The sequence below is a fragment of the Cnephaeus nilssonii genome (genome assembly GCF_951640355.1).
Source record: "Cnephaeus nilssonii genome assembly, chromosome: 2".
NCBI classification, from domain to species: Eukaryota; Metazoa; Chordata; class Mammalia; order Chiroptera; family Vespertilionidae; genus Cnephaeus; species Cnephaeus nilssonii.
In genome coordinates, this window is record NC_137073.1 from 14,959,518 (window position 1) to 15,090,490 (window position 130,973).

At 50.0% G+C, this 130,973-nt stretch overlaps 5 protein-coding genes, 1 long non-coding RNA gene and 1 pseudogene across 15 annotated transcripts in view; 5 read left to right on the plus strand and 2 right to left on the minus strand.

Annotated features, from left to right (window-relative positions):
- Nucleotides 1-1,233: 1,233 nt before the first annotated feature.
- Nucleotides 1,234-4,967, plus strand: NTN3 (netrin 3). Of its 2 annotated transcripts, XM_079761704.1 has the most exons (6): nt 1,234-2,298; nt 2,370-2,558; nt 2,635-2,784; nt 2,906-2,956; nt 3,101-3,175; nt 3,484-4,967. In XM_079761704.1, the coding sequence occupies exons 1-6, from the start codon at nt 1,371-1,373 to the stop codon at nt 3,831-3,833; spliced, it is 1,743 nt and encodes a 580-aa protein (XP_079617830.1). In that variant the 5' UTR covers nt 1,234-1,370; the 3' UTR covers nt 3,834-4,967. The 2 variants fall into 2 exon arrangements, with proteins under 2 accessions (XP_079617830.1, XP_079617831.1); XM_079761705.1 differs by lacking the exon at nt 2,906-2,956.
- Nucleotides 4,968-5,015: 48 nt separating this feature from the next.
- TBC1D24 (TBC1 domain family member 24) lies at nt 5,016-32,441 on the plus strand. 3 transcript variants are annotated; one of them, XM_079761727.1, is made up of 9 exons: nt 5,016-5,174; nt 22,731-22,844; nt 24,304-25,296; nt 26,469-26,627; nt 27,752-27,815; nt 29,136-29,231; nt 29,554-29,788; nt 30,192-30,362; nt 31,043-32,441. In XM_079761727.1, the coding sequence occupies exons 3-8, from the start codon at nt 24,332-24,334 to the stop codon at nt 30,344-30,346; spliced, it is 1,674 nt and encodes a 557-aa protein (XP_079617853.1). In that variant the 5' UTR covers nt 5,016-5,174; nt 22,731-22,844; nt 24,304-24,331; the 3' UTR covers nt 30,347-30,362; nt 31,043-32,441. The 3 variants fall into 3 exon arrangements, with proteins under 3 accessions (XP_079617853.1, XP_079617852.1, XP_079617854.1); XM_079761726.1 differs by having other exon boundaries at nt 22,731-22,840; nt 24,299-25,296; XM_079761728.1 differs by lacking the exon at nt 5,016-5,174 and adding an exon at nt 19,752-19,997 and having other exon boundaries at nt 22,731-22,840; nt 24,299-25,296.
- A 3,870-nt stretch (nt 32,442-36,311) lies between these two features.
- On the minus strand, nt 36,312-38,355 carry LOC307110313 (mortality factor 4-like protein 2; annotated as a pseudogene). Its single transcript has 2 exons — nt 37,026-38,355; nt 36,312-36,795 (listed from the first exon to the last, which is right to left on the minus strand). The product of its transcript is annotated as a mortality factor 4-like protein 2 (transcript).
- Nucleotides 38,356-47,548: 9,193 nt separating this feature from the next.
- ATP6V0C (ATPase H+ transporting V0 subunit c) lies at nt 47,549-54,196 on the plus strand. Its single transcript, XM_079782798.1, has 3 exons — nt 47,549-47,808; nt 53,123-53,306; nt 53,456-54,196. The coding sequence occupies exons 1-3, from the start codon at nt 47,727-47,729 to the stop codon at nt 53,658-53,660; spliced, it is 471 nt and encodes a 156-aa protein (XP_079638924.1). The 5' UTR covers nt 47,549-47,726; the 3' UTR covers nt 53,661-54,196.
- Nucleotides 54,197-54,269: 73 nt separating this feature from the next.
- AMDHD2 (amidohydrolase domain containing 2) lies at nt 54,270-74,162 on the plus strand. Of its 3 annotated transcripts, XM_079782771.1 has the most exons (11): nt 54,270-54,494; nt 54,635-54,771; nt 54,853-54,992; nt 63,600-63,654; nt 63,823-64,035; nt 64,122-64,210; nt 64,291-64,435; nt 64,508-64,615; nt 64,767-64,835; nt 65,672-65,773; nt 66,159-74,162. In XM_079782771.1, exons 1-11 carry the CDS (start codon nt 54,412-54,414, stop codon nt 66,245-66,247), a joined length of 1,230 nt encoding a protein of 409 aa, XP_079638897.1. In that variant the 5' UTR covers nt 54,270-54,411; the 3' UTR covers nt 66,248-74,162. The 3 variants fall into 3 exon arrangements, 2 of the variants coding, with proteins under 2 accessions (XP_079638897.1, XP_079638898.1); XR_013814109.1 differs by lacking the exon at nt 66,159-74,162 and having other exon boundaries at nt 64,744-64,835; XM_079782772.1 differs by lacking the exon at nt 65,672-65,773.
- Nucleotides 74,163-84,569: 10,407 nt separating this feature from the next.
- Nucleotides 84,570-107,670, plus strand: LOC307105993. 2 transcript variants are annotated; one of them, XR_013814080.1, is made up of 3 exons: nt 84,570-84,704; nt 102,642-104,485; nt 105,090-107,670. It is a non-coding gene; the product is annotated as an uncharacterized lncRNA (long non-coding RNA). The 2 variants fall into 2 exon arrangements; XR_013814079.1 differs by having other exon boundaries at nt 102,642-107,670.
- A 2,195-nt stretch (nt 107,671-109,865) lies between these two features.
- PDPK1 (3-phosphoinositide dependent protein kinase 1) overlaps nt 109,866-130,973 on the minus strand; it is an 86,836-nt gene continuing 65,728 nt past the window's right edge. For all 3 annotated transcript variants that reach the window (XM_079781843.1, XM_079781844.1, XM_079781842.1), the window contains 5 exons: nt 126,922-127,095; nt 122,403-122,620; nt 117,674-117,731; nt 116,208-116,360; nt 109,866-115,570 (listed from right to left, as the gene is read on the minus strand). In XM_079781843.1, coding sequence (XP_079637969.1) covers nt 115,454-115,570; nt 116,208-116,360; nt 117,674-117,731; nt 122,403-122,620; nt 126,922-127,095 — 720 coding nt within the window. In that variant the 3' untranslated portion in view covers nt 109,866-115,453. The remainder of the gene's footprint in view (nt 115,571-116,207; nt 116,361-117,673; nt 117,732-122,402; nt 122,621-126,921; nt 127,096-130,973) is intronic.

The following is a 130,973-nucleotide window of genomic DNA, read 5'->3' on the forward strand; positions in this document are numbered from 1 at the left end:
GCCCTCCCCATGGATCAAACTCCACTTCCTACCTCTCCATAGGTGACCAAGCCCCTGAACCCCAAGGAGAACTGGCACCTAATTGGCTGTACCTCCCCCCTCCTCCCCCCACAGCTTCCACTTCCTCCCTGCCAGCTCCAAGGACTGGGCCCATCATGGTGTTGCAACTAGACACTCAAGAGAACCAGGGACAAGAGTTTGGACTGATCTGGGTGGAGGACGCTAGCCTCTCCCTTAGATAAGCTCAGGCCAGTCCCAGGGATCAGGGATACAGTCCTTCCTGAACATAAGGCAGGAGGGACTCAAGTCTGTTGAGCGTTGGTCTCATCAAATTCCCCATCCCCACCCCAGCTTAGCAATGTTAAATAACAGGCATGTGGCCGAAGAGGAAACTGAGGCGGGACCAAGTTAAGGAATCTGAACCACACAGCTGGAAATTAGAGCAGCTTTGGTTCAAAATAAGACCTACTCCCAATTCTGGGTTCTTTCTACTAGAGCAAACCGCTGCCTTGGGGACACCCCACACTCACCAATATGACTTGGCTTCTCGTGCCCTGAGCATGTCCTGCATGGACATCAGGGAGCATCCCAGACCCAGACTTCAGACCCAGGGCCCAGCCTGCCTGATGGGCTTGAGGGAGGAGCCTGCCAGACCCCCGCCCAGCATGTGACACAGCCCCAGGAGCAGTCAAAACCTGGCTGCGGACCAGCGACCCTGCTGGGTGGTCCCCCACGGGCTGCGTGGCTGAGTTTTCCCCTCCAGACCCCTCCCGACTGCGAATTCCTGGCTCCCCGGCCCCTCCCCCGATGGCCCAGCCAGTGTCTGAATCTGCTTCTGATTCCCGCTATGCCGACCAGGCCCCTTCTCCTCCCCTCCCTCCTTCTCGGCCCCAGCAGCCCCGCCCCTGGCTGGGCCCAGGCTTGAGCCTGCTGCGCCCCCCACCCCCACCTGGCACAGCTCCGCGGCCCTCGCTGCAGCCGGCAGGAGGCGGCGGCCCTGGCGCCCCAGGGCCCGCCCGCCCTCAGCCATTCCCGGAGGCCCGGAGACCTGCCCCACCCGGCCCTCCGTGGGTGAGTGTGAGCAGCGGGCAGCGGGAGGGGCCTCCGAGGACGGAGGAGCCGGGAGCTGGGGCGAAGGCTGTCATCGCTCCAGGCCGTGCAGGAGGACCCGCCAACATCCTTGCTGCTGCGCTAGGCCGGGGCGTGCCCGCGGCTGCACCCTCATCTGGGCCCCGGCTGGGGCCGCCCGCGGCCTGCGGTTGCTCGACTTTGCGGGCGAGCCGGCAGAGCCTCAGACCCGGGGGTTCTACCCCCACGAGGACAGCGGCGTGGGGCCACGGCCAGCTGGCTGACCCACGGAGGCTCCGGCCATGCCCATCTGGCCCTGGGGACTGCTGGTGACTGCGGGCACGCTCTTGGCCGCGCTGAGCCCAGGGCCGCCAGCGCCCGCGGACCCCTGTCATGAGGAGGGGGGCGCCCCCCGAGTCTGCGTGCCTGGCTTGGTGAATGCGGCCTTGGGCCGCGAGGTGCTGGCGTCCAGCACGTGCGGGCAGCCACCCACGCAGGCCTGCGATTCCTCCGACCCGCGGCGGGCACACCCCGCCGCCCTCCTGACCTTGGCAGGGGGCACCACAAGCCCTGTGTGCTGGCGTTCTGACTGGCTGACGCAGGCGCCCCTCAACGTGAGCCTCACAGTACCCCTGGGCAAAACTTTTGAGCTGGTGTTTGTGAGCTTGCGCTTCTGCTCCACGCCCCCCACCTCCGTGGCCCTGCTCAAGTCGCAGGACCATGGCCGCAGCTGGGTCCCGCTGGGCTTCTTCTCCTCCTGCTGTGGCCTGGACTATGGCCGCCTGCCTGCCCCTGCCAATGGTCCAGCTGGTCCCGGGCCTGAAGCTTTGTGCTTCCCTGAGCCCCAGACCCAGCCCGATGGTGGTGGCCTTCTGGCCTTCAGCGTGCAGGACAGCAGCCCGCCAGGCCTGGATCTGGACAGCAGCCCGGTGCTCCAAGACTGGGTGACCGCCACAGACATTCGAATAGTGCTCACAAGGCCTGCCATGCTGGGGGACACCAGAGACTCGGAGGCCGCGGTCCCTTACTCTTACTCAGCCACGGAGCTCCAGGTGGGCGGGCGCTGCAAGTGCAATGGGCATGCTTCAAGGTGCTTGCTGGACACCCAGGGACACCTGATCTGCGACTGCCGGCATGGCACCGAGGGCCCCGACTGTGGCCGCTGCAAGCCCTTCTACTGCGACAGGCCGTGGCAGCGGGCCACAGCCCGGGAAGCCCACGCTTGCCTTGGTGAGGCCTTGGAGGGTGGCCTGGGGATCTTGGATCCATCCAGCCTGCCCCTGACCCATCCCTCTCTGCAGCTTGCTCCTGCAATGGCCATGCCCGCCGCTGCCGCTTCAACATGGAGCTGTATCGGTTGTCCGGCCGCCGCAGCGGTGGTGTCTGCCTCAACTGTCGGCACAATACTGCCGGCCGCCACTGCCATTACTGCCGGGAGGGCTTCTATCGTGACCCAGGCCGTGCACCGAATGACCGCCGCGCTTGCAGGGGTGAGCCTGCATACCCTCACCCTCTGGTTTCACATAGTCCCAGATGGGTTTCTGACCATTTCACCTCTGTCCTCAGCCTGTGACTGTCACCCTGTTGGTGCTGCTGGCAAAACCTGCAACCAGACCACAGGGCAGTGTCCCTGCAAGGATGGTGTCACTGGCCTCACCTGCAATCGCTGCGCCCCTGGCTTCCAGCAGAGTCGTTCTCCAGTGGCACCCTGCGTTAGTGAGTGACCCTCCCCTGCTTGGGCCACCCCAGCTCCCTGCTGCTGCCTACATATCCCCTGAGAGTTCCAGGAACCCCAGGCCCCCCTCGAATACAGGCCATTCTTCCACCCTCTCTGCAGAGACCCCTGTCCCTGGACCCACTGAGGAGAGCAGCCCTGTGGAGTCTCAGGGTGAGTGGGCACATATCAGGTCCTAGACTGGCATGTCCATGAGAGGAGAGGTGCTATGGGTTCAAGGAGGGTAGGAGGAGAGGTTGGGGGAAGGAGGTGGGGGATCTGTGCCAGCCTGCCCACGACCTTGTCTCCCCTCCCCAGACTGCGATTTGCACTGCAAACCCACCCGGGGCAGCTACCGCATCAGCCTGAAAAAGTTCTGCAGGAAAGACTATGGTAGGCAGCCCTCAGGCCTCCTGCCCCCACCTTCTGACCTTGCCCTCCCCAGTTCCCTTTGGATACCCTGACCCTCGCTGGGCCCCATCCCTCATGTGCCCTACTGCCACTGGCCCTGCCCCGTCAGCCCCTTGGTGATCTCTCTGCTTCCTCCTCTGCGGTGTCCTCTCTGTGCCCTCCCTCTCCAGCGGTTGTCCTCTGTTTCCCTCCTCTGCCCTCCCTCCCTCCTTGCCACTGGCGCCGGGTTTTCCTCTGAGCAGCCTGCCCCTTCCCAGCCTAACCCCGCCCCCCTCTCGTCCTCTCCGCAGCGGTGCAGGTGGCGGTGGGTGCGCGCGGCGAGGCACGTGGCTTGTGGACGCGCTTCCCGGTGGCCGTGCTTGCCGTGTTCCGGAGCGGCGAGGAGCGCGCACGGCGCGGGAGCAGCGCACTGTGGGTGCCCGCACGGGATGCTGCCTGCGGCTGCCCACACCTGCTACCTGGTCGCCGCTACCTGCTGCTGGGTGGTGGGCCAGGGACCACGGTCGGGGACCCAGGGGGCCGAGGGCCTGGGCTCAGCGCCGCTCGCGGGAGCCTCGTGCTGCCCTGGCGCGACGCGTGGACGCGGCGCCTTCGGAGACTGCAGCGCCGCGAGCGGCGTGGGCGTTGCGGGGCGGCCTGAGCCCACGCGCCAGGCTGGGGCTGGGCGGGGCGCTACTCCCACATCAAGGCGCACGTTTGACCAGTGCATCTGTCTGTGGAGGAGTCTTTGCTCACAGAGCGCGCGTGGCCATCTGAGTCCCCACCCAACCCTGCCAGGCGCCTCCCTCTGCGCCTCGCGCCTGTGCCCAGAATGGGTGTGACCAACGCAGCGACTGAGAGGGATATGATAGCCCCAATGAGTTGCTTGGAACCTTCCTTTGGCAGCTGTTGTCTTAGATGATTCTTTGGACCTTGGATGCCCCACACTCGCGTTATCTGCCCCCTCCCAGGGGCACCATGATACCTACAGACGGCTGTGAGCCTTCTGGTGGGACCCAACACTTTGGGCCTCTGCTAACACCCCTAGGGCCGCCTCCTCGTGATGTCGTAGCCCATCAGAGAGCGCTCTTACCTTTCTAAAAGGCACTGTGTCTCCCCCAAAACGGTTACGAAGCCCCTTGTGAATCCAGGACCCACTATCGGTCGGAGAACAACACACCAAGGGCCGCTGTGACTCCACTCCCCAGGGGACCCCTATAATCCGCCAGAGAGCGCTATGGCTCACCGAGAGGCACTGTGGCCACCACCGATGTCCACAGACACACTTGGGGCTCAGCGACACTGGTTTCCCCGCCCCTGCCAGAACCCGCAGAGGGTGCTGTGACTCCTCCCCCGGCGAGGACGGTGGCCTCTGGTCCCCGTCTGTCCCCTGTGCCTGACCTTTCTCTACCGGTTGGGCCTCTGTGTCCCTGTCTCCACTGCGTCTGTGCCTCTGTTCGGCCTCTTTCTTGGCCTGCCTGTCCCTGTCTCTTGTCTCTGTCTCGCTGTCTCTCTCGGATTCCGCCTTTAGGACCCCTCCTGTAAAGTCCAGCTCCTAGGACCCCCTGCGTCCCTTCTCCCACTCGGAACCGGACGTCGTGCCCACCGTGTTCCTGGGTCTACGCGTAACCCGGCGGAGCGGCAACTCCCGCGAACAGCCCTCTGGTCTCCTGACGCCCCCAGCCCTGCTCTCCGCAGGGCCCGGTAGCCGGCCGCACACTCGACTTCGGCCAGGAGTCACCGCCCGCGAACCCCTGACGCTCGGCGCCGGGACCTGTCCTGGGCTGGCGCGGGCACCAGCCGCCCGGCCGAGGGGCGTCGGTGCGCATGCCCAGAGCCCGCTGGGCTGAGACCCGCGGCACCCGGGGTGGGCAGCCCTGGGCGCGTGCTCGGCGGGGGCGGGGCGGCGTGCGCGCATGCGTAGAGAAGCCCGCGCTCAGTTGCGCTGCGAGCCGAGAAGAAAGCGGTACGCTGCGCGGCACGGAGCGGCACGGCGGCAGAGGTGGGTACGCGGCGGGCCTGGCACGGGGCGTGACAGCCTGCCACGGATCCTCGGGGGCTGCGGAGCCAGGTCGCCGGCTGTCACCGCAGCGGGGCGTGCAGAGGGAGGGGGCGTGGGGGTCCGACTGTGGGGCCTTGGTCCGAGGTGGGGCGCGGGGGCTGGCTGTGGCACGGAGGTCTGGGGCCCGGGCCGTCCGCCTGTCACTGCCCATGGCCCCCGCGGACCTCGGCTTCGCGGGACACTCACCCGGGGGCAGGACCGGCGCCCCCTGCCAGCCGCCGGCGTCAGTCAGAAGGAATTGTCTCTGTGTCACCCCTTCCTTGGGCTGCTTTCCGTCTGTGGGGTAGGAAATCCTCCTCTGGACTCGAAATTGCAACAGAATCTCTGATAACGTTCTGCCATCGAAGACTTGCAACTACTCCCTTTCCTGCCCTCTACTTGCCTCAGGATGACATGCCCGCCCACCTGTCGCCTTGCGTCTGAGCCCTGTCTGGTGGGTGCCCCCTGGGCATGGCCACTGGGCCGAGCGACAGAAGCATTTCCACAGGGTCCCTGGGCGCTGTACTATCGCAGCCTTGAGGAACACAGCTGGAGGTCGGGGATGGGCTACATCCGGGCATGGTTTTCTCCACGCAGGGGCACTGGTGGCCTGGGCACAGGTTTTCATCTGTGACCTTAGATGGAAACAGATGTGCTGTGGGCCTCCTGGATTACCACTCTCTGGGCTGACATGAAAGGCCACAGGTTGATTAAGGACCCGGCAGCCGGGCTGTGCCGAGGCAGAGATTGACTATTAGATTAGTGGTGTGCGGGGAGGCACAGGCCTGTGGCTGACGTGGCTGTGGTTGGGATGCTGGTGTTGTGGTCTTTCCTAGTTTCTTATTCCAAGTCATTAGTTTGTCTTTCTGGGACCAATAGAAGCTCTCAAAGGTGGTTTTCCTTTTTTCATTGTATGTTTGCTTGGGACTCAGCAAGGACTTCCAGGCCATTACATTTAAAAAGGACCATCCCATTATTGGACAGATTTTTCCTCCACTTGAGGGTAAGGACTCCATCTTCACATACTGCCCCCATCACATAGTAGGCATCTGTAAATGTTTGCTTAATTGTCTTAAAGCCAAGGATGCAGGTTCTTTTCAAGAGATATAGACCGGGAGAAACAAAACCAGATAAGAAAAGATAAAGAAATTTCACAAATGTATTTCAGTATATAAAGGTTACAGCCAGTGGAATGACCCCCCAATATGCACTTCCTTTTATTCTGAAAGTTGGGTCCTCAGCTAATCTTCTCAGCTCTCAGATAAAGCCTTTAAGTGAAGTGCTTATCTGGTAGTGAGTGCCCTGTTTAGAAGCTTGTCTTTCTCTGTCAACAGGGCTGGAGACATATTGCGTTCATCTTTGCTCCCCTATTGCCTGGCATGGAATGGGGGCCGGTATCTCTTGAAATGAACCAAGATGCTAAATAAAACTATTGTGGTGGTTTTCATCTGATAGTAAGGGTGACCTTCCGGGGGATGTAGAAGTAATCTAGTAATCTAAGCAGGCTTTCTTTTTTTTTTAATTAAAAAAAAATATATATATATATACTTTTATTGATTTCAGAGAGGAAGGGAGAGGGAGAGAGAGAATCATTGACCCGACTGCCTCCTGTACGCCCCACACTGGGGATTAAGCTTCCACCCTGGGTATGTGCTCTGACCAGGAATCGAACTGTGACCTTCTGGTTCACAGGTCAACACTCAACCACTGAACCATGCCGCTGGGCTAAGCAGGCTTTTCATAACAATAATAAAATTCACCCCCTGGATCTGTAAGTTCACCGGCAGGTGGGTCTCACCAGCTCTTGCTGACCACACCTGCCAGGACAATCCAGAAGGCCAAGTGACCTTGGGCACGCATTGTTGCTCCTAATTCTCATTACAGTCTAAGCCAACCTCAGATGACATATTTAAGTGTTTGCTTTTAGATGGTTTCTGGTTTAAAGTACATAAAGACAATGAAGCAGGTTATAAAAAAGCACTTAACATTTACCCTGTTCAATGTTTTACCTGTTTGAGCATACCTTTTCTGTTATGACAACTTTGTACATAAAAGAAAGAAGCCCTTTTTAACTTGAAACAGCAATTTCAGTGGCTGTTTCAAGTGTCACTTTCCAAATGGAGATAATGTCCAGGAAACAAAGCCTCAGGCTTTTTACTAAGAATCAACTTCAATTCATTATTTGATGATTTTTAAAAATTCCACACCAGTTTATTAAAATCATCATTCACATGAGGAGGGCCTGTACCCTGTGTTCTGTGGCTGCGAAGTTGAGTGAGTCTCTGCCCTGAAGGAGCTTACAGTGGAGTCAGGAGAAGGGCCGGTGAAGTGCGGCACTGGGGGGCACTCCCATTGAGGAGGACAGAGTTTGCTTTGGGCGGAGAGTGGCATTCAGCTGGCCTTTGGTGGGGGCTCCTGGGAAATGCTTGAGCTAAATTTTGAAGGTTGAATAGGAATGGCAAGACCATCGGAGGGAAAGAGCCTCCTGGGCAGAGACTGTGTATGTGAAGTAAAGGGCATGACCTGTTGGGAGAAGGGCAGGGAGTAGCTCTGGTGGTTGGAGTAAAGAGAGGGAGAGGGAGATGAAAGAGCTAGACTGGCAGCAGATTGGGAGAGGCCCTGAGTACCAGGCCCGAGTGTGAACTTTACCCTGAGAATGGTAGGAAGTCACCAAGGGATCTTGGGTCTTGTGAGTGACCAGTCAGATTGTGTTCTCCACTGGTAACCTGGCAGTGATTGCTGGGATGGATTGGTGAAGGGTTGCACTGAGACCAGGGTGGTTAAAGGACCACGATGGCGCTGACCGGTTTGGCTCAGTGGATAGAGCGTCGGCCTGTGGACTGAAAGGTCCCAAGTTCGATTCTGGTCAAGGACATGTACCTTGGTTGCGGGCATATCCTCAGTAGAAGGTGTGCAGGAGGCAGCTGATCGATGTTTCTCTCTCATCAATGTTTCTAACTCTCTATTCCTCTCCCTTCCTCTCTGTAAAAAAATCAATAAAATATATTTTTTTTAAAAAAGGGGGGACCACCATGGCACATCTAGAGAGACATAAGGCCCAGTACCAATGAAGGGCTGTGGAGGATACAGAAAGGAGAGCAATGAAATGGGACAAAGGAGGGGAAATGGGGGACATCTGTAATACTCTCAACAATAAAAATAAATAATAATTTTTTTAAAAAAAAGGGAGAGCAAAACCATGAGGCAAGTGGCTGAAGGGATGGGGAAAGGGCCAGGGCGAAAGGAAGACTCAGGGAGCAGTCCAAGATTGAGTGACTAGCAGCTGGGCCCATGCCACGCACAGTGTGTAGGAAGGGGGCAGACTTGGGAGCAGGTGCTGACTTTCAGTTTGGAGATGCTGAGCTGAGGGTCAGTAAGGCTTCCCAGCAGTAGGTGGATCTATGTTGGTCCGGAGCCAAGGAGAGTGTACTGGGCTTGAGAGCATTTTGGGGACTCCTTTCTGTGTAACAGTAAAGCCAGGGAGTAGTGGAGTGGGCCTTTGCAGGAGAGTGTATGGAGTGAGAAAAAAAAAGACCGAACCCTGGAGGCACCTAATGTTTTATGTCTATAAAACACAGAGTAGATAAGCTAACAGAGTTTTCATTAATAACCCCTTGCCTTTTTGGATTGTGGGGGCAGATAAGTGGACTTTTTATTTCTGTGACAAAGGCCCAATTTGTTGGTTAGAGTAAATAGCAAGATGTAAAATGCTCAAGGTACAAAAATCACACAATTCCGGGGACTTTCCTGTCTCACATGCTTATTTGCCTTTTGGGACACTTCCAGGTTGTCACTCATCTCAAAGGACCACTTTCCACCCAGACTGAGGATTGGCCCTCTCAGAGCATTCTCACAATTCGATCTCTGAAAAAAGGTCTTCTCAGACCCAGAGATAGATCCAAGGTTGCAGAATTTTTAAAAATATATATTTTATTGATTTTTTACAGCGAGGAAGGGAGAGAGATAGAGAGTCAGAAACATCGATGTGAGAGAAACATCGATCAGCTGCCTCCTGCACAGATGTGCCCGCAACCAAGGTACATGCCCTTGACCGGAATCGAACCTGGGACCTTTCAGTCCGCAGGCCGACGCTCTATCCACTGAGCCAAACTGGTTTCGGCTAAGGTTGCAGAATTTTTGGGGTCCCCCCGCTGTCCTTTCAGGACCCCAGTTTCTGTGTGGTACCTCAGCATCAGCAGCAGGTGGGACTTTGGAAAGACTCTATTAAGGATAAAGAGGCCAAGTGTGTGGTGGCTCCTCCCAAGTCTTTCACCCATACTGAGGGGCAAGGAGAGAGGGCAAGGAAAGGCTGACATTTCTTTTCTTTAAAAGGTTGCCACACTTTTTTAAAAAAATTTATTGATTTCAGAGAGGAAGGGAGAGGGAGAGAAAGATAGAAACATCCGTGATGTAAGAGAATCATCTATCAGCTGCCTCCTGCATGCTTCATACTGGGGATTGAGCCCGCAACCCGGGCATGTGCCCTTGACCAGAATCAAACCCGGGACCCTTCAGTCCACAGGCCAGTGTTCAATCCACTGAGCCACACCAGCTAGGGCAAAGGCTGATACTTCTAAAGGAGCCCCTGTCTGCCCACAGGACTGGCCCAGCCCCTGGATAATTGCACAGGCCAGTAGCAGTTATTTTTGTCTCTGGTACCTGCTCACTTAGAAGATGTGAGATAAGATCTCTTTCTGTTCTGTATAGTTATGTCTGCGGGCCTGGTTGGGTACTGCACAAAGATATGCTGTCAGGGGTCACATGTCAGCAATCATGGTTTCTCCTTCCATCCCACTCAGGCATGCTCTCTTCTTTTACAGGTGATTGAGAACACACTACATATGGCTTAGCCTGTGTCTCATAATCTGAAACTGTGTGTCTGCTAACTGTTACACTTTTAATGGGTATACCACATACATTGAGGGTTGTTTACCAATGGGTGATTCTGTTACCAATAAAAGCCCCTCCCTGTATAGTGTTCTAAATGTAGGTCATTACCTGCTTCCCACCAAAAGCTCCCCTCACCTCTGTCCCTTCAGCCTTTCCTTGAATCATTTTGCCCTTGTTCCCTAATTCTCCTCTAATTCCTTTTCTGGCAAGGGTTGTTCTAGCCTTCATATCTTGGTAAACCTGTGGGCCTTGGAAGGACCTGGGAGTATACATTAACTCCTCCTGCCTCTGGCATGTTTCCTGTCTTCCTGGGCTGAACCGTCCCCGCCTCCTTGGACACAGGAGCACTTGGCTTCCTGACAGCACTGTGAACCCCAAAGGCCTCTGTCTCAGGTCCTTTGGCTTCTTGGAGTCCATGAGGCTAGTCTATAGAATTGTCTTAATCTGAGCCACAAATGGCACTCACCGGCCTGCCCCCTTAAAGAGCTGAAGGGCTTGCCAGCCCAAGTAGCTGAGGCCCTGTCCTATGCCCATGCTGTTTCTGCTGCTTCCTGGACCAAGGCCACCTCATCTTTCAGGATTCAGCCGAGATATCGCTGGCTCCCAGCCCATCTTTCCTCATGGACAGGGGGCCCAGACACCCTGTGCTTTCCTGTCATAGCACCTGTACCTGAGTTGGTATGGCCAGTACACCCATGTCCCCACAGCCAGAAGCTCATTGAGAGCTGGAACTGGGCCTCGCATCTTTGTATTCCAGTGCTCAGTACGCTGGCATTCAGGAAGTGTCTTGAATGCCTATTAAAATGATTAAACCTGCAAGATTCCCTCCTGGCCTGGCTTTATTGTCAGATCTAAAAATACTTGCAGAGAACCTGCTATGTGCCCGGCCTTCTGAGGCACACCTGTTGAAGGCACCCTGCTTGGAATTTTAACCAGTCAAAATTCTAATGCTACTGACAGCCGCGTTCTCTTTCTCTGATTATCGTTCTGTGCAGCTAGCTGGTTTACATCTTGTGCCTGGGGGGTGTTTTCCTAGACATGTTGGTGGGAGGACCTTTGAGCTCAGAAGACAAAGATCCTAAGTTAACAGAGCCCCATTCCAACCCCAGCCCCTGCCTGTAGGTGAGCCAGACCAGGCTTTCTGCTTGAGAAAGGGATGCAAGGAACTATTTTGAGTGGCTAATGAGGTTGGGACTCTTTCCTGCTTGGGGCCCCACATCACAGGCTCAGGTGCCACGGGTAAGACCTGCATTTGAACTTCTGACAGGTGGCAGGCAGATGGGCCAGCCAACTGGCCTGCGGTGCTGTGACTAATACCTAATGGTTAATGGTTACACCCTTTGTAGCTGGCACGTGCCCTCCATTGTGTGCTACTAGCAAAGGGCCCACTATCAAGTTCCCCGGTAACTGGCTGCCTGATAGTCACTGTGGAATGCCAGTTGCCATTAATATTTGAGAAATTCTTGTGCTCTGTTTCAGGGCTGAGGCAGAGCATGGCCTGCCTTCCCATCGTGTGAAGATGCCTGCTCGGAGGGTCACATGCCTAAACAAGTTGGTGAATGTTCCCAGTTGTTATTGTTTAGAATTAAATTTTCCTCTTGGGCCCAAGTGATTTGGGCTTTTTCTGAGTCTCCATTTGTTTCCTCTTTCCTGGGTACACGAGATATAGTGTGAAACACCTGGCTCAAAAATCACAGTATAGTAGAAGAGCTGGACTCATAGCAGGTCATCACAATGGGGTGCCAAGAGTTAAAACAGATTTGGATAAGGAGGGGGAGAGAGCAGCCAGGTTCCCCTCAGCCCTGCCTGGGAAGTTGGGAAGGGCTGGTGAAGGAGGGGGCATTTGGGCTGAGGCTTGAAGTAGATTGGACCTAGAGGAGAACAGGTGTGTCCTGACTTTCTTCCCGGCTGTGGACATGCCCTGTTCATGTGTCCCGGGGGCTGCAGTTGGTGCAGTTGCAGTGGCAAAGCTCCTGAACCTGCCGTGGGAGGGCAGGTAGGGCCAGGTCCTGAAGGGATGGCTGGGGAACCAGAACGTGATTTCAGGTAGAGAGTGGGGCAGAGCACAGTGGGAGTCAGAGCTGAGCATTTTGAAGTCACGTAGGGTATGTGAAGAATGGGAGATATTCAGGAAAGCAATTGGAAGTACAGGACTTGAGTTCACAAGAGGATTCTAGGTTGAGAAAAGGAAGGACTCCTGTAAAAGGGACATTTAAGAGACAGGCAGAGGAACAGGAACAGCTACAGCCAGAGAGGTGAGGAGACAGACATGAGGGAAGGGTTTCAGGAGGCCCAGGGAGCGGAGCCCTGAGAGCACTGGGGTCAGCTGTGTGTGCTTCGGGGAGATAAGGGACCAAAGGTGTCTGTTAAACGATCTGGCAGCTAGGCAGTGAAGGTGGAAGGGGTGGGGGACAGAGGTAGCCTTCTCTCACCAGAAGTTTGACAGGGAAGGAAAGGAGGAGAGGCACAGCTGGAGTGGAGTGTCAGGTTCTGTGAGTGGCTGTTTTGGGGTCTCTATAAGCAGCAAAGAGGAAGCATTAAAAATGCAGGAGAGTGGGGGTCCCCAGGAGGTGAGATCCAGGACCAAAAGTGGGGGTTCAGATCAAGAGCAGGGTCAGAGAGGAGAAGCAGCTCCTGCCTAGCACCCCATTCTCAGGAGAGAGGGAGGGTGAGGGTTGCGGGTGGATATGAAGCTGTAAGTTAGTGGGGGGAATAGGAGAGGGTGTCTCTGAGGCATGCCAAGAAGGGCTGCCAGGTCATGAGCCGGGCAGCGTGATGTTTCCCTCTACAGTTGGTGTTCGAGCCTGGAGAAGCACTCTATCAGTCTGGCTTCTCCTGAGGGTTTTTCCCACGGCTGAGAGAGGAGCACAGAAGGGGCTTGATGGGACAGGTGTAGGCTGAGCAGGCAAAGACATAAAGCCACAGGGGGCTGGTAGGTGAGGGAGATGGAGTCACGCGGGTGGGAAGAGGGCAATAAAGAGCTCTAGGAAAAGATTAGAAGAGAGTGGGATTGTGATATGCTACCTCTGGGTGGAGCAGTTTCTGGGGCTGACCGGGTTGTGGATAAAATGCTAGCAATATAAAGGCTTCTGAAGGTGAGGAGCTTCGCACCAGGGCTGCCTACTCAACCCTCAAGCCCTGTGATGGCAGCCAAGGAATGGAAGCCATGAGCTGGAATGAGAGGAGACTGGTCCTGGGGACATTCTGGAGAGAGAGGGGCAGAGTCCTGGGGAAATACTAGGGGAGGGGCCAGCAGGGTCCTGGGGAGGTCCTGAAGAGAGGGGGCAGGGACTGGGGAGAGCTGGCTGCTGTCTGAGCAGGAGGAGGAAGGGTGCATTCTGGGAGCGGATGAGGTAATGGGTTGTTTCCACAGACAAGTTCCAGAGAAAGATGGGAGGTGGGAGTGAGGTAGGTAAAAAAGGGCACCAAGGCAAGGGAATGTGGAGGATCAGTGACAGTGGTCACCGCAGTCAGTGACAGTGTCACCAGCAGCCATCGTGGAATTGGGAGTTATCCTACAGCTGGGGCCGAGGGTGGGGAGATGAGTGTCCCCCACCTGGGGTTCTAGACAAAGTCCTGAAGCTGTGTCTCTGGGGGCTACAGCAGATTCCTGGGTTGGGATTGGTCATTTCCCTGGCCTCTCCCCATGACTGGGTGGGAGAACTGGGCCTCTCGTGAGGAAATCAAACTTGACTCAGGCTTGAGAGGAAGGTTCCTGCATAATATAATAGGAGAGGGTCCATATCACCTGGAGTGCATTTTGCTCCAGGCCTGTCCCCACCCCTCTGGTTGTCCAAGGTGGATGGCTTCAGGAATATTTCCTGACTCCTTATCTCCCTCCACCTTCTCCTGCACAGAAACCTTTCCAGCTGTCCCCTGGTCCCTGCCCCCCTACTGTAATGCCCTGCAAGCTAAGTTACACTCAGCCATCCAGATGTGCATTCCCCTCCTACACACAGGTTATTTTCCCTTCCCTGTCTTGCTGCCACATTCCCCACCTGCCCCATCACTGGCACTCTGAGCATCTCCTTATCAGGCAGTGAACATGCCCTGTAATTGCTGTGTCTTTCCTATCCTCAGACCTCACACACCTGAGGGCTGGAGTGAGGTGCTGTCACCTTTGCATACCTGTCCCCTGATGCCAAGTTGGTGTCGAGGGACTCAGTCATTCTGCTCTGTCCTGGCTTGCTCTGCCTCCACAAGCTCCACCTCACTGGGGATTGATGGTCTCTAAGAGAGAGGGACTACCCTCTGGCCAGCATGGCTCAGTGGTTGAGCATTAACCTATGAACCAAGAGGTCACAGTTCGATTCCCGGTCAGGGTACATGCCCGGGTTGTGGGCTTGATCCCCAGTGGGGGGCATGCAAGAGGCAGCCGATAGATGATTCTCTCTTGTCATTGATGTTTCTTTCTATCTCTCTCTTCTTCTCCCTTCCTCTCTGAAATTATATATATACTAGTAGCCCGTTTGCACGAAGATTCGTGCAATAGACCTTCATTCACCTGGCTGCCTGCACCAGTTTTCTGCCGGCACCAGGGACCCAGGCCTTGGCTGTGGCCACCACCTTCTGCCTTCTTTCAGGGTCGGGGCTTGGCCCCGGGCGGTGGCCTTGGGCTCGGCTGCACCCAACATCTCTGCTAAGGATCGCAGGAGCCGACCCCCAGTGGTTTCCTGTGATCCGTGCAGGCTCCCCGCTGGTGCCCAAGGCCGGGAAAGCCTCGGGCTCTGCCACACCCCAACATCCCTGCAATGGTTTCCTGGTGGGCGTGGTTGTGGGCGTGGCTTGGTTGGTGGGCGTGGCTTGGGCGTAGCGAAGGTGCGGTCAATTTGCATATTTGTCTATTATAAGGTAAGATATGTGTGTGTGTATGTGTGTGTATATATATATATATATATATATATATCCTATATAATAAAGATGTAATATGCAAATGGTTGTTACGCCGTGAAGCATAACGACCGACCGCTTAACAACTGGATCATGGGTCAGCAGGAGGGTGGGGCAGTGAGCTACAAGCTGGTGGTGGAGAGCTACAGGAGGGGGCAGGGCAGGAAGCTATGGCGGGGGGGGGGGAGCTACAGGAGGGCGGAGCATCGGGCGGAGAGCTACTGGAGGGTGGCAGTGAGCTACTGGCAAGCTACTGGCGCATGGATTCGTGCGCAGTATGTGTGTGTGTGTGTGTGTGTGTGTGTGTGTGTGTGTGTTTAAAAAGATAGAGGGACTACCTAGAGAACAAATGTTCTGAATTCTGCTATGGGGAAACTGAGAGGGGTGTGCATTTTTCACATGGAACTCTTCAGGCCAGAACAGAGCACCTTATTGCCCCTCCTTTCTGTCCTTGCCCAGTCAGTCATCTGTCAGGCTGGAGCTGCAGCCTCCTTCCTCTTAGTTCTTTGTTTTCTGGTTCCACTCCTGGGAAACGGATATAAGATTACTCAGACTTGGAGAGGAAGAACTGAGGCACAGCAGCTGACACCCACAGAGCGTCCATCCTGTCTTGTGGTACAGTGACTAAGGCCCAAACAGGCCGAGCCCTGGGTCCTTCAACTGTGAGCTGTTCTGGCAGCCATGGTGGGGTGGTGATTAGGCCGGGGCTGGGCAGGGGGCAGTAGGGGTGTGTAGGAGTCCTGGGAGTGCCAACCTCACTCTGCACAAGGCTGCCTCTTGCCCAGTGGCACCACATTTGGCACTTTGGAAGAGTCCTGGTGTGTGTGTGGGGGCTGTCTTTGAGGTCAACTGGGTGAGAAGTTCAGGAGCCAGCGTGGGCCTATGGGCTGAGGGCTGGGTGTCTGGGCAGGACCTTGGCACAGCAGCCCCGGGTTATGCCTACAAACTAAGCTGCTCTGGCATCAATTTCAAAATGGAGTGCTACCTCTGCCCCACCAAAACCCTACCCCTGGGCCAAAATTCTCTGTTCAGCCCTTGGGTGCTGCCCCCCACCATTGGTCACTTTGTCTGGTAGAATCCAAACCCTGTTCAGTCTCTTGGGTCCACCCCATCTTCTCCATTTTCCCTGGCCAGGCTTGACTCAGCCTTCCTCATGCCTCCTCTTCTGGACTCTGCCCTCCTTCCTCCTGAGCCACCAGGGGGATTTTTCTAAAATGCATGTCACCTGTTGCTTAGCCTCTCCTCCAGCTCCTTAATGTGGAGGATGACATCCAGTCTTCTAGTGCAGTGGTCGGCAAACTCATTTGTCAACAGAGCCAAATATCAACAGTACAACGATTGAAATTTCTTTTGAGAGCCAAATTTTTTAAACTTCAACTTCTTCTAACGCCACTTCTTCAAAATAGACTCGCCCAGGCCGTGGTATTTTGTGGAAGAGCCACACTCAAGGGGCCAAAGAGCCGCATGTGGCTCGCGAGCCGTGGTTTGCCGACCACTGTTCTAGTGCGACTGGCACGAAAGACCACCAGCCCCCCTCTTATCCCATCTTCAGCCACCGCCTGCCTTAGGCTCCCCAACTTGCTGTGCCCTCTCTCATGCACCATTCTTTACCTTCGCATTGGATGGTATACTCCCCATCTTTATGGTACACTTGGGATATCATTGCTCCTTCTGCAGTGCTCACGTGGAGTCAGTGTCCTGCCTTGGTGGTCTTCCAGGGCCCTGCCTGGCCTCACAGCACTTCCTGCTTGGGCTGTGATCATTACTCTCTTGTCCCCAGTGTCCATCCCAGGACCCGGCACAGAAAAGGCAACTCAATATGTCTGTCAAATCAATAAAAATTTGGGACAAGGGGGGTCATGATGGGGTACTGGGCCCCCCAGGAAAGGTGGTGTGAATGGAAGGTGTAGTGCCCATGTTGGTTGGTGGTTAAGGTGGAATCGCCCAGGCTTAATGTAAGGGTCTCTGTCACATGAAAGTAAATTTGTTTTCAAATCCAATTGTTTGGGAAAATAATTTTCCCCACTTAAGAGGTGATAAACACAGAGGTCTTATGACTCATTAGACCTGGACAGCAGGTGGTATTGAGAAGCCAGCCCTGAGCTTGCTGAAGAGGGAGCATGAATGGGGCTGGCTGTCCTACATGGGAGAGGCGTCTTAGGCACTGTGGGTTTACTGTGAGTGTTCTGACAGATCAGGGATAGTTCTCTCTGTTTGGGGACCCCACAGGTACCTCTCTATATCCCAGTTTCCTCCTCTATAAGGTGGAGCAAATCCCCATGCCATGGGGTTGTCCTTAGAATTAGAAATAGAAATGCAAAGCTAAATCGCCTGACAACCAGCAGCTGTGGGAATTGTGTTTGGCAGCCCCTGAAGATAGGGTGGGAGAGGTCCTGATAAACCCCAACTGCTTGGTCCTGATGTCTCCCACCCCACTGTCCACAGTAAGGTCTTACCCTTCCTTCTGTAGCCACTTTTCCTCCCGCCCTGGTCCTGATCAGAAATCTTGGAGGGCTGCATGCATAGCAAGTAGGTTCAGGGCGGCCTGGCTGCTCCCACCCCAGATGGCCACTTAACTCCTTCTGTGGGCACAGGTTGGGAGTTCTCTGTTGGGGCTGTGGGCCTGCAGCCACTGAAGGGAGCCCCTAATACATTGGGTCTCATCAGAGTCTGATGTGAACTTGCCCTTGGCAGACCCAGGGCAGTGTACTTTGGACAGAGGGAGCACTGGTCATCATGACAGGATGGGGAGTTGGACAGAGGTGTCACCGACATAGCAAGATAATATTTTGGGGAAATAGAGGTCACTCATTTCCATGTATGTTTTTGTTTTTTTAAGAAATGTTTGCTTTCCATCAGGTAGCCGGAATTCTCAAAACAGACACAGTAATTGTGAGGGAAAGGGATGTGAGGGTCCCTGGAAGGGCCTTTCTGGGTGGGAAGCAGCAGCACAGCACAGAAGGGGAAGAAGGTCTGTCAGAGTAGCCACAGTGAGAGACTTGTGTGGGTCTGTGGGAGAACCTCAGTGGGGGCCTCCGGTGGCTGCTCCTCTCTCGTGGGAGGGGGTACTCCGGCCCCTCTGCAGGACTGATCAAGCATTGACCCACCAAAACCCTGACACTCCCCAGATACCTCAGAGCCAGTGCCAGGTCAGGGGACCCCAAGGAGCACTAACTGAGATGCCCTTGGGACATCTGAGCTGCCCTGGCATGTCAGGCTAGGCTGAGTGCTTTCTATAAACAGTCTCAGCCAATCCTGACAATTGGCTTTTAAACATATCCATTGAATCACATCCCTTCGCTGCTTCCCACTCTGAGTCCCTCTGTGCTTATAATAAAATTCAAACCTCTTCCTGTGCATGATCCATGCTGTGGGTATCTCTGCTGCTCATGTTCTTGCTCACTGTGCTCTGCCATACAGTGCCCTTATTGTCCCCAGAGCACACTAGGCTTGTTCCTGCCTCAGGGCCTTTGCACTTGCTCTTCTCATTGTCCAGAGTGACTTTTTCTCAGCTCTTCTGGCTGCTTCCTTCTCATCACTTAAGCTCAAATTGGAAGAGGTTTGCCCTAACGACCCTAGCTAAAGTAGCCACCACCCTGCAGACAGGCTATGTGGTTGGTGTCCCCATTATCTGAAATGATCATTGTCTGCAGTTCTTGGAGTCTAACAGGATGAGTTGAATTTTTCCTCTTTTCCCAGAAGTGCAGGCCAGGCTTAAAGCTGAGGATAAAAGACACAAAATACAGGTGACCTTTGAACAACATGGGGATTAAGGGGCCCTCTTGAAGAGAGGATCAGGGGACCCACGGTGCAGTTGAAAATTCACATATAACTTTTGACTCCCCAAAAAACTTTACTAATAGCCTACTGTTGACTAAAAGCCTTACCAATAACATAGCTGATTGACACATATTTTTGTATGTTATATATATTTATATACTGTATTCTTACAATTAAGTAAGCTAGAGAAAAGAAAATAGTATTAAGAAAATACATTTAGCTTTAGCTGGTTTGGCTCAGTGGATAGAGCGTCGGCTAGCAGACTGAAGGGTTGGTCCCAGGTTTGATTCCGGTCAAGGGCACATGCCTGGGTTGTGGGCTCGGTCCCCATTAGGGGGCAGCTGATTCGATAGATCTCTCTCATCATTGATGTTTCTATCTCTCCCTCTCCCTTCCACTCTGAAATCAATAAAAATATATTGATTTTTAAAAAATAAAAAATAAATTTGGGATCTTGCAATTTATTTAAAGAAAGAAAAAAACAAAGAAAATACATTTACAATACTGAAAAAAAAATCCTTGTATAAGTGCACCTGTGCAGTTGGAAGCTGTGTTGTTCAAGGGTCAGTGGTACTTCCCTACATTCCAGGCAGCTGGGACCAGCCCCCTCCCACTTCAGAGAACTAGCCCTCCCCCCACCCCCATTCCTGTGCAGTGAACTTGGAGGGTAGCCTTTAGGTGAGTGCAGTGTTTATGGTGAGAAACCATTCGCTCCCTTCCTCCTGCTCTGAGTCTGAGGGAACGTGCACCTGCTGGCAGGGCCCTGCTGGCTGCCTGCCCTGCACTGCCTGGGCAGGGGTGAGTGGAAATCAGAGAGAGTGGGATGTCACCCACACCCCAGCCAGTGAGCCCCAAGTAAGAGCTGAGCCCGTAGATGTTGCATGGGGAGGCAGATTGTGTTTTCAGCTCTGTTTTACAGACAGGCACCTGCCTTTCAGGAAAGAGCCATGGCTTGTTTGAGGTTCAGGCAAACAAGTGGCAGAGCTGGACTTTGAAGCCAGGCTTGTCTGACTTGAAATTGGATCATTTCCCACTTTTGCTCCTGCCTCCCTTCTCTCCCTTGACCTTTGTCAGGAGCTGGGGGACTATGGAGAACAGGTGAAGCCATGTTTTGTGTTGGGGAGCAGATGGTGTAGACAGTGTTGTATGATGGCTGCATGCTGCAGGTGGAATAACAGGGAGAGAGCATCACTTCAACCCTAAAACTTACGTAAGCTCCAGAGTGTGAGTATCTAACGGAATGGTTTTGTTTTTTATCTGTTTCCTACCTCCTGAGTTCCCCGTCTCAGTAGCCAGCCTTGAAAATCTAAATCAGCTGTGAATGTGTGTGTAAATATAAGAAAAGGCTTTGTAGGATATAATATGTGAGCAATGGTTGATTATCTTAGGTGGAAGAGGAAGTAAGAATGAAGGGAAAACGTAAACAGGATTTTACATTTTTACTCTGTAATTGTGTACTCTTTGACTTTTTTGTGATTATGCATTTGTGTAAAAAGGAACCTAAGGAAACCATCCTGGACCTGGTTTTATAGATGCCTAAGAAGGTCACTGCAAGCCTGTTTGTCCGGCCCCAGAAACAGCATGTTCTCTTTCTGGATGGAGGCTTGGGGAGGAGGCCTACGGGGGTCCTGGAAGCTCCTTCAGGGTCTCCTGCATGTGGTCTTTCCTCAGAGTCCCTCTGAATCCAGTGTGTCTCTGGGCAACTTGCTGCAACAAACAAAACTGTGGGTCCTGTCTGAAGGAACTTTGCAAGGTGCGATAATCACTTTTGGAGTTTCCAGTTTAATATTCAACCTGAATCTGAGGCCAGTTGAGTGAGGGTTGGTGCTGTCCTGCCCTGCTCTTGTTCTGTTTATAAACATGTTTATTGCCCCGATAAGGAGCTGGTTCTTTTCACACAAACAGGATGGGCCTGGGGTCCCTCCAGAGGTTAGTGGGCTCAGAGCCTAGAATGAATGAAGGATTTAAAAGCTATAGGTAATTTGCACATGGAAGATTGTGGAGTGCAGCCTGGGTATGGTCGTGGGTGTGTGAGTGGGCCTGTTGGCCTGGTCTTCAGAACCTGGGGAAGAAGGAAATATTCTCCGCCTTTTCTCCCAGAACAGAGCAAACAAATCAACCCCAATTTGGGTGGTTTTTTTTTCTTCTGAGGAACAAGGTCCCAGCACTGGCAGCAGGCCTGGTTCTACTGTGGGTGAAGCTTTTCCAGTGTGATATATTAAATGGATGTTGTCAGAAAAACTTATTTTAATTAATGTTTTCTGTGGGAAAGCACAGTATCAATGGATATTATACTGTATATCCAAAGGAATTGGAAACAGGGACTTGAACAGATACTTATATACCCATGTTCACAACAGCATTATTTATATTGCCAAAATGTGAAAACGACCCAAATGTCTACCAGCAGGTGAATGGATAAACAAATTGTGCTCTATTCATATAATGGAATGTTATTTAGCCATAAAAAGGAATGAAAATCTGATAAATGGAGGCAGGGACAGGGATGAACAGATAAAGCACAGAGGATTTGGGAGGCAGTGAAAATACTCCATATGATACAGTAATGAGAATATATGTCATTTTACATGTGTCCAAACATATAGAATGTATAACATCAGGAGTGAGCCCTAACTGGTTTGGCTCAGTGGATAGAGCGTCGGCTTGCAGACTGAAGGGTCCCAGGTTCAATTACAGTCAAGGGCATGTACCTTGGTTTCGGGCACATCCCCAGTAGGGGGTGTGCAGGAGGCAACTGATCGATGTTTCTCTCTCATCGATGTTTCTAACTTTCTATCCCTCTCCCTTCCTCTCTGTAAAAAATTAATAAAATATATTTTTAAAAAATAACACCAGGAGTGAGCCTTCATAAATCTGTAGATTTGGGGTGATTATGTTGTGTCAATGTAGGTTCATTAATTATAACAAATGTACTACTCATGGTGGGGGATTTTGTTGTTGTTGTTAATCCTGACCTGTGTATATTTTTTCATTAATTTTTAGAATGGAAGGGAGGGGGAGAGAAAGAGAGAAACATTGATGTGAGAGAGACACATAGATTGGTTGCCTCCCGCACACACTGACCAGGGCCGGGGATCGAGCCTGCAACCAAAGTACATGCCCTTGACCAGAATCAAACCCGGAGCCCTTCAGTCCATGGGCTAATGTTCCATTCACTGAGCCAAATGAGCCTGGGCATGGAGGAGGAAGCTATACATGTATGGGGGAGGGGGTAAATGGGAAGTCTCTGTATCTTCCTCTCAATTTTGCTGTGACCCTAAAACTGTTTTAAAAAATAAAGTGTTGCCCTAGCCAATTTTGCTCAGTGGATAGAGCCTGTAGACTGAAGGGTCCCGGGTTTGATTCTGGTCAAGGGTACATACCCGGGTTGCAGGCTCCATCCCCAGTAGAGAATGTGCAGGAGGCAGCCGATCAATGATTCTCTCACACCATTGATGTTTCTGTCTCTCTCTCCCTTCCTCTCTGAAATCAATAAAAATATATTGAAAAAAATTTTTGATTCATGCTATAAACATAGATGAGCCTTGAGGACATTATGATCAGTGAAATAAGCCAGACGTAAAGGACAAATATTGTATGATTCCACTAATATGAGGTATTTAGAATAGTCAAATTCTTAGAGACAGAGATTACAATGGTGGTTGCCAGGTGAAGGGGGAACGAGGAGTTAATGTTTAATGGGCACAGAGTTTCAGTTTAGGAAGATGAAAAAATTTTGGAGATGGATGGTGGTGATGTTGCACAAACAATAGTGTGAATGTACTTAATGCTACTGAACTATACACTTGTAAATGGTAAATTTTTTATGTATATTTTACTACAAAAAAGTATCAAAGTGCTTTCTTAAGATATCTTCTCACAATACAAGTCTTACACTATAATTCTTTACTTTCCACTCAATGTTCTTAAGATATTTTTTGCTTTTTATATTTTCAGATGAATGTTCTAGATTCAAGAGAAACTGGGATGATCTGGTCATTTACTAAAACTCACTGAAGCAAACCCTTGTGACATCTCCAGACACTTCCACCATCACAGGCAGAAAGGTTAGTCTGAGGTACATGGGCAGACTATTGTAAAGGCCAAGGACAGTAGCCTTTAGCAAAAACTGTTAAATTGTGGTATTCTCAACATAGACTTCTGTCTTGCTGTTCACCTGCAGTGACCTATCAGCCAGAATCTCACATAGCACATTTCACCCATTTTTAAATGTCTGCCTGAATTTCAAAAGTTGCCTCAAATGGAGAGACAGGGTCAAATCCCCCAATATTTCTGGTTCATTTGGATATAAAAATGTCTAATTTTGCCTTGGCCGGTGTGACTCAATTGGAGCATTGGCCCACACACTGAGGTTCAATTCCCAGTCAAGGGCATGTACCTGAGTTGCAGGTTTGATCCCCAGCCCCAGTCGGGAGGCAACCAATCAATGTGTCTTTCTCACATAGATGATTTTCTCCCCCGCCCCCCACCCCTCCCGCTTCCCTTCTCCTCTCTAAAAATCAATGGAAAAAATATCCCTTCCACTCTCTAAAAATCAATGGAAAAAATATCCTCGGGCCCTAGCTGGTTTGGCTCAGTGGATAAAGCGTCGGCCTGCGGACTGAAGGGTCCTGGGTTTGATTTTAGTCAAGGGCACATGCCCAGGTTGTGGGCTCGATCCCCAGTAGGGGGCGTGCAGGAGGCAGCTGATCAATGATTCTCATCATTGATGTTTCTATCTCTCTCTCCCTCTCCCTTCCTCTCTGAAGTCAATAGAAAATAAAAAATAGTGATATTAAATATATATATATCTGTCCTTGGATGAGGATTAACAGACAAACAAGAAGTCTAATTTTGAAGCTGTAACAGCTTTATTTATTTCTCAGCCCTGATGTCTACTCCTCACTAGTATTTCTCCTCTGGAGTACCTGTCTAAAACCTAGCTAGCATGTTTAGAAGGTTAAGAGCTGGCCTCTGAATTCTAACCCAGGGACAGTGGGGCAGAGTAGGGTGTGCCTTCCTCATGATACACAGCTGATTAAAGGCCTGAAACCTTCAAGAACTGAAACAAAGCATATCTTGACTTAAATAGGTCCCCTTAACCAGTGGACCCTTTCATAAGGCCCACAGGCCGCAGGATGGTGGTGTGTGGGAGCCTGATAGGCCTGCGGCCCCTAACTGAGAGTTGTGGTCAGGCTCTCTTTTGAAGCCCTTCCAGGAACTTATTTCTAGCCTCTTGATATTCATAATCTGTGTGACCTATTACAGCAACTTGATAAGCTCCATGAAAAGACATTATACTCCCGAGTTCATAGTGAATTCTCAGAATATCCACCTATCTTAAATGGAGCCCTTGTAATACTTTATATAGTCAAACTAAAACATATTCTCTAAAATGAGAACCTTTATACACATGTATTACGCATGGTTTTTAATCCTACAAGGCATGGGGTGGCAAACAGGTTAGCAGAAAATCCTCCAGAGGTGGCTGGAGGATTTAACTGCTCTTTGCCCCTTCCTGGCAGCCCAGGGTCCTCCCCGCAGGTGCAGCCTGCACTATGGACTCCCAGGGGTACAACTGCTTTGTGGACAGAGACAAGATGGACACTGCCATCCAGGACCTGGGACCCAAGGAACTGAGCTGCACTGAGCTGCAAGAACTGAAGCAGCTGGCCCGCCAGGGTTACTGGGCCCACAGCCACGCTCTGCGGGGGAAAGTGTACCAGCGCCTGATCCGGGATATCCCCTGCCGCACAGTCACGCCCGATGCCAGTGTGTACAGTGACATTGTAGGCAAGATCGTGGGCAAGCATAGCAGCAGCACCCTGCCCTTGCCTGAGTTTGTGGACAACACGCAAGTGCCCAGCTACTGCCTGAACACACGGGGTGAGGGTGCTGTTCGGAAGATTCTGCTGTGCATTGCCAACCAGTTCCCTGACATCTCCTTCTGCCCCGCTCTGCCTGCGGTTGTAGCCCTGCTGCTGCACTACAGCATCGATGAAGCTGAGTGCTTCGAGAAGGCCTGCCGCATCTTGGCTTGCAATGACCCCAGCAAGAAGCTGATCGATCAGAGCTTTCTGGCCTTTGAGTCTTCCTGCATGACATTTGGAGACCTGGTGAACAAGTACTGTCAGGCAGCCCACAAGCTGATGGTGGCCGTGTCGGAGGACGTCTTGCAGGTCTATGCGGACTGGCAGCGCTGGCTATTTGGGGAGCTTCCCCTCAGCTACTTCGCTCGTGTCTTTGATGTCTTTCTGGTGGAAGGTTACAAGGTGTTGTACCGCGTTGCATTGGCAATCCTCAAGTTCTTTCACAAGGTGAGAGCTGGACAGCCACTTGAGTCGGATAACGTGAAGCAGGAAATCCGCACTTTCGTCAAGGACATCGCCAAGACCGTGTCTCCTGAGAAGCTGCTGGAGAAAGCATTCGCCATCCGCCTCTTCTCTCGGAAGGAGATTCAACTTCTTCAGATGGCCAATGAGAAAGCTCTGAAGCAGAAGGGTATCACCGTCAAGCAGAAGAGGTAGGCTGGCCTCTGGGCAGGCTGCTGGGGCCCACGTAGGGTGGGGCTCTGGTGGAATACATCCTGGGGACTTAGGCATGAGCTTGTCCTGCCAGCCTCTTGGTCTGCCTACTGCCAGCCGGCCATCTGTCCATGGATAGGAAATGACAGGAAAGGAGAGAGGACTTTCCTGGTTACAGCCACGGGCTGCTGAGGCAGCTGTGGGAATGAAAGGCACAGGTTACTGTCCTCGGGCCTGAGGCCCATGACAAACCTGGGTGTTGACCATGTGGTCAGAAGACCAAAGAGTGGGCCAGACTGGCTGCCTCTGGTCATTGTTGTTGTTGGTTTTTTTTTTGCTTCTGGTCATTTCACAGCGGCCCCTCTTCTACCCCTCCAGCTCTGGGCTCACTTGCTGCTGGACATGCCCCTGCCCTGAACTCAGACCCCTGGGGAGCAGGGATGGGAAGGGCCCATGGTGTCCTGATCTGTCTCGGTGGCAGATGGCATGACTGTAGGTGTGAAGGCCTTTCTTCCAGGCCAAAGGCAGGCATGTCCTAGACATCAGTACTGACTACTAACCTCTCCTTGACTGTTTTATTTTTCTTCTTCTTCTCCATGTCCGTTGCTTCCTCCTGTTTTTTCAGTGTTTCTAAAAGGTAGGTCTGGAAACCACATCTCCATGCCTGGATTCTCTCTGTCTTCTGGCCTGGCTATCCTGGGGCCTGGCTGCTTGTGCTGGCTCTCAGGGCTTGCTTCAGAAGTGCTGCCTTGGAGCCTGGCTGATGTTCAAGAACCATCTGTTTGTTCTTTTGTCTGTGTGTCTGTCTGTCTGTCTGTCTGCTCAGTTGCCTCAGCTGTGCTCTCTGCTCGTGCTTGGCTGGCCTTGAGCAGTGTCTTGCTAGAGCTGACTCACTTTCTGTCCCCATTTCTTAGAGAAAAGGTGCTTTTGTCCTTGTCTGGGCTGGGCACTCTCCCCTCTTCATAAGGAGGGATGGGAGTGGGGCTCCAGGGGACAGTTCCACCCTCTTTCTTCCTGAGGGTACCTTGGACCAGGCTTTAACCTGGCTGCACAGGTGAGAAGTTCCCTCCAGGCTTAGCTTTCAAGAGATCCAATGCACACCCTCAGGGTAGGGGGTATGGCCAGGCCTGGGGTTGCAGGTGTGCTCTGAATCTCTCCTGGCTCTCCCCAGGCAGTTTGTGCACCTGGCTGTTCATGCGGAGAACTTTCACTCGGAGATTGTCAGTGTGAAGGAGATGAGAGATATCTGGTCGTGGATCCCTGAGCGATTCGCCCTCTGTCAGCCCCTCCTGCTCTTCTCCTCACTGCAGCATGGGTACAGCCTGACTAGGTAATGCTGGGAGACTGGGGAGGCGAGGCCTGCCCTCCGAGGCCCCAAGGCATGGACTCTAAGGGTCAGGTGGTGCTGGAGGGGCAGAGGGAGTGGTGAAGTTGTCCAGCTTCTGGTTCTATCTGTGCTTCCAGGAAGTCACACTGACAATGGGCCTGTGAACCTTGGCACCTGGGTGAGGCCCTGCCTCTTCTTGGGGCCCTAGAATTGGGAAGCCCTTTTCTGGGCTTCTCTCACTCCCAGGCCACCCAAATCCAGGGGTCGGTCATTACCATACACGCCACAGCTCCACGTCCTCATGTAGGCATTGTGATGACATGGGAGCTTACAGAACTCTAAGAGAGGACGACTCAAGGTAACAGGCTGTGTGGTTCAGTACTCCCCACCCCCACCCTGTCAGTCCACAAGCCAGGAACAGGTTGGCCCTGTGGGGCTGGGGCTGTGCTGGCCTCCCAGGGCACACTGCCTCCCTGGCAGCTCTGTCAGGTTCAGCACTCACTTGAGCCTCAGACGCTCTGGCTTGGGTCACAGGTGACCCAACAGAGGCAACACAGGCAGAATTGGCCCAGCCCACGTGGCGGGGACTGTCTGTAGCCCCATGAGCATTTAGGCACAGCCAGAGCTACATTTAGGGACAGCTAAATGGAGCTGCCAGGGCTGCCAGCCAAGTGCTGGGCACCTGGAGCCACCACAGTGGCAACCTCAGGCTTCCTCACATGCTTCCCAGTGCCAGCAGGCTCCCACATGCTTGGACTCTGAGCTTTCCTAGAGCAGGGACCTGTTCCTCCCGTTTTTGCTTCTCCGAAGCACCTGGCACACAACTCTGCCTGCTGGGGGGTATTTGCCATGCTTCACACCAGGGCAGACAGTCCTGCAGACCCTGGGGGGAGCTCCATCTTGGCTTAGAAGAGTGCCCAGTCCAGAGTGTTGTTAGGTCCTTGGCCACAGTGCCTGGTCCCCAGGAGATAAGGAAATGCAATTCCTAGGCCCGCCTGCCCCTAGCAGTCCAGGTTGCTCAGACGCTGTGAGTGCTGGTCAGCAAAAGCTGGCTAGAGGTGGTATGGGGAAGGAGTTCAGGAGAACTGCTTCCCATCAGGACTGGCACGTGTGGTCTCTTCCCCCAGGTTCTATTTCCAGTGTGAAGGACACGAGCCCACCCTCCTGCTCATTAAGACCACACAAAAGGAGGTGAGCAGGGACCAGAGGGAGCCTGGGGTTCTGGCCTCTGAGTTTTGGGGACTCTAATGCCCTCAAACTGGGCTTCTTTGGGACTCTGCTGCTCTTGTGCCCCTGCAGCCTCCACCCAGCATTCCTGCACTTAGGGGCACAGAGCAGAGCCACCCTCCACAACAAAGTGAATCTAACCTCCCTATCTGACCCCCAAGTACCCAGGGCCTCCTTGTTTCCCCTGAGGGTCCAGGCCCTGCTGAAACAGCCTGGCTATTTAGGAGGACCATTGCAGAAATGCTTAGTAAGTGAGGCCCAGCCTCCTCCCACCACAGTGGGCCAGCACCAGGTGGGTCAGCTGCCTTCACCTGCCTCCACCCCCTAACAGGTAGTTCTCAGGGCCCTTTCTGCTACAGTACCTGTCCCCTGGAAAGTTACCAAGACTAGAGAGGTCAGCGCTCATGTGCCCCCATCCTGTCTGCCAGTGGTAGAGGCTTTTTTTTTTTTTTTTTAAACAATTTCACTTGAGGTTTTTTGTGTGTTTTTTTAAATATATATATTTTTATTGATTTCAAAGAAGAGGGAGAGGGAGAGATAGAAACATTAATGATGACAGAGAATCATTGATTGGCTGCCTCCTGCACACCCCCTACTGGGGATTGAGCCCGCAACCCAAGCGTGCCCTTGACTGGAATTGAACCTGGGACCCTTTGGTCCGCAGGCTGACGCTCTATCCACTGACCTAAACCGGCTAGGGTGGTAGAAGCTTCTTGTTCAAGTGGCTCCCAAACCTGCACCCATGGGAGTTTTAGGTTCCTCTTCCATTCCAGACTCTCTGTCTGGGTTTCCAGGAGGAACCTGGGCATCTGTATCGTAGCAGGTGACTGATTGTCAGACACTTGGGGAAAACCCTGCAGCCACTAGGGGACTTGACTTTAATGGTGAAATCAAGCACTTTGCTGGCTGACTGGGGGTTGGAGAATGTTGTTGAGCAGGTGTACTTCCTGGAAGCTCTCATCTGAGGGGCTGATGCCCAGCATCAGAGTGTGGACATGGGGCTCTTCCCATGCTTGAGGGCCAAGGAGGGAAACAAAATGAAAATATCCCAAACGAGCTGATGACAGCCACCCCCTCACCCCCACTGTCACTGCTAACCCCACGCCCTCGAAACTATTACTCCCCACACCTCTCTTCACCTTCTTCAGCTCTTGCCCTCAAGTGGGAGTGGAGGGTTCAGTGACAACAAGCTGTGATGGTACCATGGCCCCTCAGCAGGCCTTAAGCAAGGCATGCTCTTGCAGGCCAGCATGATGCAGCCTCACCTTGGGCCTTTCTCCCCAGGTGTGTGGAGCTTACCTGTCAACAGACTGGAGCGAGAGAAATAAGTTTGGAGGCAAACTGGGCTTCTTTGGGACCGGAGAATGCTTTGTGTTTAGGGTGAGTGGGTTTCCCTGCAGGTGCTCTAAGATCAACAGGCCCAGCGCCCCCATCACCCCTGCTCACGTGACCCTGTTTACTTTTGTTATAGCAGTTACCCTACAGGATAACCTCCCCGTTTTCTTCTGGTTTGTGATCATTAGACCATGAGATCCATGAGAGCAGGCAGGCCCTTCCCTGCCTTGTGTGGCACTGTCTCCTCAGCCCTGGCAGGCGGCCTCATACACAGTGCTCTTCAATGAAGATTTGTGGGAGGAAAGTGGCCAGAAGGGCCCTGCAGGGCATAGTGTGCCAGCTCCTCATACTGCCCTTTCATCTTCAGTTGCAGCCGGAGGTCCAGCGCTATGAGTGGGTGGTCATCAAACATCCAGAGCTGACTAAGCCAATGTCCTTGGAGACCACTGCCACTCCATCCCGGCACTGCCACTCCATGTCCTTGTCCTCATCCTCAGACCCTGCTGACCGCCTCTCACCGTTCCTGGCCACTCGGCACTTCAATCTGCCCTCCAAGACTGAGTCCATGTTCATGGCTGGGGGCTGTGACTGTCTCATCATAGGTGGGTATCTCCCTTCACCTCAGGCTGGTCTCACTTAGCCTTGGAGAAGGGTACAGGTTCATGGGTAGCCAAAGCCCCTGGGTCAGTCATTGCTAACTCAGATGGCAGGTGCCTCACCTGAAGGACAGGCAGAGCCCCCGTGATGCCAGAGGAAGAAAGCAGGCATGAGGAGCGGGAGTAAGGGGCAGGTATTCTGGGTAAACCAGCTGGGAAGTGGGCTCTAGCCTAGAGTTTGGACCCGGGCTGAGAGCTGGCAGGCTTTTGGAGGGTCGAAGGTCGGCCCTGTGGTTTTAGGCCTCTAGCAAGCTTGGGGCAGGGACAAGTGGAGATGTTCAGGGGCAGGAGAAGAGCACCTCCAGGGCGGTACCAGCAGAGGGGCAGCCACTGACTGAGCATCCTGCAGGTGGAGGGGGCGGCCAGGCTCTCTACATCGATGGGGACCTGAATCGGGGCCGCACGGGCCACTGCGACACTTTCAACAACCAGCCCCTCTGCTCTGAGAACTTCCTCATCGCTGCTGTGGAGGCCTGGGGCTTCCAGGACCCCGACACCTGCTGACAGGCCTGTGCTGATGGTGACTGAGCTGCCACTGTGGGATGGGGGGCGGTGGGGTGGCCGGGCTCTCTCTTTAGGGAAGAGGCAGTTAATGAAGATACCCTCACCACATGCATAGGCAGCATTGGGATACAGCTGGGGCCCTGATGCTGGGCTGGACAGGGGTACCTGACTCTGCTAGGACCTGCTCAGACTTTCTGCTGCCTCCGCCTTGGTCTCAGGCCCTGGCTCTCCTCTGTGGGGCCATCCCGTGCCTAAGGCCTAGCAGGGGGTATCACTTGCAGCCCCTGATCCTTAATCCCTTCATGGTGGACACAGGACTGGAAAGGCAAAAAGAACCGGCTGCCAAGTGTGGGTCTGAGGCACCCCCTGCTGGTGCCTCTTTGCATGGCTTCTGTGCAAGGCTCTGCAGCCTCCTGCCTGCCTTGCTGCTGTGGTTCTCCAGAGGTGTGTTGGTCCTAAGCAGACACGGGTGCCCTGGGGACTTTCTTGGCAGGAGCATCTGCCTCGGGCTTCTAATCCAGTTTCCTCCTTCCCATGCTGGCCTCCTGGGGCTGCCTCTTGGACAGTTAACCACAAGGTGAAAGAGGTTGGGGAAGGCAGGATCTATGCTGAGCTCTGGGCTCCTCCCAAGAGAGGGCTAAGGGCCAATGGGATGAAGGACCAGAACGGACATCATATGTTCTTATGTTTCTGCAGAGTCTGAAGCTTCTTCTGGGCCTCGCTGTGAACTCACACTTGGAGAGGCCTCCCAAGATGGCTAGGGGAGGGCCCTCTGACCTCAAACCAGCCAGCTCCATTTCCAGGGGCCTGCCTGGAGAAGCCTGGACCCACAGAGCCTTCTCCAGTTCTCTTCCTCACAGTCAGAACCTCCTAAGCTCTCCTGCAGTCTCTGTGGTGGCCCCATTTCTCCTCCATGTCGCTGCAGTGACCTGGTTCCCAGGATCCCGTCCGGACTCCTCATCATATCGTGCTTGTCTCATCCAGTCCTCCCCACAAATCCGTGTACCAGGTCTGCACCCTCCTTAGCTCCCTGCCCACACAGCACCTTCAATGCAAGCCCCTCTGCATGGCACGTGTGTTCCCTCTGCATTCCTCTCACAGCACTGTGACCGGCTACATAGTGTGATTTTCTTGTGCTGCCACCTTTCCTCTTCCACCCTGCCCTGCCTGGTTCTGCACTGGACTCATGCACAGTAGGTGCCAAGTGAAGCTTGACCAATGAACTGCAAGGAGCAGCCCTCTTGCCCTATGACCTCCCTCAGCTGGTCCTGAGGGCCTGGGCACCCAGGAGGGAAGAGGGGAGAAGCAGACACCCAAGTGGCTGTGCTGCAGGTGCCAAGGATTACTGCCCTCCAGCCAGTCCCTCCACCCCCAGTGTTCCTACATACCACATCCCTGCCCATCTGTACACTGTACTTGCTCTTCTTGTGGTGCCCACCTACTCTGTCCCCTACTCAAACTCCTCTGAGCTAGACCACAGTGGGGCTGAAGAAAGGACCAGGAGCCCTGTGTGGCTTTGGAAAAGCCAATGAACTTATTTGGAATTCAGTTTCCCCAACTGTAAAATGGGACCAGTCCTGCTCTGCTGTCCCTCCAGGACTCTTGAAAGGCTGTGAGGGGAAAGGTGCTGGGAAGCAGTGTCACTGCTGACCCACCACCCCAGACCGCTGCAGCCCTCGCCCCTCCCCCTTCCTCTTAGCCCCTACAGCCCTCGCTTGTATTTTGGTGTTATTAAACACGGTCTCATTACATAGTCCAAGTTTGGTCTCTTCAACCGGAGGGACCTCCAGGGGCTCTCCCCTCCAGGCTTATCACCAAATGGGACCCCGGAGGCTGTACCCCACTATGCTTGTCAGTGCTTTATTGCCAGAATGGAATGTTGAAGGCCTTTTAAAAACATAGCTTTTCAGCCCTAACTGGTTTGGCTCAGTGGATAGAGCGTTGGCCTGCGGACTGAGGGGTCCCAGGTTCGATTCTGGTCAGGGGCATGTACCTTGGATGTGGGCACATCCCCAGTGGGGGGTGTGCAGGAGGCGGCTGATCGATGTTTCTAACTCTCTATCCCTCTCCCTTCCTCTCTGTAAAAAAATCAATAAAATATGTTTTTAAAAAAACATAGCTTTTCAAAAGCAGCTAAAAGTTTTTGTTGTTGTTGTGTTAATCTTCACCTGAGGATATTTTTTTCATTGATTTTTAGAGAGAGTGGAAGGGAAGGGGAGAGACAGAGAAAGATCGATGTGAGAGAGACACGTCAATTGGTTGTCTCTCACATGCACCCCCACCAGGGCCGGGGATTGAGCCTGCAACCAACCTACCTGCCCTTGACCGCAATAGAGCCCAGGACCCTTCAGTCCACAGGCTGAGGTTCTGTCCACTGAGCAAACCGGCTAGGGCGCTAACGGTATTTTTTAGTACTATTTACATAGCTCCCTCTGCAAACTTCCTGAACTTGGGGATTCTTTTTCTGGTAAGCCCAGAAGATTCTCTGTGGCTGTCCCGAGGGCCCGTCAGGCCTTCCCAGACATCCAGGCCAGGGAGGGCAACTGCTCCTTAGTCATGTTTTTTATATCATGAGATCTTCGTGTGTGCACACAAAATAGTTTCTTTGAATTTCTTCTTCCTAATTTTTCTGCTAAACTAAAAGGTATGTGTTATTATTATCTTTATTTTTCTTATTATTGTCCTTATATGATATTAGGTGTTCCCAAATAGCACATAATTTATTTTGTTAATATTCTCTATTATTTCTTTTTGATTATTTATGATTAGTTTTTTATGTTAAAAATTAGCCAGTTTTGCCGAAACCGGTTTGGCTCAGTGGATAGAGCGTCAGCCTGTGGACCGAAGGGTCCCAGGTTCGATTCTGGTCAAGGGCACGTACCTTGGTTGCAGGCACATCCCCAGTGGGAGGTGTACAGGAGGCAGCTGATCGATGTTTCTAACTCTCTATCCCTCTCCCTTCCTCTCTGTAAAAAAAACAATAAAATATATATTTTTAAAAAATTATCCAGTTTTTTTAAATTGCATAATTAATTACTTGTTTTTTCTAGAAATGTTTAAAAGTTTATTTTAAAAACAAAAATTCAGCCCTGGCCCTGACTGGTTTGGCTCAGTGGATAGAGCGTCCGCCTATCCACTGAGGACTCAAGGGTCCCAGGTTCGATTCCGGTCAAGGGCATGTACCTTGGTTGCAGGCACATACCCAGTAGGAGTTGTGCAGGAGGCAGCTGATCGATGTTTCTAACTATCTATCCCTCTCCCTTCCTCTCTGTAAAAAATCAATAAAATAAATTTAAAAAAAAAAAAGTTTTTTTAAAAAAAATTCAGCCCTGACCGGTTTGGCTCAGTGGATAGAGTGTCGGCCTGCGGACTGAATTGTCCCAGGTTCAATTCCAGTCAAGGGCATGTACCTTGGTTGCAGGCACATCCCCAGTAGGGGGTGTGCAGGAGGCAGCTGATCGATGTTTCTAACTCTCTATCCCACTCCCTTCTTCTCTGTAAAAAATCAATAAAATATATTTGAAAAATAAAAAATAAAAAACATATACTTAAAAAAAAAAAGCAAAAATTCAATATAGTTTAAACCACTTCTTTCAGTGATTCATTAAAATGGACTGTATATCTATCTTTAGGGCTTCAGAAAATCAGTTTTTCAAAAATAATTTATTTTTTGTTAATCCTAACTCGAGGATATATTTTTTCCATTGATTTTTAGGGAGAGTGGAAGGGAGGGATAGAGACAGAAACTTTGATGTGAGATAGACACAATGATTGGTTGCCTTTCACACGCACCCCAATCAGGGCAGGATCGAGCCTACAACCAAGGTACGTGCCCTTGACCAGAATTGAACCGATGCTCTAACCATTGAGCACTGGCTAGGGCTCAAAAAAAATTTTAATATAAGACTAAGCCACTTTATTCAGAGTTTTAATTATTGAATTAAAATTGGTATTTCAAAATTTTTCTAATTTTATAAACTACATGCTTAATTTTTTTAGTTTTTCAGGACAATTTGTTTTAGAAAAAAATTTTTTAATATATTTTATTGATTTTTTTACAGAGAGGAAGGGAGAGGGATAGAGTGTTAGAAACATCAATGAGAGAGAAACATTGATTCAGCTGCCTCCTGCACGCCCCCTACTGGGGGTGTGCCCGCAACCAAGGTACATGCCCCTTTTTTTTTATTTTATTGAGGTATTATATGTGTACATATCTTACCATTGCCCCCCACACACACACCCATGCCCTTGACTGGAATTGAACTTGGGACCCTTGAGTCCGCAGGCCTACGCTCTATCCACTGACCCAACCGGTTAGGGCTGTTTTAGAAATTTTAGATTTCAGAAGACCTTCAAATTTCTCTTATCCATTTCATGAAGCCATAAAGTGTTAGTTTCCTTAAATATTTTATATTTAAGATCTAGCCAGTTTGGCTCAGTGGATAGAGTGTCAGCCTGCGAACTGAAAGTTCCCAGGTTCTATTCCAGTCAAGGACACATGCCCGGGTTGTGGGCTCGATCCCCAGTGGGGAACTTGCAGGAGGCAGCTGATCCATGATTCTCTCTCATCATGGATGTTTCTATCTCTCCCTCTTCCTCTCTGAAATAAATTATATATATATATATAAATTATATATATATAAATTATATATATAATAATTATATATATATATATAATTATTATTATTACATTTAATAGATTCAGGTTTTTTTGCTTTGAAATTTAGAAACAAATTTTATTTAAGATCTGAAATACAGTTCCTAAAATATCAGCTTCTCCAGAAAACCGTGGCTACACAATAAAGCATTGCCTCTATCATGTTATAACGTGCATTAGACTCAAATACAAAAGTCATGAGACAAACCACCATCCTTCAACAATCAGAGCAAAGAAAGAATGCCTAAGGAACAACATAGATGGACTTGCAGAGGCTGGGCTGTTTTACTTCAAGCACCATTTAAGAAAGAGCACAAATGCATGGGTTTTCAAGGATATACATTAAGTAGAACCTTTGGCACTAGGAATCAGGGCATTTTTATCATGTAGCATTAACACATAATTAGAAAATCGTGTCATGTCAAAAGGATAGAACCACCAACATTCAAGCAATGTTGTCAAGTATGCAAGAAAATGTTCTAGCCCTGGCTGGTTTGGCTCAGTGGATAGAGCGTCGGCCTGTGGACTGAAAGGTCCCAGGTTCGATTCCGGTCAAGGGCATATACCTTGGCTGTGGGCACATCCCCAGCAGGAGGTGTGCAGGAGGCAGCTGATCGATGTTTCTCTCTCATCGATGTTTCTGACTCTCTGTCCCTCTCCCTTCCTCTCTGTAGAAAATCAATCCTATATAATAAAAGGGTAATATGCAAATTGACCCTAACAGCAGAACGACTGGTTGCTATGACATGCACTGATCACCAGGGGGCAGATGCTCAATGCAGGAGCTGCCCCCTGGTGGTCAGTGTGCTTCCACAGGGGGAGCGCTGCTCAGCCAGAAGCCGGCTCATGGCTGGCCAGAGCAGTGGTAGTTGCGGGAGCCTCTCCTGCCTCCGCAGCAGCGTTAAGGATGTCAGACTAACAGCTTAGGCCCACTCCCCGGGGAGAGGGCCTAAGCCATCAGTTGGACATCCCCCGAGGGGTCTTGGACTGTGAGAGGGTGCAGGCTGGGCTGAGGGACCCCCTCCCCCCGAGTGTATGAATTTTCATGCACTGTGCCTCTAGTAAAATATATTTTTAAAAAATGTTCTACTGAATGTTTCTTTTCTGTCTGATTACTGCATACAATGGTTGAAATGAGAAAAGGAGCTTGTACTCCTTTTATTTTCTGTTTAAAACAAAACAGAAAAACAAATATAAGTCCTATAATACATTAACAAGTTTAAAGGACATCAATTATACAAGAAAAAGACTTAGGACAAAAAGAGTGTTTATGGATACCAGACATAATAGTGAGTGCTCAGTAGACCCTCACCGGGCTTTGCGGTGGTACGCAGCCAAAGCTACTTTGTAATCACTGGCAGTAAACAGAGATGCAGCATTCTTTGCCAGATATTTTAGGATATCACACAAATAACCCAACAATAATCTAAGGCTCTTCTCATCAAGGGGCGTATATGCCAGAATTGCTCCGATTCTTACAAATAACCTCGGTTTGGTGCTCCATAAACTTGGGACACGGGCACATCAGGGTGAGCCAAAAGGATTTTGGCTCTTAAATCTGTAGAGTAGCTGAGTGCCCAACATCACGTTGAAGTATTCTTTTATTTCTGCAACAACTTCATTCACTGCGTATTCCTATTGTTGACATTTCTCTGCGATTTCTTGCAGCTTGCATACTCTTCTAGAATGGCATCTACATTTTTCTTTGCAGGGAGTTGAAATAGCTGCTTCTGCCTGGTAACTAATTCCCAGTCCTCAACAAGACATGGTTTTAATTCTTCAGGAATCTTCACTGTAATGTCCATTCTATTCTTTTCTTTTAAATATATTTTATTGATTTTTTTACAGAGAGGAAGGGAGAGAGATAGAGAGTTAGAAACATCAATGAGAGAAACATCAATCAGCTGCCTCCTGCACACCCCCCACAGGGGATGTGCCCACAACCAAGGTACATGCCCTTGACCGGAATCGAACCTGGGACCCTTCAGTCCGCAGGCCGACGCTCTATCCACTGAGCCAAACCAGTTAGGGCCATTCTATTCTTAAATGCATCCTCACTTTCAACAGTGGGGTCAGCCCGGGCCCTTTCCTTCTGAGGTGGCTGAGGGGCTTCGCTGGTACTGTCACCATCCCTGTTTCCAAGAGTCTTCTGCTTGTTCTTTCTTGTCTTCCTCACCAATCCAGAAGAGGGGCTCTCTACAGAGCACCCGCCCCCCCACCATCTGCCTGGGAGGGCTGGTTCCAGATTCTGCTGTGGACCAGCTGTCTTCTTTGCTGACGAGGCCCCTCTCATCTTCTCTGCATATTGCTTCTAATTGGTTTTTTGAAGTTGTCTTCTTCTGCAGATTGTTATCCACAAGTCTGAGAACCCTGTTTTCTGGAACTCATTCAACCCTGTTTTTATTTCAACCAATAATCCTCTTTCTTCTTGCTCTTCTAAGAACTAGTGTTTTCCCAGATAGAATCTTATAGATCTTCAGGGGTTGTTTGAAAGGATGAGGTGGGAGACAACCCAAGATTCTGTAAGCAGGATCAGGTCTTCTGATCCTTACTATGCAGCAAACTTAGTTTTTCTGATAATGGCCTGAAATGGGAATCCACTTCTTCCCAGCACCGGGCATGTGATCACTGCTGTCCCTCCAATAGCCATTAACCTTTTATTTTGAAATAATTTTAGATTTACAGAAGAGTTACAAGATGGTACAGAGTTCCATATATTCTTTCCCCAGCTCCCCCACTGTTAATATCATACATTTATCACAACAAAGAAATTAACATTGGTATAATGCTATTAAATTAAATGATGGCCTTCCCCCCCCCCTCCCTCCAAGTTTTTCTGTAGTCCTTTTTCTGTCCCAGGAATAGATTTACTTTTTATAGATAGCTACTTTCCCACATTTTTATTAAATCCATAATATCATCAAATTCACAAGACTGACAACTGATATTTTTAATGTCACTAATTAGGTAGTATAGCTACTGTCTCAAACATGTATTCATATATCCTGTTTTCGTCTCTGCTTAAATATCTTTTTTTTTTCCTGCCTAAATGTCTTGTTTGCATGGACAAGTTACCAAATGGCACAGGGGTACCAAGCATACCTCATGGTGCTTCCCCCAACAACACTAAGGCAGAGAAGCATGGGGATTTAAAAAAATAACCTGCTGTAAAAAAAATGTATGGTCTTTGTTATGTTAGTGTCAGATTGTACTTGAGAAGTTAGGTACATGAGATTTGTTGCTAAAGATGAAATGCCCCACACACTGGCAAGTAGACTCCTTTTACCCAACCATGTAGAATTTGTCAACACTACGCTTGGGACTGCGGAAGCAAAGTCAGTGGACACATTGACCCATGACATGACAGAGACACACCCACCAACAAAACCTTCCACTTCAGATTGCTGAACCCACAGGTGAACCCATTGCTGAACCCATTGCTGAACCCATTGCTGAACTAACCTGGCTGCTTGGTTAGTTCACCGGTGCCCCAGCTAGAGGGAGCCTGCAGTTCTGATCTGGTCCAGTGAGGCCCTCCACAACGGGGAAGCTCCTGCAGTGCCAACAGCCCCAGCCTGTTTTTATCCTGCAAAGAGACAGGAGCAGACGTCTGCTCTATCTCATACTGAAGGGCACTGACTGGCAAAGGACATGTTTTGTCAAAAACAAGTTAAACATTGAAGAGAAAAAAAGTGTGAATTTTTACCTTTCATTCCGAATGGTTATTAACTGAAAAATGGATAAGTGGGCTGACACTTTGGAGTATCTAAATGAATGTAATAAAAAATTGCAAGGACTGTGTAAAAATGTATAGTGAGAGAATGTGTGGCTTTGCAGCACAATCCAATTTTGGAAAAGTGAAAATAGGTTACTTAGTAATATGTTTGGTTAGTTTTATTTTGAATCCTAAACAAAAATTGAGACAAACAAATGCAACAAAATCACTGTGAAATAATTATTGGGAAAATAAATGGGGTGGGGGATGGGGAGTCCTGGATGCATCATATTCAGAACTGGCAACATCCGTGGAGGAGAAGGAAGCACTGGACTTGAAGGAGCGGAGCGTTGCTCCCTTGATTTTTTTGTTGTTAATCCTCACCAAAGGATATTTTTTCCATTGATTTTTAGAGAGTAAAAGGGAGGGAGGGGGAGAGGAGGGGAGAGAGAGAGAGAGAGATACGTACATGGATGTGAGAGCAACTTATCAATTGGTTGCCCCCAGCATGCACCCCAGGGATCAAACCTGAACCTGCAACCCAGGTATCAGGAGTCAACTAGCAACCTTTTGGTGCATGGGACAACGCCCAACCGACTGAGTCATACTGGCCAGGGTGCTCCCTTAAAGAATTTAAAAGACTGCATTAGCCCTAGCTGGTTTGGCTCAGTGGATAGAGCGTCGGCCTGTGGACTGAAGAGTCCTGGGTTCGATTCTGGTCAAGGGCACATGCCCAGGTTGCTGGCTTGGTCCCTAGTAGGGGGCGTGCAGGAGGCAGCCGATCAATGATTCTCTCTCATCATTGATGTTTCTATCCCTCTCCCTTCCTCTCTGAAATCAATAAAAAAAAAAAAAAAAAAAAGACTGCATTAGCCCAACTGGTTTGTGGTTGAGCATTGACCTATGAACCAGGAGGTCCAGGTTCAATTCCTGATCAGGGCTCATGCCTGGGTTTCGGGCTTGATCTCCAGTGGGGGTCATGCAGGAGGCAGCCAATCGATGAATCTCTCTGTTGAGGTTTCTGTCTCCCTCTCCCTTCCTCTCTAAAATCAATCCTTCCTATATAATAAAAGCCTAATATGCAAATTGACTGAATGGCAGAATGACCGGTGGAATGACCAGTTGCTATGACATGCACTGACCACCAGGGGGCAGGTGCTCAACACAGGAGCTGCCTCCAGCCCACAAGCCCCAGGCCAGCCAAGGTGGGTGCCAGCGGGTTGCGGGGAGGGGGCGGGGGCCATCACCCCACCGGTTGTCCCACAGATTGGTCCTGATCGCCAGCCAGGGCCTTTAGTAAATTTCGTGCACTGGGCCTTTAGTAAAAATATATTTAAAAATAAATAAATAAAGACTGCATTAGCTGATTGAACAGTAAGAAAAGTTTCTGTCCATCACAGGAGCTGCACACCCTGCTCCAATTGCTGCCAAGGCCAGTGTGAACCAAGTTCTTTCCTAGTTTTTTGTTTGCTCTTGTTCACACAGCCTGTCATGTAGACGTGCTCCATAAATAAGAGGAATGAGAGGAGCAAACAAATGTCTCAGTCAAGAATTGCTTGGCCCTAACCGGTTTGGCTCAGTGCATAGAGCATCGGCCTGCGGACTCAAGGGTCTCAGGTTTGATTCAGTCAAGGGCATGTACCTTGGTTGCAGGCATGTTTCTAACTCTATCCCTCTCCCTTCCTCTCTGTAAAAAATCAATAAAATATAATATATATATATATATATATATATATATATATATATATATATATATATATTTTAAGAATTGCTTCGATCCTTGTCATATGGAAAATTCAGTATCAAAAAGTCATGTTCATCAGAATGAAAATATTTCATCTGGAAGGTTATATGCGTCAATGTCTTTTCCAGTGCCTAGGACTTTAATGGTGTAAATGAAAACATCACACCTCTTTTCTCCACCGTCTGGCTCCTTCCAGTGCCCTTCCCTTCCTCCCTGCAGCTGCTTCGGGGCGTTTGCCCCTCCTGTGCAATGGCTGCTTCTCTCTCTTTCCTTCCATTCTGCTTCCTCGCTGTGCTCAGCATGCAGACAGGCTCCTGCCCCTCTGTCTTCCTCCGTGGCTGCCTCAGAGACAAAGACCGGTGCTTTCTGTCAGCACTCCTGCTGCTGCCCTGGTGGGTGGGGCCCTGGCCCAGGTTTGAGAAGTCCCGGTGGGACAGATGAATGGAAGCTGGTTTCCAGTGCCTCCTCTGAACCAAGAGCCTCTGCCTCCAGGCCTTTACACCGGATATGGCCACCCCTCCGTTGCTGCAGTGCCCCTGCACCAGGACCCTTTCCCTGAGGCCCCAGAGGACAACGCTTTTCCTTTTGAGTCTCCCCATCTCCTCCCCCAGAGACTGTCAGCCCCTGAGAGCAGGAGCCCCATGTGGTCCTGCCTGTGCTGCTGGTGTAATCTAGGGTGTTCTGAAAGAGAGATGGGTGTGCATTGGTCTCACATGGCAGTGTGCATTTCCGGGGCCTATGGTTGGGGGGTGCCGCCAACAATCCCTACAGTAATAGCTTTTTACCACAGCATAGGATCATCTTATGGTTGACATTAGACACTCTGACACAGGCCAGAATTGGTGAGGAATGACCTGGCCTGGGGAGCCGGGGGCAGGGCTGTCTCTGCTGTTTCAGAAGCCTGCCCGCCTCAGGCCGGGTCAGCTCACGTGGCCACAGTGTCTGCTAGGACCGTGACCAGGCGCAAACACCCTCCTCTCCTGCTCCCACCACCACCTCATGGGGACCCATTTTGGGCTTGGTCCATGGTAACTGCGTGCCATTTCAAGTCCTCATCTCTAGTCAGCCAAGGAAGCGCTTTGTTTTTATCCTTTTTTAAGATTGAATTTAACTATTTTATTTACTTTTATTTTTTTAATTTTTTGATCCTTACCCAAGGATATATTTTAGTGATTTTTATTTATTTTTTAATATTTTTAAAATACATATTTTTATTGCTTTTCAGAGAGGAAGGAAGGGAGAGGGAGAGAGAGATAGAAACATCAATGATGAGAGAGGATCATTGACCTGTTGCCTCCTGCACACCCCACACTGGAGATGAAGCCCACAACCCAGGCATATACCTTGACCGGGAATCGAGCCATGACCTCCTGGTTTGTAGGTTGACACTCAACCACTGAGCTATGCCAACCTGGCTGCTTTACTGATTTTTAAAGAGAGGGAGAGAGAGAGAGAGAGAGAGAGAGAGAGAGAGAGAGAGAGAGAGAGAGAGAGAGAGAGACATTGATATATGAGAGAAGCATCGATCTCCTGTACACACGCCCACCTGGGGTAGAACTCTCAGCCTAGGCATGCGCCCCTACCAGGAAGCGAACCACTTTCCGTGCACTAGACCAGTGGTCGGCAAACCGCGGCTTGCGAGCCACATGCGGCTCTTTGGCCCCTTGAGTGTGGCTCTTCCCCAAAATACCACGGCCTGGGCGAGTCTATTTTGAAGAAGTGGCGTTAGAAGAAGTTTAAGTTTAAAAAATTTGGCTCTCAAAAGAAATTTCAATTGTTGTACTGTTGATATTTGGCTCTGTTGACTAATGAGTTTGCCGACCACTGCACTAGACAACACTCCAACCAACTGAACCACACCAGCCAGGTCTGAATTTAACCATTAAAGTGAACAACTCAGTGGTATTTAGGGCATTCACAGGCTGTACAAACACCACCTCTAGTTCTACATTTTTATGCCCCAAAAGGAACCCTGTGCCCATTAAGCACTTGCTCCCCATTCCTCCCTCTCTTATGGTTTTTGAAAGGTAAAATGCACCTAGTAAAAAAGCAATAGATCAATACAGCCATAACTGGTTTGGCTCAGTGGATAGAGCGTCGGCCCGTGGGCTGAAGGGTCCCAGGTTTGATTCTGGTCAAGGGCACCTGCCCAGGTTGCTGGCTTGGTCCCCAGTAGGGGGCGTGCAAGAGGCAGCGAACCAATGATTCTTATCATTGATGTTTCTATCTCTCCCTCTCCCTTCCTCCCTGTAAAAATCAATACCTATGAGAATATCCACAATGGGTAGTCTCTTTCCCCATCAGGTCCCCAGTGTTTCATGCACGTTCAGGTAATTCATCTGTGCACTCTTCCCCATCCTGCTTCTTGTCACTTAACTGCCTCTCAGATCATCCACACCAGAATGTGTCCACCTGTTTCCATCTCAGAAACAGCCGTCCAGCATTCCGTGGTCCGCAATTTAAGTTCTAGCTAGATCTCTATCTTCCCTGCTCAAACCCTCTTCCTCTTTTTTAACACCTCATTCCTAGATCACTGCCCTGGAGGCAGTCCAAGCCGCCCAGCCCCTCCCTCCTTTGTATCACCTCTCCCGGTAACCACTTTTCCAGTTTAGGGTTGGGACAAGTCCAGCCCCCATGGCTGTGAGCTCCCAAAGAAAGGGTAGGAACTCTCTTCCTACATTTTGTACCCCCGGAGCCTAGCTTGGTGTCTACACACAGTAGATGCTCACTAAATGTCAGATGAGTGGCTTAGGGTGGAAGGCAGATGGCCAGGAGGTTGTGAACTGACTGGTGGAGGTTGAGAAGGTCGGGCTGGCCTTCAGGGTGCTGAGCCCAGAACAGAGGGAGGGTCCAGAGCAGTCGGTGTCTCTTGTGTACCCTTTCTGAAACCTGCTACCTGTGTCAGGCTCAGTGCCAGGTCCTGGTTTACTGTAAACCCCCAGGATTCTCCCTCCCTCCCTCCCTCCCTTCCTCCCTCCCTCCCTTCCTTCCTAAACCAGGGAGAGAGCCTCACACTGAGCCTGGTGGTCAGGGACAGCCCCAAGGCGCCCTCTACCAGTGACCAAGTGGCTGCAGGTCCCGCTTCTATCATGCTGTGTTTACCTACAGGACATATTTTATTTTAAAAAGTAACAAGGGCCCTGGCCAGGTGGCTCAGTTCACCAAAAGGTTGCATGTCTGATTCCTGGACAAGGCACATACCGAGGTTGCGTGTTCAATCCCCAGTTGGAGGCAACTGATCGATGTCTCGTGGATGTTTGTTTTTTTTTTCTCTCTCTCTTTAGCCCCCTTTCCTCTTTCTCTAAAAAGCAATAAAAAGCATATCCTTAGGTGAGGATTAAAAAAATAAAATAAAAATAACTTGTATCATTTTATAAGCCAAATTTTTTTCAACCATACAAAAAACTGCCTTTACTCATCTCTCCCACTAGCACAACTAAGTTTTTTGTTTCATCTCCTCCCAGCCTTTCCTGGGCCACTTATCTAGCCAGGTCAAGAGAACAGGGGTCATGTCCCGGCATTATGCCCCCTCTAGCATATCTTCGTGGCAACTCACAGGGAGAATGGGACTGTTCACAGTGAGAGAGCACCCTGCCTGGAACTCTTGCTTCTCTGCAGTTTCCCAATGTTCTTTCTTAAAATATATTTGTATGGCTTTCACAGAGGAAGGAAGAGAGAGATAGAAACATCTATGATGAGAGAGAATCATTAATTGGCTGCCTCCCGCATTCACCACACTGGGGATTGAACTCGCAACCTGGGCATGTGTCCTGACTGGGAATCTAACTGTGACCTCCTGTTTCACAGGTCGATGCTCAACCACTGAGCCACACTGGCCGGGCCCTGATGTTCTTGATAAGGCCATGCATCAGACTATTCCACTTCTTTAGATAAGTTCATCTTTCCAGTCATTTGAGGCCATTTGGAATCTGATTGTCGTTTTCTCTCTAGCCATCTCCCTCTCTTCCCTCGGGTCTTGCAGAATTCCATTGGACTTTTCTCTCTGCCACCAACTTTCAGTGGGGACAGTGGGCCCTTTGCCCCCATTAAATCTCTTGGAGGGTAAGGACCCTAATTCACATCTCTCTATACCTCCCTATCAGGGCGTCCTACCTGAGTTTCCCAAAGCCCCTTCTTTCTTTCTGGAAATCCCCATTTGCAGAATGACAAGCCAGGAGCTCATGACACTGTGGTTTCAAGCTGGGGACTTAGCTGTGAGGGAGAAGGCAGAGATGTGTATCCCTGGCTACTCCCTTCCACAGCCACAGCCCATCCCACCCCAGAGCCCTGCCAGTGCTGGGAGGCCTAGGGGAAGGCCACTTCCAGCCCTCCTGGGCCCATCACTGGTCACCAGAAGCTCCCTGAGCCTTGGTGTAAGAGGCAGGCAGTGCATGAGCCACACGGACCAGGCTCAGCCTGTGTAGCCAGAGTTTCAGTTCCACCACTCTCTAGCTGCCTGACCCTGGGCAAGGTGGTTAACCTTCCTAGGACTATTTCCTTTTTCAAACAATGAGAGTAATGGTGATATCTTCCTCAGAGGGCCATTGTGAGGATTAGATAATACCCCGCACAATGCTCAGGACAGGCTTGACACACACTTAGTGATCCATAAATGTTAGCTGTGTGCACCAGGCACCCTACCAGGGGTCAGGGATACAGAAAATGAGGCACAGGGACTCTCAGTGGGGAAGGCAGTGAGTGAGAAAAAGTAGTAATGGAGTACAAGGGATGAGGAAGGGGCCTGAGGAGGAGGAAGAGAGGTCAGGAGGGCTTCCTGGAGGAGGTAGCAGTCCCTAAGGAAGGAAGGAAGAATGGTTGGTGCAGAGAGAACTACAGGATCAAGGACAAAGGCGCGGAGGGGCCAACACAAGGATAGCAGACTGACAGGGAGGGCCTGAGAGGGGACCGGCAAGGCTCCGCCCTGGGTCAGAAGGACCGTGAAGAATTCTAGGAGGGAGCAACTGGGCCGATGTGCCGGTGGGAAAGAACCTAGAGCTTACCGGTGGAGAATGGGCTGGATGGTGAGTGAAACTGAGCAGGTCAATCATGTAGAGGCTGTGAGAAGACCCAGGCCAGAAATGAAGGACCGCCCCGGGGGCAGCGGGCTTCTGGCGGGGTCAGCGCTCAGTACTGGGAAGCTGAGGGCTTGGTGAGTAATGATGAATGAGCAGTTCGTGACTCGAAGGCTGCTGATGGGAGCAGTTGGGTGGATGGTTGTGTCTCCTGCCCAAAATGGAAATAACGGGATGAAAGCCCGTGGTGATGCGGATGGGACTAAACTCAGTTTGGGGTGTCAGCAGCCGCACTAGAGAACCAGTGTGACGCCTCATTCCAGAACTTGGGCAGAAAATGAGAGGACCGGGAGCAAAGCTGACCTGCTCCCTGAGCCCAATGAGGAAACTGTCTCCTGATTTCCAGTCTTGGAATTTCAGCCATACTAAGGTTCTGTGGACTTTGCCCACCACTGCACTTCAGACTGCCGTGGACTGTCCTGCCCCTCCTTTCCTTGGTCTGAATTCTCCCCCTGTACCCACTGTCCCCGGCACCCACTGTCCCCGGCACCCCAGCCAGCATCAGCCTGGCCTGGGCTCCCTGGTCTGGACTCTAAGTGCCTAGAGTTATGGAGGGTGGGCTTGGAGCAGGTCTGGTAAGGTACAGACAGAAGACATGATCACTCAGGGGCGGGGGTGGGAGGGGTGTGAAGCCCTGGGAACCATTGTAGGACCTGGGCCTGTCCTTGCTCCTCCCTGGAACGTCAGGAAGGAATCAGGGCGTCGGAGCCATGGGAGATGAGCTGAAAGAAAAGAGAGATTGTGGAGGAGTGGGCAGTGGGCCACAGCAACAGAGAAACCCACTCAGACAGCCTGGCCAGTGTCCCCTGGCTTAGAGAAATGGCAGTCTCCAGTGACCTTGGCAAAGGCAAGGAGCTGGGGAAGGATGGAGGGCAGGTGAGGTGGAAACACCGAGGAAAGACTCCTCTTTCCAGAAGTCAGAGTCCAGGGCAAGGAAGAGGGTGGCAGAGGGAGGTGGGGAGGACTTGGAGCTCCAGGGAGACCCAGAAAGCAGCCAGCCAGGGCTCCTGAAAGGGAAGAGACAAAAGAGCAAAGGAAACCAGAGCTGGTGGGTAGATCATCAGGTAGCCAGTTGGGGTGCGGGACCACCGCATGGGATCAACAGGGCAGCGTCCGTTCCAGGCCAGGCTGCCTGCTGGGCTGGAACCCCTGGCTGCTGCTCCAGGAATAAGGGCAGCTCTGCAGGTGCAAGCTTTGCCCGAGGACAGACGACAGGACAGGGACCCCAGAACGCGCAGTCATCTGGGAAAGCCTGCACAGGTCGCCGCTCTGACGGTCTTCAAACCAGTCATGCCTTCATCTTGAGGGTACACAGACACCCCTCCCCCAACTGAAGTCTGGGTCCCTAATGCGAGAGAGGAGACAGATGAAGGGAAGGGCGTTCCTTTCCCTAGGAAGCCAGGGGAGAAGTCACCAATTTCTGGGTCAGAAGCTGGTGGGTCTGGGTCTGGGTCTGGAGGAGACGGTGGTCGGGGTCAGGGTGGAGCGGCCGAGGGAATTCACAGGTGGGCTGGGGGCTTTCGGGGGCTGGAGCATCAGAGGCGGGCGCCCGGGACTCGGGATTTGGCTCCGTACGCTCGGATGCTCACGTCGCCCCAGGAGGAGGAGAGAATGGTCCTGGGTCCCGCCGTGAGAAGCCGGCGGCCGACGATCCATGCCGCAAACGCAAAGAAACGCAACCCAAGGCACCGAACACCGGCTGGCGCCACGCAGCCGCAGAGGAGGCGGGGCGCCTCCCCGCCCTGCCCCGTATGATAATGTGGCGCGCCGCCGCCCCGCCCCGATGGAGGGACCCGACGGGCGCAACGCCGCGGGGTCCGAGGTGCCGCGGAGACGGGCAGCGCACCCGCGGCGGCCGAGGGGGCGCCACGCCAGAGTCCGGGCCGGCGGGGCGGCCGCACAGTGCGGGCACGGTCAGCGGGCCGCGCAGGGGTGCAGGGGCCGTGGCGCCCCCCACCGGCACGAAGTGGTATGGCCCGCCGGGGCGGGGCTAGGGTCATGTGACGCGGCCGCTGCGGCCATTTTGTTTTGCGGTGCTGGTATTTAGAGCGCAGCGGCTGACTGCCCGGTAGCCTTCGCCGCCGCGTCCGGTCGCTCGCCTCGCGCTCGCTGCCAGCCGCCTGCCCGCCTCGCCCAGCTGGTTCTCGCCCCCGCCGCGGCCTGCTGAGCTCGCCCCCTCCCCGCCCGCAGACATGTCCGAGGTCAAGAGCGGCGGCCCCGAGTACGCCTCCTTTTTCGCGGTCATGGGCGCCTCGGCCGCCATGATCTTCAGCGGTGAGCGCCGCGGCAGGAGGGACCCGGGGGGCGCCGGGGCGCGTGGGTCTCGTGCCCACGGCTTGCCGGGGGTTCGGTGTGTGACGTCACTCTGACGTAATTCCGAGCTGTTGGGGTCCCGGGCCTCACGTGACCGCGGGCGGGGGTCGGGGCCCAGAAGGCTGCCTGGGCCGTGGGGTGTCCAGTGCAGGACCTACGGGTTGGGGCGGGGTGCGGGTCCCAAGGGTCTCCCAGGGAGACACGGGCTGGCCTCCCTGCTCCCGTTCCGAGTCGGTGCGGGGGTGGGGCGATGGCGCCGCTGCCATCTTAGCCGGGGGAGAGGTGGGAGGGAGGCTGGGGTGGGGGCGCGCGGTCCTGCGCCTGCTCCGCATCCGCCGGCCCTCCCCCTCTTCCCCCTCTTCTCCCCCCCCCCCCCCAGTCCTGCGGGAAGGCGTGACATCACACCTCAGACAGCTTCCCAGACAAGGGGCCGGCCCTGTCCGTGGGCGGTGGGGATGGGGGATCAGGTCCTGGTGCTCCCAGCCGAGGTCCACAGCCCTGGCCCTTCCCTCCATCCCCTCCCCCCCCCCTCCATCCCCTCCTCCCTCCTGCCCAGATCAGATGGGTCTAACCCTGAGGTAGGTGCTTCCGGTTAGGGCTTGTCACTGTTTCCCAATAGCCCTGTGTGGGTTTGTTGGGAAAGCTGGGCTGAGCAGTTGGTCCTGAGAGCCGGCAGGAACCCAGGGGTGGGAGTGTTTGGGATTGAGACAGGCCGAGGACAATGGGAGTCTGGCCAGCATCAGCGCTGTGATGTGTGGACGCTTGCTTTGGAGTGGGTTGCACAGAGAATCTCAGCATTGAGGGGATTGGGTCTTTGTCCTTAGGAGAGTTTTCTAGTTCAGGCCCCAATGAATGAAAATGAATGAATGAATGAATGACCTTCCTTTCTGTAAGGCCTGGTATTGGAAAGGGCTGCCCTAGGCATGGAGAAAGGGGCCTTCCAGCGTTCTTTATGGCACCCTGCTTTTGAAGTTGGGTCTTGACAGTCCTGAGGTGTTGAATTTAGTGAAAATTGGCCTGGGAGAAAGATCACTGGGGGCAGGCTCAGGAATGTGCAACCCAGGGAGGTGAGTCCTGGCCCAGATGCAGCCCCCATGGACTGGTCTGGCCTGGTCTGGGTCTGGTTTTTGGCTTTGATGACCACGCCCTGCCCCACCCTACCTGATGAATTGGTAGGCTCCCAATGCAGGTATGTGGAGGGTTTGAACTCCAAACAGTCTCTGCTGACTGTAAATACTTGTGAGGTGGGGACTTGGGGGGCTCTGCTCTCTGGGAGGCCTCCCTCTCCCTGAGCCTGCCTGCCTGCCAGTCACGAGCTGCTGAGTGAGTCCTGTCCTTTCTATCATGTGCCAGTAAGAGGTCATTTGTGGTGGGAGAAGTCTGAACTTCCCCTTCCCTTCTGGCCAGTGCCTTGCTCTTTCCACATCTTCAGGGTTGACTGCTTCCCAGAACCTCCCAGCAGGCTGCCGTGCCTCCTTACCCCAGCCTTTTCTGTGCTTGGCCTCCAGGGATTCTGCTTTACCTGGGCTCCTTGGGGTGCTACTTGTGGCTGTCATTGACTCAACAAGTCTTGATTGAGCTCCTACTATGTGCCAGCCACTTGGAGACATAAGTGAATAAAACATAATGCCTGCCCACCTGGAATTCTGGCTGTCACTGTTTGCCCCTGAAGCTGAGTTTTCCTGTTAAGCCCTTTATCTGTATCCGGCTCCTAGTCTCCCTCTGATTACCAGGTGCCTCTCTTTTCCTTCTAGAACTTACTTTGTACTTTCTCCCCCCCCCCCCCCCATATATTTTTATTGATTTCAGAGAAGAAGGGAGAGGGAGAGAAACATCAATGATGAGAGAGAATCATTGATCGGCTGCCTCCTGCACGCCCCCTACTGGGGAATGAGCCCACAACCTGGGCATGTGCCCTTGACCAGAATTGAACCTAGGACCCTTCAGTCCGCAGGCTGACACGATCCACTGAGCCAAATCAGCCAGGGCTTACTTGGTACTTTGAATGGAACCTGACCAGCAGAGCTCCGGAAATTACTGAGAACAGGATAGCACTGATCCAGGGCGTTTTTTGCTGGTCCCAAGCTCCTGGGTTTTGAGACCATTCATTCCTATTGTTCTAAATGCAGCTTCACTCCTTCTTTCCCTACATGGGGCTAATTGTGGTTTACTTCTTTTTTAAAAATATATATTTTTATTGATTTTAGAGAGGAAGGGAGAAGGATAGAGAGAAACATCAATGATGAGAGAGAATCATTGATCAGCTGCCTCCTGCACTCCTCCTACTGGGGATCGAGCCTGCAACCCAGGCATATGCCCTTGGCTGGAATCGAACCTGGGACCCTGCAGGCCAACGCTCTATCCACTGATCCAAACTGGCTAGGGCTGTGGTTGACTTCTTATTTCATTTCTCCTTTAACACGTTTCAGTGGTCAGCAAACTGCAGCTCGCAAGCCACATGCAGCTCTTTGGCCCCTTGAGTGTTGCTCTTCCACAAAATACCACGGCCTGGGCGAGTCTATTTTGAAGAAGTGGCGTTAGAAGAAGTTGAAGTTTAAAAAATTTGGCTCTCAAAAGAAATTTCTACCATTGTACTGTTGCTATTTGGCTCTGTTGACTAATGAGTTTGCCGACCACTGCGTTAAGCGCCCAGTCAGTCACCGGTGACTGACACTATACTTTCCGTCCGGAAGACAAAACAGGCTGGGCGCTTAACGTGTTAAATATGTCTTTCTCCAAGGCTTGTCTTCATCTACCTCCTTGTGCCTATGTGAATAAACCCCTCAGTTCTCAGGCCTCAGGTGTCGCTGCCTGGCCAACTCCAAATTCTGTCCCCAGCTCCTGGCCTAGATATTCCCTGGCCTGCCTGGTGCTTTGCTGATTGGTCTTCTTAAACTCAGGCCTCCCCAATCTCCATCTCCCACTTCAGCTTCCTCTTTTTTTTTTTTAACTTGTGACCAAAAAAAGTCCTGTTGATTCTTCATCATGTCTTCCACGAAGCTGTCAGTTGTTCCTTTTCCATAATTTTTGTGACTTCCTCCCTGCTGGTAGACACCCTGTGTTTGGTGCTGTGTTCTTGGAACTGCCATCTGATCGCAGTCTCCCTGTCTCCTATTGGATCTGGAGCCCCATCAGGCTTGGCCTTCAGAACCATCCAGTGCTTTCTCAGACACCTGCTGCTCCCCAGCCAGACTGCTTTTCTCTCCTGATGGTCATTCCTGTTTCTTCCCTTTGCTCTTGTTGCCATCCCCAGCTACATGATCTCCCTGCTGCCCTCTGAGAGCAGGGTCCAGCTCACTTCCTGCCTCTCGCAGTATTCCATTGCCTGTGATGCTGAGTTCCCTGAAACGATCTCCCACTAAGTGCCATGGCAGCCTGTGCTTTCACCCTTGAGCCGTGTCACTGGCCCTTTGCACACGTGTGACAGAGCCTGACGTGCTGGGCCTCCATTAGGAGCCCAAAGGATGCACTGCAACCAGGAGAATTCCAGGAAAGGCTTCATGAAGACAGAGGCCCTGGGCCCCAGGCTGAAGCCGCTGAATGTTCAGGCAAGGCGGTGTTGAGATGCCTCTGGGACCATGGGGAGGCCTCCTCCCTCCAGTAGGTCCCCATCCAGCACTATCTTAGTTAGCATCTCCATTCAGGCTGTTTGGAATCTTCCTGTTCATCATCACCCCTCCACTCAGATGTTACCTCTACGAAGCCCTTTCCCAGACCCCATCGCTATCCTCCTCCCCACTCTCCTGGAACAGGTCACTGTGCTTGGAGGTGCTACATCTGTGTCCTCACCAAGCTTAGAGCCCTAGGAAGGCAGCAACCCCCTGAGTCCTCCCCTGCTTAGTAAAGGGCAGAGTAGGTACCTTGTGGCCCACATTGGTGAACAAAGTGTGCAGAGGAATGGCCAGGATTGTCTTGGTCCCTTCCATCTCCAGCCCATGTTGTCCTCTGCTCAAGACGTGCAGTGGAACCCTGGAGAGCAGGTGACTGCGTCAGAAGAGCTGCCTTGACCCACTGTGGCTCTCTTCTGGGCAAAAGTTACTCTAGAGTTCTGAACCAGAAGAGGGGAACTTTCAGGAAGGCAGCATACTCTAGGAAGAGAGAGGAGGGCAGCGGAAGAGGAGACAGGCCTTCCTAGAGCCCCACCCCCATTACTGAAGGCCTTGGGCAGAGGCTAGGCCAGTGGTCGGCAAACTCCTTAGTCAACAGAGCCAAATATCAGCAGTACAACAGTTGAAATTTCTTTTGAGAGCCAAATGTTTTAAACTTAAACTTCTAATGCTACTTCTTCAAAATAGACTTGCCCAGGCCGTGGTATTTTGTGGAAGAGCCACACTCAAGGGGCCAAAGAGCCGCATGTGGCTCTCGAGCCGCGGTTTGCCGACCACGGGGCTAGGCTTCTGGGAGATCTGAGGCCTCACAGTTGGGCTGGGTGATGGCTCCACAGCCCCTTGTCTTCCTGTGCCCTGTCTTCTCCTTGGCTTGCCCTTTCTCCTCTCTGGTTATTTAGAGAGGATCCTCCCCAAACTTAAGGGTCTAGGCCTGCTGTATGGTTGAGAGTGTGCTCATCCCATCAGCACAGACACCACCTCTCCTAGCATTGTGTCCCAGGGAAGAGTGGTAGGGAGTTTAGTGGGCAGGGTGGGGAGTCTGGGAAACTCTGGCCTGAGAGAACAGGACTTACCAGGTTGCTTCCCCTGACCAGTGGTCAGACCCTGTGTGTCCTGGGGCTCTTCCATCATGTTGTCCTTGGGTGTAGCCCTAGGGCCAACAGACTGACCTTGGCCTAACATCTGGGCTGCCAATATGCAATCTTCTCGGGCTTTTCCATGCCCTTGGCGACCCGAGTGCCTGGGACAAAATGTGTCCAGAATCTCCAGCAAGACAGCAGGAGCCCAGCTGCCTATTTCCCTGAGTGACTGCTGCCAGCCTGTTATAGCCCACCTTTTAGGTCGGGGCAGCTGAGCTGAACTCCTTGGGAGCATGCGATCTGTACAGCAGGATTGGGGAGTGCTGAGCACAGGTGGGGGTTTCCTAGCAGAGCTGGAGCCCAGATAAGCCACCCAGCCATCCAGACCTCTGGCAGAAGAAAGGAACAGTTACCTGGGTTTCTTGGGTGCTCGGCTGTGACCATTTCCCCTGAGGGTCACCTCCTGCCCCTGGCTGGGTGCCACCTTCATTGTTCCCTGTGATAATGGGGTGGCCCTCAACTGTGTCAGAGCTACCGACAAGGTTCTGGTTCCAGATGCCTGGGCTCACTTTGCCTCCTCCCCAACAGCCTTGGGTGCTGCCTATGGTACCGCCAAGAGTGGCACCGGCATCGCGGCCATGTCTGTCATGCGACCAGAGCTGATCATGAAGTCCATCATCCCAGTGGTCATGGCTGGCATCATTGCCATCTATGGCCTGGTGGTGGCAGTCCTCATTGCCAACTCCCTGAATGAAGGCATCAGCCTCTACAGGTGAGTGCTGGGTTCCTCCCACCACACCAGCCCTGCCCTGGTTCAGGCCACTGCACAGGGCTGGAGGGCTGGGGCGTGGGCTAGTGGCCTGTGCCTACCATCTTCCCCAACAGGCAGCTAATGTCTATCCTGTGTTCTCTCTCCCCCAGGAGTTTCCTCCAACTGGGCGCTGGCCTGAGTGTGGGCCTCAGTGGGCTGGCAGCTGGCTTTGCCATTGGCATTGTGGGTGACGCCGGTGTGCGGGGCACTGCCCAGCAGCCCCGACTATTCGTGGGCATGATCTTGATCCTCATTTTCGCCGAGGTGCTGGGTCTCTATGGTCTCATCGTCGCCCTCATCCTCTCCACAAAGTAGCTCCTCTCTAAGCCCACCAGCCACAGGATATGATGTAAAGACCACCCCCTCCTCATTCCAGAATGAACAGCCTGATACACATGCACGGGGCAGCTGCCCCCCTCTGCCCCCAAGTAGTTGGTCTTGTAAATGCGCAGTGTCCTAGTGCCCATCGTCTGTTGCCCCCACCCGCCCCGTGCCGTGGACATCTGGGCCCACTCATCATCACCCATCCAGGTCCCCCGACCAGTGAGGATGGTGGCTTCTAGCCACCCCCACCCATTTACCTGCCCTAGAGTGCTCTGTGTATAGGGATGAATTCGAGTTGTCGTTTTCACTGGATGTTTATTTATAAAGATTTGACCTGTTCGCACGTCTGTGGAGCAGCCCTGCAGTCTCCCAACTATAATAATCTTTAGAGTGTCGCTTTGTGGGGTTACCGTGTGCCCTGAGGTTTTTTGTATGGAACCACTGTCCTCCAGCCCTAGCTGCGGGGCCATGAGCTGGGCCTGCCAGGCCCAGAGCCGTGTCCAATAAAATTCTCGGATGTGACTGGACATCTGTGTGTGTGCTTGTGTGGGCCAGGGGGAAGGGGAGGGCTGCTAATCCGTGGCGTCAGAGAGCCGTAGGGTGTGCGGTCACGTGGGCACGCTGGTCACGTGGCATGCGCTGTAGTCAGCTGAGGGTCATGTGGGTGGGGCCCCGCTCCGGGGCAGGACTGGGCTGCGGGGTTTCCGGCGCCCGCAGCTGAGCTCGGCTCATTCGGCTCAAAATGCGCGACGGAAAGGGCTCTTCGCGGGCCCCAGTGCTCCAGTTCACCAACTGCCGCATCCTGCGGGGCCGAAGGCTGCTCAGGTGGGGTGTGGGGCCGGTGGGTGCGGGGCCTGGCGCTGCTGGAGTGGAGCCGGCGGGCGCAGGGTCTGGGCGTGGTGGACGCGGGCTGGGTGCAGGGTGCTGGGCCGGCGACGCGAGCCCCCACCCCTCTCTGTCCGCAGGGAGGATCTGTGGGTGCGCGAGGGCCGCATTCTGGACCCAGAGAAGCTCTTCTTTGAGGAGCGGCTCGTAGCCGACCAGCAGCGGGACTGCGGGGGCTGCATCCTGGCGCCCGGCTTCATTGACGTGCAGATCAACGGTGCGCGTCAGGGCCTGGGGGGTGGAGGCCCAGGGGCGGAGCTCTGAGCCTCGTGCGACCTCTTCTTTTCTGTGGCCACAGGTGGATTTGGCGTTGACTTCTCTCAGGCCACAGAGGATGTGGGTTCGGGAGTAGCCCTGGTAGCCCAGAGGATCTTGCCGCACGGAGTCACCTCTTTCTGTCCCACCTTAGTCACCTCGCCACCAGAGGTTTATCACAAGGTGAGGTCAGGCGCCGGCCTCAAGCAAAGGGGGCCCGAGAAGTAGCCAGCTCCTTAATTTTCAGATAGCATCTCCTCTCCCCACAAATGCCCCTGGGCGCTTGGGTCTGACCTTACCTGTCGACCTTCCTCCATCTGGTCCTTGGGTCCTGTCCCCTGGTCGTTCTCAAATTCATGTGTCCCTCTGCCTGCTGCCCTGGGCCCGCTGTCATTTCCGGTCTGTCTGCTGCAGCTGTCCCCACAGGCCTCCACATTTGCTGCCTCAGCACCTTCACCTGTCACATGCCTTTCCCACTCTATACTCTGGCTACCTCCAGGTCCCAGAAACTGCCTCCTGGATCAAGGCCATGGGGACTTTCCCATTGCCACATCCTTAGCCACTTCTCAGGCTTTTCCCTGGCTAACCTGCCTGTGGTATATGGTATGTGGTAAACATCCTTCCAGAGAGAAGCTCCATTGTACTCCAGCCTTTCAGCTGCTCTTGCCTACACCCCACACCCTCCCACTTTACTTCTGACCTGCAAGTCCTGCTATTCAGGTGTCTGGGATCCTTTTTCCTTTAAGAAGTTTTACTTTTCATGCGGGTTCTTCACTTTTACTCTTTGCCACATTTAATTATTTGGTCTCATTCTCTGTGTGTGTATGTTTTATTTTTCCTGAGGTGTTTGAGAGTAGGTTGTATAGGTCATGCCTCTTTACTTCTTAACACCTAACTATTTCTTAAAAGCATGGGTATTGTGTAGGCATCATGGAGTTATTGAGTTTAGGAAATTGTTATCTTTTAAACTACCATCTTTGTTCCAGTTTTGTAGTATTTTTTCTTCCAGTACAGGATCCGTTCCAGGATCACTGATTGCATTGCCCTCTGTGGGGTTCCCTCCTGGGTGCATGGAGATAGCACCAGAGCCAGGCGCTGTGTGAGGTGGATGTGGGCTCCTGACTTTATAATCTATCAGCTGGGAGACTTGGGAGACTCCTTACTCCTTTTTTTTCTATATATTTCAATAAAATATATTTTATTGATTTTTTTTTTTTTTTAACAGAGAGGAAGGGAGAGGGATAGAGAGTTAGAAACATCAATGAGAGAGAAACATCAATCAGCTGCCTCCTGCACACCTCCTATTGGGGATGTGCCCACAACCAAGGTATATGCCCTTGACCGGAATAGAACCTGGGACCCTTCAGTCTGCAGGCTGATGCTCTATCCACTGAGCCAAACTGGTTAGGGCTCTTTACTCCTTCTGAGCCTCAGTTTCCTCAAACCTAAAGTGAGAATAATGATGGTATTCATCTTTTAGAGTTGTTGGGTGCTCAGCACTGTGCTTGGTACATATTAGGCACTAGCTAAATGTCAGCTATGGACATCGTTCTGGAAATTGATCACAGCTCTCCCATCACAGTCAGATGTTAAAAACCAAACTCATCTTCCTGTTACAGACTTGCACCTGATTCCGGGCTTTCTCTCCTGGTCATCATCCTATACTTTCCCGTACCTGGAATCCTGGAACATGCTCTCCCTCTTACTCCTTTGTTCTTTGTCTTCCCCCTTCCCAGTCCCCACCAGGGAGACTTAGTAACTGTTATCCTAGTCTCCTGAAGAGTGTACAGGGCTCAGCACAGTACTCACACTCCTCTTCTGCCCTGTCTGCAGGATAAACACCACCTTCCCAAACATTGTCTCCCTACCTGCCAAGCATTTGCCCTGCCCAGGCACATTCCAGCGATTCCAGGCAGTTGCTCTCCTGCCCACCCCCACCCCTCACCCCCAGCCCTCTGCCTTTCTATGTCTGCTGCACCAGCTGGTTCACATCCTTCCCCATCTCCCTGCGCAGTACATTGGCTCATCATGATACAAACTGTGAGATCTTTTCCTTAGGAGAAGGAGCTACTGGCCAGAGGACTTTTTTTCCCAGCACTCATCAACCCCCTTAAACACTTACAGGATAAAGACCTTGGGAAGCAGAGAGTAAACTGATTTATAGTGGAAATTGTTGAGGGCTTTGAAGATAAAAATTTTAATACAGGTATCATCTTAGAAACTACAGGACTGCTCACTTGGATGTCTCCCCTACCCCCATTCCCATCCACCCCACCTTCTTCCATGGCCCATTCATACTGAGCAGAACTGGATTGCCCCTTTGTCAGAGTTACCCAGGTTTTGTCATCATGCTCTGCTCCATTGAGATCCCCTGCTCTTTCTCGGGGTGTCCTCCAGCCTTGCCCTTTTCTGTCCTTCCAGGAGGGAGGTTGGCTTGCATTGTTCTCTGCTTTTCTAAGGCAAGATCAGGTACCTCCTCAGGGGGCAGCCGGGTCATGGCCTCTGGCCCACATCTTCTACACTTCGATCTTTCCCACTCTTTTCCTCCCTTGTAGGTGCCTCATTCCCTTCACCTCTAGACTGTTTTTTATTCTGTTCTCTCTGCTTAATGCTCTCTCACTTTCCCTCTTAAAGCTGTTCTGGAAAAACTCATCCATTGTCTCTTCTTTCATCTTTAGTGAACTTATATATGTTATAACTTACATGGCTTATTAGGAAAAATAGTAGCCCTTTGCCCCCACCACTTCTCACTGAGGGACAGTCACTTTATTTTTTTTTAATGGGACAGTCACTTTCAACTCAGTTGACCCTTTGGAATTTACCTTATATCTCTAAAAACTATGCTGGTACTCCTGCTTGAGTTCTTTCCCTGGTCAGGGCACGTGTTCAGTTTAGAGCAGTATATATTTGCTTCCCATCAGGAACTTAATGATTGGCTCTCTTTGGCCCCTTGAGCAGAGCCTCTTTTAGCTCTTTCAGCTTCTTATCCTCCCCAAGTAGTTTCTTGCAATTTTTGTTAGATTAGTCACTGGGACTGTGTAAAGAGGACTTGTAGCTCATTTACATTTTTAAAAAATCCTCACCTGAGGATTTTCCATTGCTTTTAGATAGAGTGGAAAGGAGAGAGCAAGGGGAGGGGGGGCAGAGAGAAAGAGAAAGAGAAACATCAGAGTGAGAGACATATCGATTGGGTGCCTCCTGCACGCTGACCAGGGCTTGGGAACGAGCCTGCAATCCAGGTATGTGCCCTTGACTGGGAATCCAGCCCGAAACCCTTTGGTGCTCTGGGCTGACACTAACCACTGAGAAACACCAACCAGGGCTACGTTTTTTTAAAGATATATTTTTTAATTGATTTTTAGAGAGAGAGGAAAGGAAAGGGAGAAAGAGAAACATCAGTGTGACAACGGAACATCAATCATCTACCTCTTGCACAGCCGAACCCCAGGCCTGTGCCCTGATGGGGATCAAACCAGCAACCTTTTGCTGTGTAGGGGATGATGCTCCAATCAACTGAGCCACACTGGCCAGGGCTGCATAGGTTTTTCCCTGCTGACTTAATGCCAGGCTTTCTGCCAGGCTTTCTGCCAGTTGTCTCTCTCCTCTTTGGGGATATTTAGACAGGCCAAGGGTTTCATCTGGTTCGTCTTCTTGTGGAAGCCTTTGGGACCTACTTTTCCAGCACTGGCTGCTGGCCTTACCTGGCCACGCTGTCCTGGGAGTCCCCTTACCCTCACGTGGAGGGTCCTCTGGCCTCTCTCTGCTGGGTCTTTCTGTGTTCCGTGTCTTCCTCTCTGGTTTACATCTTCGTTTGGTGGAGCACATCCTCCAGTGACTTTCGGAGAGGGGTCGGAAGAGGTAAAGGTTTTGAGATCTCGATAGTCCGAAAATGTCGTCTCTGGATTGATGGTTTGGCTAGTTTAGAATTCTTTTTTTTTTTTTTTTTTAATATATTTTTATTGATTTCAGAGAGGGAGAGAGAGAAACATCAATGATGAGAGAGAATCATTGATCAGCTGCCTTCTGCACGCCCCCTACTGGGGATGGAGCCTGCAACCCCAGCATGTGCCCTTGACCAGAATCGAACCCGGGGCTCTTCAGTCCGCAGGGTGACGCTCTATCCACTGAGCCAAACTGGCTAGGGCTAGGGTAGAATTCTAAGTGAGGAGTCATTTTTCTCTAGAATTTTAAAGGCACTTAACTTCCAGAGTGCTGATGAGAACTTGGAAACCATCTGACCCCTGACCCTTTGTGTGTGACCTGTTTCTTCCCTCTGGGAACTTGTGGGATCTTCCCTTTGTCCCTGGGTTCTAAAGTCTCAGGGTGGCATTTTGGGGACTGGGGGGGAGCTCTTCGACTTTGCTGGCCTTCGTCGGGCCCTGTCAATCTGGAAGTTCAGTTTTGGGGGGTTTTTTTGTTTGTTTGTAGGGGTGGATATTTTTATTAACCTAAAAATAAAAAGGCCTTTTAAAGTGAGAGGCAGCCCTGGCCAATATAGCTCAATCCCAATACACCAAGGTTCTGATGGGTTCAATTCCCAGCCAGGGCACATACAAGAATCAACCAATGGCGCTGGCCAGTGTGGTTCAGTGTTTGGGGCATTGTCCCCTGCACTGAAGGGTTGCGGGTTCTTTCCCTGGTCAGGGCACGTGTCCAGGCTCAATCCCCAGGGGTGTGTAGGAGGCAGCTGATCAATGATTCTCTTATCATTGATGTTTCTATCTCTCCCTTTCCCTTCCTATCTGAAGTAAATATATATATATATATATATATAATTTTTTTTAAATATATTTTATTGATTTTTTACAGAGAGGAAGAGAGAGGGATAGAGAGTTAGAAACATCGATGAGAGAGAAACATCGATGAGAGAGAAACATCCATCAGCTGCCTCTTGCACACCCCCTGCTGGGGATGTGCCCGCAACCAAGGTACATGCCCTTGACCGGAATCGAACCTGGGACCCTTGAGTCCGCAGGCCACCGCTCTATCCACTGAGCCACACCGGTTTCGGCTATATATATATATTTTTTAAAAAGAATCAACCAATGAATGCATAAATAAGTGGAGCAGCAAATCAATGTTTCTCTCTCCCTTCCTCTCTAAAAATCAATAAATAAAAAATTTAAAAATAAATAAAGTGAGAGGCAAAGGATTTATTTGAGATCAAGGAATAGCTATTTGGGAAGCATTGATTTAGGCAGCAGTCCAAGTAATGTTCTGATTTGGAGACAAAGGCAATGGATATTTATGTGAGAAGGGGAAGGGGAACAGTTACATCAATTAAAGGAAGGCATTTTTATTGGTGTGGATAATATAACAGGGATGTTAATGTTTTTATAACTAAATATTAAATCATATGTTGTTATTATTTTTAGAGAGAGAGAGAGAGGAGAGAGACATTGATTTGGGAGAGAAACATCGATCGGTTGCCTCCTGCACACATCCTGACGGGATCGACCCCACAACCTGGGTATGTGCCTTGATCGGGAATCGAACCTGTCACCTTTTAGTATGGGACAACGCTCCAACCAATTGAGTCACACTGGCCAGGGAAATAGTGATGTTAATTCTAAACAATCTTTTAATTTTCAGTGCAGTAGTCATAATAACTGCTTTCTTGTTATCTTTGCAAACAGTTCTTTGGGATACAATGTTACTTAAGCCCAGTCCAGATGGTTTATTTTGCCCTGTTTTAACATTTCAAAAATGTAAGGTATGAGATGTGCAAGGGAGTTCCTCTGGCATGGTAGCTCTGGTTCCATCATATAGTGACATTTATTATATATTTTTGGCACTTTAATGTGCAAGTGCTTGCTTTTCCCCCCCGGAATGTTCTTTTTTTTCTAACATCCAATTCTTGTTGTTGTTGTTGTTATTGTTTGTTTTGTTTTAGGAATAGTTTATTGATTTTTAGAGAGAGGAAGGGAGAAGAGAGAAACATCAATGTGAGAGCATAACATTGATTGCCTGCCTCTTACACACCCCCTACGGGGATCGAGCCCACAACCCGGGCATGTGCCCTGACTGGGAATTGAACCAGCAACCGCCTGGTGCATTGCAGGACGCAACAAACTGAGACACACCGGCCAGGGCTCACATCCCGTTCTTATTTCATGGGTACGAGACCTCTCTTACATGTTCTCCTTTCCTTGGGTTTTTGCTCCCAGCCAGGTGTGTCCTTTCAAAGGCTTTCTCAAGCTGGTAGGCCTTGGTCATCTATTCGGATTGAGAACAGTTCTCAGCTAGCCACCAGGAGCACCAGGGGGTTCCTGAGAGCACCCTTAGGTTGAGATCTCTGAGTCCTTTCTCCTGAGCTTGTCAGATCCCCAGAGAAGAGTCTTGTTCTGTTCAGAAGGAACAGTCCTGACTGGTAACATTCAGGGAGCATTAAAAATATAAACTTCAGCCCTAGCTGGTTTGGCTCAGTGGATAGAGTATTGGCCTATGGACTGAAGGGTCCCGGGTTCAATTCTGGTCGGGTGCACATGCCTGGGTCGTGGGCTCAATCCCTGGTGTGGGGCGTGCAGGAGGCAGCCGATCAATGTGTTTCTCACATCTTTGATGTTTCTATCTCTCCCTCTCCCTTCCTCTCTGAAATCAATCAATAAATATATATATGTGTGTGTGTGTGTATACATATATATATATACATATATATACATTATATATATATAAACTTCAGCCCTAGCTGGTTTGGTTCAGTGGATAAAGCATCAGCCCGCAGACCGAAGGGTCCCAGATTCAATTCTGGGCAAGGCACGTACTTTGGTTGCAGGCTTGATCCCTGGCCCTGGTTGGGGTGCATTCGGGAGGCAACCAATCAATGTTTCTCACATCAATGTTTCTCTCTCTGTCTCTCCCCCTCCCTTCCACTCTCTAAAAATCAATGGACAAATATCCTTGGGTGAGGATTAACGACAACAATAAAAAATATATAAAAGCGTCAGGCCCTGGCTGGGTGGCTCATTTGGTTAGAGCAGTGGTCCGCAAACTCATCATTAGTCAACAGAGCCAAATATCAACAGTACAACGATTGAAATTTCTTTTGAGAGCCAAACTTTTTTTTTAAAATTTCTTTATTGATTAAGGTGTCACATATTTGTCCTCATCCCCCCATTCCCATCCCACACCCCTCCCCACGGATGCCCCAACCCCCTGTTGAACTTAACCATTGGTTAGGCTCATATGCATGCACACAAGACCTTTGGTTGATCTCTCCCCCCTCCCCCCACCCTCCCCTATCCTCCCTCTGAGGCCCGATAGTCCGATCGATGCCTCCTTGTTTCTGGTTCTGTTCTTGTTCATCAGTCTATGTTGTTCATCATTTCCCCTAGATGAGCGAGATCATGTGTCACTAGAGATATACTTATAAGAACTGAATGTGAGACGAGCAATGATAGTTATGCTGACAGGCAAATGAATCAGTCTGTAGTGAGTTTCTTTCTGGACCAACAGTTCTTTTGAGACCCAATATCAATGTCCACCAGTTCCTTATGTGTACATGTCGGCACTGACCCCTCAACCAGAGGGAGTCGGACCTGCATTACCACCATTTGTCCACCATCCAGAGCTGACAAGAGCCAAACTTTTTAAACTTAAACTTCTTCTAACGCCACTTCTTCAAAATAGACTCGCCCAGGCCGTGGTATTTTGTGGAAGAGCCACACTCAAGGGGCCAAAGCGCCGCATGTGGCTCGCGAGCCACAGTTTGCTGACCACAGGGTTAGAGCATTGTCCCAACGTGTCAAGGTTGCGGGTTCAATCCCTGGTCAGGGCACATATAAGAATCAACCAATGAGTGCCTAAATAAGTGGAACAACAAATCAATGTTTCTCTCATTCTCTCTCTCTTTCTCTCTCCCCCTCCCTTCCTCTCTCCAAAATCATATACATTTCATTTTAATTGCCCCATTTTCTGCTTCTACCCACGTGTGGTTTACTTCTCTAGGCTCTTGGCAGGGCACACTCGGGGATCCAGCTGCTCTTTAATGAGGCTCCTGCTGTTTGTCCCCCACTTCTCAAGGCACCAGGTGTTGCCGGCCTGAGCCCACGGGGGCTTTGGGGCCTTGTTTCCTTCCTTTCCCCACTGCATGGCTGCCCACATCTGCCCAGCCTTCACTTGGGCTCCAGCCAGGGTCAGCCTGCCCTTCTCCTGTCCTCTCTGTCACACCGGGTTTAAGCCTCTTAAATATCTCTGTACTCTGTCCCAGGCTCACCCAGGGACTCTGCAGTATTCTGTGGGCTCCTTCCCCACCTTGAAGGAGGGAGATGTGGGCTGGGATGCTGCCTGCCCACCCACCTCCAAGATCACTACACAAGTGACCCTCACGACTGTCCAGCTCTAGGCACAGTATGGCCGTACTGTCAGTGCCTGAAACCCTGCTTTTGCCCCTTGCTCTGCCTGGATTGCACGTACTCCTTCGCCTCTGGCCCTCAGGGAGGCCAGGCCCATCACCCTGTCTGGGTCCAAACCCTTGGGGCATGCTGCCTGGACTTGGGCCATCTTGAGGGCCGTGCACCTGACCCTTGCCTGCGGGGTCTCCTCGCCTCCTGGTCCTCATAGGCAGGCCAGCCTTACATCCCAGGCCTGTCATTCTGGTGCTGCTGACCTGCCCTGCTGGTTCTGAGCGCCATGCTTTCCCTGACCATGGTTGGGGGCCGTTGACCATCTTCTAATACCTGATGGAAGGCCAGTGAGCACTAGACTAGGCTCCAGACTGTGACCTTGGCTGGGCTGTAACATTGGTGCGGGGCCACTGGGGGCAGGGCTTTAACAGCTGGTTCCCCCCAGGTCCTTCCTCAGATCCCTGTGAAGAGTGGTGGTCCCCATGGGGCAGGGGTCCTCGGTGAGTGGCTGACCCCTCTCCTCGCCCACACCCTGGGAGGTTCCTATGGGACCTGTTGGCAGTCCCTATGCATCCAGATGCCCAAATGGGGTGGGAGGAGGGGCAGGTGAGAGGGGCAGGGGCTGCAGGGTGAGAGGCCTGCTGGAGCCATCCACTCCCTCCTACCAGGTGTGCACCTGGAGGGTCCGTTTATCAGCCGGGAGAAGCGGGGTGCACACCCTGAGGCCTACCTGCGCTCTTTTGAGGCCAATGCCTTCCACGATGTGCTGGCCACCTACGGATCCCTGGACAACGTTCGCATTGTGACACTGGCTCCTGAGTTGGGCCGTAGCCATGAGGTGATCCGGGCACTGACGGCTCGTGGCATCTGTGTGTCCCTAGGTGAGGGGGTATGTCCCACCTGAGGGGGAGGGCCAGCCTGGGGCTCCTGGGCTGGTGGCAGGATCTGAGTGCAGGTCCCTGTGCAGGGCACTCTGTGGCTGACCTGCAGGTTGCAGAGGAAGCCGTGCGGAGCGGGGCCACCTTCATCACCCACCTCTTCAACGCCATGCTGCCTGTGAGTGCTGCCCCAGCTCCCGGGCGGGCGGCCTGGGGGCTCCTGCTGTAGCTCAGCTTTTCCATCCTGGCCCTGCCCAGTTCCACCACCGTGACCCTGGCATCGTGGGGCTCCTGACCAGTGACCGGCTGCCCCCAGGCCGCCACATCTTCTATGGAATGATCTCCGACGGCATGCACACCAACCCTGCTGCCCTGCGCATTGCCCACCGGGCCCATCCCCAGGGTGAGCGACGGGGCAGGGTGGGGCAGGTAGGAGGACCATGTGGGGCAGGTCTTGAGGCCTCTTCACCCCCAGGGCTGGTGTTAGTCACCGACGCTGTCCCTGCCCTGGGCTTGGGCAATGGCCGACACACGCTAGGGCAGCAGGAGGTGGAAGTGGACGGGCTGACGGCCTATGTGGCAGGTGAGTGACTGCTGCCCACATTAGAAGAGCCCCTCAGCCCCTCTGGTGGGGTGCAAGAGCCTAGGTGTCCCCAGCCAACCCACACCCCATCCAGTGTGCCTGGTGGCCCCTGCCCTCCACCCCCCCAGAGCCTGCCCTCTCTGCTCTCAAGGCACCAAGACGCTGAGCGGCAGCATAGCTCCGATGGACGTCTGCGTTCGGCATTTCCTGCAGGCCACAGGTCAGCGAGGCTGGTGTGTGTGTGCGTGTTGGGGCGGAGGCTGCATCTGAGAGAAGCTGGACATCCCTTGTCTGTCATGTCTGGTGGGGTTCCTCAGGGATGGGCATTAGTAAGTTGGTAAGGTCCCACGCATGGGAGGGGGAGAGGAGGACAAGCAAGCAAAGAGCTGGAACCCAGGGTGACAGGCACCCAAGCCTGGGCACCCAAGACTTTGCCCCACATGAGAGCAGGGCATTGGTCCAGGGCCTATGGGATTGCAGGACTTAGCAGGTACAGAGCTGTGATGAAGTGGAGGGGGCCAGAACAGCAATCCAGGCTCCGGGGTCAGGCTATATGTTCTAGGGGAGGTGGGTAGGGGTTATCTGGCAGAGGTTGTGGTTGGCCAGGCCCCATGGGGCTCTTTGCAGCACTGGGTAGGGTGTCATGCTGGGAGCTGAGGGTCACCAGGGTCCGAGTTGCTGTTTAGAGCAGCAAGGAGACAGGCTGGAGGCAGGAGACAGCTGTGGCCTGGCCTGGGAGTGATGCAGGAGGCAGAGGAAATTGGGTTTGGTTATTTGACTTCTTGGTAGGGACAGAGCACCAAGTCCTAGGTGGCCTCATGGATGCCCAGGGAACTGCTTTCTTGTGGGGTGTTCTCCCTGGGACCCAGGAGAAGGAGGGTCCCCACAGGGCTGGGATGGGTGAGTGGCTGCGAGGGATGAGACTGGGGGGGGGGTCTTGTCTACCTGCTGCAGAGTCCTGGGATATGTCCCCACCACCACCCTATCCCTAGGACTTGGAGCTCCAGGGCTGTGGGGGCGGGGTGAGATGGTCACCCTGCTGTGTCTCCTGAGCAGGCTGCAGTGTGGAGTCGGCCCTGGAGGCTGCGTCACTGCACCCCGCCCAGCTCCTGGGACTGGAGAAGCTCAAGGGAACCCTGGACTTTGGGGCTGATGCAGGTCAGGGTCCAATGTGGGGTGGCCTGGGCAGCCTGAAGGTTCAGGAGTTCTTGGGAGGCCTGGGACAGGGACAGGGTGGCAGAGGGTGGAATCTCCCCTATGTCCAGGCAGCCTTACCCAGCCAGCCAGCCTCGGTCCGGTCCCACTTTCCCAGCAGGCCAGGCTTTCTGACATCTGAGACAAGATCGGGCAGGGGGCTGCTGGGACCCTTATTCCTTTCTCCTGCTGCCAGAGTCTTGGTTCCAGGGCCTCGGTCAGTCTGTGCTGGGTCAGGGCATCCTCTCCTACATAAGTTGTGTCCCAGGCTTTGGTTTTCCCACCAGCCTTGTGGGTAGGAGGGGCAGCCCCACCCCTGCCTCCTCCTCACGGTCCACCTTTGACCCAGACTTCGTGATGCTCGACGACTCCCTCCACGTTCAGGCCACCTACATCTCAGGCGAGTTGGTGTGGCAGGCGGAGGCGGCCAGGCAGTGACCTGGGACCACAGCTGGAAAGGACACCCAGCCTCACCTGGACACTGACAATACTGGGCTGCTGAGGAGCTGGTCTCCGAGGAGTGAATGGGAACCCTGCCCTGGGTGAATGACCTTAGCCCTGGAGGCGACTGGCTTGGATAAACCGTCTACCCCAAAGGGACTTGCCTGGTCTCTGAGTTTTGCTTCAAAGCAGGCTTCTTGCTGGTTTCCACTGTCACCCTGGTAGCCCTCCTGGGGCTGAGGTTGTAGCTTAGGATTGGGAGTGGGTGGACTCCAGCTCAGCCCAGCCTTGCTAGGAGGCATCATGGGGTCTGTTAGAAGGGTGTGTCTGAGGCCTGCAGACTTGCAGGCAGATGTGTCATTTAAAATGAATGGAGGGTGGGAGGGGGAAGCCGCAGGCTAGAGGTTGAAAAGCTGAAAACTGGCAGGAAGAGGCTTGGGGACAATGAATGGGGACAATTTCAGAAGTTTGCCTGTTGTGGGGGCTGAGGGAAAGGGTACATCTTGGAATTTTAAACAGGAGAGCATTGGTCTTGAAGACAAATTAAGATATGGGCAAGGAATATCTTCATTTGTGCTCTCAGGTGGGCACTACAGAGGTTTGGAGGTCAGGTGTGTGGGTGTCCTGTGGTCTTCTCTGCACATCACCCAGCACTCCTCTCTGACCTTCAGAGGGATCCACACTGGCCTCCGGACCCCAGGTGCCCAGCTCTGATTTCAGGAGGCAGTGGTTGGAGGACCCCTGAGCTGACAGTGGCCACTGCTCCCTGGCCTGCCTGACTGGACCAGCCCTCGTCCCACCTTCATGAGCCCCCAACATCATCCAGGCTCAGAATCTTTTAGAATCTTTTCTGAACAACCAACTCCCAGGAGGGCTCCATGAGCCATCCTGTACTCTGGTGTTTGTACAGCTGTAGGTAACCCTGTCTGGTGTTGGTGGGCAGCTTGTGGTCACCAGTGTCCTGTGCCCTGCAGGACACAGGGTCCGACTGGACCCCACCTTCCGAGTCTCCTCGCCCTGGCAAAGGTCCCTGGGAGAGGGCAGATGAGCTCGGCTAATAGGCTAGCAGCTGAGCAGTGGTTGTCAGCACTTTCCTGGTACTGGGCCTCATTCATGATCGATGGGTGTTCACGTGCTCTGTTCACCTGCCAAAATCTAAAGGGCTGTCCTGTTTGTCATCTGGGGCACTGAGTCCCAGAGCTGGCCCGGCCTAGTCAACCGTGGGAGCCTGCCTTCGACCTGTCGGCTCTCCGGGTGGAGAATCGTGGAGGCACTGGTTGAGATGGTGGCCAGCCAGGTGCCACCAGAGATGACAGGAGCCAGCACTGGCTGGGAAGAAAGAGCACTTCAGGCAAAGGGAACTGCCCCACAATGCACAGGCTTAGTGTGTTGGAGGGACAGAACTAATGGCCACTGGGGCTGGAGCTGGGCCCTGCAGCTGCCGGGAGAGTTCTGATGTTATTTGAAGTGTAGAGGCGGTGGCTGAAGTATCTTATTTTTTAATTGTGGTAAGATACATGTAACAATCATCATTTTTTACCATTTTTAAAAAATACGTATTTTTATTGATTTCAGAGAGGAAGGGAGAGGGAGAGAGAGAGAGAAACATCAATGATGAGAGAGAATCATTGATCGGCTCCCTCCTGCATGCCTCCTACTGGGGACCAAGCCTGCAACCGAGATATGTGCCCTTGACTGGAATCGAACCCAGGACCCTTCAGTCCACAGGCCAACACTATCCACTGAGCCAAACCAGCTAGGGCATTTCTTTTTTTTTTAACCATTTTTGAGTATACAGGTTGTTGGCATTAAATACATTCACATTATTGTGCAATCATCACCACCATCTCCAGAACATTTTCATCACCCCAAACGGAAATTGCACCCATTAAACACTAACCCAAATTCCCCCTCCCCCAGCCCTGGCATCCGCCTGTCCACTTTATTTCTAAGTCTGAGGCTGCCATTTTAAGTTTGCCTTTGAGTTGCTGTGGGGTATGGTGCTGGGGGTTGCAAGGAGACCCTGAGGGGCTGTCTGTCTGTGGCAGTGGGATGAGATGAGACAGGCTTGCCCAGGTGGCAGTGAAATGAGATAGGCTTGTCCTACTATGGGTGTGGACTGGGAGGCAGGGGAGGTGATGCTAGGTGTGTGCCTGACTCACTGGAGTGGGGGTGACTCACTGAGATGCAGAGGCTGAGGTAGGATCCCTGGGGAGGTGACCTGGTCTGCTCTTAGGATCTCCTTGGCTTGAATGTGTATGAATGGGAAGGCTTGAGGGCCCAGTGTTGGTCAGAGCCTGGCCCAGGGACTGGTTTGGCCCAGGCTGCCACCACATTTTTTTTTTAAGTCATATGTAAGTGTTTATTCCATTACTGCTGACAATATGGGAGAGCAGCAGATCATCCACAGAAATCTCTGCAGCTCCCCATAAACCAGCTGCTTATGCAAGGTAGGACAAGGATTACATGGGGAAGCAGGGACTACAGGCATGAGGAAGTAGGAGTCTGGGGTGGGACTCACTGTTTGGGCAACAAGGCTGTTAATCTTTCCATGATAATAGGCACTTCCCGGGTGAGAATGGTTCCAAGGTTGACTCCCAGGTCCCGGGGGCGTACAACTCCCAGCAGGTCAGAATGTCCTTTCTTTAACCAACAGGAGGCAATCGTGGTTAACAGAGCATGATTAATATTTCCCATAACCATAGCTAGTCCCCAATATTCTATTCTTGCCCCTACCATTTCCCCACTGCTATTTCTATCATCTCATATCTACGAGATTAGTTTTAGATGAAAAGTCTCATCCTGCTGGACTGTATCTGCTTCTGCCTTGAAAGCAGTTCCCAGGGATGGAACACACCACATGCAGGATCTTGGGTATGTTTTACATCAACTGAGACTTGTCAGAAAGATTAAAACAGCACATTCCTTTAAATTCCTCACAACCGTGGTTCTGCTGCAACAGCAAATAACCTGTCGCTGCCCGATTTTCTAGAACTGCCTCCCTGACCTGGCTCAGCTCTTGATTTATCCCATGTATAGCCCTGGAGATGGCATTCGGGGCTTTTGCCTGCTACAAGCCAGCTGGATCCCTTCCGCATTAAGGGGCCTACCATTAGCAGCAGAACAAAAGTGGTCAAAGCAATACAGTCAACAGGGCTCCACAGGTGGAGAGCGTCATTGCAGTCCAGTGCCACGGGCTTGAGAATGTCTCTTTTGGTTCAGACCCTGTAAAGTTTCTGAGGCTTAAAGACAGTCAGTCATCCTAAGGAACAGGGCTCCCCCCCCTCCCCCGGCCCGTGCTGTTGGCAGGGAGTTACCCCACATATCAGAAACCAACCAGCCAGCAGCTAAGTATGTCCATTACTATAAGGGAAGGTGAAATTATCAGAACAATTCATATTGTAGTTAATAGCAACTGAAAGACAATAACTAGAACAGACCTTTGCCAGAGAGAACTACTACACTAATCTTTAGAGGAAACATCCCTACATCCTTTTCCCAGACAGTGGGTCCCAACATATAAAGGTCCCTGTATATGACTTCCCAAAATGAATGGATGAATGGGATAATTCTATCTATTATCAATAGGTGTCCCAGCTCCTACTCGGCAAAATGTAAAGGTCGGTTCTGCATAGGTTCCTCCACTGCCAGCTTCAGAGCAGCTGCAGTGGTGGACGCACGCCTCAGGGTTTCATCCGTTTCTGCGGGTGGCCTGCCTCACACCTTCATGCTCCCAGTTGGGAAGAGGGCCTCCCGACTGCCAACGGTGGGAGACGGCCAACCGCACATGGGCCTGGCGCTGGCGGGGTTCCTTCCGAAGCCTCAGGCTCACATCAGATGACAAGGACACTGCGGGAGAAGATGCATCGGGGCTGGACGCTCATCTGCAGAAAGGTTTTGAGTGGTCCAGGTCAGAGAAGGCAGTTTGGGAGTGGGGGCTGGACCTCAGGTATCAACCACTGGGAGAGTTTGACGGTGGCCGCGCCCCCAAATAGGGGCTGAGCCTGAGCAGCGGGGCTTTCACGGTGAATCTGTAGTAGGCAGTCAGGCCTGAGCGGAATAGGAAGATAAGCCCCAGGCAGAGGGTCCCCACCACAAAGAGCACCAGGTGCCTAGCAACGGGCAAAACTACAAGCACCACCACTGCTGTAAGCATTAACCCTTGTAGATGGCATCTAGCCTCAGTGGGGTTTCAGCTCCGGACCCAAAGAAGCAGCCAGCCAGGCAGGGCAATGACATGGCTGACAGAACCAGCTGCCATGACTAATGACCCTCTGGGCTGTGCTGACCAATTAGTGGATATCTTGACCTTGAGGGGACACACTTGGGAACCAGATGAATATTCTATTGAGATTTTCCCCTGAGACCTCCATATAAAAGCCCTCAGGACTGAAGCCCCAGTGCAGCTCTCTAGGCAGCTGCCAAAACCTTTCCTCACCCCGTTCTCCCAGATGTGTTTTCCTTGCCTTTTTTTCCCCCCCTCACCCGAGGCTATTTTTCCATTGATTTTTTTATTACTTTATTGATTAAGGTATCACATATTTGTCATCAACCCCTTCCCCCCGTTTTCTTCCCAACCCCCCCCCCACACGCAAGCCCCCCTCCCCCTGTTGTCCGTGATCACTGGTTAGGCTCATATTCCATTGATTTTTAGAGAGAGTGGAAGAGAGAGAGAGAGACATGGATTGGTTGCCTCCTACTTGTGCCCCTGCCAGGGCCTGGGCCAGGGAGAAGCCTGCAATCAAGGTATGTGCCCTTGATCAGAATTGAACCCGGGACCTTTCGGTCCACAGGCTGATGCTCTATCCACTGAGCCAAATCGGCTAGGCTGCCTCTATCTCCTAAGCTCCAAGGGCCCTTCTTTTGCCCCTATAGCTTGTTTCTTGAACCCATTTCTTCTATGGCTCACTTCTACCTCACACTTTCTAAATAAACTTATGGTTTTCGTCTTGGCTCTGAATTCTTAGGCAGAACTCAAGATTGCTGAACCCATGTCCAGTCTGACTTGCCAGGTCTAATACCTGGTGCCCTTTCTCCACCCAAACTCCAGTCCAACCTGCTCCCCTGCACCCTGGGCTGAGAGTACCTTCTGAATACTCCCAGGTACTCTACAGGGACACAGGCCCAAGATGGGATGCAGCGCATCAGAACTCACCATAGAAGGGGCTCCTTCATGGGGGGTGAGTTCTAGAGAGTGAAAATGGAGCAGGCCTCTGTAGAGCCAATGAGGAATCCCAGAGGGCGGCATGCACCATGGCAAAGCTGTAGGGGCGAGGTAGTCCTCTGAACCAGCAAAAGGGCGGATGGACTGGAAGCCAGGAGCCAGCAAGGCAGAGTAGCCCAGTGCCCCTCATGGCACCTGTAGACCAGGCTTAGCCCCAACCCGCTGGGCTCTGCCTCTGCACATCTTCCTGCCCCACAATGCCTCTCCCCCAGCTCTTATCACCCCTGTAGACCTCCCTTTTTCCCTCCTCATCCCACTGCATCTCTGCAGACATCAATTGTACCCCTAAACGCCCAAGTACCTCAACCCTTCCCCCCTCTGCCTGCCTTGGAACTTCCCTTCCATTAACAGCTTGGTGCTGTTCCTTCCAGTGTGATCCTGCACTGGTTTCCCCATTTGTGTCTGGGTTTGTTTTATAAACTGACATTGTATTCTTTTTTTTCTTTTTTAATATATTTTATTGATTTTTTAGAGAGAGGAAGGGAGAGGGATAGAGAGAAACATTGATGAGAGAGAAACATCGATCAGCTGCCTCCTGCACACCTCTTACTGGGGGTGTGCCCGCAACCAAGGTACATGCCCTTGCCTGGAATCGAACCTGGAACCTTTCAGTCTGCAGACCGACGCTCTATCCACTGAGCCAAACCGGTTTCGGCTGACATTTCATTCTTGATAGAGCTCTGCCATTCACCATTTTTTTAGTTGAACATGAAGAGGGCTTCCCTGTTGGGGACACATGCATCTGTTTCAATACTTTAACAAGGTGTCCAGTGTTCGCTAAGATGGATATTCCCTAACTTAAAAATATCCTGCTATGGACAATTTCATTTCTGCTTACCCCAACCCCAGCTGCTCCGGATTCCTACTCCTCAGAAACTACCTATATATATAAAAGCCTAAGTGACCGAGTGACCAGTCGACTGGTCACTATGATGCACACTGACACTCAACACACAGGATCAGGCTCCCTCCTGTCTGGGTTGGGCCTGCAGGAATCAGGCTTCCTCCTGTTGGTATCAGGCCAAAAACCAGCTATCCAACATCCCCCAAAGGGTCCTGGATTGCAAGAGGGCACAGGCCAGGCCGAGGGACCCCACTAGTACACAAATCTGTGCACCGGGCCTCTAGTGAAATAATAAATGTTGTTTTGTGCCTTTAAGTTTTAGGGAAATGTTACACAATGCTAGATAACTAATGCACTAGCTGTGTGGTTAGGCAAGTTCCATTGCCATGGAACCCCATTTCCTCCTTTGTGCCGAGTGAGAAATACCTGAACTAGCACAGGCCAGGTGCAAGCACAAAACCTGGTTTGCAGTTAGTACTTCACACAAATGGTCCATGTACATAAGGCAGCCTTTCAGCCACCTCCCAGGATGGGTATGGTCATCCTGCCCCTCCCTAGGTGGAACTTGACCTCACAATGTCAGGCCAAGCCACTGCACTCTTGGCCCAAGGTCACCTTTCTGCCAGGGGCAGAGGCTCTGGGCACAGAAGGGACAAAGAAAATCTGGGGGCTGTCCCTCCCATTCCTCCAGCCAGGATGCCCGTGAACTCCGCTGGGACAGGTGAGTACACCTCCCCTCCTGCTCACTGTCCTGAGAAGGGCAGCCAGAGCTAACACATGGAGGGGGTACCCTGCCTCTCACTAGGAGTGAGGAGCAGCCTGGCCTGGCCTGGGCTTTACACACTGGCTGCCACTGAGGCCCCACAAGAGCTGAGAACTGTCCTACCATCCTTTTTCAGCTGCCACTCCCTGCCCTTCTGCTGCTGCCTGCTCAGCTGCCTTCTTCAGGGCTACCACCACCCCTCTCTCCTCACCCCTTCCCTGAGGCTGGCTGAAATGTGGTGGCTCCACCTGCTGCTCCACTGGGCTCTAGTGCTCAACCTGTTCTTTCTCCCTGTTCTCTGAGTTACTCAAGAACTACATGGCCATGTTTTGGTGTAAGAGGCTCTAAGTTTTTAAAAAAGTTAAAGACCCCAGTTCATAGTCTGCAATTTGCTGCTTTGCCTTCACTCTCCTTCTCTGCAGAGCTTTGCCTTGTTCTTTTCAGAAGCTGCGTAGAATTCTTTAGCAATAATTTACCATTCTCTTGTTGATAAATATTTTGGTTGTTTTTCTTTGTGTGTGTGTGTGTGTGTGTGTGTGTGTGTGTGACATTAAAGCCACGCTGTCACAAAGATCCTTGCACAGCTTTACATTCCCACGGGAGAGCTTCTTGGGATTTCCACAAAGAAGATATACCCATTTCATTAATTTTTATTTGCATCAATGTTGAAGAGGCCAAGGAATTCTAAAAAGGCTTGTCAAGAGAAACAGTAGCCCCTGCCTCAGGTCTCCCTACTCATATTCCACTTACTACTGGTTTCAGTGTTTTTCCTGTGATTTATGTCCATCTTTTTAAACACTATCTTGGTACTTTGTCTTCATTCATTATCTACTGCCTTTCTGTTAAAAGGGGTGAGGAGTCAGCTCACTCTTACCTTCTCCGCCTCCAGTTTTTACCAAGATGGAGTATGATAATTACCAGTTGAATCAGTGCATCTGTATTATGACTGTAAACATCACCCACAGCTGAGATGAGTGAGATGCCTAGGAAACTGTGTTTGCCCTTCTTTTCTGGTATGGCTGTTTTTCTGGAGTTTTCCTCATCTCTGCCAGCTTTTTTTTTTAAATTTTATTTTTATTTATTTATTTTTTAAAAATTTCTTTATTGATTAAGGTGTCACATATTTGTCCTCATCCCCCCATTCCCATCCCCCCCCTCCCCACGGATGCCCCCACCCCCCTGTTGTCCTTAACCATTGGTTAGGCTCTTATGCATGCACACAAGTCCTTTGGTTGATCTCTCCCCCCCCCCCCTCCCCTATCCTCCCTCTGAGGCCTGACAGTCCGATCGATGCCTCCTTGTTTCTGGGTCTGTTCTTGTTCATCAGTCTATGTTGTTCATCATTTCCCCTAGATGAGTGAGATCATGTGTTACTAGAAATATACTTATAAGAACCGAATGTGAGACGAGCAATAATAGTTATGCTGACAGGCAAATGAATCAGTCTGTAGTAAGTTTCTTTCTGGACCAACAGTTCTTTTGAGACCCAATTTCAATGTCCACCAGTTCCTTATGTGTACATGTCGGCACTGACCCCTCAGCTCTGGATGGTGGACAAATGGTGGTAATGCAGGTCCGACTCCCTCTGGTTTGGTCTCGCCCGGATGCAGGGGCGCGGCTTCACCCGGACTCAGGGGCGCGCGGCCTCACCCGGACCCAGGTGTGCGTGGCCTCACCCGGTCCTGGGATCCAGCCTCACCCGGACCCAGGGGCACGGCCTCACCCGGACCCGGGACCCAGCTTTACCCGGACCCAGGGGCGTGTCTGCCAGCTTCTTAATTCAGTTTTCTATGTGGTGAATCCCACTAAAGAATCTATCATTTTCAGTATTTTACTGGAGCTGTTGAGTCTGTGTGTTCCCCCTTCTCATAGTGGGATTTCTCCTCATTATCCAGTTAAAATTGCACCTTCTCAAAAACAAAAAAATAAAATAAAATTGCACCTTCTCTCTGAGCACTCCTGAGTCCTCCATACCTAATTTTCTTTCTCTCCCACAGCATTTATTACCTCTAACACCACATAAGACATGTTTATTATGCTGTCTGTCTCCACCGCCACCCCAACCACAAGCCAGTGGTATCAGAGTTCCACGAGGGCAGAGATTTTTGTTGTCTCAGCAATGAACTGACAATGTGTAGCACAGTGCTGGCGTGGTGGGAACATTCACTACATATTTGTGGAATGGACGAATCCTGGGACTCCCCTTCATCCCCTTCCTGCGTGTTCTCTTTCTTCCTACTTCCTGGATCTCATGCCTTTTTTCTTTTGTTTTTAAAATATATTTTATTGATTTTTTACAGAGAGGAAGGGAGAGGGAGAGAGAGTTAGAAACATCGATGAGAGAGAAGTATCAATCAGCTGCCTCCTGCACACCCCCTACTGGGGATGTGCCCGCAACCAAGGTACATGCCCTCAACCGGAATCGAACCTGGGACCCTTGAGTCCGCAGGCCGACGCTCTATCCACTGAGCCAAACCGGTTAGGGCTCATGCCTTTTTTCTTGGTTTACTGGAGCACATCCCTCAGTAACTTTCTGTGAAAAGATGCTTATGATATATATATATATATATATATATATATATATATATATATATATATTAGACTCTATAGCTTCGTATATTTTTATACTCACATTTAGCATTTAGTGCACACTCTGACAGATTTCTTCACATGCAAGATGGTAATGAATATTGAGTATCTCATAAGGTTGTGATGAGAATTAAGGTAAATCATAAAATGGTTAACATTCTCTAACGGTTAACATTAGTGGAGGACTAAATTAAATATAAAATAAGGTTTGTTGGGAGGCAGTTGAGTACAGTGGCCGAGGTCAGGGGGTCATGGTTGATCAGGGCAAGTTCTGAGTCCTGAGCTCTGTGATCTAGTACCTATAACAGAGTAGGCAAGTCACTGAAGCCTCAGTTTCTTCATGTAAAAAATGGAAATGGCCAGAGAACCTACGTTTTGTTGTTGTTGTTAATCCTCACCTGAGGATATTTTTTCCATTGATTTTTAGAGTGGAAGGGAGAGAGCGACACATCGATTGTTGCCTCCCGAATGTGCTGGGACTGGGGGCCTGGTATCAAACCTGCAACCCAGGCACGTGCCCCCTTGACCAGGAATCAAACCCAAGACCTTTTGGTGCAACAGCCAACACTCTAACCACTGAATGACACCGGCGAGGGCCAGAGTACCTACTCTTAATACACAGTAGGGGTTATTGAAGTAGGTTAATGTGCCTAATGTTCCCAAATGTTGGTGTGGCTTGGTACGGTGGCAAGAGCTGGCATCTACCTTAAGCTTGTCTTTGTGCCAACTGAGGGTGCGAATGTCTGGAGGAGGGTCGGCAATGGGCAATTGGCAGCATGCATCAAGTCCGGAGAGGAACACCTGCAATTTGACCCAGCGGTTCTATCTGCTAATAATTTATGTTAAGGAAATAAGTATGGGGGTGCCTGGATTTAAGTGTAGGGTCTTGTTCATGGGGCAGGAGGCCGGGATCCACTTCAGTGTAAGTTAGGAGGGAGCTTTATCAATACATGGATCTTTAAGCTATACACTTCCTCCAATAGAGTCCTCCTGGACAGTGCATTGTTAAGTGAAAAGGTGAGTATCAAAGCAGCAGGAGTCCATCTGGGGGACAGAGGTTCCACTTGCCTTTTCATCGTTTCTAAAGATCAGTACATGTGCCGAGGACTGGAGGTCTGGACAGTCAAACACAGGCTCTATAGCCGAATGGCCCAAGGACAGCCTCTGGCCTGGTCTGGCACTACAGGACCTAGGGCAAGTTCAGAACTGTGTGCTGTGCCTCAGCCCCCTCATCGGGAAAGTTGGGCAACAATAGCTGGGTGTTGGTTTAGAGTAAATGAGATTAGACATGAAAATCCCTTACTAAGAATAAATGTTAGCGGGGCTATTATCGCTACCCAACAATTAAGTCTGCCAGTGTTAAGGGTTCGGTGATTTTATTGTTGCTTCTGTATTGTCTCAAGTGTTATGTTAAAAAATAAACACATATGTCTTTTGGAAATAGGGAAAAAAAGGTTATTTTAAAATATGCAAACCTTCAGGTATCAGGATGATTCTACTTTAGTTTAAAACATCATCATCGTGCTGTGGTCAGTGGTTGAGCGTCAACCTATGAACCATGAGGTCACGGTTCCCGCCCGGGATGTTTCTATTTCTCGGTACCTCTCCCTTCCTCTCTGAAATCAATAATAATAATAATAATAAAAACTTATTTTTAAAAAAATCACCATCACACAACAATGTGAATGTACTTTATGACACTAAGTGTACACTAAAATGGCGAATGTGGTAAATTTTATGTCTATTTTACCACAATTTAAAAAAAACCAACAATAACATCTTCATTATCAACAATAACAACTTCCAAAAAATTAACATCATCATCATCAACTGTTAACGAAAAAACCATTGAAACCTGTAAAGAATTTTAGTGAGTTTATTTGAGCCAAACTGTCGACATATGCCGGGAAGCAGAACCTCAACGAATTGAGATTATGCTCCGAAGAATGGTGGGTTACATCTGTATTTAAGCATTGCCATCAAAGGAGGGACATAGGTGGGCTACATGAAATTCATTGGATAAAGTCAAATGGTGGGAAACCCCTGGGATTGGACAAAAAGTAAAATGATGGACACATACTTAGGTGGGTACAGGAACAATTAACAGGATAATGAAGGAATTTGAGGCATCTGTCCTGGCGCCTACCACATTTGGTTGTGCCCCAGGGGCTCCAGCAAAAGAAGGAAGTTACAAGTTACCCAGACATCTCACAGATATGTTATCTTAGAGGCGAAAAGGCAAATGGGCTCAGGAAAGAAGATCTAAGTTGATCTTTGTCAGGGAAGGTATCAGCTTAGGAATGACTGCCCACTATAACCTGTTTGTAGTTAAATATTTAATTTTCAAACCATCCTTTGTGGTTATTCCAGGTCTCTGAGTTTGCAAGACTGCCACGCAGGCCTCCCCTGAGCTTGTCAGGTTAGCATGTGGCTCCTTTCGTCCACACATTCCCCTTTTGGTCATAAATCAATCCAAAGGATGCATTGATGACCAACCTTTTGGTTGGATAATGGAGTCCCACGGTGCTAGGAAGGCTCATTCCTAGGATGTCTCAGTGTCAGCATGTCTTGCTGAACAGGTGGACCACTGGGGATGAGGCAAGACCATAACCTTAGATGGCATTTAAGGTCGAATTATATATTTTAAAAAAGGCAGGTAAATGGGAGGCAGTCAAATCCTATATGTCCTTGTTAAAAAGTATTCTGGATCATTTCTAATTTTGAGCCACCATGATCCGAGTCTTTTTGCTGTTTGTCTTACGTTTTGCTTTTCTGCATCTAATATAACATTTACATATCAAGAACAAAAGTAACAATAGTAAACCAATAACACTGATTAGGAACAGAAAATGTCTAATACTAGACAAGGAAAATTCTAAGGGGAACAAGCATCACAGCTAACCAAAAAACCCTTTACATGTATTATCATAATCTTTTATTAAGCTAATTATGCTTTCCTCCTTCATCCACTGTCATTTGTACCTTATGATATGTTTGGCCAAATGAATTAAGACTCTACTATTTCATTATCTAGAAGCTCTAATTTTCTTCTGGCCAATTAGTTCCCATAAAAATGGCTTCATGGGGAGGAGTTCAATTTCCCAATACATTGGTTTTTCAGTATCAATATTATCACAGATTTTATGAACACCAGGCAAAGTCATTCTGACTATAATTTCAGTATTACACCATATTCTAGTATTATTTAATGTAAACTTGGTGATACTACAGTAAAGATTGCTTTTAACCCTTCCCAGCAAAAACGCCCCTTTCCTATATACTATATTGTTATTCGTTGGGGTAGATACAATAAGCCAGGACTGGGTGAATTCAGTATTCCATATGGATTGAGGGCATAACCATTCACTTTTCCAATTTTCACAGACAGTGAGATGGGTTCACATTGTTTATTATTTTTAAATATGGCCCATCTACTTCCCATTGGAAGTATTCTAGTATTATTGAGGATGGTCCCTATGCCGGCCAGTTGAACTACTGGGAATTTAAGCCTAGGATTTAACTCGCACCTGGGCTTTTAAAAACACAATATTGTAGATCACATTTCCCATTTAAAATTTTCCAAATGCCTGGGGAACCATATGAGTCCCATAAGTGTCTGGCCTGGGCTTCTGCAGCCATTATAGTTGGCCATTGTTTCATAGCCACTTCAGATTCCTTGCATTAGCATAGACAACAGGCCCAGTTGAATTAGGGCACAAGCATGTTCCCATTGTTGGGTTTGGGCATGAGTTTTTAGTCTGTCGAGCCTGTTCTATCCATTAAACTAAGGCTTTATTATCTTTCCATGCTGCTTCCCACTGTTTTTCCTTCTTCCAGAAACAGCATTCCCTCTATGTGACCTATTTGAGATAAAAATCTTTTTCTAATGAATGACATTCTTCATTAGCTACATACAACTTCAGCTTGTCCCGGATACCAAGGCCAGCCCCTACTCCTCCAAGTATTCCTCTTTTGCTTCTTTTAGGGAGACCAATGTTGTTGGATCCACCAGAAATGTTGTTGCCATTGGGTAGCTATGGCTTGGGAGCAGTTAGGGTATACTGAGTGGAGCCCAAAATGTTGAGTTTCCCATGCCATAGTTAAATGGGAAGGTGACCCCCAAATGAGCTAGAGTTTGAGTATTCCATAGGGCTTCCCACAAGCATCCAGGATGCAAGGATGGAGGGGTAATTATAAACATCTCTACCCACCAAATGATGTCAATAATTTCTGAAATGGGATCCATTGATTTCTTTCTTGTTTCACAGACATCCAGCCACAAGAGCATGGCTGGTGAGTCCGAGGACATGGTATGCTATGACAGATAGGACAGGCTGCTGCAAGCCTTTGGCCATCATATCCAGGTGTTTTTCTTAGCTATTCATCACCCATCTCTATAGCCATACAATATTCATCCAGATTACATCCATATACAATTCTACCAGTGGAATTATCAGGGAAATATTCTTGGAGGTATTTGCCTAAGGTGGGTCCTTTATAATAGATAGAGCCAGAAAACAACAACAACAACAACCAAAGCTTATATTGATAGGAGAAGACCAATGTGTGGCTAACAAGGCATTAATTTCACTATCATACCTGATAACCAGAACATCATTGTATAGTAGGTAGGAAAGGTTAGCAGGTATCTAAGTTAAATTTTTCATATCTAATAAAGAAAGAGGTCTGGGGGGGTAGACATTGTTTCCACTAGGGAACCATAAGGATGATAATAATATGAAAATCATTTTATGTACATTCAATCAGTATCAATCAGATGATATAAAAACAAGCTATCAGTTTGTGAGTATACAGGCCTTGTTGACGTCATCTTGGGATAGCTGTCTGCCTCCGTGGTCAGCGACTTCTCGTCCTTGAAAAGTCTGTGATCTCCGCTGCAGACGGAGATGGTGTCAGAGATGGGAGTAGATGTCCATTCACAGTCAGATGCCTTTTTTAAATGAGAAATGTGAATCCATGAGCTAACTCCTTTAAGCTTAGCTGCACATGGGTTAGTTAGTAATACCTGGTAAGGTCCCCTCCAATGAGGTTGGAGAGTTTTTTATTTGGTGTCTTTTCTAAGACAGCAAATCTCCTGGTTGTAAGCCATGATCTTTGAACGCTTCGTCTCCCGGGAGCGCACTGTGAAATGAATCTGTTACCAATTTGTTAGTTCCTATAATGCAGAATGTCTGCTCTTTACTTTTCCCTATATTCAGGAAACAAGAGATTTAAGAGTCAACAATATTTTAAATAGAATCATAAGAATAATTATCTTCAATTCATTTAGTCCCATAGTTGTTTTTGTTTATTTATTCCTTGAAGTTCTATAAATCTTCATCCAGTTCAAAATATGACCTGCTTAGAAGCCTGCAAGTTAGAGTAAATCTGAGTCCTTTTCATGGATTTTTCTAGACATATATACCTACAAATGCATCAGAATAAAGCTGTCCACAAATGACAAAAATTTAAAAGTGGCATGGTTATAGATTTGATAAAAACTTTGCTTTTCTATAAAATATAACATTCCAAGACAACAACTTCTTGGTAAGTAATAATCCCTGTAAAATGACATAGAGAATAATATAAAATTTGTATACCTTTAGATTCAATTATAATTTCAACATATAAAGAATAATATGTAAGAGTTTAAAATGAGGCACATGGCTTATTGCAAGCAGTGTATTGAGCATTGAAAATAATACATAAACTCCCAATATGTGAAACGCAAATACCCAGAGTATCACTGGCAGACGCCCCCACAGGGAATCATGACGCTTGGCTTGCCAGTGTCCCAGACTGGACACATGCTACCCTCCTAAAGTTTCCTGTTTGAACTTGGCTCTGAGAATCTCTGCAAGTTTCTTTCTGAAGCAGAGTGCCTTAACAACGCACGTGACCTGTCCTTGCTCTTGATTGGAGCTCAGGCACACGGTCTTTCCCGATTGGCTAATTCAAAGGGAGGGGTTGGCCCTTGCTCTTTCAAGGGAAGAAGCAAACCATGCGGCCAACATGGCGGCTGCCAAGTCACAGTCCAAAATGGAGGCTGTCTAAACTATTCTTTGACAGAGAAGATGATTTGTTTATTCTCACAACAAATAAGGAAAGAGCAAACCAAATCCCTAAAAGATAGACAGCCACAATTATATTTCAGACAAACAGACAGAAATCTCACTAGCTGTTTCTGGAGGCTGAACCCTGAGAGGGAGAGCAAGAAGAGCCCCCAAGATTAATAAGAATTCTTGGCAGCTGCTGGGACGTTCTTGCAATCTCTCTCACGCTTTCAACCCCACCACACACAACTAGGCTTCCCCAAAGCGGGAGTTGCCTCTTCTTTCAACAAATTAAACAACAACAAAGAGACACAAAAACATCAACACTCTTATACAGGCGCGCAGAAAACACACTAAGAATTTACACCAGAGAATGTCTAGCATTAAAATTACCAAAGCAGTGTCTTTTGTCCCCGGTTCGGGAACTGCCTCTCTCTAGAATTTCAGTACATTCCCAAAGGACTATTCAAAAATGGCTGTAGACATTTGTTAACTTCAAAATAGTTCTGAAACAGTCTCTGAAAATCTTTTTTATTAATTTCCATCTTATTGGAAGAAAATTTTTTCTTAGAAGCTTCTAGTTTCCAAATCAAGATACGCTTCCCATATACTCATTCACTTTAATTTCAGAGCCGGCATTTTTTTTTTTTTTTTTTTTTTCTGCATGCAAAATATTAACATAGGTACCCCAAACAAACTGCATTTTTTTTCTTTCTTTTTTCTGGCCATTCCTCAGTTAATATTTTCTGGTTAAATTTTCTCATTTCTGTTAAGTACTTGCAAGTAAAGGCTTCTTATCAGGAGTGTTAAATGAGGGCTGGGGTCTTGGGAGCTTCTAGCCTTGGAGGCACAATTTCCCATGTTAAATTTTTTTATTTTTGGATATCTGTAGTCTGAGCAAACTTTAGATATGTTATGTAGTAGGTCAAATGTGGCCTCAGTTTCTCTCCCGGCTGTCTAAAACCACAAAAAAAGTTTTGGGGCCCGGGCAGACCAAACCTTATGGTGGCCCCCTAGAAAAGCCATTTAGCAGTTGTGTCGGAACTTCCAGATGGGGCTCCTGCATTTCTGACACTTCCACAAAATTCTTAGTCATCTAAGAACACCTCAGAATCGGACTATTCTTTAAAAATAAAGAAAATGTTGCCCCTTTATCTTCGGAGCTGAATGAGTTCAGCTCATTTATACGGCGAAAGTTACTTTTGCTCAGACTCTCAGCAATTCCAATTGAAAAGCCAAAATCAAAACCAGCCACCCATTTTTTTTTCTCCAGTCCCGCCTTAGCCTGGGTTCTGCCAACCCTTAACCTGGGGTTCTGTCAACCCTGGTTCCACCTCGAGGATTTTAAAACAGCTCAAATAAAGTCAGACCTTCTACCAAAGCGAGGGAAGGTCCTGGATCCAAGAGACGACTCACCCACGTTCACCCAATGGGCGGAGAACCGGTGGGCTCAAGGGGCCCTTTGCTGGATCCTAGCTCCAAGTCCATGTCCAAGGGATGATCCCGGGTGAGTTTTCTTTGGAATCCTGCCACGACTACGCCAAGTAATGTTAACGAAAAAACCATTGAAACCTGTAAAGAATTTTAGTGAGTTTATTTGAGCCAAACTGTCGACATATGCCGGGAAGCAGAACCTCAACGAATTGAGATTATGCTCCGAAGAATGGTGGGTTACATCTGTATTTAAGCATTGCCATCAAAGGAGGGACATAGGTGGGCTACATGAAATTCATTGGATAAAGTCAAATGGTGGGAAACCCCTGGGATTGGACAAAAAGTAAAATGATGGACACATACTTAGGTGGGTACAGGAACAATTAACAGGATAATGAAGGAATTTGAGGCATCTGTCCTGGCGCCTACCACATTTGGTTGTGCCCCAGGGGCTCCAGCAAAAGAAGGAAGTTACAAGTTACCCAGACATCTCACAGATATGTTATCTTAGAGGCGAAAAGGCAAATGGGCTCAGGAAAGAAGATCTAAGTTGATCTTTGTCAGGGAAGGTATCAGCTTAGGAATGACTGCCCACTATAACCTGTTTGTAGTTAAATATTTAATTTTCAAACCATCCTTTGTGGTTATTCCAGGTCTCTGAGTTTGCAAGACTGCCACGCAGGCCTCCCCTGAGCTTGTCAGGTTAGCATGTGGCTCCTTTCGTCCACAAAGTGTACACTAAAATGGCGAATGTGGTAAATTTTATGTCTATTTTACCACAATTTTAAAAAAACCAACAATAACATCTTCATTATCAACAATAACAACTTCCAAAAAATTAACATCATCATCATCAACTACAAAGAAAATTATAAGGAAAGAAGTTCGGAAAGTGTTCCTGGGGCCATCAGCGGAGATGAGATGGGGCTGTTCTCTGCCGTATAAATATGACTCGGGAGCCCACATTTCCTACCGGGAACAATTCTCAGTTTGGTAACTGGTCAAGTTTCGTCTCCGCGTTTACGCAGAGCCGGGCTTCCGAGCCTGAGCGGCGGGTGGGAGCCCAGCCTCGCCTCCCGTCCGGGTGTGACCTTGGCGGGCCCTGCCCCTGCGAGCCACCTTTCCCCAGTCCGGGAGCCTGAGATGACAGCTCGCCCCCTTCACCGCCCCGCACCGCCCGGGGCCCCGGGATTGGCTCCCACCCGGTCGCGCCTCCACCTCCCAAGACAGGGTCGCGCGGGACCAGCCCGCGGGGCCCCAACCCGGAAATGCGGCTCGAGGGGCGCCGACTCAGCTGACCGGGGCCGCCGCGTTCCGACGGCGAGCACGGCCAATGAGTGCGGGCGGCGGCCGCGGTTTGAAGGAAGTCCCGCCCAGCGTCGTGTGGGGGCGGGGCGGCGAGCGGCGGGGCGGGCGCAGGATGAGGGCGGCCATTGCTGGAGCTCCGCTGCGGAGAGGAGGACGCTGAAGGGGCGCAGAGTCGCGCAGGGCTGCGGAGAGGTGCCCGAGCCGCCGCGGGGTCCATGGCCAGGACCACCAGCCAGCTGGTGAGTGCGCTCGCGGCAGCCGGGGCGCGCCGGCCTGTCACCTCCCCGAGCGCGGCGGCGTCCCCGGATTCCGAGGGCCGGGCGGCAGGACGGAGGGCCGTGGGCGGCGTGGGGACGCCGCTCTGTCGCCGACGGAAGCACCGTACCGGGGTCTGAGCCCTCAGCTGGTGCAAGGCCTGAAGCCCCGGACCGGGGAGGGTGCTGACGGGCGCGCAGGGGGCGGGGAAGCCGGGGAGGTGTCACCAGCCGGTCTGGGAGGAAGTGTTTGGGAAGTTTGTTTTCGGCGCGGCCGGGAGCCGAGCCTCCGGGGTTACTTTTCGTTCTGTGTGCGGAGGAGGCGCCAGGGGCCTTCACCTGGAATGGGGTCCCGGTGCCTCTGCCCGCAGCCGACGCAGGAGGTGCGAGCTCTTGCTCCAAGCACCTGATGCTCAGGGCCTTTCCGGCCCCGGAGGGAGCCTCTCCTGCCGAATCTGCGCTTCGGCCCCGGCGCCCTGTTGTGAGAAGCCCTGGGAGGCCCGGCTGGTGCCCAGGGGAAAGGGAGGAGAGGTTTTATGGGGAAAGAAAAAGAAAAAGCACTTGTTGGGTTAAATGTTTTTGCTAAAAGCATCGCTAGTGTTTCTATGTTTTCTCTATGTTGCTAAAAGTATCCCTAGTGTTTTTATGTTTATTTCTCTGCTAAATTCTGGGCTCTTGGGAAGATGGTTTAAGGTTTTTATACCTTGTGTGCGAATGTGGAGTGAATGAGGGAAGAATGTCTAGACAACTTGCAAAGTTTGGTTGAAAGGGCAAATCCCTTAAATGAAGGAAGATCCGTGAAATGTACTTGACCCTTATCGTTTGGGGTGGCGGTCGTGAGACCCTTTGAGAATCTGAGGGAAGGTATGCGTCCTCTCCTGAGAAAAACGCACAGCTGCATTGCATTTTGTAATTACTTCAGGAAGCTCTTGAACCTTCTGCAGCTCCCCCAGGGACTTCGTGTTAAGAACACTCAGCTTTGTGGAGATGGGTGATAACCCAAGGTCTAAGAGGAGGAGAACCTGTTCTGTTGAAGAAAATGGTGAAAAGCAAAAGGGATGTCTTTGATTATTGCCACATGTGGTGCCTGGGTGAACACACAAAAACACAATTTGGGAGGTTTGGTGAAGCTCAGTTGAGGCTGATGTTAATCCTGGATATTTGTAAAATAAACTTTCACACAGTGATGCTGTTGCAATGCAAGGTGTGTGCTTTGATGGTGTCCATTGGAGGAGAAAAAGTGCATTTTCTCATAGTCTCGGTAGTTCCACGGGATGGTATTTGACACGTGGTGTTTTCTTGGCATGAGGCAGCTTTTTAGTGCAAAACGCTGGAATCCAATGAGAAGAAATGAATTACAGAATAGAGACTAGACCTCCCATCAGGAAGTGAGAGGAACAAGGATTTTGTGACTGGAGCTAGGTTCCTTCACATGTATGTGAGACTATGCCACGTTTCCCATCAGTAATGGCAGAGACACCCCAAAATAGGATTTTATTTTGTTTTTTTCCTTTTCTACATGAGGACCGGTAGATTTGCATGGTTCAAATGAGTTTGCTGTCAAGTTAGGAATTTTAAGGTGGCACTGTATGAGAATCCCCGTCCAATGATTAATTTTCCTATTTCTTGAAGTGTGTACAGCCAACAGGGGAGCAGTAGGAGTTGTGAAGTGTGAAAATGGCCTAGCCCAGCTTGATAGTAAGGTGGGCCCTGGGCTGTGGTACCACTGATCGAGCACTTCCTTGAAGGCAGGCACTTGGCTAGATAGGTCACACAGTGTTGCTTGGCTTCTGTCACCAGTTTGCAGGTAGGTGTCATTCCCATTTTACAGGTGTGGGGACGGGTGCAGAAAATGTTAAGTGCCTGTGTGGTAAATAGAGTCTATCTGAATGATAGAGACCAGGTGCTACCCTGCCCCTCACGTGAGGTCTGCTGGGCAGTTCTGTGCAGCACTCAGTCTAAGGAAGTCCTCGGTACCACTGCCCAGGAGCTCTTTCCCAGGGGGTTGTGCCTGAATGTCTTAACTGTGCTGGAGGCTGGAGGGACATTGTTACATGGATGGACAGCACACTTATTTCTTTGGGCAGATAGCTGAACTCCGTGACCCCCGGAGCCTGTTGCAGCCTCACACTGTCAGAAAGCAGCTGTTTGGAAAGAGGCTCTGGTTCATCCTCATCTGAGGGCTGATATTCTGAATGGGTGAGGCTTGGAATCCTCCCTTTGGAAAAAAGAACTGTGCAACGATTTTGTTAAATGAAAAAGTGGTGATTAGCCAGAGTGGCTCCCTGCAACTGTAGGGTGGCGGTGTGTTTGCAAAGGTGGCTATATCTGTGTGGGCCGGTAGTGGGGAAAACAGAACATGGAAAGAAGTGGGCTCTGACTTTCATTCTCCCTTTTGGTAGGTAGCTCCTCCTATCGTGTGATGTATTTCTTTCCCATGACATCCCTACCGCAGTGACTGAGCTGAGTCCAGAGCTGGCGAGGTGAAGTCCCCATGCTAATGAGGTGGAAGTGTGGGTTTGTTCTACTCCTTGGACATGCGTCTCATGAGAGGTGTCACAGCACATGCGTGCAGAGATGTGGGGCCTGGAGAGAGGCTTTGTTTTGGGCAGCTGGTAAAGCAGGTGTGGGCCTCTAGGCTGCCTGTAGCACAGCTTGGGGAGGAGGAAAAGGTATCTCCTGGGTGTGTGTCCCTTGAATTTGTACCCTTATCTCCTGAGACTCGTGCATGATGACCTAGGAAGCACTGCATAAAAGGTCCATTCCTTCTGAGATGATGATGTGAGGCGAGCCTTCACTGGCACTTTACTATGCCCCATCCTAAGGGGTGCCTTTTGTGGAAACCGACTTGGACTAGAGCAAGGAGCTGATGCTGAGGACACTTGATGCAGAAATGACTCCCTCAGCAGGTGCAAGGGCTGGACTCACGTGTGCCAGCTCTGTATGCCTGCCCTTGTGATGACAGCTGGCCGTAGGGGTGTGGAGCAGTTGTTTTGAAGGCAGGTTCAAAGGGCAGATCACCAGGGAGGAAGTGCTGGTGTGGAAACTGTAAGTTTTAGACAGGTGTCATTTAGGATTTGTCAGTAGTGCCTTCTCGTGTAACCAGATAGCGTTCTTGTTCAGCGTGACACGAGGCCCTCAGAAAAAAATTATTAGAATATTGAGAACTGGTTGTGTATCCACTAGCTGTCAACACAACAGGCAGAGTGTGTTTTCTCAAGGATAGGGGCAATGTGTTCTGATGCTAGTGTCTGAGAGAAGAAAGGCCTGTTGGGGTCATGGTGGTTGTTGGAGTCTGTTTACAGTGCTTGATGCTGTTTGCATTTATATAATTGCACAAGGTCTGTTTCTTTTTCTCTTTATTTTTTAATTATTATTTTAAAATCCTCATCCAAGGATATTTTCCCATTGATTTTTAGAGAGAATGGAAGAGAGGGAAAGCCCATCGATGTGAGAGAAACACATCGATTGGTTGCCTTCTGCACCACCGACCAGGGCCCGGGCCAGAGAGGAGATCGCAACCCAGGTACATGTCCTTTACCAGAATCGAACCCGGGACCCTTTGGTCTGCAGGCTGACACTACCTACTGAGCCAAACTCGGTAAGGCTTCCAGGTTGTTTTGACTGTGTTAGGGAGATAGTTCATTCCAAATGATTTAGATTTGAGGGCGCCAAATGCCTTATTAGAGCAACTGAGTCAGGTTTCTGTTTAAATAGTTGGATCACACACAGCCAAACTGTGTGTGAAAAAGATGGCCAGGTCTGACATTAGCAGCCCCTGACCAGGCGCATGGCCCACAGAAGGACAAACAAGTGTGCTTTCCACCTGGAGTGTTTCTGAGGGGCCTGAGGAAGGGGGCACATAGTTCCTGGTGGCCCAGTGACCTCCTCTATCCACAGACAAGATCGCACGCGCTCTGTACCAGCCACTGGGCTTTGTGTTTTTTTTTTTTTTTTAATATATTTTTATTGATTTCAGAGAGAAAGAAACAACAATGATGAGAGGGGATCATTGATGGGCTGCCTTCTGCACGCCCCCTGCAGGGGATCGAGCTCACAACCCCAGGCATGTGTCCTTGGCCGGAATCGAACCTGGGACACTTCAGTCAGCCCTCTCCACTGAGCTAAACAGGCTAGGTCTGGGCTTGTTGTTTTTAAAATATATTTTTATTGATTTCAAAGAGGGAGAGAGATAAACATCAATGATGAGAAAGAATCATTGATTGCTGCCTCCTACACGCCCCCCACTGGGTATCGAGCCCACAACCCGGGCTTGTGCCCTGACGGAAATTGAATCGTGATTGCCGAAACCGGTTTGGCTCAGTGGATAGAGCATCGGCCTGCAGACTGAAAGGTCCCAGGTTCGATTCCGGTCAAGGGCATGTACCTTGGTTGCGGGCACATCCCCAATAGGGGGTGTGCAAGAGGCAGCTGATAAATGTTTCTCTCTCATCGATGTTTCTGGCTCTCTGTCCCTCTCTCTTCCTCTCTGTAAAAAATCAATAAAATATATTAAAAAAAGAAAAAAAGAAATTGAATCGTGACCTCCTGGTTCATATATTGATGTTCAACCACTGAGCCATGCCAGCCAGGCCCCAGCCACTGGGCTTTAAATCAGCTTGCAGCCTGCAGGGAATAGTAATATTGACAGGTATGGTTTGAAGGAATGTCTGGATGCCAAGAATTTCTTTCCGGTAGCCCTTGTCCTCTGTTTGTGGAGCTGGTGGCCGGCCTGGTGCCCACGTTGGAGAGGGCTGATGAGAGGCTGCATGTGTGTGCCTCTGCATATTATAGTTAGAATTCATCAGGCTAAAAGCTTAGCTTTTACAATGAGTTTCATTTTTAAAAAAAATATATTTTATTGATTTTTTACAGAGAGGAAGGGAGAGGGACAGAGAGCTAGAAACATCGATGAGAGAGAAACATTGACCAGCTGCCTCCTGCACACCCCCTACCGGGGATGTGCCCGCAACCAATGTACATGCCCTTGACCGGAATTGAACCCGGGACCCTTCAGTCCGCAGGCCGACGCTCTATCCACTGAGCCAAACCGGTTTCGGCAATGAATTTCATTTTTAACATCTCTTTCTCCAACCTGTTTTTCTCTTTTGGAATTAATTGCACAAACAGACCTTGTGCAATTATATAAATGCAAACAGCATTTCTCCCCTGCTGTTGCCCCTCCAATCTCCTTTCTGCACAACCACAGAAAAGGCAAGGCAATTATTATGGTAGGAATGGGGGCACTGAAACAAGGGGAAAGCACTGTGAAGAAAATGATGGTGATGGCTGGTAGCAGGCAGATAGGCCTCAGGGTGTTAAAGGCTCACCCTGGGACTCCGGCCAGTCTGTGAGCCTGTGACAGGTGCTCGGAGTTGGCTAACACAAGGTGAAATATAGACTGGCCTGGCTGCCCTCCCTGCTTTTCTTCCTCCTCCTTTCCTTGTTTCTGGTAAGTGAACTCCAAATTGATGAGTGGTGGAGGTGTGGCTGAATGTCATGCTAGGCACAATAGATCTTTCTTCGCATGTGGATGATGTTGGGAAGTTACACTGTGGGAGTTGGCTGGTAAAGTTGCAATAGAGTCTCTCTGTATCTCATTGGCCATTATTTCTCCCCCAAACAAACTCTTTATTCAAAATTTGCAGATAAGGAGCCCAGGAAGGGAGAGCATCTGTTTATGGTGCCTTTTCAGGTGTCAGGATAGTCATTCTGGTTAGGAATAAGCTGGGGCTGTCCTGAGTTTACATGCTGGAGGGGTGTTCCTGCCAGATGACATATTTTAATAAGGCCAGTGGCATTCTGGGGGGTGCCTTACTTGGCTGGAGCGTTATCCCATACACCATAAGGTCACGGGTTCGATTCCTGGTCAGGACACATACCTAGGTTGTGGGCCTATGCAGGAGACAACCGATCGATGTTTCTCACATCAATGTTTCTCTCTCTCATACCCTAGCCCCCTCTCTCTAAATATCAATAAAAACATATCCTTGGGTGAGGATTTTTTAAAAGGGAGGGCAAGTGATTGCCAGTGTTGTTTTCTGACCAATAAGTAGATTTTACTGAGTAAAGCTTTTAACACATGTGGAATCTTAAGTACATGGATTGAGTTATCTTTAAAGTGCTGCTGTTTTTTTCTGATGCAGCTCCAGGATGACAGGATTGAAAGGCAGAAGTAAGATTTCCATGCCATGCTCCGCTGATACTTAATGGTTTCTGCGCCTCACATAGGATCTGTGTCTAAAAATACTAGTTTATTCATCTGCTCACTAGCAAATATTCCTTATACATCTGAGTCCTTCCTGAATATATGAACTGATGAACTTGGAAGTGAGTTCAAAAGGTCTGTGGGCCCCATATGGTGTCCCCTAGTGAGTAGGCAGGTGGGCAAGGATATAGTCCCTCAGAGGTGTTTGTCTACAGCAGTGGTTCAACCTTTTTTTTTTTGTTCAACCTTTTTAATGCCGCGACCCTTTAATACAGTCCCTCATGTTGTGGTGACCCCCAACCATAAAATTATTTTCGTTGCTACTTCATAACTGTAATTTTGCTACTGTTAATGAATCGTAATGTAAATATCTGTGTTTTCCGATGGTCTTAGGCGATCCTGCTAGCGGTTCTCAACCTGTGGGTCGCAACCCTGCTAGCGACCCTGCGACCCCACAGGTTGAGAACCGCTGCTGTAAAGCCTAAGACCATCGGAAAACATAGATATTTACATTAGGATTTATTAACAGTAGCAAAATTAGTTATGAAGTAGCAACGAAAATAATTTTATGGTTGGGGGTCACCACAACATGAGGGACTGTATTAAAGGGTCGCGGCATTAGAAAGGTTGAGAACCACTGGTCTACAGGGAGCTCCCCTGCTGTTTGTGCTGATCCTGCCCATGTCACACTTTGTCCTTTGTAGCCATCAAGGTTAATAGTTACAGGGGATCAACTGGGTGGTCTGTCGCTCTTCACCCAGAGGTTATCACTGTTGCCTTTCTGTCTTCTTTTAACCAAATTGGGACCTCTATTGTATACCTGACTGCTTTGTCTCCTGCTGTTTTCACTTTTAAAAATATATAATTTTTTAAATTGATTTCAGAGAGTAAAGGAGAGGCGGGGAGAGAGAGAAACATAAATGTTGACAGAGAATCATTGTTTGGCTGCCTCTTGCACGCCCCACACTGGTGATTGAGCCCGCAACCCTGACCGGGAAATGAACTGTGACCTCCTGGTTCATAGATCGCCGTTTAACCACTGAGCCGCGCTGGCTGGGCTCACTTCACTTTTTTTTCCCACTTCACATTTTTGAACACTGCCTAGTACTCCTCTCTCTAAATGAACCAGAGTGGCCATTGTTCTACTGGTGGACATTGACATAAGCCGTTTCCAGTTGTTAGGAGTCATTTCTTAACGAATGTTTCCTTAATTTAAGTCTTATTCTGAATTTCTGACTGTTTCAGCTGGATTCTGTGTAGACAAATGTGCCAGGTCAGAAGGGCAAGAGCCCAAGGTATGATATGGTGCTGATTCCTAAATGCTTCCCAGGAAGGCCCTGCCAGTTTAGGGCCCCCCTTCCTCAGTCCCATCATCCAGACTCTCTACTAACTGGTACTAACTGGAAGGGGTTGAGAGCAAGGAGTTTGAATATGACTGGGCATATGACTATGGACAAGGACCTGCTCTGTGCCTCAGTGTCCCCATCTGTGAAAAGAATGCCAGTGGTTTTCACACCAACAGTTGTTTTGAGGAGTAACTGTAATAACGTATATGCAAAATGCTCAAAAGAGTCTGGGTATGGGAGAGGCAGCCGTGGTTACTGTCCCTACCTTTGGTTTTCTGTGCTGGGCCTAGCTTTGTGAAATTCTTGGGGTGAGAGAACGTTCTTAGAATGTTCTTTGTCGGTGAGCACAGCTGACCTGAGAGCAGAGTCCCTTTAGGGATGAGCTGGTTGGATTTGACAGCAGCTCCCACCCCTTTTACACAGGTCCCAGAAGAAGGTACCTGTCCTGGTGCTTTCAGAGCACACTCTGCCCAGGCAGCACTTAAAGGCAGCTTAACATTCTGAGTTTGGGTTCGTTCCTCTTGCTGGCTGTAGCCCTAAGCCAGTGATGGCGAACCTAGGACACGCGTGTCAGCACTGACACGCGTAGCCATTTCTGATGACACGCGGCCGCTGAGGCGGCCGCATGCCGAGGATGAAACATTTGCTGCTCCTGAGGATGAAACATTTGCGAAATAATGTTTTTTCCTCGAAGTGACACACTACCCAAGTTATGCTCAGTTTTTTTGGCGAAGTTTGACACACCAAGCTCAAAAGTTTGCCCATCACTGCCCTAAGCTTTGTGACAATATCTTGACCATACAAGGCCCTGATTTTGATGTTGTTTCCTCTGCTGGTGTATTAGCGGAGCTCAGCCTTCCTATATTGTTTTGTCTGACTCACAGTTAGAATTGGGCCTCGTAATACAGTATATAATTAACTCGGTTTTAGTGACAGATGAATAAACAACACTTGGAAAGGGCCTGAGGGGCTTTTTTATAATTTGATGGTCCCTGGTTGGAGAAAGTTTGTGTCTGTGTCTTCTGTGCTATTTAATGTTAAAAATGCTCCTAGCACGCTCCCTTCCAGTCAGATTGAGTACTTTTCATACATTCACTCGTTAAATCCTCACAGCAAGCCTGGGGGTTCCCGTTCTCCTTATCCCTGACTCTGAGGTAAAGGGTCTGAGCCACAGAGAGGTGACTACCTTGTTCAAGGTGAAGCAGCTAGTGAGGAGCAGTGCTCAGCTCAGCAGAGTGCGTATTCTAACAGTTCAACAATAACCCTTCTCTACTTGTACCTGTAACTGTGATTGTCTATCCAAGGCCCATGACTAGTTCATATGCAAAAGGTTGACACAGTTGAGTAACTAGTGATTAAGCTGTTGGAACTCTATTCGTGTGATATCCTGCAATTAGATTCTTCCTCAGCAGGTCTGTAGAAACTAAAAACGCTTAAGAGCCAGGACACATTTAAAGAATCCAGTTGTCCTTGCTCAACTCTGGGGTATATAGGCCCCAGCTTTGAATCCTTGGTCCCTCTGCAGGTCTAAAGGCTTCTTCTCAGAATGAAAGACTGTTCACCGCACTGACCCTGAGTCTAGCTTCAACATCCCCAAGCTCAGTCTTCATATGAAATCCTTGCGTAATTTGCATTTTATCCTTCCTAAAGAGAGAATGATACAGAGACAGATAAAGATGCAGGGGGATCTGAGGAACATCAGTCAACCTTCTCCCAAATTCCATTCCTTGGCCTCCTGGCGCCGACTCAGGGCTCACTTCCCCATCTGCCCAGTGCAGCACAGCCCTCTCTTACCTGCTCTGTGCTCTCAGGACAAGCTTCTGTAACTTCATCGCCACTGAGAACTGGGGGAGGGGTGCCATTTAAAAAACATGGTCTGTACTGTAAAAATCAGCTTCCCTCTGCCTGGCAGTTAATCTTTTAAGGGTGATGGAAGCTGTTGTCTGCAGCTATGGAGGAGGCGAGGTGTCTACTGTGAGACTTGATCACATGGGGAAAAAGAAATCCAAAAATATCCTTGGATCATTTGTTTCCTTGCCCCAAATTCAATCTATTTGTCAACCAAAATGTTTGCTACATTTAGCAGATTTGAATATTTGAATATTGGATACTGGATATTTTGATGCTGGTATTTTCCTAAACTCCCTTTTTTTAAAAAAATATATTTTATTGATTTTTTACAGAGAGGAAGAGAGAGGGATAGAGAGTTAGAAACATCAATGAGAGAGAAACATCGATCAGCTGCCTCTTGCACACCCCCTACTGGGGATGTGCCCGCAACCAAGGTACATGCCCTTGACCAGAATCGAACCTGGGACCCTTGAGTCCACAGGCCGACGCTCTATCCACTGAGCCAAGCCGGTTTCGGCTCCTAAACTCTCTTGGTGGCTGAGCAAGGTACCCATAATTAAATTGAGCCTTGATATGTTTTTGGTGGCTATGAAAATGTAATTTGATCTCAAAGGAATTTTCCCTTGAGAGTTTCTACTTCTAAGAGGAGACTGCTGAACCCAGTACTCAAAAAGTCAAAGAAGTTAAAGTTCTTATTTACAAATTGTGTGAAATAAATTGAAGTCTACAGAAAATGCCCAGTTTACATATGCCTCTATTTCAAGTTCATTTGGAAGTCAGCGGTTTAAAACTTGTCTTTGTCTTCCTGTCAGAGGTGCCCTTGCGAAGGGATGGTTGTCCTGCTCTCCAACCCCCCCTGTGCCCGTTCTGAAAAGGTGGAGTGAGCACAGCAGGTGGCAGCCCTACTTACAGATTCACCATGACACACTGAGAGGGTGTAGAGGAGGCTTACCTTGAGTGGAGTTGTGGGACATGGTGAGACCCACTTTTCCAGAGACTCCAAAGGTGCTGATGTCGACGACACTTCCTAACCAAGGTCATTGAGAACAGGCGTCCTTCCTTGTTCTTATAGCACTGTGCCATTGGCACCCCTCCCCCAATTCTCAGAGGCAATGACGTTACAGAGCTTGTCCTGAGAGCACATAGGAGATAAGAGGGAGAAGCACAGGAGGGGTCCTATCTGAGGGGAAGTAGGAGATGGATGTGGTGCTGTTAGTGGGAAGTAGGGGAGAAGAGTGGGGCTGGGGCACAGCCTGTGGGAGACTCCTGGTGGGAAAGGCGTGGCATTGATGTAGGGCTGTGGCCATGGCGAGCCACGGGTGACCCTGAGGGTCTTGCATTTGGGGTGCATGCATGTCTGTGTGTTTGAAAGGCCAATGATCATAACTCTCATGGTAACTCGATGCCTGCAGGACCGGGCAGAGGGCCGTGTAGTTGAGAATGTCTCTGTGGCCAGCTCCATTTTATTAGGGAGGACAGAGATAAATGAATGGCACACTTAGGGTTTGGTTGCTTTAAATTTTTCCAGAGAGCTCTGGCCAGGTGGTTCAGTTGGTGAAGCGTTGTTTTGTACACCAAAAGGTTGCAGGTTCCATCCCCCATTGGCGTGCATATGGGAGGCACCATAAATTTTTTTTTCTCTCCCGAGATTGAAATTTCAGAAGCTATTGAGGAACCAGAAGTACAGTAGAGGTGTGCTGGGAGGGAATGACTCACCCACAGGACCTGAGGGCTGGCAGGCTGGATGGGGATGCCTCAGGAGCCCTCACTGCCACACGTGACCACTGGTCAGCAAGTGTACTCCAGATCCTGGAGGTGTCAGTGCTGTTTGTGCAGCTTAATTACTTCTCAAGATGTTTTTAAAAATTACCCCTTTAGAATAACACCTATAGTATAAGTAAACATTTGGAGTTTTCATACTGGAAGAGGGCTTTTTTCTTTGGCTTTTCATTTCACAATTGATGCTTAAATGCTTTACAAGGTAATATTGCAACCACCATTTTCTTTAGTTGCAGAAGTAAAATTATTTCTTAAACATACCCATGCTAGTGAGTTATGCACGTGGGAAGAGAAAGCACGAAGCACCGAGTCGACCCTGTAAACATCTCCATCTGGGAGAGTCCCTGAGACTGGTCTTGCGCTGAGGTGCTTGGCTGGCTCATGTGGCTGAAGCAGGAAGGAATCCCACGAAGGAGGAAGGCTGCTCATGACTTGTTCGTGTGTCATCGTGCCCATAGTGTGGAGTGCAGGGGACACTGCTGGGTGCTTTTGCAGCGGTAGTGGTCTAGTGACTAGCATCTCAGCCTTGGACTGATGCTGGACAGTACAGCCTGGGTTAGGCTGTCATCAGACAGGAGGTGCCTGGGTCCTCATGGGCAGCCCTGTTTCTCAGGCTCCCACTCCTGTGGGTTGAGGTGCCCAGAAGGGGTGTTTCAGGGGTGCTGAGGTCCCTGCCTGGCACCCAGGGGTTTGTCTGGAGGTAGGCTGGCCCGCTGTGAGTCTAGAGCTGCTCCTGCCTTGGGACCTTTGCACTGGCTAGTCCTCTGTGGAGAAAGCTCTCCCAGGTGTCCTTAGGGCTTTCCCCACATCCTCAGATGTCACCTTCCAGTGAGGGCTTCTCTGTTTATGTACATTTACACCAACCTCATCCAGATACTCCCATCTCCCTTCCCTCTGTATTTTTCTCACAGATTATCACCATATGACACACTGTAACTGTTATCTGGTTTCTGTTTTTTGGGGGGGTCTTTCTACCCCACTAAAATGTGGGCTTCTTGAGGTCATGGGCTCAGTTTTGCTCTTTGCTATCCCTCCAGTGCCCAGGAAAAATGTATGGCACATAGTAGGTGTTCAGTGAACCTTTGTTGATGAAGTGGATAAGAGCAGTGTGGTCTCAAGAGCGCTGCATTTGCCTTAAATCATTGAAGCTGCCATGAGGTGCTGGCGGAGGCCCTGCCATTTCACATAAAGCATGTGACGGAGAAGCGTGTGTGCGTGCATGCGTGCGTGTGCGTGTGCGTGTGTGTGTGTGTGTGTGTGTGTGATCATCTATTGCCATTTCCAAACTCCCGAGTTCTTTCTATATTCACTTGGATGCTGATTTCAAAATGACTGGTTTTTCCTTCTGGCTCATGAAGGCTGCTGTGTTGAATCTGAAACATAGAGGAAAGCAAAACTTTAAAAAATGCTTTAAAGTTTTGCGTGATTAGCTCTTCCTACATTTCACTTTCTGAACGTTAATAACTCTCTCCTGGCCATTGCAGCACCATCTGAGCCTCCATCACCTTCCCTGAACAGTACTGCAGCCCTCCAACGCTCCCTCCAAACCCCTCACCCCCCCACGCTGTGGACCACAGCAGCCAGGGGGCTGCTCTGTACCCCCAGCACTTGTCCACCTCTGCCGCTATGGCTATCACCCTCACAACTTTAACCAGCTAGTTCTGTAAATGACGTCGGGCTTGTCACCCCATTAAGATGTAGCTTCATAGGGGCAGGGACCATGTTTGCCTCAGGCCGTGTCATGGGACCCTGGCTGGCACAGTGGCCATGTTTGTTGAATATTTGGGTTAGTAGCATCGTTGATTTACCTCTTTTAAGGAACTCTGATGAATAAAATGAGTGCATATATTTTTTCAATGAAATAATAGGAAAACCGTGGCTTTGAAGAGTCAGGTGTTCTTAGAGAAGTCACTCCATGGCCTGAGTTGCTTGCACTGGGCACGTTAACGTCTCAGAGTGCCCCTTGACCACCCTAGGGCTGAGGTTACGGAATTGTGGGACATGCTGTATCTGTGGCAAACAACAAGATATGCCTGCTGAGCTGGGTGGAGCAGGCTGGGGGGATTCTTGGGTAGAGAGGTTACTGGGGTGACTCTCGGAGTCCTGGGAATTCGAGGTGGAGAGGGATGGTGCTTGTGGACCATGGGTGCTGCCAGCATCCTCTCCTCATCCTGACTGGTGGGCCACCTTCCTCGTCTTCCTGTATCTCTGCACGCTCCCTGTTCTCTCCTCGCACTGTGGTCCCCCCAACCAATGCAGGCACGACTCCACTCAGGCCCCAGAGCATTCTGCACTCGCAGAGCATGCTGGTGGTGACAGCCAGCTGCCAGCAACAAAGTTAAGGTGACTGACTAGTTTATGTTAACTTTAGGAAGGTGGCATGTGTCCCTTAAAGGAGAGGCTTAGTAACACCTTTCAACCTCTCATTGGATTGTGCTTTGTGCTGAGTGAACTTGCCAGGCATCTTGTAAAGATAAAACTTAGCATCAAGTGCATTCATGTTTACAGATGGGAAAAACCTTGGCTCATACCTTTATCTTGTGACAGACTCTGTAAAGTATGTAGAACACACAAGATCTCGATCCTAGACCACCCACAGGATCCAATGCTAAGAATATAGACACAGGTTTAAATCTTAATACCTTTCACCTGCTGTCGGGGGACTGGGAGGGCGGATCTTCCGAGAGAGGTGATTCCCCTTGGGAGCAGCTGTTTCAGGCCAGGCTGTGTGTGCCCAGATGCTTTTCCTCACGTCCAGTGTCCTGGCTGGATATATTCTCATTCTGCAGTGGCTTGTTTTATCGTGGAATAATCGGGGCATTCTTCATGGCAAACAAAAAAGCTCCTAGCTGTGCTTTTCAAATCCCTGCTCTGAGTTGAGTTTGCTTCATTCGTTTAAAAAAAAAAAAAAAAAAAAGCACAGGAATGTAAATCAGAAATTATTGGGTGTAATCTTATAGGAAGTGAAATGTCAAAGGCTGGCATTTGGAAACAGCAATGCTGAGCTGAGTTGCAGCCCCAACTTGCATGTGTTGAGTCAGGAGTCCAGGAAAAACTGAAAAAGAAAGCAAGTGCTTGCGCCTGGCAGTGTGTCCTTGGGCTTCAGCTCTGTGGCTGCTGGAGTGACGGGGCTGCTTTCCCGGAGCAGGGGTTGTGCTGAGCCATGTGGATGAGGGCGTCTTTGCCAGGTTGGTGTTCTACCCGCTTGGGAGTGGAATGTGGATGTGGCTGTTGCGGGAGTTGGGTCACTTCACCCTCATTAGAGGTGTGCCCACTCCCTCCCCCCTCTTGAGCTTCCTGAATGCCCATTTGGCTCTGGTGGCCGTGAGTGCCTTCTTCTGCTCTGTCTGGTATTTCTCAATGTAAAGTTGCAGCCCTGGTTGGCGGTCTTACTGTGAAGCCTCATTAATACTGCCATTTTATACTATTTAGGTCACGGGTGTATGTTTCTTTTTTCCCAAACACAGCCTTATGCCACACTGAGCCCAGAGCCACTTCTGTGCTCTTTGCTCCCCTGGCCTGGGCACTCAGCCCAGGCTCCTGCCAACCCCTGGTCCAACATCTTGACCCCCAAGGCATTGCCCCAACTGCACAGACTTCCCAGATTCCTCCTTGGGTCCCACCCCTATATCTAAGGAAGCACTGGTCACACACTCTCCCACGGCCCCCCCCCCCCTCCTAATCCTCTGGACCCCCATTGTTCTTTAGGTAAAGCCAAAGGACCCCACAGATCAGCTTTAGCAGCCTCCCTACTGGTGAAAATAACCACCATTTTCTTTAAAGGGGCTGTGGTCTGGAACAAGGGTCAGAGCTTCCGTGACATGGAATGCAGGCTTTGCCTCACCCATTGTATGAAAAGAGCTGAACCAGGACATTTGCACTCACCAGGCCCAGGAGGTATTCATCAGCTCACTGCTACCTCACAGACAGCTGGCAGGTCAAGGAGGAAGGATCAGAGGGAACAGGGCTCATCTCCAACTTCAGAGCCCCCAGGGTGCCTCCCTTGTCACGAGGGCTGAGGCCTCAGTGCCAGCCTCAGTCAGGTAGGACCCTGGGCTCCAGGCCATGGCAGTGAGCTGGGTATCATGCTTGGGACTGGGAACCAGTCTAGCAGGGAAAGGAAGTTTACTGAATGCCAACAGTGCTCAGCAGCAGGATACACCCAAAGGTGACCCAGGCCTAAAAAGTTGGGAGGGACATTGGATGGGACAGAGGGAGGGCAGGTGAGCCAGATGGAGCTGCAATGCTCAGGTGCAGAACAACACCCCTGGGGAGTCCAAGGAGAGCATGGGGGAGATGGCCTTGTGCTGAGCCTCTAAATGTGAGGATGATCTGGAGAAGAGCAAGTGTGGGGAGGGCCTCAAAGGACATACTACATGCCCCTTTCTGAGGCTCAGCAGCTCTGAGTCATTTAAAACAGTGCCCTGTATGGCTTACCTTAACAATTCATGTGAGTTTTACACCTGAATCCTTATTCTGTTTTTTTTTTTTTCTTAATCCTCACTCGAGGAAACTTTTTCCATTGAGTTTTACAGAGAGTGAATTGGAGGGAAGAGAGGAGAGAAAGAGACAGAGAGAAACATCGATGTGAGAGACACACATTGATTGGCTGCCACCCACACACACCTCGGCCAGGGCTGGGGATTGAACCTGCAACCCAGTTACGTGCCCTTGACTGGGAATTGAACCCGAGACCCTTCCATGTGTGGGCTGACGCTCTAATCACTGAAGCACACTGGCCAGGGCTCCTTGTTATATTTCGAATACAAAAATGTTTTCCCAAAACCCCACAGAGGCCACCCTGACACACTGGATCAAACACACTGATTTAGAAAGCTCGGGCCGAGAGCACTCGAGAGAGAGCGGTACCCAGGGGCCAGGTGTTCATACGCACAACAGCCCAGTCACGTACCCTTCTAGACTCCCGGAACACACGCCAGCTCTCTGGGCATCCAGAACCTGCCATTCACCCCAGATATACCTGCTGCTGGGCTGACCTCCACCAGGACACGCACAACCCGAGGGGCTTTAGAACGGACCCTCATCATACTGTGTTTCTCCCACGTGGCATGCCTCTCTGAGCTCCAGGTCTGCCCAGGTATCACCGAGCTCTGAGGGCAGGACACTCAGCCCAGCGGCTGCCTTCAGACTGGTCCCCAATGGTCCCAGCACGTGGCCCCACCACATCCTCCCAGAAGGGAAGTCAAACAGCCCATGACCCAGACTTGCCGCGAGGCCCACCCACCGGGGCCTGGAACTGGGGGTTCACCGGGGAAACCCTGAGACGTTGAAAACCAAGCGGCCTTCAGTGACAGACTACACCATCCTCCACCAGGGACAAGCCAGCCTGTCTAGCTTTGCCACTGATGAGTGGCACGTAAGGAAATTCAAAAGCAGTCGCCGCCATGGAGTCATGTCAGTACACTCTGGCCAGTTTCTTCTTGAGGAGTCCTTTTAATCAGATGAGTTTCATTAAGAAACAGGTCCGAGGTGGCAGGGTTAGGACAGGACAGGCAGCACCATATGAGAGCTGTGTTCTTACCACTGCGCTCCACACTAGGTGGCTCATTGATGTCAGGATGGCTGAATTGCTGACTCCCACTCCCAGGGGGCCCAATACGGTGTTGATGGCAAATGTTTGTGCACAGAAAATCCGATGCTTTGTATTTAGATTTCAATGGGAGAAATTATACAGAAAGACTATATCCTGCATTTAGGTCAGGACACCGAACCTCCCAGTGGCCATCCCTTTTCCATTGCAACCAAGTAGTGGTGGTGTCCAGTTCCTAGTGTGTTTGTGGAAATCCAGAAGTGATCCAGCCAAGCTGCAGGTCTCCAGGGGAGGTTTGAAGCCTACATCCATGAGCCTGCGCCATGGGACCCGGGGCCTGAGCATGGGGGCTGCCAAGACACATAGATGAGGCCTTGACCAAAGCCTAGAGCACGGTGCCTACAGTCATTTGTCAAGAGAATAGGGAGGGCGAAGGCAGGGCAGAGCCCAAGTCACATGCTGTCCAGGAGACCCCTGACCTAGGTTCCTAAACTGAGGGAGGCAGTGAAGACAACCCTGACCGGGAACCCCACGCCACCACTCCTCTCAGCCTGCCCAGCAATGTTCTGAGGACCAGGAAGGCCTCCCAGCCTCTCCGACAGCCCACCCCCACACACAGCTAGGTTCTCCCTGCCCATGCTGCAGGCCCAGCAGTAAAACTCAGCCCTTAAATTTAGAATTGAATGCACTGCCCAGCCAAGCATCATGGATAAATTGGATGCGACTTGTCCCTAAGGGCTGCCACTCCGTGACACCAGGTCTTGAAAATGGCGAGGAACAAAGGAAGAGAATGACAGGCTCTTGCGTAAGATTCTAAACAGAAAATATCTCTGTTGACATGTCACACTCCAGCTCCTTGTTTCCTTTATAGAGCTTTTGCACTTGGCTCCTTTCGATCACTTCCGGATTTCCACAAACACATGTCCACAAATGGACACGACCACTACTTTGTTGCAACAGAAAAGGGATGGCCACTGGAGACCTGAAAATAAGAGGGCTGAGTGTCCTGAGTTAAATGCAAGACATATTCTGTCAAATTTCTCCCACTGAAATCTAAATGCAAAAGCATAGGATTTTCTGAGCACAAACATTTGCAACCGACCTAATTAGAAGCACAGTTTTTATCTCTTTCGAATTTGCACATAAAAGCTTCACCTATGCCCTCTCTTCTGCTTTGTTTTCTACAGTTTCTCACAGCCTTGACCAGGAAGAAGCGGTAGACATCACCCATTGCAAATGAGGAAACGGAGGCCCAGAGACCAGATGCTTGTCCCAGGCACCAGATGCACACAGCAGGAATGGGACCTCACACAGCAAACAGGCTGCACACGTGCACGAGTGTCAGCTGGTTCTGACTTAGTTTTCCCTGCAGGAGACCCCACATGCCCTGTAGGCACCGAGATCTGACACTCTCCGGCACACTCGGGGAACAAAGGAAAAACAGGGCTCCGGGTAGAGACGAGGGTGCATGTCAGGGCTCCAGGTCATTCTGACCCTCGGCACTGGCCCTGGACACCTACCCAGGAAACAAACCCTCAGAATCAGGACTCTGACCCCCAGGCTGCCTCCCCAGCTGCAGACAGACACCGTTCAGTGTAGCTTTGGATTTAGGATGACACACACGACTCAAATGAGGCTCCCCAAAAGCAAAGGCCCCATCAATGAGCCTCCTGAGGAGGCTCCTGGAACAATTGTGCCTCAGATTACCTGGGGGAGTGCCACCAAGCCCAGGAATAGTAGAGATGGTTCACAGGGCCCCATTCAGTTCAGCAGGACCCGACCCATTTAGAGACCATCACCCGAGGGGGGAGGACAGTGGTGAGCATAATGCTGTGGTGGACCTGCCAGCTCCAGTGCCACCTGCCCAGGTCACAGCTGCTATGACCTTTATGTCACAAGGCAAGGGGACATCCATCTGCCCGGTTTTATCAGGTACTTCCCTCCCGAGAGACATCTCAGGTACAAAGCTCCTGCACGTAAATCCCCTGCAAATATCATGTGACTATGAGTGTGGGTGTTTAACATATAACTGCTGGCATTAGAAAATCAACTAGAGACGGAAACAGGTGAGAATCATGACCCCCTGGGGCAGAGGCACCAGTTGTAAGAACCCTGGGGCCCTGGCTGCAAACACTCGGTGGGGGCTCTGCCAGCCTGGGAATGGGGCCTCCTCAGGGCCAGAGTCTCCAGTCCCCCTGGGCACCAGCCACTCTGAGGTACAAGGCAGGACACAGCAGACAGGACACCAGCCTGGGTTCATACCTGGCCCTCACCACCAGCTGTCTCCACGGCCACCACCCTGCTGGCTCCCAGGTGGCCTCTGCTCTCTTCCTGCACTTGGCTCTGCTGGCAGATTCGGTGCAGAGTCCACCCTTCCTCGCTCTGGGGCTGAAGGGCAGGCCTGCGGCTCCTCTGCTCCTTAACCCCCTCCTAAACTTTTGCATAGAAAACTGTGTATAAAAGTTATGTGTTCTATTTAATTCTTATGCCTTTGGGCTTGTAAGTGGCTTCTGGTTCTTTTCACAATAAAAATTTTTTTAAAGATATCAAAAATTTTTTTTGAAGTTTTAAAATAAATAACTAGGACTGCCTGGGACTCAGCGCCCCTATATGTCTGTTTTGAGATACCTCAGCCTATCTATCGGCAATGAGTGGCTGGCCCAGCTCATCCTTCCAGAACCATCCCCACACACCTAAACTGACTTGCAAAAGCAGGCCAAGATCCTGGAGGCCCAACGCTGAGGAAACCAGAGCACAACTGTGGGAGAGACAGTGGGTGCATCCCCCACTTAGATGCCGCCCGGATGCCTTGAGGCTCTCCCAACACACACCACCAAGGCATGTGAACTCTGGAGCAGTGTTCTCCAGTTTCTTGCAAGAAACCTCAGTGACTGCCCAGAACCTGTGCCCCTCCCCCAGGCACAGGCTCCAGTGCCCGCAGCAGGAACTGGCCTTCCAGGACCTGTCCTGAAACCAGCCAGGGGCTCTGAGTGGACAGCATGAAGAGGCAGCCAGGAAGCAGGGAGACCAGGTGTGTGTGGCTGAGGTGGGAGCTGGCACCACGAGGTTTGGGTAAGCCAGTGAGGCTATGTAAGAGACATTAACAAAAAGACATCATGAGGGGGAGATTGAAAGCATTTTTGGTACATTCTTTCTAAAAGTACAGAAGTAAGACGAAGACTATTAAGAGCCGACTCTACTGACTGCAGTAACCCAGCTCCGAGCACCGGGCAAGGGCAGATGTTCCAGTCATCTTCCTTAATGCTCACAAAGCCGCCATGACTTAGAGAGGCACATTAACTTGCCCCAAGCCACACAGCCAATTACGTTGTGGGTGGAGTCAGTCAGGGCCAGAGTACCAGCAGGGTTGCTCCATCCCACCCAATACCCACATCCCCATTGCAGACTGGAATTTTCTGGGTGCTCTGTAGTGTGGGGACAGATGGCCATTAAGACCCAGTGAGAGCACTGGGTTCCAGGTTCCATTCCGATCAAGGCCACCTGCCCAGGTTGGGGCTCGATTATCAGTAGGGGGTGTGCAGGAGGCAACTGATCAATGTTTCTCTCTCATCATTGATGTTTCTATCTCTCCCTCTCCCTTCTCGGAAATCAATAAAAATATATTTTCAAAAAAGAGACCTGCTGGCACCCAGGCCACATAGACCGCCTCCCTTGGTGCCAAGCAACCAGCTCCTTTAGAGGACCTGAGAGACTGCGGGCCCAGTGACTGCTGACCTGGAGAGTCAGTCCCTGCAAAGGAGGTTTCACCGCTCACAGGTGAAAGCAGCCACTGACAACCTGGCCACAGGTAGGCATCTCTGCTCCCCTACAACTCTATTGGCAAGATCAGTATTCTGACGGCTGCTTAAGCTACCACCAGTCACTGCTGCTGGAGGAGAGGAACTGAAGGACACATGTGCACGGGGCAGAAAGAGGAACTGCTGTGCGGCTGACACCACTTCCTCCGGCTGCCCTCAGGTGACTGAGGGTGGGACAGCTGATGGCCTGGGGGCCGGTGCCCTAAGCAAGCTCTTCTCACTCCTGTTTAGGACTTGACAGCATTGACTCTAGGGCTGGCTCAGGTCAGAGGAGCCTTCCCGTTAGGCACGTTGTGAAGAGAGGACCCCTCTTCTGGGAGCCAGCACCTGCTGTACTAAGGGGAGGAGGAGGACTGCCCCCAGGACACAAGGGGACCCTTCCCTCAGGTCCTGAACCAACCTCGATGCGTGCTCAGGGCTAAGAACAGACCCAGAGCCCCATCCTCCAGCAAAGTGTGAACTGACATGCACCAGTGTCTCAGGACACCCACTCGTGGCCTCAGGCTGGCGCACAGCTCTCATCAGGACAGGAGCCACTCGTAAGAATTGGGCCAGTTAAGCCCTTCACCTCTGATCTAGTTATACTGAACATAATCTACCTTTTCCACTCAGAATAATTCCCACTTCTCTTGCCAAGTGGCTTAAAATATCATATTTCCACCCACAGCCCCATCACTTAGCCCTGTCTATAAAATGCCTTCCACTCTCTTTCCAATGCTGACTCTTGCCAACACCAAGTACACCTGGAGTGAGCCCAAGCAAAGAACTGAAAAGGGCAAGTCATCAGAAGCACCATGATGGCCCCACCCCTCAAAGACCCACCTGCTGCCACAGAATCTGCAAACCCAAAGCCAGGACACTGCCCTGTCAGGGACCAGAGCAAATAGGCAACCCACAGTTTTCTCCCGGACGGGCTCAGCTGCAGAGACCAAATCCCCTCAATCTTACTTCATCTGAGTGGTTTACCATCAACAAGTAGTCGTATTTCCTATTGCCCTTATACTCTAAAGTATCTCCACACTGAAACGGGCTGATTCAGCTCTTAACAAGGTCTAACCTGTTCAACAATACCTATGGGCCAGCTATCTTGGAATACAAAGGACATAACCAAAATGAATCACACATCAAGTATTTACTAAGCACTTCCGGGAAGCAGTATTACACCTGGCCAGTCCCTAAGGGAACGTGGAAGAGAAAAATGACCCAGGACAGACTCAGCCCCCATGGAGGAAGGAGAATTCACACACTGTCCATAAAGAGACCTTCATGGGGGCACTGGGCCCAGAGTCAGAACTTGAGACAAGAAGGTAGGGGACGGTGGGCACTGGGTCCCACTCAAGCTCGTCCTGAAACAGGAAATGTGAAGACTTCAGGGAAGGGGTCCAGTTGTAGCCCAGCTCCCCACCTTCCCTAGCAACGTGCCTGCCCACTTCTAAAAAAGCACTCTGAAAATGTCCTGTAACTCCAACTCTCCCACATGGCTTCATTGACTGAGCTCCCCACCAGACAGTCTTCCTTTAACAGCAGGCCACAGGCATTCTCCCAGTGAACTCCAAACCCTTGGAACTCCTCCCCCTTAAATCTCCCCACCCAACCCCTATCCAAGCACCACCTTCTGCAAGCCCAGGTGCTCAATAAACACTAGTCCAACGCCCAACAGGGAATCTTCCACCAGGACCACGCTGAGCTTCAGCCCTAGGATTATCTGCCTGGTAAGCTTTCATTCATCTTAACTAGGAGGTCAGGGCTTGAGATTTTTACCTGTGAATCAACATCCTGTTTCTCTTCCATTTTGTAATTACTAGTGTCCCACTCCTCCAAACATCCCCTCCCCTCCTCCCTAATCCTCAGATTCCTCTCTCAGGGTTTAGTGACTCTGGGAAATTTTTTTTGAAAAATATATTTTTATTAATTTCAGAGAGGAAGGGAGGAGAGAGAGAGAAACATCAATGATGAGAGAGAATCATTGATCAGCCGCCTCCTCAACGCCCCCTACTGGGGATCGAGCCTGCAACCCGGGCATGTGCCCTTGACTGGAATCGAACCCGGGACCCTTCAGTCCACAGGCTACGCTCTATCCATTGAGGCAAACCAGCTAGGGCTTTATTGTTTTTTTGTAATTTTTAAAATTCCTTACCCTAGGATATATTTTATTGACTTTAGAGGGAGAAAGGGAGAGAGAAACATCTATCAGGGAACATACCCATCCCGACTGGTATGTGCCCTGACCAGGAATCAAACCCGAGACCTTTCAGTGTACAGGACGACACTCCAACCAACTGAACACCTGGCCAGGGCTCTGGAGCGGACATTCTTTCATCAAAACCAAGGAGAAAGAAACTGAAGAGACCAAGTATCTTATACATTTTCTCACTCGAAATAAAAAATCCTACTCCTATATCTAATGTGAATTAGCATTACTTTTTCTGACAAATTCACATTATCTGTGACTAAAATTAACCCTTATTTACTATCAATGATTTTGAGATAGAAACTGTAACTGCTACATTACCTTCATTTTATAAATTTGTTTTACATTTTAGAAAACAAATATGGCTAAGTGGATGATAATTGGAAAAGCAACAATATATATTCTGATAGATTAATTGAGACAAGGTCTAACCTGTTCAACAATACCTATGGGCCAGGTATCTTGGAATACAAAGAGCCTTAAGCAAAATGAATCACACATCAAGTATGATAGAAAGCAAGCCCATGTTTTACTCCTCTTACAGTAAAGTATGAATTTTTAAAGTTGTCTTGAAACAGTCAAAGGGATTAATGGACTTACCTGTGCAAGCTATAGTTAATTGGCTCAGAATCAATTGTTTTAATGTTGAATAGACAGCCATTGCCTCAAAACAACCCGAAGGACAAGAGCAATTTAAAATCTGACTCAATACACGAAACAGGAACGCCAGAGTAGAAATGCCAGTGAATGACCACTAGGACCCACTGTTTAAAAAGAAAAACAAAACAGTAAAACATACACCCACACTAAAAGGAAAATCATAGCTCACAAAGCCTATTTCTATCCTGGAGATGACTGTCGTTTTCTGGGAGGTCAGTTCTCTTAGACTCTTAAGACTTAGAGAACTTACTCAAATGAGCAAAGGAAGTATCTGAGGAGTGGGGGTGGGGTGGAAGGTGGGGAGTGAGAGGGCCAGAGGGCTGGCATCTCAAACTCTGATTTCTATCCATGAGTGGTGGTTTTGCAATAACTCAAGAATTCTCATTTCCTGATCATAGGTCATGCCACCCTGAGGATGGTCTCTGGCATGCCTCTCCAACTTGAAGGATGTGAAGTTTGTTTGGAAGCCTTATGCCTGGCAAGTGCTGGGCTGGCAAGTGCTATTGCATAGGCCCAACTGAAAGACCCAGGAAAGTAAGAGGAAGGCTTGTGAATTCCCTAGGATAAATATAGGTAATAACTATATTCCAACAGCCTTTTCTGAGTTTCCATCCTATACAGCTTGTATAGCTTCCGAGATACTCTGCCTTGGCCACACAGTCTTGTCAAGGTAATCAACAAAATAATTTACTTTCTATTACTATCTGGAACAACAGTGTGAGCATTATATTATACGAAGACAAGCTGCAAACCAGCCTAGAAATTCCTATCCTTTTGCTAGGGCAGTGGGAAAACTAGGATAGTTAGGAAGCAGTCTGAAAGAGATTTCCTACCTGGCCCTTCCATGACTTCCCTTATCCACCCCTTAATATGAACAACATTCCCTTTGAAATATCTCTCTGTGGACATCACCTTCTTAGAATGCTAAACGGGGTGCGTGTTGTGGCTGGAAACAATGAAGCACCAATTCTCTAAATGCAAGTCACTGGGAGAGGAAGACGACGGTGTCAACTCCCCCTTGCCAACATTAAGTCAAACGTCTGGAATGTGAAAAGCGAAGGACGCCAGGGTTCTCTGGTTCCAAACCCAGTCAGTACCCTGGGACGGAGAAGAGGAGGTGCTGACACACCAGGGGCCAAAGTGAGATGTGAGGTGGAGGGGTAGGTGCCAGAGTGCCAACCTCTTTCCCAGGCCCAGGGCAGGGAGTTTGTGGGCTTGGGTGGAGCTGGGACAAGGGGAGTTCGGGCCATGCTCACCTTGTCGGAGTCCAGGTTGAGGTTGGCCTGGCACAAAAGGTACAGGTAAGAATTTGGATCCCGGGACAGCATATGCCAGATGCTGAGGAAGTAAATACTGAGCAGGTTGAGTTAGACATGCTGGGCCAGGCATCCAGTCCTGGGATGCAGCAGGGGAAGCAGCTGGCTAAGATTCTCTGCCATGATTCCAGCAAGCCCTGCTACCTTGCACCAGAAGCATTGGCCTTTACCAAGTCCTCCGAGCTGTCCAGCACACATTCAGTGCCAGCCCCCGCCTCACTTAGAGGTGGAAATCCGGAAAAGTGGTAGGCTGTGCCTCCCCACGCCCACCCCCAGCCATGTGCATGCAGCCTGTGATCCACTGGCTTGGGGCTCAAGACAAGCTCATGACCTCAGTCCAGCGTGTGTTGTGCACTGGCAACTGCTCTGGCCCAAATCCAGGTCACGCCCACCCCAGATCCCCAGCCAAAGGAAAAGCTATGCAGCGAGTGTCTACACTCTTCATGCTTTTTTATTACAAGACTACCTCGCATATGTGTAAAATTCATCATCCAGCAACTACATCTAAGCACAAATATTTGAAAAAAAAGATTCATTAAATTATATGATTAAATCATTGACCAAATAGAAAATTTATATAATAAAGCCAGAGAAAAAGTTGTAAAATATAGTTTACAATAATTATTCACATTCAAGGCTGTACATCAATACATATAACAACCTGGCCCCAAACATGAATTCAATCCAAATAATTCATATATTAGATTTTAAATAACACAGACTGAATTAGAGGCCAACAATAGCCAGCAAATAATCTTATATAAGAATAAAAATACAAAAGTGTATATCCTAATATCATTGCATTATTTGTTTTTCATAAGTTTTTTTTTTTTTTAATTTTTGCTTTGCCTGTACATCACAGTTACAGCTACAGACCAGGTAGAGAATATCACACGTTCTAAGTGACTGCCACCAACCTGAAAGACAACTAAAGACTTGCCTCGTCCGATTTTGTGTTAACAGGTACAGCAGCTCTAAATACTGCAGAATTAAATTTTGCTGACATCCAATCAAATTTATGATGGCGATAGAGGCTTTTCACCTGCAAAATGAACCCGGCTCATGGTCATTCAGCTAGACAGATAGACTAGGGTGGATCACACAGGAAAAAAGGTTTGCCTTTTGTAAATAGGTCTCTGTACATGTTTGGCATTTCCTCGTACTGAAGAAATGACTTAGGGGAAAATTCAGGTGTACGAAGGCTTGTTCAGTGGCACACCACAGCTGTCTGAACCAGGGAGAAAACTGCTCTTTGCTGGAACAGCTTCCTCCCCAGACCAGTTCTCCACAGGCAGCCTGCTGACAACCCTGCCAGCAGCCTGTGCCCCTCCGAGGCTCTGGCAGTGACTCCTGCCCTGGTGTAAAGCACTTGCCCGGTAGGCTGCCCAAGAGGCCAGGGCCACACCCACTTGAGTCACCATCCGTTCAGGTTAGGTTTGGATGTGAAAAGAAAGAATAGGGGAAAGCATGTATGGCGACATCTCCAAGAACAATACCATCTCCAAACGCTCCTGGCGACGGCATCCTCAGTCTATGGACTGGCCGAGGGAGCGGGGTTTGCAGATTCAGAGGAGGGCAGGAGCCCCACTTCTGTGCGATTCAGCCCGTCTTTGGCGGAGTCATGTGCCACTGAGCATGGTACCTAGAAAAATTTCTCATGCTGTTTCCCTTCAGAATCAATGGACCCCAAAGTAAAATGGAGAAATTAAGAATGAAACCGAATGTGGGTGGTCTGGACTTGAAGACAACTAGACAACCTGCAACACTGTGGGTGAGGAGAGGGGAGAAGTCCTTAAGTCCTTATCAGCCAGGATAACCACTTTCTACCATGAAAAAGCCTGGCCATGTGCTATACTGAACCAAGACCCTCTGACAAAGTCCCAGGATTTAAAGAGCTGGGGGTGGGGGGGTGGGAGGGTGCGAGGGGGGCACACACACTTCTGTAAAACACAACTGTGTCTGTGATTTTTTTTTCCAAGTAGAGCTTTTGCTTTTTCAGATTCCAACTGGCCCAGCATACTTTGAGTCTATAAACTCAACTACAAATCACCCAGTAAGCATGTGGCAAGATCAGTTCAGCACGTTCTATCTCCTGACTGTGCAGACACAAATGCAGTACCATTGTGGACACAAAGCACAAGATTCTGAAAATATCACCAAGCACTTGAAAGCCGTAGCAGCAGGGGTGGGAGAGTAACTAACATGCAACCACACCAGATTCTTTCAATGAAGAGGAGGAAATTGACTTCTGGAAAAATCTGTCACAAAAATACTGCAGTAATGACACCATTTTTAGCATTAAAAAAGAAAAAGAGCAGTCTTATTCCAACACTGTTTGAATAAGAGTTTCAATACAGTTTACCAGGAATTCATTCATTTCTTCAAAATATGAAGGAAACAACTAAGGAGGTCCTGTTTTAGAACTCTGAGCATCTAAGCATCAGATCAGACAGAGAAATAAATTAATACCACCATTGAAACAAACTTTTACTCAAAAATACTACTTGTGGGAATGGGGGTAGGAGGGGTCAGAGTAAAAAAACCAAAGATTTAGAAAGATAGTCATCACAGCATTATTTAAATAGTGAAAAACTAGAAACCATCTAAATGTTTTATAACAGGGAAATAAATTATAAGATTTATAACAAACTCTACAATCATTAAAAACAATGCTTCTGAATCATTATTCATGACATGGGGAAATGCTTAAGATAAAATATCAACTGAAAAAAGCTGGATGCACAGCAGTATCTATTGGCCCTGGCCGATGTGGCTCAGTTGGTTGGAGCATCATCCTGCGAACCAAAGGGTTGAGGGTTCAATTCTTGGTCAGGGCACATATAAAGGTTTCAGATTCGATCCCCAGTTGGGGGGTGTACAGGAGGCATTGATGGATGTTTCTTTCTCACACTGAAGTGTCTCTCCCTTCCTCTCACACTAAAAATCAATAATAAAAAGAGCATGTGTTTTGTTTCCAGTTTAGATGAAAAAAGCAAACAAATTTGGGGCAGGGAGAGGATAGGTTATACATCAAAATGTTCACAGTGGTCTTTACTGTTGGTTTTTTTTAGAAAACAAATGTTTTAAGAAAATACTGAGTCACCCAGTGCCCCCTGCACTGGCACACTGCCCAGGGTTGGGGTTGGTATGTGTGCCATGGGGCCATCTCCTGCAATTCCTTCAGGTCTGGGCCACAAATACCCCAAGAGGGCTGGAGTAGGTGTAGTTCTCGCCAGCTTTGGCATGACCACAAGAGCCGTTTTTTCCAAAGCAAGTCTGTCACAAGTTGTTAGGTTCAGAATAGCAGGCAGTCAATGGTGCCAATCATCGGTGGGGCTTTGCACTCCACAGGGGGCTGCCCACTGCCCAGGGCCCTGGTCAGGTCCACAGAGAGGGGAGGAAACCCTCCGATGCCAACCCAGTTTCCAAGTCCCCAGAGACAAGCAAGGCACAGGGAAGAGCACAGAACCTCCAGCCGTCCTCCCTCCCTCCGTGCCAGACGGGCCACACGGTATGGGACTGCCTCCGGTCGGTGGGCACTTGGTCTGACTTGTCTCTGCCTCCTCTCAGGAAGACACATGGCTCCTGGATCTATTCAACAACAGGGCATTTTCTTTCTCACTTGGGATAAATCCACATTCCTATTTCCAGGTATGTCTGTGTATGTACATAGACCCTTGTCCACAACTCAGAATGTAAGGCACCTGCATGCCAAGACGATGGTTGTAAGGATAAGCTGGATAAAATTAAAGATGGCAGAAGTACAGGGTAAAAGAATACACATGGGCCTTTACAAAAACAAAAACGGCCTCTGAGGGAAACAACGTTGGCTTACAGAGAAGGGCTCCGCTTACACTGGCTCGGGCGAGGGCAGTCACTTCAGCTCGGTCAACTTCGAGCTCAACCCTGAACCCCTCATTTTCTGGTTTCAGAGGTTAAGATGGAGCTTGTTGGTTAAGCCCAGGAGGTAGTGGCGCTATCCAGAAGGCAGAATGCAAACAAATACCAGCCATGCTCGTCTCCCTGTAACCAGACACCTGGGGGAGATGCTGCACAGAAACGCTCCTAACCCCTCCAACAGCACACAGAGGCAGGGCTTGGGGAAGAGTAAAATGTAAATATGGGAGTAAGCCTGAAGTGAAATTCTTGAAAGGGGCAAGTCAACTCACTTTGAAAAGCAGGTGAACACAGGCAAGCCTTTCAAAAGTGAGGAAAAAGAGCATAGAGGGAGTTTGAGCCAAGGCCCCCCCCCCCCCCCGCCCCCCATACACAGACAGATGTGAGCTGTCTTTTTCTCAGATTTCACAGCAGAGGACAGGCCCGAACAGAAACCACCAGCAAACCTGGCTACGACCTCTGCTCAGCCCTCTCCCTGCCCAGCACAGTGAATTCCCCACGTCCATACTCCTTCCCAGTTGAAGAACAGCCACCCTTACCACTCAGACAATGTGAGCAAGGCATCTCTCCTCTCCATCCGGACCACTGGCCACAGAGGCGATGAATGGTGTGTGAGACAGGAGACAGGCGGGGAAGTGGTGAGGGGCTTTCCTGCGTGAGCCTTTTGCGAGTGCCTTGGTGAAAGTCTAAAGGAAAAGGTGTTCATCCCCTGGGAGCAGCCCGCAGGGCCTGCTCCTCTCCCCACTGATCAGAGGACTGCCCTCCAGGGACACCTGGGTAGGGAGAGGCACAGCCAAGACCCACTGTCTGGGGAGCAGCAGCAGAGAAAATCAAAGGACTAGCAGGACCTGGACCATGTGCAGGTTACAGGAGAGTAGGTGCTGCCTCTAAGCACTGAAAGGAGGGAACCTGAAATGGAAGGAGAGCAGGCTGGGAGCTTGGGTTCAAGTGCAAGGCGGGTTAACCCCCTTTTTCCAGGCAAAGTCCACTTGATGGAGACCAGATGACCTGGCACCACGAGAAGGCGTTAGATTCTGTTGGGATGTAAGAATTTTTGGCTGTGAGCATATTCAATCGCAACATGGAAAGGGTGCGTGTGCCGGCAGGGAGCGTGCACTCCTCCCACCACCCAGATGATTGAGTACCGTCCAATTTGTGAGGAGTCTCTTGGTTCCTAATTAACTGGCCTGGGGGAGTCCTGCACACTTCAACTTTTAAACAAACTCTCAGGAAGGCTCATCAGGTCTCACTCCTCCACGTGGAGGCCACCAGGCCCCGTCTGCCTTGCTGCCTGGTCTCATGGGGCCGGCAGAGCCGTCTGCTGGTGCGGCTGGGGCTAACCGGGCTTACTGCGGACCGTGCCCCCTTCAGCCATGTGCGCGGGTTCCAGCCCCGGAGGGCAACACCGCTCCGAGGGATGATGGATCGGAACCTTGCGGGCAGTGGCTGGCATTTCACCCGACAGCCTGTTCCACTTCTCACCACTGGGAGCCGGCCTGGCAGTCACCACACGTGGAGCACTTGAAGACAGAGATCCTGCAGCCAGAGCTACTTCAGGAGGAAAGCAAGGGCCCGCAGCACAGGGGATGGGCCACGGTCTAGGGACTTGAGGAAACGAGCACATGGACAAAAGCCAAGAACCGCCCCACCCCGTGGAGACCAGAGGCCGCCCCGCAGAGCGCACACCACGCCCTGGGGAAGAGTTCCCCGATCACCTAGAGGGCAGAGAGAGCCCAGAGACACACCCTGTCCCCTCGGTCACAGCAAGACCAGCAGGTGACCGGGTGCACGGTGGAGAGCTGGTGACACTGGTCCACTGGTCCAGGTGGGAATCAGGTGACGTGCACAGCACTGGGTTCTGGCAACAAGGACAGCTCGGGGAGGCCTCCATAGAGCACAGAGAGCAAGCAAAGCGACCCTGAATTCCTGTTCATTATTGGTTTTGTTCTTTGTGTTGTTGGGTATTTTTTTCTTCTTTTCTTTTAAATAAAAAAGCTGCAAGGTTCCACTGTCTACATTCCCCTTGAGATGGCTGGCAGGTGGTCTGGAAGCGTCCCGGATAGCGGTGAGCTGCGCTGGGGCGCGTGTCCTGGCAGCGAGGGCAGGGCTGTGGGCTGTCACTGCACGGTGGTGTCTGGGTGGCTCTGGTATCTGTGCCTCCACACCTCCTGAATCTTTTTGCACCATTTGTGAGCATTCCCGCTCGGGTCCATCAGGTAATACGTCCTGTTTGGCTGCAGAGAAAGAAACCATTTAATGTTCTCAAAGAACTGAGTCTCCCCAAGACCAGCACCTCAACTTGTTGGGGAGAAATCACAGAAAGAAACCAGCACCTGGCCAGTGTGGCTTAGTGTTTGAGCGCCCACCTATGAACCAGGAGGTCACGGTTCAATTCCTGGTCAGGGCACATGCCCAGGTTGTGGGCTCGATCCCGACTGGGGTGTGCAGGTAGGCAGCCAATCGGTGATTCTCATCACTGATGTTTCTCTCTCTCTCCCTTCCTCTCTGAAATCAATAAAAATATATTAAAAGAAAGAAAGGAAGAAAGAAACTGCCATCCTACTGCAGCCACTGCAGGTACCTCTGGAAGCACATGAACACGTGGATTTCTTCCTTCCACATATGTGCAGATATGAAATATGCAGGTGATGACTTACAGACCCCTCAGGTCACTCCCGAAGTAAACAACAAGCACAGGTGTCTCCCAGCCCCACTCAGGACTGAGCCGTGGACGTGGGCCCTGAGATGTGGAGAAGGGGAGACAAGTGCCGTGACTCCAGCTCCCTCCTCAGGCTACAGTATTTGGACGCTTCAAAGGGAGTACAAAGGCCTCCAACTGCCTGGCGAAGGAGAACCTAGAGACAGACTTACTGTGTGGACAAAGAAGGTTTTAAAATTCTTGGCCTCTGGTCGGAGTTCTTGTGACCACGGAATTTCACCTTTCAGGACTTTGTTGACAGGATCCACATAATACAAGTGTGGCCCTTCTGTAAGTAATAACTGTCGTCGTCGTGCAAATAAACCCTGACAAAAAAAAGGACCCCACTTGTTAAGGCTCCGAAGTGGGTGATGACAGTGCTTACTGCTGCCTCAGAGGCTGGACTGTCAGAGCAGCTCAGTGTACAAGAGCCACTGCCAGCCACCTATCCACTCACCTGGGACAAAGGGAGCGTGCACACCTCACCCCCATGTCGACCCGGCCTTGGACTAGAGTGGAAGCACTTACTGCTCGGCTTTGGCGATCTGGATATCTCCACCCCATTTAGGCTCCCTTACTTTGGTTGCCACGTGCAGGAACAGCAGCACAGGCCAGCCCACCAGCTCAGGTCTCTTTGCTAAGCAAACTCTGACAGCCCTACAATCCATGGCCAGCCCCACTGCTTCTGGTGCCTTCTGCTCCATTCCGAGGCACAGAGCTCTGCCTGTGAGAACCCACCTTCATGGAGGCTCTCATCCACTGAGGATGCCCCAGGGTGGGTCAGAAAAGGGTTTCATGAGCCCAAGCTCAGAAATTTATGGAGTCTGATATGTTTTGATAAAATTAATCAATAAAATAAATAATAAAACATAATAAATAACAATTTTCCAAAACAATTCTAGGCCCAGCTGGTGTGGGTCAGTGGTTGAGTATTGACCTATGAACCAGGAGGTTACAGTTCAATTCCTGGTCAGGGCACATGCCTGGACTGTAGGTTAATCCCCAGTAGGGAACGTACAGGAGGCAGCCAATCAATGATTCTCTCTCATCATTGATATTTCTCTCTTTCTTTCTTTCAAATCAATAAAAATTCTTTTTTAAGTTAAAAAACAAACAAAACAATTCTAATGAAGTATTAGATGACTTGTGGTGATGTCAAGCAGAACCTCCTCAATGGAACAGAACCTTTATCGGTGAACCCAGCCTTGTGGAGACACCAGAACCCTGGCTTCTGAGAAGAAACAGCCGAAGAGCTGAAATCTCCCTTAGCTATCGAATCTAGAGATGATCTCTAAAAAGGAAAGATGCTATGTGCGACAAGTTACCGCAGGAACCTGAGAGGAAGGCATGATCCTGATTAAGAACCAGGAGGGAGCCCTGGCTGGTGTTGCTCTGTGGTTAGCAAGTTGGCCCTCACACTGAAGGTCACGGGTTCGATCCCCAGCCCTGGTCAGGATGCATGCGGGAGGCAGACAATTGATGTGTCTCTCTCACATGGCTCTCTCCCCCACTCTCTTTCCCTCCCTTCCACTCACTCTGGAAAAAAAAAAAATCAATGGGAAAAATATCCTTAGGTGAGAATTAACAACAAAAGAACCAGGAGGGAGACACAGAAAGATGCAGTGGGAGTCTGACTTACCTTTCGCTTATCTACTGGACCCATTTTTAGTATTAAATTATTTTCTACAAACTGGTGCCTACAAAAGAAGAAAACAAGAATGAGACACTCACATGAGTCAGACAGAAATTCTCCAAACTCCTCCCTTCAAAACAAACCTCCCAATGGCATTTGTGAACTTTGCTTTAACCAAGCCTCTTCCTTCACAGATCCAAACTCACTTGAGAAACATGAGGAAACTCCAAATGTAACTGAGCACATAAGCACTGTTGCTTTATAGAACTTCCAATCTGCCTTTGGACCAGATGCCAGAAATACCACCTGCTGTCCCCTCTCACTTGGCAGCCTTCACACAACCAAGGAAAGGTAGAGGGAGACAGGGCTACAGAGCTGAGCCCATCACACAAGTCCTTGTTACTTTAAATAAAGCAGGACCAAGACACAAAACCCCTCCAAAAGGGCAGAGCCTGCTGGGAGTCAACCTGAGGATGAAGCCTGTTGTTCATATGTTACCTCCATAAGCTGGGACCCCAAGTTAGTGTTCAGAATCCACTGAGCCACTTAGAATCATAAATCTCTGAAAGACTCAAGTTGGACTTGGTTTAAGAATATCTCATCTTAACTGGTGGCTCAGTTGGTAGAGTGCTGTCCCCATACCCAAGGCTGCTGGTTCAATCCCTAATCAGGCACATACAAGAATCAAGCAATGAATGCATAAATAAGTAAAATAACAAATCCATGTTTCTTTCTAAAATCCATTAAAAAAAAAAAAAAGAACATCTCATCTAGTATTTCTACCATAGTAATAAAGCACTTTTATTCAAACATGGCAGGAATTTGGAAGAGAAAGCTTCAAATACAGGGTTTTTTGTTTTTGTTTTTTAATATTTTTATTGATTTCAGAGGAAGGGAGAGAGACAGAAACATCAACGATGAGAGTGAATCACTGATCGGCTGCCTACTGGAGATCGAGCCTGCAACCTGGGCATGTGCCCTTGACCAGAATCGAACTTGAGACCCTTTGATCCACAGGCCAGCACTCTATCCACTGAGCCAAACCAGCTAGGGCAAATGCAGGTTTTGATTTAATACACATAATTAGCAAAATATAGGTCTCTTTGGTTTCTAAGAGTTTAAAAGAGTTTTTTTGTTTGTTTGTTTTTTAAAGAGGTTGTTTTAATGTCTGCAGGCTCTCTCTTCTGGTTAAAGCTAACAGTTACTGGTTTATGTTCTGATTTTACTAAAATTCCTGATCATCCAAGGTTCTACTGTAGAAACACAAAATATTTTATATTTGAAAACATGTCAGACAACTGTTATATCAAACAGTGACAATGTTAGCACGTAAGTATCTTGAGCGTGCCCACATGCTTCTCTGGCTCCTTTTGGGACCTAGTGCATGTTCAAGCAGAATGGCCAAGCTGCTGGAACCATGTTCTCCCACTGAATGTGCCTGGCCTAGCGTGACCCAACCAGACCAACACCCACACCCCAGTGCCCACTGGGCTTGCCTTGCTAAGGAATGAGCCCTAAGCAAACTGATGCAGCATCATGTGGATTTTGAAAACAACTAAGATGAATATTAACAATAAAAAAGGGCTGTGTCCTCTACAAGGAAAAGAACAGTACTTCACTCTCAGAGGCACTAAAAAACAAACAAAACAAGGCTTGAAGCAAAGAGAAAAAATCAAGGAGATTTCTGGAAAGGACATCCAATGCAGCTCTGCTGCAAGACAGAATTACATGGAAAAACAATGGAGCCTAATAGAAAGCCTCTTCTAACTTACAGGCTGTTACATAAGAACTCAATGTATAATAAAGAATCACAAGTTTACAATAAGGGGAAGACTTTCGTTATACCAGGGCAGGGTGGAGGGTGTGAATTTAAGCCGAGGCCAGTTCACGGCCTCAGTCAGCTGGGCTGCTGGGATACTGAGCCAGTGGGCACAAGATCACCATCAGGGAAGTCTGACAGACATGCCAGGGAAGAAAAGACCTTCCAGCATTTTTGCAGCCTCACATGGATTAACAGGAGAGACAATTTAAAATATTATATCAAACAAAAGAAGAACTGGAAGGAAAAAAGAAGGGGATATTGTTCAAGCCTACGTGGGAAGGGCTACTATTTAATTAATTAATTAATTAATTAATTAATTATTTAAAATACCTTTTATTGATTTCAGAGAGGAAGAGAAAAGGAAGAGAGAGAAACATCAATGATGAGAGATAATCAAATGATGAGAGATAATCATTGATAGGCTACCTCCTGCACGCCCCCTACTGAGGTTCGAGCCTGCAACCCTGGCATGTGCTCAGACCAGAATCCGAACCGTGACTTCCTGGTACATAGGTCCATGCTCAACCACTGAGCCACACCGGTGGGCAAGGGGGCGGTTACTTTTTAAAGCTGGAAACAAAACAAGCTACCTAATACAGAGTAACAGACATGACTACATAACAAAAATAATTCTTTAACTACAAAAATAACCAAAATTGCCGAAACCGGTTTGGCTCTGTGGATAGAGCATCGGTCTGCGGACTGAGGGGTCCCAGGTTCAATTCCGGTCAGGGACATGTACATTGGTTGCGGGCACATCCCCGGTGGGGGGCGTGCAGGAAGCAGCTGGTCGATGTTTCTCTCTCATCGATGTTTCTAGCTTTCTATCCCTCTCCCTTCCTCTCTGTAAAAAATCAATAAAATATATTTAAAAAAAAATAACCAAAATTAACAAGCAAACACACTGGAGAACATTCAGCAAATACAACCATCTGTACTTTACTGAGCATCTACAAAGGGAATGACATAAAGGCTTAAAACCTCAACGGCTAAGGATACAAATTGGAAATTCCCAAAAATTCTCAATAAAGAAACTGCCCTGGCCAGTTTCCTCAGTGGTTAGAACATATTCCCCATCAAGGTCACGTACTTGGATTGCAGGTTCAATCCTGGCCCTGATTGGGGCATGTGGGAGGCAACCAATTGATGTGTCTCTCCTGCATTGATGTTTCCGTCTCTCTCTCCTCTTCCCTTCCCTTTCTCTCTCTCTAAAAAAGAAAAAAAAAATCAATGGAAAAAATATCCTCAGGTGGGGATTAAAAAATAATAATAAAAAAATAAAATTAAGAAAGACCAAAAATTTTTAATTAAAAAAAAGAAACTAAGCGCCACGTTTACGTGTTCTCCTGAGATGCACTGGTGTGTCGGCAAGTGCCGTGTGGCTGCTGTGGAAGGGCGGGCTCCCCCAGCACTGGCACTGACAGCCTGACTCAGGAGGACCTGCTGAAAGGTAATTTGGAAATAGTGTCCATCCTAAGGACAAGCAAAGACCAGGAGCACTCACCTTCACAACTGTTACTCACACTGTGAATCTGAAGCCACAAGATGGTTCAGCAACAGAACATTTTGGCACCACACAGAGACATGGAGCTCCTTCCTTGTCCCTGCAGAGTGAGGACTCCCTACTGACAGGCACAAGCCCCTCCAACGCACATGGATACACATTCTCTCTCCCTCTCACACATGCCTGCCAGCACACAGCCACCTAGCTCAGCTTCTCTAACGACAGGACACAGGAGAGCCACTGGTGTTCCAGATGGTGAAGAGCTGATGCTGGACTCCTGACCGGATCGTGGCTGGGGTAGACCTCTGTCTACTCCTGGAGTCCAGGAGGCAGGACTCAGGGGGTAGACAGAGATGGTCAGAAGCTCCCTTATTAGCATAAATACCACAGCCTACTCATTCGGTAATTAACCAATTAGCTTAAACAAGCTACTAGTTACCTACTTTGAAAAGTTTACTTAAAGGAATCCTTTTGACTTTTTACTTCAAAGGGTCAATTCCTACTCTCCTGAAGAAAACACCCCTACCCCCAACTAGGCACCTTTTTCTCTCTGGCAGTTGGCAGGTCGTCTGCAGATTCAAAGATGAAAGCAGACCTTAGTGAAAGATATGTCTAACTCTTGGCATATAGTTAGCATGCACAAGAGGCTTTACCATCGGTGTTTCTCCCTGCGCCCCCCATCCTTTCCACTCTCTCTAAAAATCAATGGAAAAAATATCCACAAGTGAGGATTAACAAAAAAATAGTCAATTTAAAAAAATACAAAACATAAGAAAAATAGTAAAAGGACTCAAAGTACCTTGACAAGTAAATACAAATGGCCAATGTATCTAGATGTTTGCTTTGATAAGAAATCAAATGCAAATTCACACGAGCCCATTTTTAGAGCATCAAAATGCTCAAGGGTAGGCATGACCATTAGGGAAATGGGGGTTGTTCACAGGCACTGCAGCTACAAAGCACTGCCTTCTTAAATGTGCACCCTTTCACTCCACCTGCCACCCCAGGACTCCACCTTTAAAGAACTATTCAGACAAGTGAGAAAAACTATGTGCAGAGGATGAGTTACAACAGCAAAATCCCTGGAAGACCCCAAACATCTCACCAAGGAGCAGTAGTTATTTAAATCACGGTGAATCATGTCCAATCACAGATGCCTGGCCTGCTGAGACCCAAACGCACTCACTCCCTAACCAACGTTTCTTAATACCCACTTCCAGTTGGACCCTTTGAGGGCCTCACCGTAGAGGGTTACTGGCAGTTCTGGGAGGAGTGAGCTGGTGCGGAGCCTCACAGGCAGCGGTAATGAAGACTAGGATGCCTGCTTTCTCTGTTTACCGTGTCCCGCATTCCCTATATTCTGCTCTGCACTTTTATAGCGAGTACTACTTATGCCTATACATTCTTACCAAGGGTTTCCACTGGCCTGCTTCTCCAATAATAACCTCTTCTCATCTTCGGAAAACTGTAAGTCCAGTTCAAAAGAATTAGTGTCCAGGTCATGGATATACTGCTCGATGTTGCTGCCCGCCCTCTGCGGCAGACCCGTGTCTGAGGCAGACAGGGAGTGGGAGGATGACGACGATGACACCTGCATGCAGCCAAACTGGCTCAGGAGATTGTCGTACTGCACAGAGAAGAGAGAAAAGTAAGAACAGTGCCTAATGTTCCCTAGGGTCCAAAGATACAGACAACACTCTGACCTATGCTGTACCTGCAAGCTCACGGCCTGAGGGCCCCAAAGCCCAGGTGGGAGATGAGCCTCAGAGCTGCAGCCCAGTTCTGCTTCTCCTGTTAAGTGTGGGCAGCTCTGATTTCTCCTCCATTGGCTGGCTGGCCACTAAACCAAGGCAGGGCTGAATCCTGCCTGGTCTGGATCCCTCTTTCCGAGGGGAACATGAGAAGATGCTCACCCCAGAGAGCAGCTAACTCTCAGTCTTCATCTCCAGGAAGGGAAACTTCTATAAGCCCCCATGGTGCCCCCACTTCAGGGGGTTAGGATGCCTTCTGGGAAGAGGAGAGATGGACACCTATGGCCCCAGAGAACGCGCCCTCCACGGTGCAGACTCAGTGGCAGGAGTTCAGAGAGCCCTCCTCCTTTAGCCCTGTGGTCCTATGTCTCTGAGTCTATAGCTGTCACTATATGTTCCAATTTGACTGAGTTCAATTAAAAATAAAAAAATACTCCTTTTCATCTCAGCAAAGATTAATTAAGCTTGATATAGTCAGAGTTGCCTGCTATTCTAGAGAAAACTACAAACTGATGACACAGAAAATGGAATGACTCACAAATGTACCAAAAGGCAGGGGCTGTGTACTCGCACACTCCTAGCTGCTGAACGGGCCAGAGAGCCCAGCAAAGACCTGGAGAGAAGTGGGCACCCTGGACAGCCAGCCTCTCCATGGCTAACAAAGAGGAAAAGGAAAGATGCCACCAGGAACAGGTGAGATGAGAATGCAGCGCATCCTTCCAAGTCCCCTGTGTCTCTAGAGGGACGACTCCCTCCTGCAGACCCTGCGCCCACCCTCCTGTGTTGCCCCAAGCAGCCTTCACTCATGTGCTCACACAGCTTCAACAGCAGCCTCAGCCCTGCCCACTGACTTCCAGGTAGGAGTGACCCTAGTGACACTCCTGGGGCCCCTCCATCTAAGGCCTGGAGCATTCTCCACTTCCTCTCTGAAAACTGCCCCAAGGCCACCTCTGGGCAGTGTCTCTCAGCTTACAGAGGCTTCCTTAAGCTTCCGTGGGTGTCTCAACAAGCCTGCAAAGCCAGTGAGATGACTGTTATTACCACCTCCATTTCTACAACAGGGAAATAAGGCTCAGAATGGGCCCAAGGTCACAACCTGAGGGCCAGTGCGGAATTCAGAACCAGACCCGTGTCTTTCCAATGCAGTGACTGCCCCGCTCCCCTGGTGGAACTGCTGGCTGACCACCATGACCACTGTTTGCTGGGTGAGTCCTATCTTGGGGGCTCCATTGTACTGTCCCCAGGGAAAGCTCCAGATGCTCTATCTCTGCACTCCACTCTTCTCCCCTCAGCAGCACCTAGAACAGACGAGCAGCACAAACACCAAACCTAGAAAGGACATGTGACAAGAAGTGACAGTGGGCTGGAGTGGAGGTGCTCACCAGACTGTGCTGAACACTGAACTTTTCTCCAGGGGCCACCTGGAGTCGAGACATGAGCATCACCATCAGCCACCAGCATGGGGTTAGGAACACAGATGAGAACAGGGTGCCTGCTCTCTTCATTCCCTGAATGAAGATAGTTTCTGCTCCTCTCATTCACAGGGAAGTCCCCTTCTTGCTGAAAAGAACACTAGACTCTCTTGGAGCCTCATGGGTGGTGAGACTGTCCCCTGTGACACAATGTCTACCTCTGCATAAGCGAGTATCTCCTGGAGCAGGTTTTCTCTGTATTTGATACTTTTCCAGGTCCAAGTCTTTTTCAAGGTTCACTAAACTGTCCAATTGTGAAGTGTGGTATAGGGAGCTCAGGCCAAATACTTTCCAAGGTTTTCAAACCACACAGCCTTCAAAGCTGAGGATGAGCCACCTAACAAAAGGTAAGTTGTTAACCTGTAGAGCCTGTTTGAGATGGCAACATTTGAGTACCAAGAAGCCAGAGCTCTTGACATGGCGAAGGCAATAAAACAGCAGAGGGCCTGAAAAAGACACTCAAGTGTATGTACATGCATACACAAACACGCACATGTACATTCACACACAGGCTACAGGAAGCTGAGCTCCCCAGGCACTGAGATCTGAGACAACTGCGCCCTCCATCAGAGCTCGGCCAGCCAAACATGCTGCTTCCCTGGACACCCCTGCCAAAGGCACTGGAGACACTAACATACTCCTACGGGCTGTGCCTTAGGAACAACAACGGGGCCGGGGGAGGAAGTCCTGGGGATGAGCCTTCTGCAGTCTGCAAACACGGAGGCCACAGCCACTGCAATGGGGAAGCAGGTTAGGCTCCCTTCAAGTCTGGGCACAAAGGATATTTCAGGATAAGCAAAGGGGGATGTGTTGCTTATAACTATAAGCAGGAGATATAAGGAGCTCTTGATCTTTGAGAGGTGATACCAGTAATAATTTTAATTTGGCTCTGGATGACTCTTAGATAAAGTCTAGAATTCCCACATCAACTAAAGTGGAACTCTACACATAACTGGTTAGAATAAGCTACAGTGACAGAACTCAAGCCAGAAAAATGGACTATCCTATCTAATAAAGAGGGAATATGCTAATTGACCATCACACCCTCACAAAAGATGACAGCACCCACAGCCAATAAGGAGGTAATATGCTAATTGACAGCTACACCCTCAAAGATGGCGGCACCCACAGCCACAAGATGGGGGCGCCCAGTCCCCTCAGCCCTGCCGGGGCAGCAAGTGTGCGGCTGTGCCTACCCCGAGACGGGTCCAGCCGCTCTGCACACCTGCCTCCTGAGTTCCCCAGTCCCCTCAGCCCTCCAGGGCCGGCCAGAGGCGCAGGCAAGCCTTCGATGGCGGCTGTCCAGCCATTGCCCAAGGTGCAGGTAAGCCTCAGATGATGGATGCCCAGCCGACACCCGAGGTGCAGGCAAGCCGCCAATGGCAGCTGCCCAGCCACCCAGGGCCGCCCAAGGCTCAGGTAACCAGGGCCGGCTGAGGTTTGCGCTGCCGGCAGTGGCAGCAGCAGAGGTGTGATGGGGGCGTCGCCTTCCCCTGATCGCTGGGTCGCCTCCCGCCCCTGAGGGCTCCTGGACTGTGAGAAGGGGCAGGCCGGGCTGAGGGATCCCCCCTCCAGTGCATGCACAGGGCCTCTATTCAATGATAATAAAAAAAACACTTGAAGGTGGATGGTGGGTGCACTGCAGTTCCTTGTACTCCTCTGTCCAATTCCATATGCTTCCATAAGAAAAATTTAAAGAACAAAGTGTACTTACACTTACATCTGCGTTCAAGCTGGTGACTACAGCTTCCCACACATGCCAGGTGCTACACCCCTTGGGGTTGTACCACAATCTCTGCTTTTACCAGGTCCTAAAAGCTGACATTGACCAATGTCCATCCTCAATGCCACGTCCCAAAAAGTTCAAAGCAACAGCACCCCAGACTTCTCTTGGAAAGATCAGAAGCATTCCAGAATGTTTTTAGACGTATGATTATAAAGATACCAGCAAAGAGCATAAGATGCCCACCAAGATTCTTATAAGTATATTTCTAGTAACACATGATCTCACTCATCTAGGGGAAATGATGAACAACATAGACTGATGAACAAGAACAGGCCCAGAAACAAGGAGGCATCGATCGAACTGTCGGGCCTCAGAGGGAGGGTAGGGGAGGGTGGGGGTAGGGGTAGCGGGGAGAGATCAACCAAAGGACTTGTGTGCATGCATACAAGCCTAACCAATGGTTAAGGACAACAGGGGGGTGGGGGCATCTGTGGGGAGGGGTGGGGGATGGGAATAGGGGGATGAGGACAAATATGTGACACCTTAATCAATAAAGAAATTAAAAAAAAAAAAAAAGATGCCCACCAGGAGACTCAGCACGAGGAGCCCAGGGGAAAAAGTGGAGGGTGCTGTTCCTACTAGCTCCAGACTCCCCCACCCAACATCTGCCTCTGGTTCAATCCCTATGAGTAAAAATTATCTAGAAAAAATGAGAAAAAGGGACTTGACCACCCCAGGGCCTGGTGACCTGCACTCGGGGCAGACCCACTTTGGCCTCAGTCTCGGTGAGAGACTCAGACTTGGACTGCCAAGTGTCCAGATCTATGCTGGCTTCCCCTTGAGTCCTTCATACCATTAATCAGAGTTCCGTGGTCGATGGGCACAAACTTCCTAAGCACAGAGGAACCACTTTCACAAAGTATGACAAGCAGAATCCATCTCTGCCTGGGTTGTTCCTGACACACATGAGCCAGCTTACGTTTCCATAGCAGTCTTCATCATCTTCCGACATGGCTGGTAAGTAAGCGGTGAGTTTCGGAGGTGTCTGATGATGCAAATTCTCCCACGTAATGGACTCAAAGAATGAATGAGCTTTCAGAGGACCGTATCCTTCCATTTCTTCACAGCCTAATCGCTTTGTGGCATCTAAAACCTTAAATAAATGTCAAGACATGTTAGTGTTAGGGTTAAAAAGTAACTCTGACAAAAGTTCTTTTTGAGTAGTTCCTTTAACTTCCCAGTACCCTAGAAATAGAAAGTGCCTGTGGCCCATCCCACCTGGTCCTACCAAGGGCCAGGGACAGACTGAGTCACCTTCTGAGCTTCCTTTTACTTCTCTCAAGTTTCTGTTCCTTTCCCTCTCACAGGTGAAAAGAAATCACAACTCAAAATTAATGAAAGCAGCAAGCATTATTTTAAAATATACAGTTGAAAATTCTAAAAAGAGAAAAAAATGAATTTACTGGCTGTAATAACGAAGAGAACAAAGAATCTATCTGGATGGTAAGCTATCAGATGGGGGGCAAAGAGCCTGTGTCTCCCACCAGCACTGATTTCACAGGGCCCCACAGCTGTCTCCTCAGGATATGGCTGTGTTCCTCCACCCCCAGACTCACAGAGGACCAAGCACACCCTCCCACTGAGGGGACTGACACAGAAGGGACAGGCAAGAAGAGGCAGACGATAGCCTTCTCAAACTGATGAGGCAGGGCTGATCCTGCTTCCCCAAGATCAAGTTAAGGGACAGTCTAGAGCCAAAGTACTCCAGGGGCAGGGACAGTGTAATTTCTAGAAGCTAGGTTATAAATGGCTGCAGAGTAGGTAGAAGCTATACTCACCTGCACCCAGCCCCAAACCAGATTCATAGCTATATTACTAGTATAGAGCAATCAACCTGGATAACCCACTGAAGGCTAGCTGATCTGACACATTACAACCACAGATTTACAGAAGAAGCCACAGAGAGACTGGTAAGAAGGGCAGAGATGTGGAAAGGGCTGGCCCCAGCACCCAGGTGCGTTGGCAACTGAGAAGCTGGAGGAGTATCACTGCAGCAAAACGTCCTCCTTCCAGTAGCGTGGGGTCCCAACCCCACACAGGGATCCCCAACTCAGAGCAACAGAGATGGGAACATAGCATCTGGTGGTGAAAATCACTGTGGTTTCCATCTGCCTGGGAGACCCAGGTGCCACCTTCCCAGGGACAAGCACTCCTATCGTTACAGCATGAGCCTGGGAGTGCACTGCACAGTCTCCAACTGCTGGCGAGGCCACTCTGTTGTACTCAGGTCCTGTGGAGGGGTCTGCTAGTTGCATCCATCATGACATTTGGGGCCCTATTTTTCTGGGGAGGTTTTGGCAGAGACTCAGACAGTGACTAAACTGTGTGGCTTTGGAAAGAAGGCTGGTCTCCCCCACCTCGAGCCTGCAGCCAGTGCCCCTACGCCCCCCATGTTGACTCACTTGATAGGCCCTGTCCTGCTGAGTTCAGCAGTGCAGGGGTACCAGAGTGCCTTGCAGAGCTGGGACTTTCAGACCATGTCTCCCAAGGAAACTTTTGTCCAGGAATCAGATAGGTGGATGCTGGGGTGTGTGTGGCTACATTGCAGGGTGGGGGAGAGGGACACTCCCATCTCTCCAGCGAGTTCAGCCCCTGCTACCCCAGGAATAAGTACCCACCCACCTCCCACAAGCTTGAAGGAACCACCTCCAACAGGAGACTGTTTGGATCAGCCTTGACAAGTCCTGGATACCCTGCCCCGCTGGGCTCAGTTCCATGGATGGAAGGAAGAGTGGCTCAGGCCTGAGACATTCAAAGTGTGAGTCCCTTGGACGCTATTATCTGGGACCAAGACAAAGTGCTTAGTCCTCTCCTTAGGCATGGGCTGGCATCACCCCCAGGGGAGACTCTTTTGATCTGTCCCCTTAAGCCCAGGGCAGCTGAGCTTGCTCCTGCAAAGGGCATGACTGGCTACACCCAACCTGAACCCGCAGCAATCCCTTCCAAGAGGAACTAGAATTGGAGACTCTGGCAGACACTGAGTGGTTTGGCTCTGGAGGAGGGGCCACTTTCCCCTCAGTGAGTCCCTGACTATGTGATCCCCAAGTAGGGGACCCACTAGCCCTATCCTCCTGATCCCAGTTGCCCTGCCCTACTGAGCTCGAAAGCTATGCAAGAGGCTGTGGTTCATGGCCAGCCTGGGCCCACTTTACAGTCTTTCTTCAGAAGGCTTTGGAGGAAGACCAAGTAACCTCAGGGAGCCTCAGTCCTTTTACAGATCTGCCTCCAGATCTAAGCTGGAGGAAGATGACCCTTATACACAGATTGGCCACTCCCACATACACCCAGGTCCAGCAGATGCAGCCACAAACAGTGAATAGCGTGGTAGTTCCAGACAGTAGCCAAGGCTGGTTACACAGAACCTCTGACATTGCCCTGAACCTGAACCCTGCCCAAGTAGAGCCAGAATCAATACAACCAGTCTTGGGCTTCAGATCACACCAGAGCTCAACCCAACTGGCCACATAGCTGCACACACAAAAAGGGATTCCAGCAGGCACCAGACCCTGCTGGGAACAACTCTGCCTTGGGGGCAGCCCTTGCACATCATCTCATATTCGGGGTGATCAAGGTTTACCCTTACAATCAGCCAGCCTGAAGGGTTAACTCCACTCACGAAAGGGCCAACAGCACTCAAGACTCAACTACAACAGGAGGGTGCACATAACTCACAAGAAATATTCCTGGAGCACAGAGCTCAGGTGATCTGGAAGATTGTGCCACTGACCCCAACAAGGCCCTTCATCATAAAGCCATCATAACAAGTTTGGGAGTTATAGCAGATCTACCTAATAAACAGAGACAAAATGGGAAGGCAGAGAAAAATGCCCCAAACAAAAGAACAAGAGAAACCCCAAAGGAAAGAATTAAATGAAATGGAAGCAACCAAAATACCAGATCAGAGTTTAAAACAATGGTTATAAGGATGCTCAAGGACTTCAGGGGAAGGATGGATGATCTCAGTGAGAACTTAACAAATAGTAAGGCCCTGACTTGGTAGCTTAGTTGGTTAGAGCACTGTCCCTATACACCAAGGATGTGTGGGTTCAATCCCCGGTCTGGGCACATAGAAGAATCAACCAATGAATGTATAAACAAGTGGAACAATAAATTGAGGCTTTCTCTCTCTCTCCCTCCCTTAAAAAATAAGTAAAAGAAAATATTTAAAAACAAAACCCACAGAGATACTAAGCATTAAAAAGGACATAGAAGCCATAAAAAAAAAATTCAGAAATGAAAACAATCAAACCTTGGTTCTCAAACATCTCCTATCTCGAAAAAAATATCTAGGTTGTTGAACAACCCTTTCATACTGATATATCATCATGACAAAAAGTGTCCTCTCAGGCCACACACATAGGAGAGAATGCAAGTCAGTTTACTGCTAAACCTTGTGTTGTCAACATCTCAGGAAATTGTGCTGTGAAAATTTTTGTGTGTCTTTTTTTTTTTTTTTGCTTTTGTTGCTGGTGAAATGGGCAATTAGCACAAATTTAAAACACAAAGAGGCCCCCAAGAGTGTTAATGTTACCAAGAGTGTGAAAGAAACAATGATCACAGGCAATTGAAGAGGTAGAAAAACTGTTGTTGATTTGGATAAACGAAAAGCAGTTAGCCAGTGACAACATTTTGGAGGCAATGATATGCGAAAAAGCAAAAATGCCTCATGCTGACTTCCTGAAAGACACCCCTAGAACGAGTGCTGAAAGTGATTCCTTTATGGCTAGAAGGAATGGTTTGATAAATTTAATAAAATAAATGTTTGTTTATAGACCAAACAGTACATTAGACATGTACTGTATATATAAAAGGTTAAAATGGAATCATTGGGGGTCTAGAACGAATTAATTCAATTATATTATTTCTAGTGGGAAAAAAATGATTCAGTTTTCAAACAAATTGCTACTCGAAGAGCCTTCTGGTATGAATTAAGTTCGATAATCAAGGTTCTACTGTACACTAGAAGGAACC

Coding starts and splice junctions, on each gene's coding strand:
- ATP6V0C (XM_079782798.1), top strand. CDS start 47,727: ATGTCCGAGGTCAAGAGCGGCGGCCCCGAGTACGCCTCCTTTTTCGCG. Junction 47,809..53,122: donor GGCCGCCATGATCTTCAGCG/GTGAGCGCCGCG, acceptor CCTCCCCAACAG/CCTTGGGTGCTGCCTATGGT. Junction 53,307..53,455: donor GAAGGCATCAGCCTCTACAG/GTGAGTGCTGGG, acceptor TCTCTCCCCCAG/GAGTTTCCTCCAACTGGGCG.
- TBC1D24 (XM_079761727.1), top strand. CDS start 24,332: ATGGACTCCCAGGGGTACAACTGCTTTGTGGACAGAGACAAGATGGAC. Junction 26,628..27,751: donor CATGGGTACAGCCTGACTAG/GTAATGCTGGGA, acceptor CTCTTCCCCCAG/GTTCTATTTCCAGTGTGAAG. Junction 27,816..29,135: donor TTAAGACCACACAAAAGGAG/GTGAGCAGGGAC, acceptor CTTTCTCCCCAG/GTGTGTGGAGCTTACCTGTC.
- NTN3 (XM_079761704.1), top strand. CDS start 1,371: ATGCCCATCTGGCCCTGGGGACTGCTGGTGACTGCGGGCACGCTCTTG. Junction 2,299..2,369: donor GGAAGCCCACGCTTGCCTTG/GTGAGGCCTTGG, acceptor CCCTCTCTGCAG/CTTGCTCCTGCAATGGCCAT. Junction 3,176..3,483: donor GTTCTGCAGGAAAGACTATG/GTAGGCAGCCCT, acceptor TCCTCTCCGCAG/CGGTGCAGGTGGCGGTGGGT.
- AMDHD2 (XM_079782771.1), top strand. CDS start 54,412: ATGCGCGACGGAAAGGGCTCTTCGCGGGCCCCAGTGCTCCAGTTCACC. Junction 54,495..54,634: donor CGGGGCCGAAGGCTGCTCAG/GTGGGGTGTGGG, acceptor CTCTGTCCGCAG/GGAGGATCTGTGGGTGCGCG. Junction 63,655..63,822: donor CCATGGGGCAGGGGTCCTCG/GTGAGTGGCTGA, acceptor CCCTCCTACCAG/GTGTGCACCTGGAGGGTCCG.